We start from the raw sequence: 144179 nt of genomic DNA, 5'->3' as shown, positions 1-144179 counted from the left end.
GTGTTTAGTTTTCTGTTCTTGTGATAGTTTGCTGAGAATGATGGTTTCCAACTTCATCCATGTCCCTGCAAAGGACATGAACTCATCCTTTTTTATGGCTGCATAGTATTCCATGGTGTAATATGTGCCACATTTTCTTTATCCAGTCTATTATTGATGGACATTTGGGTTGGTTCCAAGTCTTTGCTATCGTGAATAGTGCCACAGTAAACATACATGTGCTTGTGTCTTTATAGTAGAATGATTTATAATCCTTTGGCTATATACCCAGTAATGGGATCAGCAATCCCACTTCTATACATGTCCAAAAGAATTAAAATCAAGATTTTAAAGTAACACTTGCATGCCCATGTTTATTGCAGCACTATTCACAATATCTGAAATGTGGAAACAACCTAAATGTCCACCAGTACATGAATGGATTTTAAAATACAGTATAAACATACAATGAATTATTATTCAACTTTTAAAAAGGAAATCCTGCAATATGTGACAATGTAGTTAAACCTTGAGGACATTATACTAAGTGAAATAAGCCAGGCACAGAAGGACAAATACTGCATGCTTTAACTTATATGAGGTATCTAAAGTAGTCAAACCCTTACAAGCAAAGAATAGAAGGGTGGTTGAAAGAAGCTGGAGCAATGGGAAAATGGAAAATAGTTAATCAACAAGTACAAAGTATCACCAATATAAGATTGATAAGTCCTAGAGATCTGCTGTACAACACTGTGTCTATAGATAATACCATATTATACACCTAATATCTTATCACAATAAAATAAAAGTCAGAAGTCAAATTAACATTGTCTTTCTAAACAGATCAGAGTAGAGCAACCCAAGCCAAACTGCGCAGTGCTAGTCAATAGCCAGTGTATTAGTCTGTTCTCACACAGCTAATAAAGACATATTTGAGACTGGGTAATTTACAAAAGAAAGAGGTTTAATGGACTCACACTTCCACATGGCTGGGGAGGCCTCACAATTATGGCAGGAGAGCAAGGGACATCTTATGTGGCATCAGGCAAGAGAGAGTTTCTGCAGGGGAACTCCCGTTTATAAAACCATCAGATCTCATGAGACTTCACTATCGTGAGAACAGCATGGGAAAAACCTGCCCCTATGATTCAATTACCTCACACCAGGTCCCTCCCACAACATGCAGGAATTGTGGGAGCTACAATTCAAGATGAGATTTGGGTGGGGATATAGCCAAACCATATCAGCCAGTAAAATTTCAAAAATAGGTGAAACATGGTCCCCGCCTTCTTAGATCTCAAAATCAAGCAGCTAAGTGAAGAATACAGTGCAGTGTGATGAATGTAATCTTAAAAGGTATGTATAATGTGGTGGTAGCACATACACACATGTTTTGTGTGTTCAGCTCCACATTAGGGTTAAAGGCAGGCACAGAAAGCTCCTAAAAGGACAAGAGAGGTAAGTTTGGTTGAAAAAGTGTAGGGAAATGAACTGCTAGCCAGTTGGGGCCTAGTAATAGCAACTAAAGGGGCTTTAATAGGATGAGAAGGGATATGAGGTCTTTTATTTCATGCAAAAAGTTTAAAAGTTTTAAATTTATTCTGACAGTGATTTAAGTATGAAATTTTAAGCCAAAGATTAACACACCCAATCAAATTTACATTGGCATTGGATATATGCTCTGAAAAGTGTGATCATAAGAAAAAAAAATTATCCTTAGATTTGGTGATGAGAAGAAAGAAATTGATAATAATTGAACTTTATACAAGGGCAGTTGCTTCTACTTGGTGTCTAAGTTTATTTGAATACTAACTACAGTGTTTCTATGTTTAAATATATACACAGATGTCAGTGATAACTAATTAGTCGATTATTGTCCTTTGAAGATCTATTAAGAATGTTATTTTATTGGGTATTTTCTTTCTCAGCTGTCCACACATAGGATGATTATACAAGGCTGGTGCCTAATTGAAGGAAGCACACTAGTGCTATAGAGATGTCTAAGTGACTTCAGATGTCAAATCCTGAAACAAATTTTTAATCTAATATAATAAAACTGATGGCTTTTAGTAGCAAAAATGAAAAGCTGAAAATGTCTAATTTTCCTCTTCCTTATGTCTCCATATAATAGGTGTTCGCTAAATATTTATTAAATAAATAAATGAAACTCAATTCAGGTCTTCTCAAAGACTTATTGAGAATTTTTAGGGCATTGGAAACTGTCACCGGCAGTACAAAGACTTATAAGACAAAGTTCCGGTCCTATTTTTCAAACTGTTATTAAACACAAACATCTATTGTAATGCTAATGTAATTAATGCAATAACAAGGTGCTGTGGAGCATAGAGTTTGGCTGCCTAGCTTGGAGCATGAAGAGATCAGAAAAGTTTCCTGGAGAAATTGAGGCATTGGGTGAGTCTTAAAAAGAGGTTGGGGGCTGCAGCATGAGGGTTTATGAGTGACCCTTATCCATTTCGCTCAATATATCAGGAACAAAGATTTATAATATAATTTTGCCTTGCAAAATGGTACACATTTCACTTGCCAGTGCCTGGGAATCATCTTATTCACTCCTAAGTCATCTCCATTCCGTCTCTACCATACCACAGCAATTACAGGGAGTTTTAATTAACCATAAAGAAACTGCTGAAGTGGATGAGATTTAGTATGAACATTAAACTCACATAAAACAAGCAAGGCCACTGGCCTGGAAAAGGCCTTTCTTCTGTGTGTACTCCTCCTCCACGTCTCCTACAGACAACAGAGTTCTTTGGATCAAAGAATCAAAGAATCCTGGAGCAACCAAGAAAAGAGTTCCTTTTGTTTTTGTTCAAAACAGCGCTGGTAAACCAGCCCCAGGCTGGAAATCTCCAAATCATAAATAATTGCTACCGTGTGCAGTGAAATGCTAGTGCCTAGGGCAGTCACTAATGTCAAAATAAGGCAGGACTGACATCTGCAAAAGTGTAATAATAAACTTATCTAAGGATCCAAAATGTTTGTTGTGGATACTTTACTGAGAGAGGAGGATTAGCCTAGGGAAAAAGATAAGAGCTTTGAGATCAGACACAAATGAATAGAATGCTGCCTCTCCTGGAAATAATTATGTGGCCTTGAGCAAATCACTCAACCTCCTTGAATTTTAGGGTCCACATATGCAAAATTGGAATAATGAAACCTTTCTTCAGAATTATTCTGAAATTCAGTGATTTTAAGCCTCTAACACAGGTAGCACAGAGTAGGCACTTAGTCATTGGTATTGTTACTCTCATTTTCTCACTATCCTAACACCTAAGGAATTCTAATTGTTCAATACATGTTGTTTTGGAGAGGAAGGTAGCAGCCCCAGAATCTTCCCTGATCACTGTTACATACTTAGGCTCACTGTTTGAGGCCAAATCTATGCCTTCTTGCTAATTGTAAATCAATAAAACATCCAGCTAAATCAGATCTGTTTATAGGACTGACAGTAATACAGTTTATTAAAAGAACAAAAATTCTGTTTTTAAAAAAGAGAAAGAAAAAGACAATTGCAATTGCAATCAAAAGTTAGTTTTAGGCAGTTTGTGGTGGCTCACACTTGTAATCCCTACACTTTGGGAGGCCAAGGCTGGTGGATCACTTGAGGCCAGGAGTTCAAGACCAGCCTGGCCAACATAGTGAACCCCAATCTCTACTACAAAATATAAACGTTAGCTGGGCATGGTGGCCTGTGCCTGTAGTCCCAGCTACTTGGAAGGCCAAGGCAGGAGAATTGCTTGAACCTGGGAGGCAGAGGTTGCAGTGAGCTGAGATCGCACCACTGCACTCCAGCCTGGGCAACAGAGTGAGATTTTCTCTTGAAAAAAAAAAAAAAAGTGTTAGTTTTAAAATAATTTGTTTGGTTTTGTGTTTGCTTTTCATTTCACTGAATATAGAATTAATAAAGGTAAAGTATCTTCAAGGAAAAACTTCATTAACAAGAAGACTAGACCCTACATTAGATTACATATTTAAAAAGAATTCAGGCTCTTTTATGGAAAAGTAGCTTGAATATTTACTGTAGTCCATCTTTTGCCCATTAAATAGTTCTATATTTCTAAAGTACTATGTGCTAAGAAATATGTACTTATCTTTGGGTGATGTTTTCTGTAATCTGATATATCACAGAGAATCTCTTTCCAATTCGTTGAGTATTTCCATGAACAGATATCAAAACCATAAAATAAATGTTTGAGGGTTATTTTTCTTTATTTCACATAGAAAAAATACTTTTTTTCCTTCCAACCAATTAGGAACAGTTTTGAAAAGAATAAAATGCACAATTTATATTATATTTATGACTATAAAACAAGCAAAGAGTTTATTTATCTATTTAATATTATAGTAAACCAAGTTACATAACTTAGATGACAAATCTATAATAGGTCTACATGAGTCAGTTGTCTGTAGCAATGAAATTTAGTAGGTAATTGTCAGGATTCACCATCCTTTGTATATTGAATGTAATCTAAATGCTGTACTTTATAATTTAAATTTTCACTGTTAATATAAGATGCATGCCTTGTTCTTAAAGATAAAACATTGCAGCAAAGTTTACTTTGCAAACTGAGAGATTTAAAATGATTACTTTAGCATTCTTCTTGTCTGTAGGAACATTTCACAATACTATGGGTTATGGCAGAGAGGGCTTAGCAGTTAGTTCTTCAGAGCTTCACTTCTCCTTCCTAATTGTGGAGTAATTGCTGTGAACTGGCTGCTGTATGAGAGATTACATTTCCTAATCCCCTCCTCCTTTCATCTACATATGGGCATATAGCTGACTTGTCCCAGTGGAACCAAAGCAGGAATTATATATGTCACTTCCCTTTCAACATGGTTAAAAAGTGAGTATGCCTTTCTTACCCACACCAACTCCTTTTCCCTGTAAGATGTCAACACCCAAGGCAACCTGAGAAGCCAGGTATTGAAGATGATAGATCACCGCACCAGCAATCTGGACCCTACATTGCACAGGGCAAAGCCTCCCTCCTCCCCCCACTAGGAACATCTGCATTAGAGTGTTAATAAACAAGAACAAATAGTTTATCTTGTTATGTGGCTAAAGTTTTGAGATTTGTATTTTACAGCAGCCAGCATTACTATAACTAATATGTGGAAGCTAAAAACAGTGTCACAGCGGCCAGCTGGAGCCTCAGACAGAGCTTCTTATTGTGTGGTGTCTTAGTAGACTCCTCATAATATAGGTTTTAGCCCTCTATGGCCAAAGTTGACTTTGCTCTGGTGACCTAAAACTTACATTAACCAAAATCACAGGAAATGAATTTATAAACCTAAATGGCAATATATTAATTTACCAGACTTCTATACTTATCATGCTGTCTAGAGGACCTGGGACAACTACTTCTAGAAACATATTCACCAATCTTAGCTTCTGACCTTCTCCTTTTTCTCCTAGATTTTATATAGACCACAATTCTTATGTTAATATATTCATTTTAAATAGTCAAGTTACAGCACAAATGAGTGGATAAATAGAACACCATTATCTCCCTGCAAATATATCTCACTCAGTAGAGATTCAGAAATAATTTATTTTTGAACCATTTCTTAAGATGATTTACTCCACAAATGACTATATGAATTCACTTTAGGTAGATATTTACTAGTTTCCCACTAAAGGAGTGACCTTTTCCACCATACAGGGACCACCCTGACTGTGACAAAAATAGATATGTATGACCTAAGGTCATAGATGAAAAGGAGTGGGAATAAAAAAAAAAAGGTAGAACAATTAGGTATTAAGGGATAAAGAGCCCTGAAGAAAGATGCATACATCAAACTAAAAGGTTATTTCCCCTGATGTCAGTATCTAGATTTCTGGCCAAGACAAGTTAGGTTGTTGGATTATTTACAGAATCACTGTGCTTATGTTTGTGATCCATAAACATTTTGCTATGTCATCCTGCATGCCAGAAGTAAATGAACTTCTAGAATGTACTTATGAAACACCTGCCTCTTAGGCCATCCTTCCCTCAGAGTCAAGACTTAAGTCAAAAGTGTCCCATCCAAAAGTAAAATTTCCTCTGCCGGCGATTAGAAGGACAGTTTTAAGCGGTCAGGTTTTTCAGGATAGAAGAAAAAGAGAAACATTGAAGTAAACAAAAATTGTTCTTAATATTAAATCTGTATGATTCCAAGAGAAGAGAGCATATCTACTGAAAAGTTTGAAGTGTACTTAAACTCAATTCGACATAAGAAGTATCTTACTACAAATCAAAGGTAGCAGACTGATATATGTTTTAAATTTTACGTTTTTAGCAAAATTCTGTATAGGGCCTCTCTTCTAGTCCACCATGACATGAAATATCTTGTTTACCATTGTGTCGTCCTTCATTGTGTTTATCTGGTATACTAGGTAAGATGTAAGCTCCCCAAGGCAAGAACTGCATTCTTCTTCCTTTATACGTTCAACAGCCAAGGTTCTCCAGAACAGAGTGTGCAAGGAAGGTTAGCAAGACAGTCTATGAAAATGGAGAAATAATTATTAGAATTGTTATTAACAATCTTATTCTTCTACTAATTAACTACATTTTATAAAGCAATAGGATATCTTATTTGTAAAATATCTATTTAGAGACTGCATGCACAAAACTTAATTGATAGGAGTGAATGACTAAAAATTATATAGACCACTACCTTACGGGAAATAGTGTAAGAAATGTAAAAAAAATCGTGAAAAGAATGTGCTGTCAGGGCAGTTGTCATGCTGATGGTGTGGCTGCAGAGAAAATGAAATAGATGCCCTGGAAATAGAATTCATTCTTTCATCAGCAATTATGCATTGGGTGCCTACCAAATGCCAGAGGCCTGTGCCACTGGAGAAGTGATTGTGTTGTTAGAAATAGAGTAAACATAGCAAATAGTGAAAATAGGTAAATCCATGACCATCCCCTCCCACGCCACAGGATTATCCTCCCTTTCCTGAATAGTGCTCTGATCCTTATCTTCAAGTAAGGATCCCTGAAAGAAGCCAACCATTCCTGTGCAACTGAGAAACTACAATCTACACTATGATTATTTAGTGAATACTTATTAACATACTGAGCATGAAATTGCCAATTTTGAAAAAAAAAAAAAGATGAATTAATTCAAATGATTCCAGTTTTGCTCAGTCATCAAGTATATATACTTTTCAAATACATGGATCAGGATCCCAAGAGACTAAATGCATATCCATATATATTTGTTGTGAGTGCCAAAAAATAATTTCCCACTATGCCCTAACAACCATCCTAAGAGATACCTAAAGAGTCCTGGATGCTAAACTCCTAAATAGATATAGACAAACAGCAAGTTTGTTAACAAGATTAAAATTATAGTGATCCTTAAGTTTAATATACATGAGGGGAAATTCATAATTGGCAAGTTATAAACATAAGGCACCATATGACTGGGAATAACATGATGCAAAAAGGGAATATCTGACACATGTTTGGTTTTTCTTTTCTGTTTCTCCCCCTTTAAGAACATTCACATGCCTTGCTCAGTCATGTGATTTTCTGTCTTGCAGACATCTGGCTGAATACATCATGATGTTGTAATGCCTGTTGTGTCTCTCAAGGCAATGTTTCTGTAAAATGCAATCCCTGTTTAAACAAAATGACCTTCTCTCTCCCTAGTCAAATTAAGATTCAGAAAAATAGTTTGGAGTGTTAGGGCCACCAGCATTTTCCATGTCTCTAAGAAAGAAACTTCAACAAGATTCAATCCTTCTTCAAAAGACCAACAATAGCCAAGGGAAGTCTATTTGTATAAAGTTGACAATGAGAAAACATGTGGTTGAACTGATTCCTTAGAAAGTGGAGGAACAGGAATCAGCCAACCAGTCAAGCTCTTCTCCATGCACTCCAGACAGCCAATGAATGAGGACTCACCGCAGAAGAATATTGCCTTTCTTGGTTCACAAAAGCTGCGAGAAACAGTTACTGCTGTGAAGCACTAGACAAAGAGAAAATTTTGAATGTCACTGGCTTGCCTCCATCATTGTTTACTCAGTATAACAGCAATTTTCAGTACATTTTTCATTGCCCAATAATCTTCTGTTTAATTGCTAGACATAGGATCTCATCTGATAAAGATTTCTATATTAAAATGTAAAGAGATTATAATAATCCTATTAGGTAAAATAATTAAGAATTAAGCTATTGAATGTAAAGGAATGCACTAGTAAAAACATAAACCCATTTTTCAAAAATGTAAAGATAAAATTTCAACATACCTCAGTGTAGGTACATTGTATAAAATATTGAATGTATGTGATGAAAATAATATGATATAGAGTATATCCAAATTAGTCTTAAACTTTCAGTGACAAATAAAAAACTCTAGTAGTCTAGCCACATAGTCTTGAAGAAAGGAAAAGGGAAGCCTGCCAACTTAGGAACTGATTAAGTATTCAGCAGAGAATTTTCTGTGGCTCTGTCTAAAAGCCCTGTCAGTGCATTTAACTCTGGACAAAAGGCTGCTGAAATCATACAAAGGAGTTTCCCAATTCGAAAGCTGTAGATGAAATAATATTCACACAGAAGCATGCCAGATCTTCAAAGTTTAATAACGGCCATGTCTATTCATTTTATCACTTTAGTGTGCAAGCAGAGTAAGAACCTGATATAAACCAAGCATAAAGAAATCTCTTTAAGAATGACATTTTTAGTTTTAATTTACACATTTATTTCAAGGCACACATTCAGGAAGAACACAAGTTCTAAGTCAGACACAAAGAAGAAATGTGATCAGGTTATTTTGCCCCAGTGTAAAAATAGCATCATTTGTATGAGGCCTAAAAAGTCTCATTATGTTGAAAAGTGACCAAACACTCTTGTATCAGAACATTTGTAGAATGAGATTGGAAGTTTAGTAGAAAGGTCTGAAATCTTGCATTCAAAGCTACAGTATATTAAAATTTGGATAAGGCCTAAGAAGTGAGCAAAATGACTCCATGTACTTACTGGCTCTTTGATAAAACTTCTTTGTGTTCATGGGCCAATGGGTACAAGGGCTTCAGTCAATATTAACTCAACAATAGAGAGAAAAAGCAACAGGTCAGTTTGCCTCCTCATGGCAGATATAAAGGCTGTGATCTTCTTGTTATGACTCTGTGCTCAATCTGTGGTAGAATCATAGAAGGTTCTGATTTGAAAGAACTCGGTGACATTTAAGACAGAGTTTTCCAAACTGTGTTCTACACATTCCTCAGCTCCACAGGAGGGAGAGGGTTAAAATGAGAAGGAAGCCAGAAAAGCAGAACTTCAGCCTCGTCTCTGGAAGACCAGACTGTCTCTTCTCCTATGGGTCTAAATATGGGGCTCCATGTAATAAGCCATTAAAATGAGGAAAAAGGGAAAGAAGGAGATGGAGGAGGGAGTGTTCAACTAATTGTTTTAATTGAAAATTATCTCATTGTTAGGGAAAATAAAACTAGAAACGTGGAGAAGCTAATTTCTCAAAATCACAATGCTAGGTCAAGGCAGAACCAAACCATGGACTTGGGTCCTTTGCCCAAGCTCTTCTCAATGAAGACTCTGTGATGAAGAGACCACTTCCATTTAAAAGCAGCAACACTTAGAAAATCACAGGCATTAAGACTTAGAAGAGGTCACCTTATCCAACGTCCCAGCCAGCACAGCCATCCTTTCGCAGCATCCATGACATTCAGCCTCCTCTTGGGTATCTCAGACACGGGAAGATCACCTCTTCATGAAATAGCATACTCTTCAAGGGTAAAGACACTCCATTAGGAGCATTTTTAGATACTGGAAAAAATACTGAGATTTTTCTCCTTTAGCCTGAAACTTGATTTTACAGGTGGGCCAAGCAAAGGGATAAATAATCCAAAACCATCACAAATGTGATTTTCCAGTATTTGTATTTAATAGTACTTTTCCAGTATTTGTATTAACTTAGGCAGAGCCTGCTGTGCTCCATCAAGTTCTATGTATCATTAAGGCTTTCAGGTGCTAGTCACAAAACAATTTGACTAATAGTGATGCAAACCATAAATACATATATTTTGGATTTTTTTTAAATTAAGTAGTTTGGAGATAGGCAGTATCAAGATAAGGTCAGTGGACCAGGTGCAGTGGCTCACATTTGTAATGCCAGCACTTTGGGAGGCCGAGGCTGGTGGATCACTTGAGGTCAGGAGTTTGAGACCAGCCTGGCTAACACCATGAAACCCCGTCTCTATTAAAAATACAAAAATTAGCCAGGGGTGGTGGCGGGTGCCTGTAATCCCAGCTACTTGGGAGGCTGAGGCAGGAGAATTGCTTGAACCCAGGAGGCAGAAGTTGCAGTGAGCAGAGATTGTGCCACTACACTCCAGCCTGGGCAGCAGAGCAAGACTCCATCTCAAAAAAAAAAAAAAAAGTAAAAAATAAAATAAGGTCACTGGCTCCATTATGCTTTTAAGGACCCAGGCTCCTTGGTTCCTTTGATCTGCCATGTTCAGCATGTCAACAATGTCTTTTCTCATCTGGTTAGTAATACTGTGTCCCATCTGAAGGACAACAGGTTTAGAAAAAGGGAGAGAGCCCAAAGAGAAATAAATTATTCTAATATCTCAAATACTGCACAACTGAAAGGGTACTCTGACTTATAAAATTAAACACAGGATTCCTTTGGTTGATGTATCCATAGATAAAATAAAATAATCCAGCTAAACTGCTCAATTACAGCAGTTGTATCATTCAGCTCATCTGCCTTCTCTGATTTTCAAATACTTCCAGTTATAGCACAGTTTTCCATGAAGAATTTCCTATAGAAAAAGAAGGCAATAGACCAGAAGTATATGTATTTCAATGCAGTAAAAATAAACAAATAAAACAGTAGTAGCTTTGAGGCTATACAGATCTCAATTCATATTGGTGTTCTGCTATATACGGCTTTGTAAACATGAATGGGTTATTAAACATTTTTGAATTTTAATTTCTTCATCATTAACATGGGAGCATTCATAAATAGGAGAAACTATATAAAAGTTCAAGCAAAGAAGAGGAATTTACTAAACAACTTAAGGAAAGAGGGAAGGAAGGAAGACAGGAAGAAAGGGAAGGAGGGACGAAGGAAGGGAGGGTGGGAAGGAGAGAGGGAGGGAGGGAGGAAGGGAAGAAGGAAGGAAGGAAGGAAGGAAGGAAGGAAGGAAGGAAGGAAGGAAGGAAGGAAGGAAGGAAGGAAGGAAGGAAGGAAGGAAGGAAGGAAGGAAAGAGAGAGAGATTGAAGAAAGAAAGAAGTAAATATGCATATTTTCATTATTAAGTTTATATTCTGACTTACATGTGAGTGTCATCTGAGATAGGTTAGGGTAAGTCCATCAAAAATTGTCTCTGCACTTTTGGAGGCCGAGACGGGCGGATCACGAGGTCAGGAGATCGAGACCATCCTGGCTAACACGGTGAAACCCCGTCTCTACTAAAAAATACAAAAACTAGCCGGGCGAGGTGGCGGGCGCCTGTAGTCCCAGCTATTCGGGAGGCTGAGGCAGGAGAATAGCGTGAACCCGGGAGGCGGAGCTTGCAGTGAGCTGAGATCCAGCCACTGCACTCCAGCCTGGGCGACAGAGCAAGACTTCGTCTCAAAAAAAAAAAAAAAAAAAAAAAAAATTGTCTCTGAAATCAGGCAAATTTTGGTTTATGGTCCAAGGGCTAGACTTAAGCTTCAGTATTCCAATCAATAAACTATGCCTACATTATCAGCTCAAGCAGCCATAACAATGTCAAATGACAGCTTCAGACTAAAAATTCTGGGCATCACATCCAATAGCTTTAGAAAGTTCTTCATTGTTCTTGGGTCTGTACAAAGAATGACATAAACCAGGTCCCTGCCTTCTAGCAGTCAGCCTCTGAGATAGTCAATACAGACACACTCATAAGAGGCACGGAGACAGCAGGCTGGGCGCGGTGGCTCACACCTGTAATCCCAGCACTTTGGGAGGCCTAGGTGGGCGGATCATGAGGTCAGGAGATCGGGACCATCCTGGCTAACACGGTGAAACCTCATCTCTACTAAAAATACAAAAACAAAATTAGCCGGGCGTGGTGGCGGGCACCTGTAGTCCCAGCCTCCTCAGGAGGCTGAGACGGGAGAATGGCGTGAACATGGGAGCGGAGCTTGCAGTGAGCCGAGATCGCCCCACTGCACTCCAGCCTGGGCGACAGAGCAAGACTCCGTCTCACAAAAAAAAAAAAGAAGAAAAAAAAAAGGCGTAGAAGAGAGAGTAAAATAAAACCAAAATGCAAGGAGCCAGGCTACAACATGTTGTAAATTCAGATAGAATATTCTTCCTCCACCATTAGAGTCCTATTTTTCCTTCCAACAGCAGAATTCAGGTTCAGAGTCTTGTTTTCTTCCTGCATCTTGTTACTGACTACGATCACAGAAAAACAAACTCTTCTGAAAATCCCTGAATGTGATCGACATGACTCAAGCATATGGGAGTTATTATTAAGTGTGACAGGGCACAAAATATTTTTCCTTAAGTTAAAGAACTTTACCAAACATCATCCAGGTTATAACAACATACATTTTGATTGAAGCCGCAAGGAGTACATTATGTTTGCAACCCGGCTGGCAGGAGGCAGATACAGACTGTCCATCACTGGGAAGAATGTGAGGGAAAATACATCATTCAGGCTGGATCACTCCTGCAAACAGCTATCAACTATAGGGATCACAATTACCTATGCAAAGAAGAGCTTAATTTCAATGTGATAAATGACATTTGGGCATGAATCCAATACTGTAATAGTTCAAACATTTATCAAGCTAGCATTTTTCTCCAAATGCTTTCTCTCCATAAGTGGAGCAGTAAGAGATTGCCTTACAAAAAAAGAGTGAAAAGACTCTCATAGGATCTACACTTTCTGAAATAGCACTATGATTCAAGTACTTCTTGATCAACAATTATTTTTGGTATTCAGGTTTGTTTTGTTTTGAATTTGAACAATTCAAGTTCTTCTAATCCCTTCTTTCTGTAGCATCAATAGGTCTGCTTGATTTTAGATCGGCTTGATTTTTTTTCTGACAATTTGTTAACCAAGTTTTCTGAGTGTGAATATGCCATTGTCCCAGGCCATGTGTTTCCACTGAATTCTTTCCCTGGGAAAGATACCGTGATTCATAGCTTAACACCGTATCTCTTGTGCTTCTGGCACCTTCCCCTAGTCCTTCATCAAAGAGTTGTCCATAATAAATAAAGAGCACCTACTTAGAAATGTGTCCCAGGATGATGCGTTGCGATACTGGCAGCACATCACTAACCTCGTGTGGAGAACACTGGCACCAAATTGTTTCTAGATTTCAGACGTTGAGCTCTGTTTTTAAGTCTCACCCTCACCACACACATTTGGGTGCTTAGCCAGCTGGTCAGCTGGTCAATTCCTATGGATCAAGATGAGAGCAAGGAGTTATTTTTCTGAGAGCTTCTGATGCCTAAAACAATAGGAAAATAAAGCCCAAACAAGGAAACCAATGTGTAATAAACCTAAAGAGATTGCCAAATTGCAGGAGCCAGAAGTAGATATTAAATGAAATCTGCAACATAGCACCCAGGACCCTGACTGATCTCCCCTTCACTCCAGGCACATCATACGCTTCTGTCCCTTAAACCTCCAGGGCTGCAAATGTGGAACTCTACCGAGCCAGAAGACCTGAGCATGGGCTGTCATCCTCTCGCTGGAACATCCTCTCCCACTTCCCTTCTTCTCATTACCCACTTTGCCTAAATGATTTCAACAAATCCTTCAGGTGCCAACTCAAGTGTTAGTTTCTCAGAGATTTTCCCAAACTTTGCATGTGCTCATTGCACCCTCTGCTTATCTCAGGGTATGATTTCCACCTGCTTTTTCTCCAAGATTGTAAGTTCCATGTGACCATGAACCACATCTGTTTACTCAATAGTATATGCGCAGCAGCTAACTCAGCATGTGGCACTTAGTAAATGCTAATATTTGTTGAATGAATGAAGTGTGTAAGGACTCAGTGAAGTTACATATGTCAAGTACTTCATATAAAACTTGGCATATGAAAGTCTCTCAGTACCCTTTTGACATATTCAGTATTAACAATTATGAGCACTTGGCAGCAGGCCTGGAAAGCAACCAGTCCAGATTGCTTCAGAACCTTCAGGAAGAATTTATTCAGAAAAGAAGCAAAGCGACTCTTTGATAGTTTTGACTATGTGCAAAATTGAATTGACAGGCATTGCACAGAGTTATTGGAGTAGAGAAGACTTAGGCTTAGATTCAAAAATTAAGAAAACAAATTTAAAAAGCAAACTTAGCCAACAGTAATAGTTGGAAATACATAAAATGAAGGAAATATAATTTATGTATATTATATGGCTTAAAAATGAACATGATCACTTTTTTAAAAAAACTACTAGGTAAAAAGTTAACCTAAGATTGTAATATAACTGTATTTTGAGAATTAAATGAGGATTAGGAAAAAGAAACTGGGAGATTAAAATCCTAATTCATCATAATTGAAGTCAGTTGATCAATTAAGTCTAAAATTAAATAATGGGCTGGGTGTGGTGGCTCATTCCTATATCCCAACACTTTGGGAGGTCAAGACAGGAGGATCACTTGAGGTCAGGAGTTCGAAACTAGCCTGGACAACATAGGGAGACTCTGTCTCTGCAAACAACAACAACACTGAAACAGATTAGCTGAATATTGTGGTACAAACCTATAGTCTTATCTACTTGGGTGGCTTATTTGAGGCCAGGAGGTTGACGTTACAGTGAACTGTGATCGCACCACTGCACTCCTGTCTGGGTGATAGAATGAGACCTTGTCTCTAAAACAATAAAAAGTAAGTAAAAAATAAAACAAAACAGAAGAATCAAATCAGTACATGCACATTATTTTGAAAATGGATACAAATAACAGAATAAATTGCTAAAAGGTGAGCACAGCAGTAGGTGGGGAGCATAAAGCTCTTTTGCACTTTTAGTACTAACACAATTAGTATAAATTTTTTTGACAAATATAAAAATTAATTTAATATAGACTTCAAAAGATTTAAAATTACTTTATTGAAACATTTAAGTAGAAAGTCATAACATCTACTTACCATGTTTTAAAATATTTCAATATGGATAAAGATGTAAAGAAATAGCACATAAGATAGGTTTTGTATTTCATTCACTAATCCCAATCTATTTCAATTATGGCTGAATTTAACCGCAGTTCTGTGTGACTGACAGAAATCCAGCTTTCATCAAACTAACATCAGTGTAGAAGCCATGGTGTTGTTAGTGATCATACATTTCTAATTAACTTCTCTTAAAATAAAATTTTCTGGAATAGACATTTGTGACACTTTGTGGTTATCCAGTGTTTTGAATACCTTCCTATGTTGGGGAACTTCCCAAAATAGGAGGACTCTCTCCCCATGGGAACAGCCAGAGATTCACTTTCCTGGCCTTCCTATAGCTGAGGTCGAGGCATTTAACTTGGGCTTTGCCAACCCTCTCAAGATGGAGACTCAGGAAAGAGCACCATGAGGGTGCAGACACCCCAATGTACAGACGCTTTTTCTGGACAGGCGGGAGCGAGGAAGGTGAGCTCTGAACTCTAATACTAGGACAAGGTACCATTGTCACCTTTACTCAGTGGTGGGAACAGTGAGGTCTTGCAGGGATCACCACAAAGGTATTTTCTTTTTTATACAGGATCCAAATGTAGTTCATCCATTGTGATTGGTTCATATGTATTACGTATCTCATTTAATCCACAGGGTCATTCTTTGTCCGTTTTTATTTCTTTGCAACTTAAGTTGAAAAACAATGTTTACCGCATAGAGTTTCTCAGAGTTTGGAGTTTGCATCCCCATGGTGTAGTTTAAATGTCTCTTTATCTTCTTCAATAAATACAAATAAGTAGATGCTTTTAAGATTAAGTAGTTTCATGCCAACAATTTTTAATGGCAAAACTGCTTCATGGATGTTATTGTATTCTTCCACCAGGAGGTTCATAATTTCTGATTGTCTTATTTTTGTTTTGTTAGCAGTTATTGATGACCAATGCCTAGATCTGTTAGTTCCTTAGTGCTTACAAAATAAGGATCTTCTCATTATCATTCCTTTTTTATGTATTAGTCGGAATTCTTCCGTAAAGAGAAACTTCCTCTTACATACTCCTTGGTTACAAATCATATGAGAAAGGCAGAATAAATGTCTGATTATTTCCCTTTGTTTGCCAGTTTACCAGTAATTAATTGGTTCTCTAGTATCCTTTAATACTAGATGATGACCAATTAGGAATTTAAATTTTAAGTGTAAATGGTGACCAATTACCAAGGAATTTTAAATTTTAGAATTATTGTGAACTCATGAATTTAAACACATTTCATGTGTTTCAGTCAAATATGCTCATTATTCTTACTGATATTTAAACTGTCCCGTTTTGGGCCAATGAGAGTCTATTCAATTGGCTCTTGAGAATGTTGAACATGGATTTTGTTTTTATTTATGATTGGTAATACCTTCTGTAGTAGTTTTTCCTCCATGCCATGTCACCAACAAATATAAGTGGTTTTGTCTCTTCTAATTACTTTTCGTTTTCTAATTTTCTTGGCTGATATTACCAATACAATGTGAAATAATAGTGAAAATAATGGACAATCTTGTTCTATTCCCAACTTTAATGGGAAATCCTCTAATGTTTCCCCATTACTAAGATGCTGGCTTTTGGTCTAAAGTGTATGTTTTATCATTTTAAAGAAATAGAGATCCATTCCTATTTTACTGAGTGTTTTCAACACACACACACACACACACACACACACACACACACACAAATGGATTTTGCCAATTTTGCTGCTTATTTTCAGTCACTGATAGCTCTGATGAGAATCCTGAATTGTCTATTCCAATTTTATTAGAGAAATGTCATTGATTTGCCTTTTCTGCCTGCTGAATTAATTCTGTGTATTTTTTAAAAAGTCTTTTCTCTACACTACCTAACACATTGTATAAAAAGACGAATTCTGTGATGTCATTTCTTTATTCTAAAAACTCCATGATCTTTTTTAACTGATCAACAATTCAGGGCCAGCTAGCTTCTATGATTCTATGATTCTAACCCTGCCATTCATCAAGTATCTAGTCTTTTTTTTTTTTTTTTTTTTTTTTTTAAATACAGAGTCTCGCTCTTGTTGCCCAGGCTGGAGTACAATGGTGCAATCTCGGCTCACTGCAACCTCTGCCTCCCGGGTTCAAGAGATTCTCCTGCCTCAGCCTCCCGAGTAGCTGGGATTACAGGCATGCACCATCACACTTGGCTAATTTTTGTATTTTAGTGGAGACGGGGTTTCACCATGTTGGCCAGGCTGGTCTCAAACTCCTGACCTCAGGTGATCCACTTGCCTCAGCCTCCCAAAGTGCTGGGATTACAAGCATGAGCCACTGTGCCCAGCCAAGCTGATCTTGAGTGATTATTTTGTATCCATAAGAAATTATCACACAGAATCAAATACCTCTCTTCTTTAATAAAAACTGAATTTTGAAGGAATAAATTGGACTTGACCATAAGTTATCTTTTAAAATTCCAAGTAAAATATTCGAAAGGATTTAAAAATGTATTCCTTTATATACATACTGAAAGCTAGAAAATTACAGAAGCTACTTTGGAAGAAGATCTTATAAAGAAGAAATTAAGAAATAATGTCAAGGGAAAAAAATGTGTGAACAAAGAAAAGATACAGTAGTTTCAGTGAGATATATTTGAATAGAGAATAATCATTTCCTGTGCTTCAAATAGTCTCCTTTTACATTGCTGTGTGCAGTAAAAGCTTATTATACCTAAAGAAAATTATTATTTGTAAATTATGATCAGGAGTAAAGTGTCATAATGTCACCACCAAATTCTCTATTTAGGTTAGTGTCATGTTAATGTAACTATACCTGGGACTGTTGGCTATATCCAGATATGGGTAGTCCATTTTTTCTTAGCATTAACATTCAGCAAATATTGATAGATCAATCAAGCTCTCTGGATTTTACTTTCTTAATCTACCTCACAGAAAATGTCAATGCCATTCATTCTCAGAACTCAAACTTATAGTTAACAAGGCTAAAAAGAGATGCTAAACAAATTCTCAAATAAAATCGGGAGGTTTTAGGTAACTATACAAGAGTTTTTCTTGCCTTATACGTCATAAACCATTGTTATACATTTCTAAAAACGTTTTCTGCCTTTTGGCATATTTAATCAAAATATTGAAGTGTCTTTAAATACAGCTAGAGTCAGAGATTTCTCTAATTTAGAAAATTGCCACTCAATTAGGCAAGTTCATTTGTCTACACTCACCTGATTCATTTAAATATTGGATTTATCTCTACTCACATTCCTGAAGCACTACACATTGGCTAGGTGATTTTTAAAATTTTTAGTAAAATAAGATAATGGGCTTGCCACACATCTCCTCTTGTTTTCATTTATGAGATGTGCTTGCTTAATAAAGTAGAAATGCTGGAGAAGATGGCAAGTGCAAACTGTGTGGCAATCTGGCCAAATCTGAACTGCAGGGGGAAGGTGTGAAAAGGTGGATGAATGAATAAACTGGATGGCAATTTGGGATGAGTGCACTAGGGACACCACCTGCTAAACACTGAAGCCTATAGAAACATTGCTCATGTGGAGAATGAAGAAGGGTAACCATGGAGCAGAATTAAGAATTGTAGATGAGTCCACTGGTTGGAGATAGTTAACACAGGGAATACACTGAAGTTACCAAAGTGAGGACAACTGTCTTGTTAGCACTTAATTAGGATGATAGGTATATCCCTGGTACCCTATCAGGCCTCTTTCTTACTTTTAAATTGTAAGAGTTGGGTTATTAGGCATGGTCTCTTTAATTACCTTTATATTCACTTGTCTAATAAAACTGATAACAGTCATAGTGTCCTTCAGACTCAAAACATTAACTCTACCAGCGGTGAAAATGAGTACGAGGGAGAGGACCCTGTTCACCTCTAATAGGGCTTTTCAACCAGCCTCCTCATCAACTCAAGAGCCTGCTTATTGCAGTGAGCCCTGAAGATCGGTAACATTACATGAATACTGGGAAGGAAGACTTTACTTTTTGCCTCTTGTGCCCATTAGAAAGACCAATCTCACCCAAAACACATGTAAACGACACAGGAGACATCTGAGAAAAGAATGCCTGTTCATACCATGAGGTGCTATCCAACATAAAGTCTACTCCTTAGCATACACCTTAAGTCAAAGTAATCAATTCTTTTGGCAATCAGCATTATGAGGCTTCATTAATTGGCACTTAATTCTGGAATCCTAGAACCAGAAGGAATCTTATTGAATAATCTAATTTAAACCTCATCTCAAGGCAAATACTCTCTTCCTCAATCACATGAAATGGAAGATGAATTATGCTCAAAAAAAAAGGATTTCATTCATTTCTGTCAGCATTAGTGCTTATAGGTCAACCTTGACTTGACTATAAGTCAATGATGAATAATATAGGCACCAAGCTACCTGTGAGTGCTATGGGGAATTAAAATGAAGACATAATTCCTGGCCTCCAGAAATTTACTACAGAATGACAGAGACAGAGCAAACATAGGAAATTAAGCATAACTAGTTGTAAAAAGAACTTGCCGCCCTCAGCACTGAACTCTCTGTCTCTTATGAGGTACCCCAGCGCCTATCCAGTGGCCAGGTTGTTGGATGGAGCTTCTTTGCTCAGCCACTATTGATTGATGTCTTAATTGAATAATCTGTCACATTTATCCTTCAAGATAAGTTCTGTCACACCCTGCAGTCAAGCCTGGCCCAAAAGAATTGTTGAGACAAAGGTAAAAAAGACACCTCAGATATGAGAAATTCCAGCGAAGGGATCAGAGAGGAGCTGAAAGAACAGGGGTTTTTAACCTTATGTTATTTCCCCAGTGGGGATGAATAAGCAGTACCCATCACACCATAAAGTACTTATTAATTGACCCTTCAATCTTTTATTTTTATTTAGCACTATCCTACTTTTAAGGACCCCAGAAAGTTCTCCTACTTATTTTAGCCATTTTTATATATTTCTTTAATACTTTTAAAAGTCCTCCTCACAACTCTAAATATGAAACAATACATTTTAATAGCAGGGAAATAAGGTCCCAGTTCTTGCGTGTGCCATAATTATGATTCTCATTGTAATTATGTAATTACGATTACTCATTAAGTTATATAAGCCCAATGTAAGTGCCTACCTGCAAAAGAAGGAAATAGCACATTCATCAATGAGGCTCCTGCCTATAATTATGTGGGGATGGAAGAGCATCATTTTGTCACATCAAAGATGAAAACCCTGTTTCCAATAACTGTTATGGAAAAAAATGTTGGTATGCCTATGCTTAGTTGTAAACCCGAAACTTTAGTTCAGACAAAGTGTTAGCACATCATTAAATTTAAAATATATTAATAATCTTTTCCTGTTCAAGTCGCTAAACAGTATGTCACTGAAAAGATCTTTCAGATCCTTAACTATCCTTTCTGATGTCTGTAGAGTGGCTGTTTTATCTATTAAACCTCATCTTGTTATAATCATGGGTGGTATAATTAACATTTATCTTGGAACACAATGAATATTTAGGGATCCTCTTAGTCTACAAGCAGGAAATATAATAGGAGATCCTAGTATGCTAAGTGACTTAAATTCTCAAATTGTGGGACCCCTAGTGACAGGGGGTGGCCTTGCTTTGAAATCCTGGGCTCCTCTAGGCTGTAAGATCTCACTTGGAGCTAAGGATGTACTGGGACCAGTGTCCCTCTTCAGGACTCATAAGTCAGGGTCCCAAGAAGAAATAGAAGTCACCACACCTCCTCCAAGATTATTCAAATGAAGAGACTTTAACAAAGGGAATAATTATAGAGCTCAGGGAAATGTTAAAGGAACCAACAAGGTATGTTGAGGCACTGATAAGCAACAGAAGGAAGTCATTACTATGTATTTGGTTAAAGAAGAAAAGGGAGAAAATAGCGTTATCAAGATACAATGAAAACTGGAGCCACAAAGAAGGGTCTGACAGGCAAGGGCTGTATTTCAGCAACTGCCAAAGATGTGGTACCAAAAAGGGGAGGAGGTGGAGATGAAACATCCTGATTATCTCTCCTCCTGTCCTTTGATCTCCTGCCAGCGTTTCTCATTGGCTGAACCCAATCAGAATCTAGAAAGGGAGCAGTTTTCAGGGATCAGCCTCCTGGGTACAAAGCAGTAAAAGAATAGATTGGGAGAAAAACAAACACAGAAGAACCAGCATGACCACTGAAGAGCAGCAAAACCAAGAGACGGCAAAAACTGCATGGCTTTCCAGGCTGCTTTCTCCAAACTCCTAGACACTTCTGAGTAAATTCTTGAAGGAACTATATACTCGTACAGTTTTCTGTACGAGAAAACTGATGAAGCCATTCCAAATGACTCTGGCCTACATATGCAGGGAGTGCTTGGAGATCTTAATCGGGACTTACAGAAATCGCCGACAAATATAGTCCATTGGAGGTTGAATGGGGAGCCCAGAGTTTTGGGGAACACTGATCAGCCAAGGACCTGGATGAAGCTGTATCTGACAGCCTATTTCAGTGATCTATTGAAACTCAGAACAACTTTATATCTTTCCCTGGCTTCTGGACACCTCCATGGAATAAACTGCCTGCATTTCAAACTGAAGATGTACCAAAAGCAAACTTACCATTTCTCTTTCTGCCTAGACTCTCCCATATCATCCTCAACCCAAGCCTTCCCCTAAACTGACGCATACACACTCCCCAACAACCAAGAGTCTATTCTTCTTTCTGTCTTCCTTATTTCTAATAATGGACATTATAATACTATCACCGAAGGAATTTATTGCCATGTCATTATTTTTTATTCCTCCCTGTCTACTGACATCTGGAGTCTGATGCCTGTAAGAGCCAACGTCCCCCTACATGGCACCTGCCAAGAGTGACCACCAGTCACTGTGCTTAGCTCACCCCATTGTCTTGAAGCATTTTAGTCCTTCTCATTTTAAAATTTCCTTTGTCACCTCTGGATCCCAAGGCCTGTGCTGTATCTGCTAATTCAAGACCCTGCTTCAAGACACCTTGATTCAACTGAGGGCATCATTTACACCTGCCATCTGGACTACTCTTTGTTTTTGGCATCTCCGTGTTAATAAATACCCTGTCTGGACTGACACAGAAACTTTCCTCATATGTCTGATTTTTCCTCCCAAGTTTGCTCCAGCCTAGATAAACAGAACTGAACAATTACCTCCCAAAATCAGCCAGCTCCCGAATCCCATAGATTCTACGTAAGCAAATTGCTAATTTAAAATAATTTTTTACAAAATGCGGTGAGTTCTTTTTCTCTTCTATTATCATGTGAATGGTGGCATCTACACAAAGTTGCCATTTAAAACAAACTAACAAGTTTGCTCTCAAACTTCCCTGTGTGAGGCCACTATAGCAGGGGTAAGAGACTCTTCCATGGTCAGTAACTCTCAACTTGAGCTGAACTTTGGCACTACCTGAGGAGTACGGGAAAAAAACATCAATGCTTGGGTCCCACCACCCTAGTTTCTAACTCCACTGTGCTGAGTATGGTCTAGGTAAAGGGATTTTAAAAGCTCTTTCCACCTCATGATTCTAATGGACAGTCAAGGTTAAGAACTACTACTACAGGCTCAGCAAGTGTCTCCATCCTTTCTGTAATGGGTATGATTCATTACATAAATGCATGGGGTTATTATGATATCAAATAAATCACATATATAAAACTGACTTGCACAGTGTCTGGCAAATGGTAGGTGCTCAATGAATGTGTTTTCCTATTCTCCTGCATCCTTCCAGAATCCTCCCTAAAAATGCCTCTGCAGTTTTAAGCCTCTCTGGAAGAGGCCACGTTCTTTCTAGGTAACAGCTATGTTACCAAATAATGTTCAGGCAGAAACGAACCATTGGAAAGGAAGATTCTTTAGAGATTAGAGAAGAGTGACAGCAAGAATGATAAAAGTGTTCTTCCCAGGAAAAATGGATGAGTACCAAAAATTAGGTTTACCTGATTCAGACTCCTGATTGTCAATCTCTTCAAAAGAAGCCAAAACTGTTTGTAGTGCATGGAGATTTTTCCTTGGCAGTCAGTTTGTTTCTCAAAAGTTTTACCATCATGGACTCAGAATTGTCAATTAATGGAAGCATCTTTAAAGTGCCACTTAATGATGAGAACACATGGACATATAGAGGGGAACAACACACACTGGGGCCTGTCAGAGGGTGGGAAGAGGGAGAGAAATAGAAAAAAAAATAATTAAAATAAAGTGCCATTTAAGATGCATCAGAAAACCCTTCTTTCTGTCTCATTCCCTCATACCTACTAAAGGCACCTCTCACTCCTCAGTGGGCTGGTCAAACCCGATGTCTTCCAGGAAACTCTCCTAGATCCTCTGGGGTAGAATTATTCTCTCCCTCCACCTTACCGTTGTAACTCTTCATTTATGAACACATTATAACTTATCATTAGAGACATTTATGTGTATGACAAACTCTGACAAACTATGATACTAGAAGGCAGGGACCAGAACTTTTCATCTTTATATCCCCCACCATGTACAGAACAGTGACTGAAACATAACAAGTTATAGATAATTGTTTGTGGAGTTTAAGAGTGTGAGGATCTGTATCACACATGCAGTTTTCTATAATGTGATATATACACTCCTAAAAATCACTGCCGTATGCAATATCTTGCAGTATAAACCACAGGACATCTGGGAAAATATGGGATTAGGTGTAACACATGTCAGTGACACATAAAAACAAGATAAGAACCTAGAAAAAAGAGTATCGCACATTAAGTGGTTAAGAAATACACAAATACTGCAATAAATATTGTACTTTACTTGAACAAAATCCGAAGTTTGCTTGCAGAAGTGGGTGTCTGGAAGGGTTGTAGCTTGTAAGTCATTGTAAAGTATTGAAAGAGGATTTTCCGAAATCAGAAAAACAAAAATGTTGTAACAGTAGATGTGAAGGGGAGTGAGGACAGTGGATCATAATACCCCCAAAGACTGTAGACGACCAGTAGACATTTGAGGTGCATGGGGTGGGCTTTGTGTATTCCTTTGCTGTAAGGGCCAGTTGCAAGGGCTGCATTTTTCTGTGTTTACCTAGTGCTTCTGAGGATGAAATTGCACATTTATGAACATGAACTTCATATCGTGTTCAAACTCTTCCTTTATATATTAATTGTGTTAGAGCCAATTCACATTTTCAAAGTGTAGCAGAATCAACTTACCATATTTTATATACAGTATGAAATGTTATAGATTTTGAATTGAAAGTAGTCAGAAAGCTTTACATCAAAACACATTCTCTAGGTTACAAATAAAAAATGAGGGCTATGGTCTCTTTTCAGGATGTAATTAAAGTGGCTAAATCACTTAGACTCATCCCATTCTTCTTTTTCATTCTCTAAAATGGAGATAATGTGTTGTCTTCTTAGCAGACAGGTGCAATATGAAGACTGGGTAATATTCCACAGACCACTGAAGATGAAAGTCATTCTGATAAACTCTGAGGAATAAGCTTTTATAAACTTCATAACAAAGTCATATTCTTTGCATATCAAAGACTGAGCTTTGTCAACAGATATGTTTGTAACGTCTATAAAAAGTTTAGTAGTTGAATGAAAGTCAACATTTTAATATAAAGCATACAGGTCCAGTGGTGCATTGCTTAAAGAGAAATCACTTCCAATTAATTTGTTCATGTCTAGCAATGGCCAGCTGTTCATGAAAAATCATCCCCAACTTGTTCCTATGGCCCTAATAAAACAAAAGAGTGAGAAAGTGACATCATACTGCAGGTTCTCATTTGCAAGTGAGAGCTAAATGCTGTGTAAACATGGACATAGAGTGTGGAATAATAGACATTGGATACTTGGGAGAGTGGGAGGATGGGAGGGGAGTAAGAAATTAGAAAGTACTTAAGGAGTACAATGTATACTATTTGGGTGATAGTTGCACTAAAAGCCCAGACTTCACTGCTATGCAGTGTATCCATGTAACAAAGCTAAACTTGTACATTTATACAAAGAAGAAGATGGGGAAAAAAAGAAAATGGCATTATATGTTGCTGGCAATATGGTTATGCAACAGCTTCTTCTGCCTTAAGTTTCTACTCTATTTAACACTATTTTTAAAGGATATTAATGATCATGCTTGACAGAAAAAGACATAATAAAGGTGTTTTAAAGTGGAGATATCAAGTAGGTGATTTGAGGGGAAATATAAAATCTAACTCTGAAAACATCTATCTTTGAGAAAACTAATAAGCAAATAAACGGAAATTTACATCAGGTAAGACATCCACTCTCTACCTTCTTCTCTGAACTGAAATCTGGCTTACTGTCTGCAACTTCACTTTTCCTGCAGTCCCTGACCATGACACTGATTTTCTGATTTTTCTCCTGGTGCCCCATTCTGCACTACCTGGATGTCCAAAAGGCATCTCCACTTCCCACGAGGTAGAAGGAATACCTTCTACCTCACGTAACTATCCCTCTTCTTTGACATTAATGAAACTTGGTTCCAGCCACTTTTACTCCACATCCCTTGTCCTCCACTGAACCTTCTGACACTAATTCCACATTAAATTCAAGACTTTGGTGCCCGGGCCCAAAATATATCTCTGTACTCCCGCTTTTGTGTTGTCCCAGGGAACCTGAACAAGCAAGTGGACAATCCGTTTATACCTTTGCCTCAGAGCCCTAACCTCTGATTTCAACGAAATTCAGCTGAACTTCCATACTCAATTCCAAACCCAAATGGCATATCCTAACCCAGAACCACACCACTTCCACAAGATTCAACTCTTCAGCAGTAGTTTCCCATGGTAACGAATTAATACACAAGAACTTGGTGGCTTAAAACAGCAAAACCTTTTTTTTCTTGAAGTTCTGGAGGCTAGAAGTCAAAATCAGTTTCACTTGCTTTTTTCAGCATCCTGTGGCCTATGTAGATGTATATGTGCGTGTACATATCCACACACAGGCTTACCTCAGAGATATGCCGGGTTTTGCTCTAGATCACCGCAATAAGGCAAGTATTGCAATAAAGTGAGCCACATGAATATTTCGGTTTCCTGGTATATATGAAAGTTATGTTTACACTATACTGTAGTCTATTAATTGTGCAATAGCATTATATCTGAAACACAATGTGCATACCTTCATTTAAAAATACTTTATTGCTGAAAATTGCCAATGGTAATCCGGGCCTTCAGTGACTGATAATCTTTCCACTGCTGGAGGGTCTTGTCTCAATGCTGATGGCTGCTGATTGATCAGGGTGGTGGTTGCTGAAGGTTGGGGTGGCTGTGGTGGTAACACAACAATGAATAACACACAATGCCTCTTCCTTTCATGAAAGATTTCTCTGTAGCATGAGATGTTGGTGGATAGCATTTACCCACAGTAGGACTTCCTTCAAAATCGGAGTCAGTTATCTCAAACCCTGCTGCTGCTTTGTCTACTAAGCTTATGCAATCTTCTAATCCTTTGTTGTCATTTCAACAATGTTCACAGCATCTTCACCAGGAGTATATTTCTTCTCAAGAAACTACGTTCTTTCTTCACCCATAAGAAGCAACTCCTCATCCATTAGTTTTATCATGAGATTGCAGGAATTCTGTCACATCTTCAGGCTCCACTTCTAATTCTAGTTCTCTTGCTATTTCTACCATATCTGCAGTTACTTCCTCCACTAAAGTCTCAAACCCCTCAAAATCACCCAGGAGGGTTGAAATAAACCTCTTTCAAATTCCTTTTAATATTGATATTTTGACCTCCTCCAATGAATCATGAATGTTCTTAGTGACATCTAGAATGGTGAATCCTTTCCAGGAGGTTTTCAATTTTCTTTTCCCAGACCCATCAAGGGAATCACTGTCTATGGCATATAAGAAATATATTTCATATATATAGGTATATATACGTGTGTGTGTGTGTGTGTGTGTGTTATACATACATATAAGAAATGTATTTCTTATATTTCATAAGGCTATAGTATTTCTTACCATGTCATAATTCCTTGATCCATGGACTGTAATATGAATGTTGTGTTAGCAGGAATGAAAACAATATTAATATCCTTGTAAATCTCCATCAGAGCTATTGGGTGACCAAGAGCCTAATCAGTGAGCATTGTCAATGAGCAGTAATATTTTAAAAGGAATCTTTTCTTTTGAGCAGTAAATCTCAACAGTGGGTTTACGATATTCAGTAATCCATGCTATAAACAGATGTGTTGTCATCCAGGCTTTGTTGCTCCATTTATAAAAGTACAGGCAGAGTAGATTAAGCATAATTCCTAAGGGCCCTATGATTTTTTAAATGGTAAATGAGTATTAACTGGCTTCAACTTTAAAGTCACCAGGTGCATTAACCCCTGGAAATGGTGTGGCTTGTTTCATCTTCTATCCAGGCCACTGAAACTCCTTCTCATCTGTCAAGTTTCCATATAGTGCTTAATTTCTCCAGAAACCCCACCCCACCCCCAGAATGCCCCTGCACACATACATCCATTTCTAGATCTCAGGCTAAGCTACATGAGGCATGTGTTTATCTTGCTTCTTGTTACATTCATTGCCTTTTTTAGCTTTAAAAAATTTCTTGATACATGTTTCTGTCCAAACAAATACAAAGAGAAAGAGAATAAATTTTTAAAAACTCTCCCAAATTTTCGTAAGTAGAAATTATTGTAGTAATCCAAATTATGGAAGGAGTAAGCAGAGGGTGAATGTTGGTGACATTCATGTACTGGGTTGAAGTATGCACTGACCAGACAACTTCTGAGGTTCTGCCCATAAAATATTCTATAATTCTAAAATAAATACTACATTTTAGTCTACTTGATGGTTTATAATTCAGTGCTTTTTGTAAACTATTTCCTTAAAACCAAAGGTCTTGGCAAGCACCAGAACCATTGTTTCACCTCCTTGTGGAATTTTCTCACAGCAATTGGAAAATCCCAATCCTGTATGTTGTATCTATGAGGATATTTGCTTTCAAACTCTATCAGGCTATTCTGTGACATTGCTCAGGATAAGCTAAGATATGCTGAAGTATACACAAGCAGACCTTGAAATCTTGGTGAGTTAATATACAACCCAATGCAAGTCCAGAGGCTTTCTTGGGCAGCCTTCCTCAAAGCCATGACTCCATGACTCCAGGACTCCAGGACTCCAGGACTCTTACGTTCTTTTTTTTTTTTTTTTGATGGATTCTCATTCTGTCACCCAGGCTGGTACCCAGGCTGGAGTGCAGTGACACAATCTCAGCTCACTGCAACCTCACCTCCCGGGTTCAAGCAATTCTTCTGCCTCAGCCTCCCGTGTAGCTGGGACTACAGGCATGCAGCACCACACCCAGATAATTTTTTGTATTTTTTATGGTAGAGATAGGGTTTCACCACGTTGGCCAGGCTGGTCTCGAACTCCTGACCTCGTAATCCACCACCTCGGCCTCCCAACACATGGTCTCCATAGTCAGCACAAGAAGAGGAAATGAGAACATGGGGGATATGGAGGGAGGTTTATGAAAAGGCCCAGGGCGAAGACATGTCACATGTGATCACCAAGTGACCATAATATAGTCACATGGTCCAGCCTAGCTACCACAGGGGCTGAGAAATGTAGTCTTCCTACCGGCCCAAGAAGAGGGAATGAGATTGGGAATCATCTAACCATCTGTTATATATATTTTTAGTCCATTTAATTTCCCCCATACATTGTAGCATTATCAAAATCAATTCCTGATTTCTCATTTTATAAGGAGCATTGTGTGAAGTTCATGGGGCCACTGAGACTAAAATGACCCAAAGCTCAAGCTTGATAAACATCAATTATTCATTGGTTCACTCTTTATTCCATGTATAATTTGTAGTACTTGGTAACAAGTATCAAAATAACTATAACAGCTTAGTAAAATAAGAAAGTATTCAAATTTTTAATTATAATTGTATTAATAGTCTCCTTCAATTAATTGTATTAATGGCTAGTTTAAAGTTATGTGTAATTAACAAAATGGAAAGCATTTTTTTGAGATAATGACACTTTACACAATGTATCTCTTTAGTGTCTCTGTTATACATTTCCTTTTATTATAACTTTGCAACATCAGTTACTTCATGCCAATAGCCAACCATTTAGAAGTCAGTGTTGCTAGTGTTATTCATACGGGTCAATGAAGTGCTCTAAAGCAGTTTGCTTCCTCAGCAAGAAAAAACTTAAAGATTTGGACTACAATTTAATATTAGGTTTGCCTTTTAAGACAAGTGTCAAGGAGCCAACTTCATTTTCTTTTCCTATACTGAGGAAATGAAATTATGCTCCTCAAAAATGACTTGAGGCAAAAGACATTAATGGTTCTTCTATTCTCAGATTAGAAGAAAGTAGAGGACCACGTGAGTACCACATGAGATCAACTAGTCATTTCCTGAGACTCTGGTTTGGATTCACAAATAATAAAATGGGAAATAACTGTATTTTTTCATTTATTAGTTATGATAAAGATATTTGCATAATAAGATATTTTATATGTATGTACCATCTACTAGGAGGTTATTTCTTAGTGAAAGATGTGAAGGTTATCATTGTCCTGCATTCTACTCATTGAAAATTGACTGTTTCATTGGCCGTGTGTTCATTCATTCCATATTTCTGAGATACACATTCTGTGCTTCCTAAACAAAATTGAAAATTTTATATTAGTTCTTAAAGTGTTATATTGATATTCCTTTCAAAAGTTATTAATTCTGATACTTTACTATATAGAATCAATATGCTTATATTCTATTTTTCATGTGATCCCTTACTGATTTTATAGAGTACTATAATAACAATAATATGTAATATATATATAATTATATAATGCTTGCTAAGTGTTATAGCTACTCTTCTCAACAGCCCTATGGGTTATGTATTTTTTCCTGTTTTACAGATGAGGACATGCAGGCACAAAGCAGTGAAGTAATTTGTCCAAAGCCCTAAAGTTGAATTGTTGAAACTGGCATCTGAAAGTAAGTAGCCTGGCTTCAGAGTATATGCTTTTAATCGCTGTGTTGTACACTATCTCTTAAATGTGATAATATAGTATATTTATTAAGTTATTAAAAGAAACATAAGTTTCTCTGTTGCCAATTCAGAGTCCCAAACATAGTTCCAAATGAGCTTGAATTGCTTTTGTATCAAAATCTACCTATCCTCACCCTGTCTTGCAAATGCTCTAATTTTACAGCTCTTGTTTTCCCCACACTTTAGTTGATTTTGGTGATTAAAGAGAACTGTTCATCTGCAACAAAAGCAAAAGCATTTCTGCCGATAGCAAGAAGTGACAGCTGAAACAGCATTTAAAGTACATCTTGAATAAATGTTCAAAAGCGTAGCCTTAGAGCAATTTCCTGTTTTACTGGAAAATCTACTTTGCTAGTGTCTGATAAAATTGTATGAACAGTAGAAGCTTAATTCTCCAAGGCATGTTCCATGAAGCATTTGACAGCTTATCTGATGAAATCTACTCTACTACCAGTTCAGAGAGACCATGTGCCCCTCACAGAGGAAGCCCCATTGGAATGGCTCTTGTAGCCTTGGGGCTGATGTTATTAGTTCCTAAATGAAGTGATTAGTGTTTCGTTGACTTGTTTTCTGGCAACTGTACATATGCTTGACAAGCCAAAGGTTTTCATCTTGTACAATGAATCCACTGTTGAAAATGACTTGCTTGTGTGTGGAAATATTATTAGGGCCATTTAATACTTTAAGCCATCCAGGTGATTCAATAAATTGAGACAAAATTAAGTCATTACTTACATGAGATTGAATGAAGTGTAACAATTAAATGTCTCACTTTCTGTAAACTATGGCAGGAATAAGCCACCATTCATAAATGGAAAGCCAAGGGGACAGCTCAGTGCCTCAAGTCTGCCATGAGGTGGTAGAAGAGAGTATGATTTTTAAAATATGTGTTCTATCCAAAATACGGTCTATGCCAGGTATACTAGCTTATTCTGAGCTTCACTGTCAAAGCTTATGGTGACATATCTAACCACTATTGGAGTCTTTGCATTCCAGCAGTTGTTCAAGGCTCTCTCTCTCTCTCTCTCTTTCTGTGTGTATGTGTGTGTGTGTGTGTGTGTGTGTAATTTTTACATCAAATATTGATCAGTACTGATCAGCCTGGTTAAAGAAAATATTTTTGACCTGATATAAATGTGATCCTTCAAAAAATGATTTGCAATGTAGCCTTTGGACTAAGGCATTCCAGCACCAAGCTAGACAACCAAACAGCGTCATTTTGGGGTCCTTGTAGAATTGTTCTTGGTGGTTCCCATAACATTATTTTCAGGGTCCCCATAAGTTTGTGTTTTACTCACTCAGGCTTACATGTGCTATAATATTATAAGGAAAAACATGAAAATTTTGATGATATTTACCATATAGATGCTGTAGAGGATATTTGTTCCTCACATTACGCAGTATCTTCCTTCTGAGAAAAGCCAAGAATACTTCTCTGGGGTCCCAACATTATTCTGCTTTTGAATCTCTGATGAGTTCTTGTCTTGTGAATACTGTGAATGGTATAATTATTTTTCCTCTTCTAGACAGTGGAAAGCCAAAATTGCAGCTCACCCCTAGAAAATGCAACAAAGATTCTGATGGGCATTTTGTGTAATCTGATCTTGTGCCTGGCTTCATACAACATTTTTAACCTGATCTACTCTTGGGATGTTTCTACTCTTCCACTGATTCAACCAACGATAGTATCCATGAAATTTCTATAGGACATGTCAGGGTATAAACAAATGAATGGTTAAATGTCCTAGGGTTAAGCCTATCTGTCAGTCACACTCCAAGGTGATTCTCATGAAGGTATGACAAGGATGAGGATGAAAATGAAGAAACAGATTCTGAGCCTTATGAAGACCTGATAAAGCCAATGACACAAAATTCCTTCATTGACTGGCTCTGCAATGACAAGGAAATTACTTAACTTTCCTGAGTCCCTATTTCCACATTTTTAAGTGAGAAAAAAATATTTTTTGTAAATATTAGAGGAGATAATTCATTCATTTATCCTACTAGTAGAGTAGCTACTATACTATGTATAACAAACTATTCTACACGCTGAGCATAGGGCAAAAGATAAAACAGGAAAGGTCTCTACTCTTCTGAATGTACTTTCTTATGGGGGTAGACAAAAAATAAACAAGTAACCAATAAACAAACAAGATAATTTCAAATAGTAGTAAATGCTATGAATGCTGTGATAGATAAATTGGTTGCATGAGTCTTGTTGAGAAGGTAACATTGAGCTAAGACCTAAGTGCTGAGTAGCATCAGTTATATGAAGGAGAGGGAAGAGTGATTTAGGTAAAGGCATTAGCAAATACAATGGTTATGAGATGGAAACACACTTGTTACCATCAAACAACAGAAAGAAGGCCACTGAGGCTGATTATGTTGAGTGGGGACAGAAGGCTTGAGAAAGAGAAGATATATATGGCACTTGCTCTGTGTTCAGCATATAGTCAGTTGTCATAAGTGGTAGATATCAATCACTGTGTTGTACTATTTTTAAGTAAAGACTGGAAAAAAGATTGCATAAAGTTATGCTTACCACTCTTAGCAGGGAAAAAAAAAACCTTAAAATTCCTAAGTTCTTCCATGAGCCAGCATATAAAGCAGAAAGCAAGAAAGTGGGGCAATGTTAACTCCCTAAAGAGGCAGCCGGGATTTGTTCTCTGAGCATGAGCGTAAAGCAGAGGCTGTGATCAAAGTACCTAAAGGTGTCATCAACACCCCTCCAGAGCCCACTCCAAAGCCCTGACATTCCAAAGAGCCAGACTCTTAATCGGGATACAAAACTAGGACTGAAGCGGGTTCATCTTCAGTCCACTCGTTCAGTAGAAGCTGCTTCATTAACATGGAGTCAACTGAATTCAATTTCTCCTTCTGGAAAAAGCAATAGAAAGGAACTATAATACAGCCTCTCCTTTTCAGGTATTTGATAATACTAAGGAGACAAGAACATAGGCACGAGAAAAAATGAAAAATTACTACTGTGCAATGGGAAAACTCACTACCCTCTGCAAAGGCTGAACATATTATTACATGTTGCATCATGCCATGGTGTACTACCCCCTCACTAACTCTGTATATAATCATCCTTTAGAAAGACAATAGTTATTTATTACACTAATTACCATAATCATAATGGAACTTTTAGAGAATACATAGTCTTCTGATCATTTCTAACCATTTCAACTATAGCCATCATCCTAAATAGCCTCAAATTCTCAAGCAGCATTTGCTCAATGAGAAAAGTACAGTGACCAAATCCATGTGGCTGACCTGTGAGCAACAACTAGAATTAGGTCAGATTCTTTCTTTCTGATGTCTAGAGGGGGGGTTTTCCCAAGGATCAGTATACTCTGTGCTGGAAGACTTCTGATCTCAACCCAGAAAAGCAAAGCAACAATTAAACTGTCACTGCTCACGTATGGTTACACTTCAGGCTACAGAAGCTTGTAGCTCTCTGATAGCCCCAGGAACTTCAGAGCAGAGTGCAGTCCCAACACTCTTCCCTCAACAGTGTTTCAAGAGCCCCAAAAGCATGTCTTGCCGATGTTTAGTGGAATCTGATGCTCTGCAGCTGAGTTCTTTTTACCAGCCATCATGCTTCACAAGCTCATCAGAAAAGACAGCAGGATTCCCCTCAATTCCTAGAGTAGATACAAATGTGGAAAAAAGAATTTTATTTATTTTCCACTCTAAGGAAAATTTAGAGAAAAGATAAGTAGCAGAGACAGGACAAAAAACAAAACCAACAGGCCTCTCTGCTTATGTGACTTCCTGATATCTACGTGACTTTTTAGGTGATAAGAACCATCTGGCATTTGTCGGACAGTTGGGCTTGGCATTTGGATCTTGTTTCTCTGTTGTTATTGTTGTTCGTTTTATGTAGAATAAAAGCAGTTAGAATGGCCCTTGATATCTTGCTTTCAATATTCTCCTCTAAAACCTTAGAACTTTCACATGGAGGACATAAAACTGATTTATCATGAGGTTCTGAAAACAAACTTTTGTTGATTAGCATTCTGTAGAGAGCTTGGTGAAATTGCTTTGGTCATTTAAAGCTGAAGAGCAAATGAAATGAAGACCAAAACTAGACTTTAAAAATTTCATGTGATTCATTGATTCACCTAGAACAACAAATACATTTAGTTGACTCTTATAATAAAATGTTGAGAAGCTAACACCAGCAAATTAGTATTTGTAAAAGCCTGCAAATGTTTAGAAATTCCAAATATTTCCTTTAGTTATAATTTGCCATGGGAATAAAAAAAGAGCTTTTTTCTTCCAAATGCGCAATATGTGATTTTCTTCCAAACACACAATATGCTTTGTAAAGATTAATGCTTTGAATAGGACTTGATTGATGTTAAGACTTAGCATTTGCCACTGAATTTGCCCCTGCACCTCAATGTGATCTGAGCTCCAGGATTTAGGAACATGATGAACTTGCATAGTTTGTATGATGGATAACTTCTTTTCAAAGCACAGAAAAGAAATGAAAAGTAGGTAGACAGGCTTTTTAAGAGTTCACAAGTTTTTTCCATCCCTCTCTGCTCCTTAGCCGAGAACGTCAATACTGGCTCTGAACATGTGTTTCTAGAACTTCATATTTTCGTCATGTAAAAACAACTTAGAGCAATTGCATATGAATTTACATCACTTGGTTTTCAAGTAGTCTTCTCATTGTAAGCTCAAAATCTTCCCCACAGACTAAACCAAAACTTTGCTTCACAAACTTGGGCAAGATTCAAAATATAAATCACAGGTACCTGTCAAGTTCATGTAAGCAGTTGAAGGCTCCCCAGGAGCTCATGCAGAGAAAACCTGCCTAATTCCAGGACCAGAAAAAGAGCCCAGCTCCAGTCAGTGTATAGGTCTGGTTCCCTTCTGCACAACTCAGACAATTCTAAGCAAAGCCTGCCTTCTTCCTCTTCACAGAGAGTTAGCTGAATGTAACAAACACAATTTAGGCAAAAATAGGTAGTAACCTTGTTCAAGGGATGCCTTGGAGCACATCTTGTGTCTACAGATTCATGTACCTCCACGAAATAATAAGCAAAACAAGCAGCCCAATCAACAACTATCTCAGGAGAGAAATTGCTTCCACAAGAGCTCATGGAAGTAGCTTCCTAAAAGCTCATTGTTTGTCACTGGGCACAGAAGTCCTCCTGAGTAATGGCCCTGGAGGAACAGTGCTCCACAACAGGGCCGGCTGCTGGAAAGAGTCTCAGAGCTGGTTATGGAGAACAGTGAAGGCTCAATCTCATCCTGGTCAATCAGGCAAAAGGGTTGGAGCTCAGTCACTCCAAAAGTTGGTAAGGACTTGAATTCCCCAGCTAAAAAGATACTGTGCAGAAAGAAAAGAGCAATGGGGAAAACGGAGAAGCTCGAAAGAGATCTCAAAGTTAAGATCCATAGTCTCCACAGAGGTCTTTCACTTTGTTTACACACTGGTAAATGAGAATAGGAATGAGTTCTCCCTTCCCTCAACCAGACGGAAGCTACGGCATCCAGAAGTGAGTCAAGAAGTTACCTAGTAGGAAATTCTCTTTGAGAATTAAAAGTATCCTTCTCCTTTCCCTCTAAAATAAAGAAGTATTATTTGTAAAATCAGAAAATAAAAGGAAATAGAAAGAAGAAAGGAGAAATATACAGAAGGATTAAGAGAAAGATGAATATCATTCTTCACAGAACTAGAAAAAACAGTCCTAAAATTTATATGGAATCAAAAAAGAGCCCACATAGCCAAAGCAAGACTAAGCAAAAAGAACATCTCTGGAGGCACCTCATTATTCGACTTCAAACTGTACTGCAGGGTTATAGTTACCAAAACAGCATAGTACTGGTATAAAAATAGGCATGTAGACCGATGTCATAGAATTAAAAACCCAGAAATAAAGCCAAGTACTTATGGTCAACTGATCATTGACAAAGCAAACAAAAACATAAAGTGAAGAAAGGACACCCTATTCAACAAATGGTGCTGGAATAATTGGCAAGCCACATGTAGGAGAATGCAGCTAGATCCTGATCTTTCACCTTATACAAAAATAGCTCAAGATACATCAAAGACTTAAATCTAAGATCTGAAACCATAAAAACTCTAGAAGATAACATTGAAAAAACTTTTCTAGACATTGGCTTAGGCAAGAAGTTCTTGACCAAGAACCCAAAGGCAAATGCAACAAAAACGAAGATAAATAGATGGCACTTAAACTAAAAATGTTCTGCACAGCAAAAGAAATAATCAGCAGGGGAAACAGACAACCCACTGTGTGGGAGAAAATATTCACAAACTATGCATCTGACATAGGACTAATATCCAGAATCTGCAGGGAACTCAAACAAATCAGCAAGAAAAAATCAAAGAATCCCATCAAAAAGTAGGCAAAGGACATGAATAGACAATTCTCAAAAGAAGACCAACAGACATATGAAAAAAATGGTCAACATCACTAATCATTGGGAAAATGCAAATTAAAACCACAATGAGATACCACCTTTCTCCTGCAAGAATGGCCATTATTTTAAAAAATAAATAAATAAATAAATCTTGGCATGGATGTGGTGAAAAGGGAACTCTTTGATACTGCTAGTGGGAATGTAAACTAGCATAACCACTATGGAAAACAGTATGGAGATTCCTTACAGAACTAAAAGCACAACTACAGTTTGATCCAGCAATCCCACTACTGGCTATCTACCCAAAGGAAAAGAAGTCTTTATATGAAAAAGACACTTGCACACATATGTTTGTAGCAGCACAATTCGTAATTGCAAAAATATGGAACCAGTCTAAATGCCCACCAACCAATGAGTGGATAAAGAAAATGTGGTATATATACACTGTGGAATAATACTCAGCCTGGAAAAGGAATGAAATAATGGCATTTGCAGCAACCTAGATGGAGTTGGATACCATTATTATAAGTGAAGTAACTCAGGCATGGAAAACCAAATATCATGTCTCACTTGTAAGTGGGAGCTAAGCAATGAGGATGGAAAGGCATAAGAATGAGATAATGGACTTTGGGGACCCAAGAGTAGGATGGGAGGGGGATGAGGGATAAAAGACTGCACATTCGGTACTGTGTACAGTCTTCAGTTGATGGGTACACCAAAATCTCGGAAATCACCACTAAGGAACTTATCCATGTAACCAAAACCACCTGTTCCTCAAAGACTATTGAAATAAAATTTAAAAAGAAAAATATGAACAGAGTAAAAGAGAGGGAGAGAGAGAGAGAGAGAGAGAGAGAGAGAGAGAGAGAGAGAGAGAGAGAAAGAGAGAGATTGCATCTCTTTAAAAAGAAAACAATCAAACAGTTCCTTCCAGGAAAAGAGTTCTGAGCACAGTGACTGTTAACCTCACTAAACTTTGATGAAGCAGAAGTCAACATTTTAAAATTGAGCTACTTTTTATTTCTCCAGGATAAAAGAAATCCAAGGAGATAGAAGTCCATCCCTTTGGCATGAGCTTCAGTGTTCAATGACATATGTGTCCACACAACTTTCTGATAACATTTTGGAGAAGGAAGCCAAGTGACAATACTATTTACCAGTCCCTTTGCATATGCAATTTCAGTAAATTCTAGCAGCAATTTCTTCACACAGTCATTAATATTTCTACTTCATATACAAATAAACCAAAATTCAAGAGGTTGATTTGGTGAAGGTAGCACAGCTGGAAAAGCAAGGATTTGGACTCAGACCATATAGACTTGGAAACTGGGTAATCTCTTTATCCCCTTGCTACCTGTGAGTCTCACCATCTTATTCAAGAACCATCTCCAGGATTCATTTATTTTAGGAACTCAAGCTTCATGAAACCTAAATGAGACCTTAAAGTCTGGCAACTCAGCTATTTTAATGTTAACATTAGTATGTTGTTAAGCTTAACAAGAATATTGTTGGGTTTTTGTTTTTGTGATTTTTTGAATCAATGCATTTTTTTAACATTTATTTTAAGTTCAGCAGTACAAGTGCAGGTTTGTTGCATAGGTAAACTTGTGTCATGGGGGTTTGGCATCAACGTATTTGTTAGCCAGCTGCTAAGTTGCTAAATAATATGTTTGCTCAATTCATCTCCACCACTGTACTTCAGTCACCCTTGCACAAGTGGTCAGTGGTTCCATCTTGCCAAATCCAGTTATTAAGGGAGTCCTTATCTCATTTAACATGCTTGATAACATTTGATAAACTGTTGGTTATATTCACCATTTTGAAAATCTTTATTCAGTTTGTTTTCAGAACACTATATGGCATGGTTTTCCTTCTGCCTTAGTAAATGTTCCTCTACAGTCTCCTGTGTGGGCAATTTCTCTTCCTGACCTCTAAACATTGTAGCACTCCAGGGCTCAGCTTCCTGTCTGCTTCTTTATCCACATCAACTCCCTAATTCATTTTATCCGCTGCCTCAGCATCAAATATCATCCATATGCACCAGTTGCTAGCTCTCCCATGAGCTCCAGACTTATATTTTGAACTTTCTAGACATCTTTCAATAGATGTCTAATCATCAGCTCGAAGTCCACATATCCAAGACAAAACCTTTGATCTCCCCTGAATTTCTAGTCCTCCTTCAATCTTTACAATTTTTGTCAGTGGGACCACAATTTATTCAGGTGCATCAGTTAAAATTTTAGGAGTCATCTTTAAGTTCTTTTCTTTTCTGACACACTATATTGAATTCAATTATATTACTTCATCTCAACCTTAAAAAATATTTCTAGCATCCAAATATGTCTCCAGTCTCTACTGCCATTGATCTCACATATTCCATCATCTCTCACATATTCAACTTCAACAATGCCCATGCTCACCTCCAGCTTCCTCTATTACAGTTTTAGAGTCTATTCCAAGCACACTATTAATAAAATCCAACCCCTTGCCATGGCCTACAAGCTCCTACATGATCTTGCCCAGCCCATCTCTGTAATCTCGTGAACCTCCTCCCATTCTTCCCTCCCTCAAATCCTTCCAGTAACAATATCTTCCCGTTTTCTATCAAGCTCACAAACTCATTTCTACCTCAGGGCCTTTGCACTTGCTATTCTCTCTGCCTTGACTTCTCCTCCACCAAATTTCATAATTTATCCTCTCTTTTTTTGTATGTGAGATAGAGTCTCACTCTGTTGCCCAGGCTGGAGTGCAGTGGTACAATCTCGGCTCACCACAACCTCCACCTCCCAGGTTCAAGTGATTCTCCTGCCTCAGCCTCCCAAGTAGCTGGGATTACAGGCGTAAGTCACCTCTTGGCTAATTTTTATATATTTTAAGTAGAGACAGGGTTTCACCATGTTGGCCAGACTGGTCTCAAACTCCTGACCTCAAGTGATCCACCCGCCTCTGCCTCCCAAAGTGCTGGGATTACAGGTGTGAGCCACCATGCCTGGCCAATCCTCTCATTTCATCCATACCTTTCAATATTTCCCTTCGTCTTTCCCCTGCACTGCATGCTATATGAGGGTTCACTGCATCTATCACTAATGTATTACCTATTGTTTAGTTTATTACCTGTGTTCCAGTAGGATGTAAGCTCCACACGGGCAAGGACTTTGCTGCCTTTGCTTCCAGTGGTATTTACAGTGTATGGAACAGTGCCCGATACATTTTAAGTCCCCAAAAAGTATTTGTCAAGGGAATAGATGAATCAATGAGTTAGTGTAGGAGGATATAGATAGCAAGAGGAAACTGGTGAGAGAGAACATCACAGAAGTGTCCCAGACCAAATGACATTGGCCCTTATATGCTATGAAAAGTGGTTTGGATTCTACTCCAAATATAAGACAGCTACACAGAATCTTAAGAAAAGATGACTATCTGCTTTATGGAGAATGATATGTATGATTTCAGGTAATTGCTTGAAAGCCAATGTGCAAATCAGATATTTGGTAAATCAAATAATGTTCTTAAGGCATTATAGTGACCTTTAATTTTATAAAATTCAAAAACCATAGGCAGTGGAACTGCTTTCTATTTTATGAAGACAGATTTTCCTCTTAAGGTGGAATAATAGCTGATAGCTATGAACTAAATAGATTTATTTTATTTTATTTTTAAGAAATATCCTTTAATAGCATATTCCTAACAGTTGTTTAGAGTTCTTTGTTAAACAGTTCCATTCACTGAAAGAAAATAGCACATAATGCATCTCTAAAGAAGTATATTTAGATTTAGCTCTCAAACATGTATATGTAAACCTGTTATAATAAGGTTTTGTGAAAAAAGACGAGAAACATCACTAAGTAGATTTAAAAGAAAAAAAATCTTAATGTGAAAGAATAAATGTTGCCCCTTATTTTCATCTCCTGTAAATTTATCGACCTTGATCCTTTTTATTGCTGGTTTGAACAAGCAGAAAAACTTAACCTTACTGTCAGACTTTTAAAAGTTACTTTCCCCTTAAGCAGATAGAAAATAACATATGAATATAGTAGCAAGGCATAGTGTGGAAAGGCCACAAAAGGGAGTTATAAGCCAAAGGAAGTTACCTTCACAAGTTGAATTCATTTAAGTCTTGTTATCTCATCAGAACAATATAACCTTCCCCTTTCCAGAGTAAAAGTGAAATCATGTAACTGACTAATAAATCCAAAACAGAAAATGAAGTTCGCTAAAGAAATATAAAACATTGCTTGTTTTTGTCAGTATCATGGCAATGGGAAGTCATATTTTATGATATTCCACAATCTTAAAGTCTTTTAAGCAATAATGGTAACATTACATGCCCTTTTTATGTTGCTCTTTTCTTATTTACAACATTCTTTTATTTTATAAATAAACAGAGCCAATGTTCTAGAGGAATTACCAGGATTGGGAAACTGAGGCAAAAACATGCCTGAGTATCATGGGCTATCCAGTCAATTAATAATAAAAAGAGGTCTCAAATGCAAGGTCTTTGCCTACGCTTGCACAATTCACATTTCCTTTAACAACAGTCACATGTAGAAGATGGATTCAATTAAGATAATAGAAGAAACCAACTCTAATTCCATGAATCATGTATATAGAAACATGAAACAGATGAGTTCATTTGCAGTCAGTTGTATTTCAAGAGAAAGGTTGTGTGGGTTTAAGCAGACTTCTAATTAAGGGCTAACAAACCCAAACTAAAGATGACACATCCCTCTGTGAGTAAAACAAAAGGGAATTGAGCAGTGTGGGTGGTATGTGAGTTATAAAAAATGATGAATTTGGATGATGATAATGTTTCTGCTCAAAGACAAAGCACACTAGAGAATAGAGAATGCAATTTTAAATGAAGAGGAAAATGAAAATTGTGTTCTTTTTGAACTATCCCTCCTCTTCTTAACTGAACAACAATCTCGACATTAAAAGTTATTGCATTGACTATAAGAGTCTTGAAGACAAGAACTGTGTCTTATCACCTTTTAAAAAAGTTCTAATACCAGAAATTCAATGAATATTACATAATACAGAGGAGAAGTTTAGAAGGGGGCAGAAACAAAAAGAAAGGGAAGAAAAAGAGCAAGGTTTTTATAAGAGGCCTTATTTCTGATCTTGCAAAAGGAGTAAATGGGCAAAAATGAGGGTCTGCAGAACTTGGGGACTCCCTTTGTTTAAGTATTTGACCTTAATCCTAAGTCAAAACCACTCTCTCTGTCATGAAGACAGCTGTCTAAATCAGAGTCGAGGTTTTAAAGTATACATTTCGAGTGCAGCTTTGCACATTGGCACAGAGTCACAGTTCCTACTCAAGATAACTTGGATCGTGTTCAGAGCTTGCAGACCTAAGTAAAGGTAGGAGGTGGAAGCCCTATTGCCCTGGACCCTGCTTAACTTCCCAAAGTCCCCCACTAATGCCCTGACTCCCATGTTTCCTGGCCTTCTCTGTCCACCGAATTTCTGTAAAGTGAACAGAAGGGCTGTTATCATCAGCTCTGGAAGCCTTTCACTCTTCCAAATATGCTTTACTCACTACTTACAAAATGATCCACAGGAACTTTTAACCTCTGCAAGAAGCAGAAAATCCTCTTTCTCTGGATCCACGAATGAACACAACTGAAATCACCATTGCTGATCTGTTGTTTAAAGATTTGGCATTGTAACCTTCCAGAAAGTAGGCACGGTTTGGGTTCTGTTTTTAAACACAGATAAGTGCACTCTTACCCAGTGTGTTTGGGTGCTTTTGATGGTAATAATTATTCTGAGTGATTTGGTTAAGCTAGAATAATAATTATATTCAATAAAGTATTACCCATGTCAGGAGACACAGGGCTGATCACAAGATTCTAAAAGTAGAAATCTGTTTCAGCAGAAGAGCCTAACAGATCTTGCAAGTCCAGTGGGGCATGGATTGAGATATATTGCCAGTTAATATATGAGGAAGAAAGGAAACATCATAGATCCATGTGTGACATCTGAAATGAGTTCTATGAAAACAAGGGGATAAATAAACTAGGTTGACACACTCAAGCAGGGATTTCAAGCTAAAGGGGCTAGATTAAACAAATGCATTTATCTCTAGCACTCCTCAAGCTCTAAAATTTAGAATGAAGGATAAAAATGATACCAATTAATAAGAACAAAAAGAATTATAGATGAGACTAAAGGAAATAATATATGTCAGTAGCATTTTGGAAGATGGAAATTCCAATCGAAGAGGAGTTACAACTGATTTAATGGAGTCCATAAAACAGAGTCCTACCTGCCTGACATCAGTTCCCACCTCAGCTCAGATGTGGACTGGCGCTGATACAACAGAACTCATTCAATTCTTTAAAAGAAGCAGACTTCCAAAGCCACTCATCTACCCTTACAGCTGGGTGACTATCCCCTCCAACACAGGCACAAAACAGGAGGTCTATTCTCTGGTGAAGGTGGACCAGAAAGTATCTGCTGGGGGCAACAGTGAATTTCTCTGGAAACAGGGGGATTGAATTGTATTTTGCACATTGAATGTTTTAATGTTTTCATTTTATTAAACTTATGGACTCTATGGCTCAGGAATTCAGACAGAGCACATGGGGATGACATGTCTCCCCTCCACAATATCTGGTCTTCAGCTGGGAAGGCTGCAACAGCTGAGGCAACCCAATGACTATGGCTGAAATTGTTGAGTGGCATCTTCACTGATATGTTTGGCGCCTGGGCTTAGAGGACCACAGGCTCAGCTCATCAGGATCATTGAACAGAACATCTACACATGGCTTCTCCATGTACCCTGAGATTTCTCGTAGTATTGAGTCTTCAAAGTAGATAAACTTTTCCGTGGTCTCTCTGGGCTACAAACGTGAATGTCCCCTCTTAATATTGGTAAAGATGTGAACTGAATGAAGCTCATTGCTGATGGAACAACTGCTGTGTAAAACTGTCCAGTAGTTTCTAATAAAATTATACATATATAGAGCAATATGGATAAATTTCAAAAACATTAGATTAAATGAAAGAAGACAAGGAAAAAATAATATATATACACACAATTTCATTTATATGAATAGACAAAAACTAATCTAGAGTAATGGAAATCAAAACAGCAGTACCAACATTATTCCTCAAAGGGGGCACGAGAGAACTTTCAATATTATTAAGTAAACAGAAATTATTGTAGGTGTGATGATAGTATTGTGCTTATGTAGTCAAATCTCTGATGGTAGAAATATGCATACAGCAAGTGTCATGATATCTGTACATTACTTTCAAATTGCTCAGCAAACAATCAAATTGCTCTATATAAAGTCAGAGAGGCAGAGAGGCAGATCCAGCTAAAGAGAAAATGAAAGATTAGAGATGTATAGATATAGAGAAGAAGGTAAAGCAAGCACAGCAAAATGTTAATAATTAGTCTTGCTGAAGTATATATGGATTTTTTTTATAACTTAAACTTTCATTTTAAATTCAGAGGGGAAAGATGCAGGTTTGTTTACTGGGTATTGCATGATGCTGAGATTTGGGGGTATGACTGATCCCATCACCCAGGTATGGGGCATAGTACCCAATAGTTAATTTTTCATAGTACCCAATAGTTAATTTTTCAGTCATTCTGGAACTCAGAATGACTGGAGATATGCCTGGGTATGTAGCAGAGAAGTCTTCCTTGCACCACAGTCTCTGCACAGGGGAGGTGTGATGGCTCAGAGTACCACAGGAGAGTGAGTGCTTCAGATGTCTGGAGATCTGCCAGAGCATGCAACAGAGAGGTCACACCTGCACCAGGATCTCTGTACGGGAAGGACAGGGTGTCTCAGGCTGCTGATCCAGGTGAGGGAGTGCTCTGAATACCCGGAGAGCTGCCTGGACATGGAGCGGAGAGGGCCCTACAGCACCATGATCTACATCCATGAAGGGTGAGGTGGCTCAGGCTGCTGATTCAGGCAAGTGGTTGCTCCAAATACCTGGATTTCTGCTTGGGGATGGTGCAGAGAGGGCCCTACTGCACCATAATCTCAGGTTAGCAGGTTGGGGCACCCAGAAATGATACACATAGACCAGTTCCAGGTCATCAAGCTGGCCCCAGCTATAAGTCCCATCACCCAGGAGAAACTGCAGCTTCGGCAGCTCTCCTCCCACTCCAAGCTTTCAACAGGGGAAAGCACGATTCTAGCACCTACTGCTAAGGAGCTTTCCACAGTTCCGGCTGTGCAGGCCCTACTACACTCCAGAGAAAGTGCTCTAATCCCTGAACTGAGACTAAAATGCACACATGGCTACCCTGCTGGGTTGCCAAAGAATGGCTGACTTTGTATGCACCCGGATTAAAAGTGTCATCCTACTCTTGGTCCCAGGGCTGGGAAAACGCCTGCAGCTTCTTCCTGTGTCTTTCGCCCACAGCAGCTCCAAGCCTCTCCCCAAGCTAGTTCCAGTGATTGGGAGAAACAAAGTGCTCTCCCTCAACCTGAGTTCCTTAAATCCCCAGTGGAAAGGTGAGTAACAGAGGGAGGCTCTCTGCCTCTCTCGTGTACTGAGGCTTCACTCACTGTTATCAGCCAGGCACTGTCACAGAGGCTGTTTTCCTGCATTCTCCTCCCTGAGATCTGGGGTGTCATTCACAATTTCAGTAGATTCTCATTTTCCTTCTTGAATGAAAGCTCACAGAATTGATGTTTATGCACTATCTTGTTGTTTCCAAGTGGCTGAGTCATGTTAAAAGCCTTGAATCCACTGTCTTGGGGGGAGAAATTTCATTTTGAAGCAAACCTCCACACATTGCATCATTTTATCTACAGAATTCAGTGTATATCTCTAAAATAAGTATTTCCAAACTGAGATTTAGAACCCACATGCAGATTTATGTATTTATCAAAGATCATGCTAATAGGTTGAGTTTGAGTTTTCTTTATGCTTTTTGTTTAAATATTTTTTAAAATGAGAGGATAAATATTGCAGCCAGGACCTGATGGGATTGAAAAGCCACTTAAAGATATCATCTAAATGCCTTTAGTTAATCAGTGCAATGTCTTAAAGTCAGGGTATTTAAGAGACTTTCTAAAGGTAGAGTTCTGGTGGGAGGTAGTTTAGACTAGTACACAGGTCTACTGACGCCTAGAATGAATTAGTTTCAAAGAAATTTATATACTTATGGCTGCATAAACTGTAAACTGTAGTAGTATACGCCATCTACTTTGATGACTTAGTATTGTGTAAAGTCAGCTAAACTGGAACTATGCTTCCCAAAATATCCTTCCCTGCATGGTTTAAGTTAGAATTAACTACAAGAGAAACTTGTATGAGATTTATATGGTAGAAGAAAACCAGCAGTCATGCTCACACTGGGAAGATCAGTTGAGAGTCAGGTACTATTGTAGTTCACATCATGCAGATTGTCTCAGATCAGCTGAGTCACCTTGTTGGCATGGGGCAGTATCCAGGCCTCAGTATACAGCTCCTTCTAGATCTTCTTTAGCTTCTCAGTGGCACAGGTACCAGCTCTTTTGCAGTCATTCACATCATCCAAGCAGGAAACTTAGAAGCAGTCAGAGATTACCATGAGTCCCAGTGAGAGATAAACACAGGTTCTAGTTTATTCTCGTGGGTTGCAGTTTGTTCTTGATCTCCTCTGCTTCATGCACTTCTTCCCTTTACAACTTCTCACCCAGCTGACTTAGACCAGCACTAGGAGTAACAAACTTACATAACAACCTACCCAGCTCCCAGAATTGCAGAAAGTAAGTCCCTGTAATAAATCCCCTTTATTACTCAATGTGGTTCTGCTTCTATAATTGAATCCTTGCTGATAAACCTGCATGACAAATTGTACTGAAATCAGTTACAAACGTGTGGCTTAGAAACATTTCAAACTATTGGCTACCATTTTCTATCTAAATAGTTTCTGTTAAGAGCATGCATTTCTGAAAATCTGTAAGTGATGTCACTGAAATGCACATGTAACCTCAATTTGTACATTTTAAGTTTTTCATAGCCTGCTCATCTCCATTATTTAATATGATAAACTTGTAGAAATATATAAGCATTTAGCAGAGAATGTTGTGAGCAAGCTTAATGGTATAAAAGTTAGAGAAACAAATTTTTTTAGCATTCTATAATAGTAGAGATGTTCAATTGAGTTTCCTATTTGTCCAACAAGATATGGCAGGCCCTTTTCAATATCAATTTAGGGGTTTTCTGGAAAGTACATATAAAATATGAGTCCTGATGGACAGTGTGTGCCTAAAGATCTAATAGAGATGAGACACTTTCTGAAAGATGAATAAGTGATGAAAGGAGAAGTAGAGAAAACTAGGCACCACTTCATTAATTCATTCAATCTTTTGTCTAAAAATATTTATTGAGAGCCTACTACTATTCCCTGAAAATAAAGTAGTGAAGAAGACAAATGAAATTCTGCCTTCATTGGAAGTATTCTCATTGGGATGTAGACATAAATAAATGAATAAATGGATGAACAGATAAAATAAATAATATAAATACACATAAATCTATAGAGTCATAAGTACTAATGAAGACAATAAACAGAGTAATGGAGTAGAGAGTGAGTGAGTCTTGGGGTGCCTAGTTTAGCTAGAATGGTCAGGAAGACTTCTCTGAGAAGGTAACATTTGTGTTAAGACGTGGATGATAAGATTAAGCTTGGTTATACAAAGATCTTGGGGAAGAGAATTCCAGGCAGAGGGACAAGCAAATGCTAAATGCACATCAATGTGACAAAAACACAGGGAGAGTGAAGAGTATGGAGAGGCAGGCACAGGCCAGATTGTATGGGGCCTCATGAGCCCTAATAATTGCTATGGTTACAAGACATTTTACTCAGGAAAGAGGCCAGGCACAGTGGCTCCAGCCTGTGATCCAGCACGTTGGGAGGTCAAGACAGGAGATTGCCTGAGGCCAGGAGTTGGAGACCAGCTTGGGTAGCATAGTAAGACCCCATCTGTACACCCCCAGTCCCCAAAAACAGAAAGAAATAAAATTAGCCAGGCATGGTGGTATATGCCTATAGTCCAGCTATTAGGGAGGTTGAGGCACGAGGATTACTTGAGCCCAGGAGTTGGAGGCCGCAGTGAGCTATAGTAGTGTCACTGTACTCCAGCCTGGGTGACAAAGCAAGATCCTGTGTCTTCAAAAAAAAAGGAAAATTTAAAAATTAATTAATCAGGGAAAAAATATAATCTGACTTACATGTTGAAGGATCTGTCTGGCTTAGAGGGTCAAGAGTGGGAAGAGTAAGACCAGCCACAAAATTAGCCTTCTTAAAGGCATCTTCCTTGAAGGATGAATCTTTACAGGCATTATAAATGAGTAGGTCTTGGAGGACGTTGGGGAATGGTTACCTTTCTCTTGGGGTTGTCTAAACAAAAAGTAAGGTATATGCAGACATCTGACTATATGCAGACATCTGACTAAGTACTGGCTGCTGGGTTGACTCTACCCTCATATATTGCTGGGTAATAATGGGGCATCAATGCTGGGTTTTGATAAATGAATTGGGCAGTGTAAGTGGCCATTCCCTCATATGGGGAATCTGGTGAGCACCTGTGAGGTCTGGAATGGTATTGCAAGGCCACAGGCTCCAGTGAGTACAGGAGTCACTGTTGGAGGGAAATATGAGTCCCCCCATTACTCGATGATAGTAGGATTCAGACTTCTTACCAATTTCTCTCCCCTGAAGGGAGTTGAGAAAGCTGTCTGAAACTCACATGAGGAACTGAGCTCACAGGCAAGATGCTTAATCGTTAGATAAATATCTTAGTTTGACTGGTTTATCTCTCAACAGACTTGTTCAGTTACACTGTTTATTTCAAATATTTGAAGCTCATATTTCGTAGCTTAGGAAGACTGTGGACAAAATCCTTATGTTTTTATTTGAAAGGCTTCTGCAGCCTTCAACAATAAGCTGTCAGAGAAAGAGAAGTGAGCATGGAATTTTACGAAATGAGCCAGAGAGGCTAACTCAGCTGCAAGGCAGGGTTTTGCTGGAATGGCCAGCAGCTTGAAGCACAGTGTCTGACAGCAGATCCAGGATGGTTCAACAGCTGATGAGTTTGTCGGAGGGCAAATGTAAATCCAGCTATGATCCAGGCTGCTTTAACTGCTAAGAGGTCTGGCTTGTCTCAAATCCTTACATGTTAGAATCATGGTCCTGGAGAGCTTTGACTAAGGAAGGGAGGAAAAGTATAAAATTGGGGCAGGGTATTAGCGGGTATAAGAGCAGGTAGGGGTTAAAAAGTGGTCGCAGTCCTAGGCATGTAGATCATTCTTGAGGCTTTATCCCCATAGGGAGAGTAGAGAACAATCTGGACTTTGGCCAACCAAATCCTAGCATCACTTCAGGAACCACCTGTTGATGGGAATGATGCCGAGTTGGTCAGGATTGACTAGGGAGCCAAGTAAGACTCAGCTGACAGCTGAAATTCTGAAATCCCTGAAGTTGAATAACATACGCCCAAGAGCAACATCTCCAGCAGGTAGATTGACACTGGTTTTTTATAGAAAGTACCTCTTTATTCATTATCACATATTTCTCTTTAACTTTTCTATGAGAACTCTTCTCTGCTCATCATGACCTGTTTGACAGAATAGGCTGATAAGATGCAGGACTTTAGGTAACAAGATATCAAGCACTGACTAAAAAGTTGACATGATCATTGAGATGAGACTTTGGGTTCTATCCTTTTCTATTAGGCTCCACTTAGCTTCCAGACAGAATAGTGATTAAATATCAATTTATGTTTATAGTCAAAGAATTTGTTTCAAAACTTATGTTGTGTACTTCAGGGGTTGGCAAACTTTTTCTATAAAAAGCCACATGGAAAATATTTTAGGCTTTGTGGTTCATATGGTCTCTGTTGCAACTACTCTTCTCAGCTGTAGACAACAAGTGAATGGATGAGTATGGCTATGTTGCCTTAAAACTTTATTTACAAAGTCAGGTAATGGGCTGGATTTGGTCCATGGGCTGTAATTTGCTGATAATTCCTCACATCATAATTAGCTACCTACAATCCACAAAGAGGTTGATGGATATCTATAATTTCTCTGTGTTCTTTTTTTTTTTTCTACTTACAATGTTATTTTGTATTTTTTCCTAATTATAAGATCCATTTTCTGTTATCTAAATGTTTTAATTAATATATAATAGATATACATATTTGGGGGAACATGTGATAATTCGATACATTCATATAATGTGGAAAGATCAAATCGAGGTAATTAGGATAATGTCCCCTTAAATATTTATCTTTTATTTATGCTAAGAACATTTGAATTATTCTCTTCTAGCTCTTTCGAAATGTACAAAAGATTATTGTTAACTATAGCCACTCTACTGATCTATCCAACACTAGTTTTTACTTTTTCTAACAGTATATTTGTATCCATTAATCAACCTCTCTTCTCTGCATTCTTTAGAATAGTTTTTTTGTTGAGATACCTAGGCCTAGCATGAAACATCTGCTTGACCACCACTCAGCAACCTGAGAAAACTATAAAATGTGTTATATCCGGGGCTTTTTCTTTATGTTTTGGAAACAATCAAACTATTTGCTGTGAATCAAAAGATTATAGTTATTTACTATCTTATTCTAATTTACTAAATAGGAGGTGAATGGCAGAAAGCTCTCTGCAGAGTGAAAAAACAATCAGCACGTGCAGGTGCTCTCCGGCTCTCTACTTTAGTAGCTAACCTGTGGTGTGAATAATCAACCCTTTTGGAACAGAGCTTAGCATGTGTACTTGTTTTCTCTCACCTAGAGACGATGACTAACTTGGACCCATGAGCACAGATACAGAAGAATGAAAGGAAAACTTCCAGTGTTCCCGAATCACCTTGGCACAACTCTCACTACATCTTTCCCACAGAGAACCCTCAAAACACTAGTTTATAGACAGACAGTGTGCAAACCCTCAGAAACGTTATGGCAGGCACTGAGAGAAAACGTGCTCAGGCTCTGGCACAGTCAGGAGTATTGAATGCAAGTTCCTTGAATTAAAGTATCGAATAAAACCCAGCAGATAACACATTGTCATTGTTCTCGACGTTTATCAATCCAGTAACGAGCCTGATGCAATCCAGACTCATCTATCTCAGCAGGATTTCCCAGGTCATCTTTCTTAGAACAAAGCACTTCTGCTTCCACACTGAAAAGGATGAGACCATTGCAATTAGTCAGAGTGTCGCTGGTAACATGATCTGAATGGGATTCCCAGGACCCCAGTGAGGCAACACGAGGGAATTCATGTGAACCTGCTTTGAGCTGTTCATAAGAACAACTCAACGTTTTGTTATTGATATTTTTAGCTATCTTTGTGTTCCTAGGACTTGGCTGGATGCACTAGATTGGTACAAGAAGATCAAAGACAATTTTTCCTTCAAAGAGCTCCCATTTGGGAGAAAATAAAAACCTCCTGGTAGCCAAAGACTTGTATTTGTTTGCATTTCTTCTCCTTCCTGCAGCCTCTCCTTTTCCTCTAATGTTTTCACAGAAGCACGGCTTTGGTTGGCACAATTTAATAAAATAGGTTTTCTGTTTGAAAAGGCTAAGAACGGATGAGCTGAGTCTTTTGACAACCACTCTATGTGAGACATATTTTTAGATACTTACATTTATGTCTCCTTTATTTTATTTTTACGTTTCAAAACCACCAAAAAATGCAAAATATAATAAAACAGACATCTGTGTACTATTACAAAAATTCAATACACTTTAATAATATCTTTCCCTATTGACTTCAGAACTTTTTTTAAAAAAGATATTATAGTTGCAACTACAAGCCCAATCCCTCATCTCCCCACTGCCCACACCCTGAAAAATCATTGTTCTAAATTTGAGGTTTAGTTTTCTTGGATTTTTCAGTTGTATTATAATTGCATACAGTTTATGTGATTTTTTAATTTTGTTTCGATATTAACATTTGCATAAGTGCTATCATTTTGAACATATCCTTTGTCACTTGTTTTCTTCATTTAGAATTATGTTTTCAAGATTTTTCTATGCTGTTCCACATAATTTAGCTCCTTCAGTTTAATTACCACATGGTCTTCCACTAGGTACCATGGTTTCTTTACCTGTATTCCTTCTGATTTTCATTTGATTTATTTTGATAATTTTGAGAATAATTTTGATTCTTATCTGGTTTATTTCCTATTTTTTGCTATTATAAAAAAATACCTCTTTTATCTTTTCATACATCATACATATGTTTTGCATTTTAGGTACTTATTTTGATGCTCTCTTCTTTTGGGGAATATTAATGAAAAACAAATTTTAAAAAATTTTTTCCAACTTTTGTTCTAGGATCAGGAAGTTTACGTGCAGGTTTGTAACATGGGTATATTGACTGAAGGTAAAGTTTGGGGTATGAATGGACCCATCACCCTGGTAACGAGCACAATACGCAAGAAGTAGATTTTTCAGCCCTTGCTCTCCTCCCTCTCCTTCCCCTCTAATACTCCTCAGTGTCCATAGATGCCATCTGTATGTCCACGAGTACTCAATGTTAAGCTCTCACTTTTAAGCAACACCATGCAATATTTTATTTTCTGTTTCTGCATTAGTTCACTTAGAATAATGGCTTCTAGCTGCAACATGTTGTACAAAAGACATGATTTTATAGTTTTTTTATGGCTGCATAGTATTCCATGGTGTATATGTTTTCTTAGTCCACCATTGATGGGCATTTGGGTTGATTCCATGTTTTCACTATTGTGAATAGCACTGTGATGAACATATGGGTGTATGTGTCCTTTTGGTAGAGCAATTTGTTTTCCTTTGGATATATACCCAGTAATGAGATTGCTGGGTCAAATGGTAGTTCAACTCTTAGTTATTTGAGAAATCCCTAGATCACTGTCCACAGCAGCTAAACTAATTTACATTCCCACCAACAGTGCTATAAGCATTCCCTTTTCTCTGCAGCCTCATTGGCCAGCATCTATTATTTTGTGACTTTTAAATAACAGCTATTCTTATTGGTATGAGATGTTTCTTGTGGTTTTGATTTGCATTTCTCTGACGACTAGTGATGATGAGCACTTTTTCATGTTTGTTGACCACTTACACATCTTTTTTTGAGAAGTGTCTGTTCATGTTCTTTGCCCACTTTTTAATGGGATTATTTGGTTTTGCTTCCTGATTTAAGTTCCTTATAGATTCTGGATATTAGACCTTAGCTGGATGCATAGTTTGTGAATATTTTCTCCCAATCTTTAGGTTGTCTATTTACATCTTTGATAGCTTCTCTTTCTCTGTAGAAGCTCTTTAGCTTAATTAGGATCCACTTATCAACTTAAAAAAAATTTTTTTAAAGGAGAAATGTTCAACTAGCCCCTTGTGCTCATGTGTACATATACACCCAAAATGAACAACATTCCTCAAACACTGGTTATGAATTACAAAAAGTTTGTATTTTCATCAACTGCAGTATCCTCTATAGTATCAGGAAAGCAACTCAGCTTTCATCTGTTAGCTGTCTGAGGTTTCTTATTCTCTAAGGGTTTGCTATTCCATAACCAAAGGGAGAAGATCTGCATTCACAGGAGAGAAGCTATGCAAGTTCTAAAATGTGGCTCATTTCTGATATTTAGAAATAAGAGAGGTTTTGAAGTTATCTCCAAACTGTGATTTAAAATGGTTGATTCTGGGATTTGAAAATACAGAAACTTGCCGTTCTATGTTTCTGATCTGTGAAATCCTAAACTTCTTTTCTCTACACATAGGCCTATTTCCTTTTCAAGCACTGAAATGACAGTCTTGCTTCTGGAGTTGCTCAGGCACTCAAGCACAGCAACCCTGTTGGCAGGGGTCACTTCTGGGAAAGAAGTGATAATGAGCTTGGTCCAGCTGGGCTGCTGGAAGCCAGTCCCTGAGCAGTGGGGGAGATGAGTGTTTGGGGTTGCCTCCTAATGTTAAGGGACCTGAGAGCATGTGTGAGAAGGGAAGGATGTGGTGCTGAATAGTTATAATAACTTTCTAAGAGGATTTGGGGTTTTTATAATGAGATTTTTTTTAAAAAAAGGAAGAAGAAAAAAAGGAGCATGCATTTTGGAGTAAAGCCCAAACCAGGAGTAAAGAGCTCTAGCAAATTTGTATTTGGGGCTTTGTCCACCAGGCAGTGTGTTAATCCTCCTCTCCTTCCGAATATGAGGCTCCTTCTCTTCAAATTTCACTCAGAGTTCAAGTCAAGCCCATGCTACAGAGTGCATGTTCTCTCTTATTTTCCAGTGCCATTCTACTGAGTCCACACTTCCTCCCATACTCAAGTAGCCAACAGGGCTATTGTCCCTTCCTGGTAGTCCCAGAAACCAGAAAAAAAATCATGCCAAGCTGAAGACCTGTCACCTGTCCCTCCCAGAACCAAAGCATTGGGCTGTATTTGCAACCCACACCCCTCTAAACCTCTTCAGATTCTACATGTGTCTATCATCACCATCATACTGGCCTCTTTCCAACTATATTGGTCCTATATTAGACCTGTATTGTCGACCGACAGCTTGTCTATTATATCAAGTACCTTGTCGATCAACTCAAGGTCAAAAACAGCATCAAAGGTTACTTATGATTTAATTCATACACAAAGTTTTGTTGCATGTCTACTAGGTGTCAATTACCATGACAGATTCTAGGAAGAAGACATAGCCCTGGTCTTGAAGGGGCACAGTCTGCTGAGCGAGACAGACAAATCTATAGGCATTTACCATGTCGAGGTGCTATAAGACATAGCAGTCACAGCCAAGACATCCCAGAAAAGGTATCAGGCGACTCTGGAAGTAGGGAATGGAGACAAGAAAAGGGTTGTGGGAAGTGCATTTTGAGCAGAGCAAGCAACAAATGCAGAGGACCAAAGGCAAGAGAAGGCAGATCAAGTGTCACCACTCTATAAGTAGAACATGGGTAAAAAGAAAAAATATGAAATTCACATAGGCAGCTCTACTCAACAGACTTCAGGCCCTTTAAAAATGGAGAAACATGGCTGGGCGCAGTGGCTCATGCCTGTAATCCTAGCACTTTGGGAGGCCAAGGCAGGTGGATCGCCTGAGATCAGGAGTTTGAGACCAGCCTGGCCAACATGATGAAACCCCGTCTCTACTGAAAATATAAAAATTGGCCAGGTGTGGTGGCGGGCGCCTATAATCCCAGCTACTCAGGAGGCTGAGGCATGAGAATCACCTGAACCCGGGGGGCAGAGGTTGCAGTGAGCTGAGATCGTGCCACTGTACTCCAGCCTGTGCAAGAGTGAAACTCCGTCTCAAAAAAAAAAAAAAAAGTTAGAAACATGATACAGTCAACCCAATGTCTCCAAAAATATAATTTGAAGCAAATACACACTTAGGGCCAGTATTATAAACTGTGACAATAGGGATGTAAGTAAAACAAAGGGAAGGACATTTGCTCCCTGTCTAACTAGAGTATGTGGACCCTCCTGACTATTTTCTGTTGATGAGTCACAGAGTGGTGTCAATCCAGACCATGACTGTAGGGTGAGACTGTGGTGGGTCCAGAACAGAGGTGGGAAGAACAGATTCAATATACTATATTTCCTTCTAGAGTCACACTTAGATTTAAGCCTAGAAAGTCTTAATAGTCTAAGAACATCAGATTAGACAGCTTGATTTTGTTGTGTTTGTGGATCAGAAAAAGCCTCTCTCAAGCACCTGAGAGTTTGAAGATAAGACAGCATGCTGTCTCATCTGCAGGGTAGCACTTCCCCTTGCACACTGGTTAAGAAAGTCCTGTCGGCCGGGCGCGGTGGCTCAAGCCTGTAATCCCAGCACTTTGGGAGGCCGAGGCGGGTGGATCACGAGGTCAGGAGATCGAGACCCTCCTGGCTAACACGGTGAAACCCCGTCTCTACTAAAAATACAAAAAAAAAAAAAAACTAGCCGGGCGCGGTGGCGGGCGCGGTGGCGGGCGCCTGTAGTCCCAGCTACTCGGAGGCTGAGGCGGGAGAATGGCGGGAACCCGGGAGGCGGAGCTTGCAGTGAGCCGAGATCGCGCCACTGCACTCCAGCCTGGGCGACACAGCGAGACTCCGTCTCAAAAAAAAAAAAAAAAAGAAAATAAAGAAAGTCCTGTCTGTTCACAAAAGAGGCACGGAGGGAGCCACCAGTTGGCATATACAGCAGAAGGTCAGAAAGTCAACATCAGTGTGGAAATTAAGAGCGGGGCTTTACGACAACTCTGAATCAGCAGAAAATATTCCTGATTGCCATGTCCTCAGCCGCCATGGTTATTGGGCCTTACTTGGACCACGTATGCGAGACTATAAACCAGAGAGCGACAGACAGGACAAAGAGGAAAAATGCAAGCAGGAAGAAGCAACGAATAAAAGAATTCAACTAATCCTCTTGGTTCAGACAAAAAAAAAATTAATCATAGCACTTATGGTTTTGACAGGACTGATTCTCAATTGCCAAGCATAAACCAATGTTTGCTTAGATTCATACTACTATAAGTAATTTACTTACCAGAATTGCTAGTCACTGGAAAACTTCTGAGCACATTCGAGTTTTGAATATACCTAGAGCAGATACTGCCCTCCTGAGGACGGTAGTGATATTGCTGATTGTCTTGTAATAATTTTAAATAAACTTCTGAAGGCTACCCAGGTGTGTACCCATTTGCATCTATAAGTTAGTCCATATTGATTTATTCAGAAAAAAAACTTTTTTTGCATAAATACATTTTAGTGTTTTTTTCTGTAAAGAAAAATGTTTCCAGATTACTAATTAAAACATGCGTCCATTAAGACTGTTTTTCCTGTCATGAATCATAAAATCCATTTTGTGAAATCTATTCCGTGAGTCACAATCAGATTTTAAAAAAAAAAAAAAAAGATGTCAAATAAAACAGAAAAGAATAAGTAGAAAACATTAGAAGGGATTCCACAGACCCTTAACATGACCTGTGTGCACCAGGATATGGTCATCATGAAGTGTAAGGAATGTAAGACTTGACTGATGGGATCACGTGAATGCATGCCTTAGCTAGGAAGTGGCATGTGTTCCTTTCCTCACTAGTATCTCATTTGATTTGCTGGCCTGTGATAGGTTAATTCAACCATGAACATAATGGAACAGTGTGGTAGGCAGGATTCTAAGGTGGCTCCCAAGATCACTGCCCCTTAGTGTGCACATTTTGTGTAACTCCCTCCTAAGTACAGGCTGAATGGGTGCATAGGATAGAATTTGACTCCCATGATTGAGTTACTAATCTGCTGACTTTTTGGTCAACCAAAATGGAGAGTATCCTGGTGGGCCAAATCTAAAGTCAGATTTATTTTATTTTATTTTATTTTATTTTATTTTTTTTATTTTTGAGACAGAGTCTCGCTCTGTCGCCAGGCTAGAGCGCAGTGGGACGATCTCTGCTCACTGCAACCTCCACATCCTTGGTTCAAGAGATTCTCCTGCCTCAGCCTCCCAAGTAGATGGGACTACAGCGGCATGCCCTACGCCCAGCTAATTTTTGTATTTTTTAGTAGAGACGGGGTTTCACCAAGTTGGCCAGGATGGTCTCAATCTCTTGACCTCGTTATCCACCGGCCTTAACCTCCCAAAGCGCTGAAATTACAGGTATAAGCCACCACGCCCGGCGACAAGTCAGATTTTAAAAAGGCCTGGGTCTCTCCAGAAAGACAGTTGTGAAGCATAGAGGGCATTAGGAGAGGCCACAGGAAAAGGTACTGTTGGTGATCGTTAGGAACTGAGCTGGACGCCGGGCTGACTCCTCACAGAACAAGGGCCTCAGCTCAAGGAACTGAATTCTGCCAACAATAGGAATGAACTTGGAAGATGATCCCCAGCTTCAAAAAGAAAGGCAGCTCATCTGACATTTTGATTTCAGCCTTGTGGCCCAAAGTAGAAAACCCTGTCCAGCCAAAACTGGACTTTTGGCCCATCGACACTGTGAGATCATAAATTTGTTGTTCTAAGCCCCTAAATTTGTGGTAATTTGTTATGCAGCCATAGGAAACTAATGCAATTAATGTTCCACAATGTAATTTTGTATTTTACAATGAACTGTGAAACAAAATGCAGCATAACTTTATCTTTTGCAAAAACGTTGAGACTTTCCACTAGTTTGAGTGATGAACTTTCAGTATTACTGCAGGATGCCTCTCCCAGTATTTCCTAAGTTCTTGACAATTGTTACTTTTTCTTTATAATAGTTAAATCATCTTTCAAAATGACTTTGTTATTAGAAGGAAAAAGAAAAATGACATACAAAATGCAAAGGCATGATCAAGTTCAAATTTAACTACTGGATCCAAAAGTGCAAATAGTATATTAAGAAAAGTGTTGACTCCACTCATCAAACTTCTGAGCATTCATCTGAGCACTGTCCTTTAAAAAGGGCAAGATTTTATAATGTTATATTATATTTGTTTTATTGATTATGCAATGTAATGTCAGACCTAGGCACATATACTTTTTGAACTAGTCTTCAAATTAAAGCTTACACATTTCAAAATTGAGATACCTGAAAATACAAAACGTTGAATTTATTAATAAGTCCCTTGAATATAATTGAAAAAGAAAAATAGTGAAGCTTAGCATTATTTTGTAGCTTTTCTACAACTATTAGCAAGTCTCATATTAAAATAGGACTGACAGATTATCTGATAAGCTTGACTACATGGAAGAGAAGTGTTTTACAGTCATGCAGAACGTAAAAACCATACCTGCAAGCTCAAAGAAATCTAAGACATTTTGTTAAATGAAGCAGTTATTAACTCCATGGAAATATATGAAATCAATGAATGATGTTTTGACCAAACTCTTGTTTATATTGGGAAAGTAAAGGGAACTTCATACAAAAGAGCTGTAGTGGACATAAGTACTGGTCACCAGTATTTCCAGGTCTCTCCTCCTTCCTGGACACAGGATAATATGTTTCCCTGCTTCCTTTGCGGTCATGTGACTAGTGGTGGTAATAGACAGTTATAGGAGATGACACGTGTCCCTTTTAGTCTGAAGCACGAGGGACCTAGTTGGTGCTCTATTTTACATATTCTCTCTCCCTGCTGTTATAAACCCTGGCACCTTGTGTTGCTCCCAGAATTTACTATAGGGAAGCATTATAAGGTAGAGTGACTACATAAAGCAAGCCTGCTTCTGCCCTCTATCGAACGTAGACCACAACCGAGAAATAGTTGTTTTTAACCTGAGATTTGGGGATTATTTCTTACTGCAAGACCATGTACACCAGGAATTGGCAAACTCTTTCTGAAAACCATAAGTGAATATTTTAGGCTTTGCAGGCCACAGTCTCTGTTACGTATGATTTTTTTCAATAACTCTATAAAAATATGAAAATCACCCTTAGCTTGTAACAGAAGAGTAGGCTGTGGGTGGAATCTGGCCCATGGACCATAGTTTGTGGCCAAGTTCTAGACAACGGTGGAGGGGACTATCGGGGGCTGACAGCTTTCTCAAAAGCTAAGATGGCAGCTTCAACATAGGAGGGCTGGGAATTCACACCCCTCAGGAACACCCTCAGTCTTGACTGATGGGAGGAGGTGTATACATACTTCAGCTCCTGAGCAGGCTAGCCCTGAGGTGTGCATTTATGTCACAGAATTTTCTTGTAGAATTTTCCAGTTGCCCACAGTGCTAACTTACTTAATAAGTCTTCTTTATTGCCAGTTTTCCCAGTTCTTCCTCAAATCCCCACCTACCTATGATATTTCCTGCACCTTCCAATTAAGCTACTTACCTTGTCTCAGGATCTGCTTTGGGGCAAACCAAACTAACATACCTATACTTAGGAATATACCATTAGTGCAGGAAATTGAGTGTTTCTACGACAAAAATGTAAAATGTGTGCTACTCGGCAGTCAAGCAGGGGGGCATTAGGAAAATGGTATCAGAAGCAGAAAGCGGTGATTCATGTTCTGCCATGGTAAGCATCTGGTAAAGCCTGTAACATCTTAGTCTGCGAGACTGTGGGAGAGCGGACCACAGCCCTCACTCACTCTAACCCTTGGATGTGATGTGCACTAAAAAGAATCTGCCAAGCACAAACCACCAAATTGGCTTAGCTCTGTTAGAACCAAGTCTTTCATCTATATTCCCATCTTCGTGCCCCACCTATATTTTCCTTCCAGTCTATCTACTGCTTATGAGGTGAATACAATCATCTCCATGGTGGATATGGTACTTCTCTGAGCATGTCTCTCTGCATAGCACAGGGGCAAAGCTAAAAATCACATCTATCAAACTTCCTTGCTGCAAGGATTCCAGATGTGACTTAGGGCGCACCCATCACTATTGCAGGAAAGGTGACAGTTCCACAGTTTATGGTGTTTCTGTTGGCAAGCACAGCCATGAAGACATTGCCTTTACTGTGTGGCAGCCTTGGCAGAGGTCCCCACACATGGTCTATGACTATCCACTTTCTGTTGGTGCAAATGTGGCAGACATGACGACACAGCCATGATGCTGCTTCCTGATCCCTGGACCACAGTTAGTGCAGTGTGTTAGTGGGGCCAACAGTTCCAGTGGCAGCTTCAGATTCCCCACATCCCTGTCTCTGGTCACGTTAGCAGATCCTCTGGCAGGCCAGGTCTGTGCTGCTATGCTAGGGGCTGTTCTCAGAGGCCCACCCTAATTGGGCCTGCCAGTCCTCCCAGTGATCTTGTAGGCACTAAATTCCTCTACCAAATTCTGCTTATGTAAAGGATGCAAAATTATAGCTAGATAGAAGGAATCAGTTCTGGTGTTCTGTAACACTGTAGGATAACTACAGTTAACAATAATATATTTTTATATAGTTTCAAATAGAAGGAGGATAGTGAATGTTTTGTAACACAAAGAAATGATAAATGTTTGAGATGATGGATATGCTAATTACCCTGATCTGATAGGTACTGAAACACCACCATATACCCCCTGAATATGTACATTTATTTATCACTCATAAAAATAAAAATAGGGCAGGCAGGGTGGCTCATGCCTGTAATCCCAGCACTTTGGGAGGTGAAGGTGGTAGGATCACCTGAGGTCAGGAGTTCAAGACCAACCTGGATAACATAGCCACACATTGTTAAAAAATGTTAAACTTAAATGGATATGGTGGAGTGTGCCTTTAGTTCCAGCCACTCAAAAGGCTGAGGAGGGAGGATCACTTAAGCCCAGGAGGTTGAGGCTGCAGTGTGCCACGATTGTATTACTGCACTTCAGCCTGGAGTGACAGAGCAAGATCCTCTCTCTAAAAAATAATAATATAAATGAAAAAAAATTTAAAAATTCTGCCTTAAAAATCCTAATTAGTGCTAGGGTTAACTAGCAGTGAGCCTGGCTAACATAGAATTAGATATCATTCTTGCCTTCACATCTTCCCTCAGAGAGACCTAGCTCCCCACTCCTACTTTGCATGAGCTACGAGGCCCTCCCCAAATTGGCTCCTGCCCAGCCTTCAGCTTTGTCTCTTACACCACTTCCTTACATCCTGCAGTGCAGGATGCAAATTAAACCAATTACAGTGCAAATTAAACCAATCCCTGATTGACCTAGCAATGTAACTTCAGTTCCTTGCACACACCATTCCTTTGTACATACTGCTCTCTCTGCGAGGAATGCCCACCAGCCTTGTGCCTGCTTCCACTCCTGGTTCTCTTTAATTTATTCTCATATAAAGATAGAGTAAGTTTTTTAATTTGCTCAACTCACTCCTTTTGAACTGGGTTCAAATCCAACTTCTGCCACTTAAGAGCTCTGCGTCCTGGCGTAAGTTAACCTTTCTGCACCTGGGTCTCCCCATCTTTAAAATGGAGATAATAATAGTATTTACTTCCAGCAGGCTGTGTGAGGATCACATAAGTAAAACGTTCTAAAGAGCTACACAGAGTATCTGGCACATAGGAAAAGCATTATGTGCCGGTATTATTAAGAAATCATTTCCACTGAATTTGAAATAAAGTTCAAAGTGCTTCATGTAGCCTTGAGGTTCCACAGGATTTTCCCTCTGCTTCTTCCTCCAACTCAGCTCTTACCTCTTTCCCCTTAGCCAGGGCTGGCTTCACTGGTGTGCCACCTACACGGTATGCAGGGGCCCATGCTTAAGAGAGTCCCAGGCTTGGTTTAATACTCCACTGTCACCATCCTGAAATTCTTAATATGTTTTCAACAAGGGGCCCTGCCTTTTCATTTTGTGCTAGGTCCTACAAATGATGTCACCAATGCTGACACCAGCACACCTGAGGTCCCGCCATCCCAGCCTTCTGTTGATCCCTCAAATACCCCCAAATCTTCCCTATCTGTGCCTTTCTCCTACTCTTCACTTGATTAACTCCTGTACATTTTCAGCTTAAATATCCTTTTCTCAGAAGAAGAGGTCACAAGGATGATTATTTAAATGGGATACCTTCAGAGAACCCCCATTGAAATAATCCTTTTTCTCTTCCTCTCATTCCCTACCATTCTATATCTCAGCCCCTACTTTTTCCTTTGTAGAAAGGAAATAGTATTTTGCTTATTTGATTTGAACTTTTCTCACTAGAATCAGGAATGTAATTTCCATGAGGATAGGAATCATGCCTGACTAATTGGCTATTACACCCTCTGCATCTAGCACAAAACCTAACAAATAGTAGACCCTCAATAAATATTTGTTGAATAGATAAACTCAGGGCCTAGCGTAAAATAATAACACTTAAGTTACCTGGAAAACCTTCTTGTCCCATCAAAGTTGATCATTTCCTCTGTCCCAAAACCACTCTGTGTATCTTTTTCTATCTTTTGTCGACACAATGCTGCATTGTTTATATGACTGTTTTCTCTGAATTTCAGAGAGCCTAAAAGTCTGTATATGATCTCTTCTCCCCAGTCCCAGGCTGACACTTGAATTGCACATACATAGGTAAGGTATAACACTAGGGGTCCTTATACTGCCTAGAAGAATGGTAAAGGTAAAGATTAATGCAGATGCAAATTGTAATTTCTTGGGTAACCACTAAAAGAATAGCAAAACAATTAAGAGTATAATTTTCAAATTAGTAGGAAATTAAAACAGAATGATAAAGCCATCTAAAGTAAGACCAAAATGGAAACCAAAGGAACAGATACAACAAACAGAAAGCTCATAAAAAGGTGACAGATTGAAATCTAAATATATTATTACTTTAAATACTAATGGTTTAAATGCTGAAGTTGAGTCAACAATTTTCATACTAGATTTTTTTAAAAAATCAACAAACTATATGATGCTTAACATAAGAATTCTAATAGTTTGAAAGTAAACGTTTTAAAAATATATATTATATAAGCACAAAAAGAAATCTGATGTGTTTAAAATTTAAAGTCCTTAACATAGTCTTGATATCAGAAAAGTAGATTTCAAAACATTAAAAAATGATAAAGAATAGTTCCATTGATAATAGGTCTACTTTGCCAGGAAGATAAAACATGTTAAATATGTATACACCAAAGTCATACGGTGTATGTCAAAAAACATAAGCAAATTTGACAGAACTGTAAGGGGAAATAGTTACATTCGCCATTATAGAGGGAAGTTTTATCACAACTCTTGGAAAGAGAATAAGTATATACAACATTGGATTGTAAAACATGACATGAGCTGACCTCTAATTCCTGAAGGCTTCACCAGAGATTTATCACATATTTAAGGGAAAAATAATTCCAATATTACACAAATTCTTCCAGATAGAAAAAGACAAACTATCCCCAACTCACTCTGTGAGATTAATGCTATCGTCATTCCAAAGCTTAATAGAGACAGTTTTTTAAAAATTATAGACCAATTTTATTCATAAAATTGGACAAAAATCCTAAGCATTAGAAAATCAAATACATCTCTCTTTAAAAAAAACACAATCATAACTAAATGGGGTATATCTCAATAATTCAAAGTGGATTCAACATTTGAAAAATCTGTGTTAAAGTCAGCATATTACCAGATTAAATGAGATAATCATTTTAATCTACTACTAATAATAGATTATTAATAGAATCATATTTTATAGATGCAGAAAAAATCTGTTAAAATTCACATTCTTTCACAATAAAATAATACTATTAGCAAATTTAAAACTAAGGGCAAAATAGAAAGCTTTTTTTCTGAAAATAGCAAAGAGAGAAAGATACCTTTTATTATATATTTAATATTGCATCAAAGACCATAGGCAAGAAAGAAAAAATATACAAATAGGAAAGGAAGAAATAATCTAACATCCATATGTTTGACTGTATGTACAGATACAGTTTCTATGTATTCTAAAGACAAGTTAATATAAACCAACATAAATTTAAGGTTGTTGAATAAAACATTAAAAAGACACCACTAGAGATAAAATTTTTTAAAATATCATTTACAATAGCATAAAAAAATCAAATACTTAGAAATTAATCCGGCAAGATTTCTCCATAGAAAACCTATACAATTTTACTACTAGATTTAAGAATACTTGAATCAGTAAGAGGTAGACCATATTCACAAATTATAAGACTTGAAATTGTAAAGATTCAATTTCCCCCAAATTGAATGCAAACCCAATCAAAATTCCAATAGGATATTTTTCTTGAACTTGATTGACCTGCTTGCTCAAAAATGTATACGGAAATGCAAAGAGACAAGAATAGTCAAAACACTCTTAAGCAAAAACAAGGGAGCAGGATTGCTCTGCTATTTAGAAAATGTTATATAAGGCTATGGTGATTAAAACAATATGGCTCTGGTGCAAAAATAGACAAGTCCCAAACAGACAAATGACAAAGAGCAGTGGGGGTAAGGATGAAGTTTTCAGTGTTACTAGGACAACTAAACATGCACATGGAAAATATAAAATACAATTGTAACCATACTTTATACAATATACAAAGATCAAATCCAGGCAGATTACAAATTTATAGGAGAAAAGTAAAATAACAAAGCTTCTAGAATAGAGGAGAATGTATTCATGGTCCTAGGGTAAGGAAATACTCCTTAAACAAGACACAAAAGAGTAACCTTAAAAAATGGCAAATTGTACTATACTAAAATAATTCTATTTATCAAAACACTCTATTAAGGGAAATAAAAGTCACGCTACATAGTGGGAAGATATTTTTATAACACATATAACTGAAAAAAGGACTATAGCAGAATATATGAAGAACTACTGCAATTAGCAAGAAAACCCCAATAGAAAAATAAGCAAAAGATCTGAACAGGAATCCATCCAATAAATGAATGAAAAGGAAAAGGTACTGGTCTTACTGGCAACCAGGGAAATGCAAATTAAAACCACAATGAGACATTGCTACATACCTACAGTTTAAAAAGTTAAAGACTAACAATATCAAGGATGTACAGCAAGGATATACTGGAATTCTCATACACTGCTGGCAAAAACGTAATATCATACAGTTATTTTGGAAATTGGCTGGGATTATCTGGTAAAGTTAATGGAAATGTTTTACAGGAAGCTTTTATAATTAAGATGGTCCCAATAATCCTCACCTCCAGCAATCACATTTTTGTGTCATTCTCTCCCTATGAATAAGGGCTGGACATAGTGGCTGGCTTCTAATGAACAGATTATGGCAAAAGTGATGAGACTTCACTTTCAAGATTATGTTTAAAAGGCCTTAATTTCCATCTTGCTGGATCATTCTGATGAAGCCAGGTGCTAGTTTTTGACCTGCCCAAGGAGAGGTCCACATGACAAGAGACTGTGAGAGCAGCTTCTGTTGACAGCACACAAGGAAATGAGTTCTGCCAACAACCACAAAAGTGAACTTGGAAGCAGATTCTTCCACAAGCAGGCTTGAGATGACTGCATCCTTGTAAGAAACCCTAAGCCAGAGAACCCAGCTAAGCCATAGCCAGGTGCCAGACCCAGAGAAACTGAGATAATATTGTTTTAAATGACTTTGTGCTAACTTGTTACACAGCATTAGCTGACTAGTACAAGTGTAAACCATGCTAGATTGTCTGCATTAACCCAACACAACAACTACCCTCCACATAAGAGAACAAAGCATCCTCTCTCCTGCATGAGTTCCAGGTTGCTATCCATTGTATCTCCTGTGAGCAACTCACATGAGATAAAGGGCCTAAGTGCCCTAGATCTCATTCTTGTGTCCTCTCCTATCCACCTGAACTCACTTTAGTGATCTCTGCCAGAACCATGACTTTTTGAACCTTCTCCCAGCCATAGCCTTCCCCATATCTGTTACCCTCCTAGTTGATCAGCCCAAAACCCTGGGAGTTTTTCCTCAATTGTTAACACAGCTCATCCAATCCAATGGTTCATCCAAACCAAAGAAATGTTATGGTTTTATTTCTAGAATATATCTAAAAATCTGACCACTTTACCATCTCAAATGCTACCACACTGGTTACCACACTGGTTCAATTCTTCATCATCTCATTTGAAAGACTGAAATACTTGAAGTTGTTTTGCTGGCATCTACATTTGGCCTCCTACAATCCATCCTCACCAAGTGCCAGGTTAATGCTTTTTAAAATAAGTCAAATCCCATACTCTGCTGCCCAAACCCATGCAACTGCTTCCTGTTTCAGAGTAAAGTCAAAGTCCATTTGTAGCCCACCATGTCCTACCTGGTCTTGCCCCATCCCCTTTCTGAACTCATCTCTATGGCTTTACTCTTTGTCCCCTGTTTGTAGACACATTGACCTCCTTGCTCTCCCTCAAACACACAGGCATGCTTCACCTTACAGCCTTCACACAGGCTATTCCCTCTTTTTTAGCAGCTTTTCTCAAAGGGAATTCTGCAAATCAGCCAGAGGGCTCATTCAATAGATCTGGGATGATGCTTGAGAATATGAGTTTCTAACAAGTTCTCAAAAGATGCTGCTGGTGTGAGAACTACACTTTGAAACCACTGCCCTGGGACATCCACTCTCTATAATGTATTAAATTCTTTCCTATGCATTTAGAATAATAATAGTTAATAACCCTCCTGGGAAGAACTGTGAAAATAGTCACTTCAACTATTTCATGTTCTGTAGAACTCCAGGTGAAAAAGGTTGTGAAACAACTTCAGGATTAACTCTCCATCGTCAAGCCTCTGCTCATACTAGCTCCTTAATGATATTGAAGTGGCATCATTTGTCTGGGGCAACACCCGAGGTTCGTTGTCTCACACTAAGAAAAATGAAGACCACAAGATGTGGGTTTAAGAGTGGAAAGTTTAATAGGTGAAATAAACAAAAGAAAAGCTCCCCCATGCAGAGGGAGGGGGATTCCAAATGGATCTCCCTGTTAGCAGCGGGATGCGGTTGGTTTTATAGAGGGGCTTGAGGAAGCGGTGTCTGATTTACACAAGGCCCAAGGGAATGATTGGACGAGGTGTAACATTTACATGGTCCTCAAAGACACTGGCCATCCCACCTCAATCTTTTGTTATACAGATGGGGTTTCTACCTGGCCAACGCCATGACACCTGCACATGTGGTGAAAAGGAAAAGGGAAGAGAAAACCTTCATGTTGAATGCTTCTGGCACAGCTGCCAGCATTCACGTATGCAAGCTTCCAGCTTGCTTATCTATGCCTGCAGCTTGATTTTTCAGGCTGCTTTTTGTTAGAAAAGAAATGATTTGGGGGCTGCCTTTCATTAAAAGAAAAACCTTACCAAAGACTCCTGTACCCTAACTGCCTAGTTTCTTTTTAACTCCTATATTAATATCTACTAAGGTGACCCTTTTAATAGTGTGATCTCTCCCCACCCCTCTTTTCTCTTAACTCCTCTTGCCTTGATCTCCTTTTTTCTCCCACAGAACTTATGACCTAACCTGCAGTGATTTTCTTACCTGTTTATGGTTTATGTTCTCTCCCCAACAAGAATGCATTTTATTGCAAGGGCTAAGCAGACTTTTTTGAATATAAATCAAACATTTGAATGAAGAATGAATTGAATCCTTTAATTTTCTCTGCAGAATAAAAAGTGGTTTTTTAAAAACATATACCAGCTACATGTGTTCATTGGAAGAGAGCACAGTTGTGGGGAAAAATAAGACTTTTGAGTCAGATAAACCTGGATTCAAAGATTAGCTTCACTATTCACTAGCTAAATGTTTATCCAAGGTGAATGTCACTAATATGGTCTGGATATTTTGTCCCCTCCAAATCTCATGTTGAAATGTAATCCCCAGTGTTGAAAGCGGGTTTGTGGGAGGTTTCTGGTTCATGGGGCAGATTCCCTCTTGAATGGCTTGGTGTCCTCCCCAGGCTAGTATGTTCACAGGAGAGCACTAAAGAGCCTGGGACCTCCTCCCTCTCTCTTGTTCCCTCCCACCATGTGATACACTGACTCCCCCATTTGCCTTCTGCCATTACTGTAAACTTCCTGACTCCTCACAGGAAGCTGAGCAAATGTTGGCACCATGCTTCCTGTACACTCTGCAAAACTGTGGGTCAATTAAACCTCTTTTCTTTATAAATCACCCAGACTCAGGTATTTCTTTATAGCAATGCAAAAAATAAACACAGACAATTAGTACTGAGGAGTAGGGCATTGCTATAAAGATACCTGAAGATGTAGAATTGGCTTTAGAACAGGTAAAGACAGAGGTTAGTTTGGAGGGCTAAAGACAGGAAGATGAGGGAAAGTTTGGAACTTCTTAGAAACTGTTTGAATGGTTGTGACCAAAATGCTGATAGAGATATGGACAGTGAAGGTCAGGCTGCAGAGGCCTCAAATGCAAATGAGGAACTTATTGGGAATTGGAGTAAAGGTTCCGCTTGTTGCTCCTTAGCAAAGAGCTTGCTGCATTGTACCCATGTCCTAGGAATCTGTGGAAGGTTGAACTTAAGATGACTTAGAGTATCTGGCAGAAGTTTCTAAGCAGCAAAGCGTTCAAGAAGTGCTGTGGCTGCTTCTAACAGCCTATAATCAGATACAGAAGCAAAGAGATGACTTAAAAGTCAGAATATATAAAAGGGAAGCAGATCATAAAATTTGGAAAAGTCAGCTGGGAGCAGTGGCTCACACCTTGTAATCCCAGCACTTTGGGAGGCTGAGGTAGGCAGATCGACCTGAGGTCAGAAGTTCGAGAATAGCCTGGCCAACATGGCAAAACCCAGTCTCTACTAAAAATACAAAAATTAGCCGGTGTGGTGGTGCATGTCTGTAGTCCCAGCTACTCTACTCTGGAAGCTAAGGCAGGAGAATAACTTGAACCCAGTAGGTGGAGGTTACAGTGAGCTGAGATCATGGCACTGCACTCTAGCCTGGGCAACAGAGCAAGATCTGTCTAGGGAAAAAAAAAAAAAAAAAAAAAAAAAAAAAAAACTGGAAAAGTCACAACCTGGCCTTGTGGTAGAGAAGGAATCCAAGTGGCCTGTGGAGCAACCACGTGAGAGATCAGCATGACGGAAAAAAAGCCAAATGCGAATATCCAAGAGAATAGGAAAAGGCCTCAAAGGTATTTCAGAAATCTCTGAGGCAGTCCATTGTATCACAGGCTTAGGAGCTCTATGGGGGAAGAATGGTTTAAGAGGCCAGGCCCACTGCACGGTGCAGCCTCAGGATACTGTTCCCTGCATCCCAGCTAATCTGGCCCCTGCCTCGGCTCAAAGGGCCACAAACACTTCTTGGGCTGCCTCTTTAGAGGGCAATTCATAAGCCTTGGTGGCTCCTACATGGTGTTAAGTCTGAAAATACACAGAATGCAAGAGTGAAGGAGGCTTGGCAGCTTTTATCTAGCTTCAGCAGATGTATCAGAAAGCCTGGGTGTCCAGGCAGAAGCCTGCCACAGAGGCAGAGCCCTCACAGCAGCCTCTACCAGGGTAGTGCTAAGGGGAAATGTGGATTTGGAGGCCCCCTGCAGAGCTGCCACTGGGGATGGCCTAGTGGAGCTGCGGGAAGGGGGTTGCTGCCCTTCAGACCCCAGAATGGTAAAGCCACTGGCAGTTTACATCCTGAGCCTGCAAAAACTGCAAGCACTCAACTTCAGCCTGTGAGGGCAGCCACATGAGCTGCACCCAGCAAAATCACAGAGGCAGAGCTGCCCAAAGACTTGGGAGGCCACCCCTTGCACCAGTGTGTCCTGAATGGAGGACATGGGGTCAAAGGAAATTATTTTGGAGCTTTAAGATTTAATGACTACCATGCTGGGTTTCAGACTTATGTGTGGCCTGTTGCCCCTTTCTTTTGGCCAATATCTCCCTTTTGGAATGGAAATGTTTGCCTAATGCCTGTACCACCATTGTATCTTGGAAGTAAATAGCTTGTTTTGATAATACAGGTTCATAGGTGGAAGAAGGTAAGTCTCAGATGAGACTCAGGACTTTGGACTTATTGGAATGAATTAAAATTTGGGGCAACTGTTGGGAAGAGAAGATTACATTTTGTAATCCAAGGAGGGCATGAGACTTGGGGGCCGGGGCACAACGATATGGTTTAGATATCTGTCCCCTCCAAATCTCATGTTGAAATGTGACCCCCAATGTTGGAAGTGGGGCCTGGTGGAAGGTGATTGCATCACGGGGCCAGATCCCTCATAAATGGCTTAGTGCCATCTCCTGGGTGATAAGTGAGCTCTCGCTGAGTTCGCACAAATCTGGTTGTTTTTTAAAAAGTGTGGAAACCCCGCCCCACCCCTTGCTGTCATTCTCGCCATGTGATGCACCAGCTCCCCCTTTGCCTTCCACCATGACTATGAGCTTTCTGAGGCCTCACCAGAAGCCAAGCAGCTGCTGGCACCATGCTTCCTGTACACCCTGCAGAACCATGAGCCAATTAAACCTCTTTTCTTTATAAATTACCCAATCTCAGGTATTCCTTTATAGTGATGCAAAAACTGACAAATAGTCACCTCTGTGGGACTTGTGTCTTCATCTTTAAAATGGTGATAATAGTAGGTGAAAGTTAGACCTAGATAAATGTATATAAAACATCTTGCACAGTTCTTTTGACTGAAGGGGTGCTTAATAAATATTACTTCCCTTTTCATATCTCACCTCCTCTAGGTCACATTCCACTTAAAGTGCAAGTTATTTAAACAAACATTCCTTTTAGTTCTAGACAGAATTACATACCAAGGTACACTTTAAAAAAACTAAAAACCTCTAATGACTATAGGTAGAACTCCATTTTAAAACCTAACATAAAAACTTTGCCTAAACTTCCCACAGTACCTTCAAGTAAAGTTTTCCAACATTTATCACATATAATGTAGAATAAGGCTAGCACTTTGCTATTTTACTGACACTGAGAAAGTATTTCAAATTCAACTCCTATAAAATAAAATAAAATCTCCACTGACAATGTTCATCTGTAAATGTGTTTCTCAGCAACATGCTGCATGAGTTTTAGTGGCCTCTTTAAATGAACCTAAACCTCACCGTAAATCTACCTAACTGATGTAAGAAAATCACACATTTCTTATCAGGAATATTTGGGAAAAGAAAAATAATTTTATGAATGTGAATATTCTAAGTCTACTTGCTTGAGATATAAATGCCCTGCACGAGAACAGGGTAACAATAACCATTTTCACAATTGTAGTGAAACACGTGTGTAGTTATACTGTTTATGCTGCACATTCATGCATGACCTGATATTGCTGAAATAGAGTCTTTATTTCTGAACATTCCAAAACAGCAGTGTACACAGTAACAAATATTAAGTTATATGCCATAAGAAAGCATTCATTAGTGCAAATGGATTTTGTAAAAGGTCTATCAAAAAGATTTATTTGCTTTAAAATGCATTCATTTCCAGAAGCATTGTTAATAAAACATTACAGTTTCATCCTTTGTAATAAAGTATTGAAAATCAATTGTGGTACAGTAGCAAACATTGCAGGTATTAAGTGCAATGAGCTCATGATGCCGTTATAAATATGAAACCCATGTATGACAATAAATTAACAATGAAAAAGACAGGACCATTTAATTCTGCTGTCTGGCTATCTCCTTGCAATGCTTCAAATTATGTTGTGCTCATTCAACACAAAATTATGCCTCTCAAATTGCATGATGTGTTTTTGCTGATATATCCCTAGAGCTAAAAAAATAGTACCTTACCACAAAAATATTTTTATGGCACAAAATTTAAGTTGTTCCATAGTGGTTCACACAGGTGTAAAAAGAAATAGGCACAAAAAATAAAATTCCTGTAAACTATAAAAAAGTAAATTTCAAAGCATACATTATAGAACCTAGTTGTCAATATGCAATGTATTAAAATACAGAACATGTAATGGAAAGATGTTTAGAACACGTTAAGTAAATTGAACAAGTTACTTTAAAAAACTCATATGGCAAAGCATTATTGATACATCTCAATTCTCTCAAAATGTATTCAGGTACAGAGCAGTTCTACAAAAACTTCCTAGATCTAAGTGTCACAATACTGCAACCATGGGTTTGAGAATGTTGCAGTATCTCAGGCAAATATTTAAGTGCAATAATTAGTCTCTGGTGACTGGTCCATTGAGAAACAATGCAGTAAATATATTAAAACACAAAAGGGAAAGAATATCCCAACATCCACTGCTACCCAGCCAGCTAGGTAACACAACCCTCATTTTTACTTCTTTCCCATTTTTCAAGGGTACATAAAACTGCATCAGTAGCAACCATCTCTCCAATTTCCATCCCTCAGAGTGCTGAGTGAAGACAGAGGCTTTGGAGGCTGAAGAAAACTAAAAAGAGACAAGAAAAACACAGAGAGATTGTTAATAATCCTGTGAGTCGCATCACTTACTTTGACCTACTCTCCCATCTATGCTTCTCCACTGCAGTAATGAGAAGCCACTAACAGTATCTCAAGTGTACCTTGTGGTTCACACTTACGGGTCTTCACTGCATGCTTATCTCCCAGAGCCCCAGTTCATGGCACAGTGTCATGCATGTTGTATTTGTACAAGTAAATTTCCAACATAAATAAAGGGGCCAATATCCTTAATGTATAAAACATATTTTAAAATAAGAAAATATAGACTCCTGGCTAGAAAAAATGGCCTAAAAACATAAATGGTTACTCTGTTGAATACAAACAGCAAATGAATATGAAGAAATTTTCAAAACCTTATTAGTAATTGAAGATTTGCCTATCATGTTGGCAAAACATTTAAAAAGAACCTTCGGCTGAGTGCAGTGGCTCACACCTATAATCCCAACACTTTGGGAGGCCGAGGCAATAGGAACACTTGAGGCCAGGCATTCAAGACCAGCTTGGGCAACACAGCAAGACCTTTATCTCTACAATTTTTTTTTTTTTTTCAAATTATCTGGGAGTGGTGGCATGCACTGTAGTCCTTGCAAGGCAGGATCACTTGAACCCAGGAGTTTGAGGTTACAACAAGCTACGACCACACCACTGCACTCCAGCCTGGGCAAAAGAGCAAGACCCTGTCTCTAAAAAAATACATAAAATAAAAAATTTAAATTAAAAAAATTAAAAGAAATAATACCTAGTATTTGCTTAAGTTTGGGGAAATAGACCATCTCATATTGTCTAGCAGTGACCTTTCCAAGAGTTTAGTCTGGAGACACAAATTCAAGGATAAATGTATGGTCTATAATAACCATATATATCAAATAATGTGATTCTAGTCAGCCATCAGCATGATGACGGAGCTCGGCATTTACAAAGCAGAATAAGCCAAAATTTACTGAATAAATAAACATGTACCAAAATTGTTTTTATCTGGTAGTAGGATTATGGGTCAGTCTTTACTTTTCTATTTTTCAACAGTTTCTGTTTTTCGAAATTTGTTGTTGATCTGAGCATCCATTACTTCTAAACAAAAAACAGAACTATTTATATATCCATAAATGCATAAAGACAGAGAAAATTGCTTGTTCCACCTCTTTCCAACTTTTACTATGTTTCCTCCTTCTCCTCCTTCACATCCTAATTTCTTGAAAGAGCTGTCTGTATTTACTGTCTTTATTTCCTCATCTACCAATCTTTCCTCAAACCACTTTTATGGATTTTTAATATAAGACACTCCATGATATTCAGTTCAAGAGGGTACATCATGACCAGGAGCTGGACTAAAATGTCCTTTGAAGTACTCTGAAACTTTGAAGGGGAAAAAAAAAATTTCTACCTGAACCATACCGAACTTACCAACATAAGCTGATAAAGCCCCAGGTGAATGTCATTAAGACCGTTTTCAAACCATAAATGTGTGGGAGGAGGGTGTGCATGTGCACATATGCCTGACACATTTTTCCATATTTTCATTAAAAATGACTGATTCAACAAATATTTGAGATCCTATCCATATTGGACATAGTTCTTGGCATTGGGGACACACAGCAATGAACCAAAGAGTCAACTCCCCCGCCCTACAATTTTTGGATAGAGCTGCCATCTGAGCAAAGACCTGAAGGAGGCACGGAGCAAGCCGTGCAAATAACTTGGGAGAAGAAAGCTACAAAAGCTCTGGAGACAAGCTTATCTGGTAAAAGCAAAAGTGTTAGGAGTGATAGTGATGAGGGAGTAAGGGAAGACAATGACATCAGAGAGAAGGGGACCTGACCGACACAGGGATATCCATCACTTTTCAAAGGGAGGAGAGCACAAGTCAGGCCATAACTTACTAAGGTTAAAGTGAGCCAAAGGAAAGGTCAGCATGTGTCTGGAGCAGTTTCTAGTTCCACACTGCAAATGAAATTATGCAAATAAAGATTCTTACCTTCTAACAGGTTGTGCAATTTTGCTTCGAGGCAGGTTACTCCCATTTATTGCCAACGAAGGTCTTGGGAGCGCACTGCGACCCATTATCCCAGAAGCTGCAGCTTTGTTCGGTGTGGGGATTCCTGTGTTGGAATACAGCTGTAAGCCGTTTGATAAAGGCATGTTACTGCTGCCTTGAACGGTTGGACTCACATAGGCTGTGGCTTTAAGAGGTTGTCGGATAGACACTGGGAAATGCCCCACGCTGTGGACTCTGTGTTGAAGCTGTCCTGGTGATGGAACTAGAAGAGAAAATGATATTCATGTGAGCAAGCTTCTACCACTATCCAACTCAGGAAATGTGTGTTATTTTCAGAAGAGCCAATTATGCCTGAAAGTACAATATACACAGGAGGAGATAAATGGAACATAGGCTCCAGATGGCACTGAGTCATGGAAAATTCTAATCCTTGACGCGGATCTCCTGGTCTGTCCATCAGCCACATTTTGGAGTGCCTGGCTATATGCAGAAGCCAGTTCTAAGCACAGCCTCCTTTCCTTTACAAATGTGATGATCTCTGAGTTCTTACAAGACAAAGTCTTCCCTGCTTGCTTGCTAGAAATTAGGATTTCTTGATGCTTGCTTTGGTGGTGGTTCCATGAAAATAAAATGAGGAGATACTTTAATAGTTGTAATTATAGAAAAGAAGACAGAGGTGGTATCTGTAGGTACAAACAGTTGATTACAGATATATTTCTTAAATAATATTCATATGTCATTTATCTCTCTTTGAGTTGCTGGGCATTATTACCTATATAATAGTAGCAAAACCTATAAAATGAAGGGAACCGGGAACTCTCTGGGTAAGAACCCTTAAAGATTTCATCTATATACTGACCCAACTTTGTGTGCCATTTCACATTAAAAGGTAACAAACTGGTAGGCAGAAGTTTTTAAATGTTTTAATCCCTTTCTCCAAGGAAAACAATCAAATTTAATAGAAACTTATGCACAGATTCTGCCTACTTACTAACTACCCAAGCCTTTGCTGCCTAGTACTTGCAACATGGTTAAACATGGACATACCCTGTTTTCTAAAACAGTTGAATTTACTTAATCATAAAATATATGATATATACTTTTTTGAAATAAATATAAGGGGGAAAAAACCCCAAAAAAGTATCTATGGTTTTATTTATCATCTCTTGAAAATATTTCCTTAAATGTAGTTTTTCCTTAAAAAAATTTGCGCAAGTATACAAGGCAAAATCTATACACAGAAATACTGATACATGTGTTATCAAAAAGATAACACATCATGATCAAGCAGGTTTCATCCCAGGGATACAGAAATGGTTTAACATAGGCAAATCAGTAAATGTGATACATCACATAAACAGAATTAAAAACAAAAACTATATGATCATCTCAATAGATACAAAAAAAGCATCTGATAAAATCCAGCATCCCTTTATCATAAAAACAAAATAGGCATAGAAGGGACTTACTTCAAAGTAATAAAAGCGATATATGACAAACCCATAGTCAACATCATATTGAATGGGGAAAAGCTGAAAGCATTCCCCCTGAGAACTGGAACAAAACATCCTTCACAAGGATGTCCACTTTCGCCATTTCTAGTCAACATAACACAGGAAGTCCTAGCCAGAGTACTTATAGGACAGAAGGAAATAAAGGGCATCGAAAGTGGAAAAGAGGATGTCAAACTGTCACTGTTTGCCAATGATATGGCTGTATATCTAGAAAACCCTGAAGACTCATCCAGAAAGCTCCTAGATCTGATAAATGGATTCGGTAAAGTCTCAGGATACAAAATCAATGTACACACATCAGTAACACTGCTGTATACCAACAACAACCAAGCTGAAAATTAAATCAGGATTTCAATCCCTTTTACAGTATCTGTAAAATACAAAATAAAATACTTAGAAATATACTTAACCAAGGAGGTGAAAAATCTCTACAAGGAAAACTACAAAACACTGTTGAAAGAAATCACAAATGACACAAACAGAAACACATCCCATGCTCATGAATTGGAAGAATCAATATTGTAAAATGACCACACTGCCCAAAGCAATCTACAAATTCAATGCAATTCTATCAAAATACCACCATCATTCTTCGCAGAACTAGAAAAAACAATCCTAAAATTAATATGGAACCAAAAAACAGCCCACACAGCCAAAGCAAGACTAAGCAAAAAGAACACATCTGGAGGCACCACATTAACCAACTTCAAATTATACTACAAGGCTACAGTTACCAAAACAGCATGGTACTGCTATAAAAATAGGCACATAGACCAAACAATAGAGAATCCAGAAATATACCCTAATACTTACAGCCAACTGATCTTCAACAAAACATAAAAAAACATAAATTGGGGAAAGGACACCCTATTCAGTAAACAGTGCTGGGAAAACTGGCAAGTCACATGTAGAAGAATGAAACTGAATCCTCATCTCTCACCTTATACAAAAATCCACTCAAAATGGATCAAAGACTTAAATCTAAGACCTGAAACCATAAAAATTCTAGAAGATAATATTGGAAAAATTCTTTTGGACATTGGCTTAGACAAAGAAATCATGACTAAAATCCCAAAAGCAAAGGCAACTCAAACATAAATAAACGGTACCTAATTAAACTAAAAAGCTTCTGCACACCAAAATAAACAATCAGTGAGTAAACAGACAACTCACAGAGTAGAAAAAAATATCTGCAAACTATGCATCTGACAAAGGACTAATAGCCAGAATCTACAAGGAACTCAAATAAATCAGCAAGAAAAAAAAAAAGTAATCCCATCAAAAAGTGGGCAAAGGGCATGAATCGATATTTCTCAAAAAAAGATACACAGCCAACAGACAAATGAAAAAAATGCTCAACATCACTAATCATTAGGGAAATGCAAATTAAAACCACAATGAGATACCACCTTACCCTGCAAGAATGGCCATAATTAAAAAGTCAAAAACAATAGATGTTGGTGTGGACATGGCAAAAGGGAACACTTTTACACTGCTGATGGGAGTGTAAATTAGTAGAACCACTATGGAAAACAGTATGAAGATTCCTTAAAGAACTAAAAGTAGAATTACCATTTGATCCAGCAATCCCACTCCTGGGTATCTACCCAAAGGAAAAGATGTCATTATTTGAAAAAAAAGACATATTTATAGCAGCACCATTTGCAATGGCTTAGATATGGAACCAACCTAAGTGCCCATCAACCAATGGGTGGATAAAGAAAATGTGATATATATACATCAAGGAATACTACTCACCCATAAAAAGAAACAAAGTAATATTCTGCAGCAACTTGGATGGAGTTAGAGGCCATTATTCTAAGTCAAATAACTCAGGAATGGAAAAGTAAATATTGTATGTTCTCACGTGTCAGTGAGAGCTTAGCTATGAGGATGCAAAGGCATAAGAAGGAGATAATGGACTCTGGGGACTTGTGGGGAAGTTTGGGAGGGTGCTGAGGGATTAAAAACTACACACTGGGTACAGTGTACACTGCTTCAGTAACAGGTGCATCAAAATCTCAGAAATCACCACTAAAGAACTCATCCATGTAACCAAAAACCAGCTATACCTACCCCAAAAACTATTGATATAAGAAAAAAAAAAAAAAATGCCGATATATGTGTATAGTAGTAAAAAAACTTTATAAAAAATAAGGCTATATAAGATCCTCCCTTAGGTGTATTCCCATTTAGCTTCGTGACACAGCAAAGTTCTCTTGGTTGACAAATCATCTCTAAGATTCTTTCTAACCAATTCTGTAATGCCTTAATTTGCTAGTTTTTAACCATGCAATTTTTTAATATACTCATTCAGCAACTGTAACAAGTCTACTGCACTAACACAAGATGTTAATAATAGGGGAAACTAAGAGGATACAGAGGGTGAGGGATTATATGGGAATTCTCTGTACTTCCTGTTCAATTTTTCTATAAGCTGAAAACTTTTTTAAAAAAGTGTTAATTTTTTAAAAACCTTCAATACATGAATTTGGCTCAATTTCTTCTGAAGCATAATATATATAAAATACATACATCTTAAGTCTAAGCTCAGTGAATGTTCAAAGTAAACATGTTCATGTAACCACTCCTCCTATCAAGATAAAAAGCATCACCAGCACCTTATAAGGCTCTCTCATGCCTCTTCCTAGTCAAACCTCCTCCAAAGGTAAGTGTTATTCCCACTTTTATCACAACAGACTGTTTTTTCCTATTTTGAGGACATTCCTAGGAACAGACTTACTACGTTAACCTTTTAATCTGGCTTCTTTCACTAGATACTTCTGTGAGATTCACCTGTGCTGCTGTGTTACTAAGCAGTATTCCATTGTATAAATGTGATTATTCCCTTGATGACAGAAAGCTAGGTTATTTCTAATTTGGGGTTTCATGAACCTTCTTGAACATGTTTTGGTGATCATATGCACTCATTATATTGGGTAACTATTAGGAGATATTAATTTAGCAAAGTTGCTGGATTCAATATCAAAACACAAAAATCAATTCTATTCAAAATACTAGCAAACTAGTAGAAACTGAAAGAAACCTGAGGAAATACTATTTACAAAAACACTACTTAATAAAAATCACAATACCTAGAAATTAATTTAACTATAGAAACACAAAACCTCTATATAGAAAGCTACAAAACTTCACTGATATTAAAGACCTAAGTCAACGAAGGACTATTCCACATTAATGGATGCAAAGACTTAATATTGTTAAGATCTTCCAAAAATTGATCTACAGAGTCAATGAAATTCCAGAACAGTTTATTCAGGAATACAATCCTACTATCTCTCCTACATATAACATATATAACTACCCTTGATTTTAAAAAAACACACATAAGAGAAACTAGTTAAAATTAATAGGCATAATCCTAATTTTACAAATGAGAAAACGAGACTAATAAAGAATACTTAACTTTCCAGAAAGTTTATTATTAAGAAAAGACCCAAAACCAGGTCTTTGACTACAACTGTGTTCCTCCTTCTATACTTGCAGCCTTTCCAACTCTCTATCCTACCTCTGTTCTTTCCTGAAGGCAAAATGGCCCAGAACTAGAAATTGTCATGATAAGAATTTAGAATGCATAAGTAACAGTGGCTTAGAATGCTCAGAAATGAAAGTAAATGAGAGCATAATCTTAAGATTTGAAACAAAAGTTACGAGAGTCCTCTTTCTCCTACACATTATTATTCTTCTTGGGGGCTTTCTCTCAGTATTATGCTTGACTTAGAAATGATGATTTTTATAATTTCTTCATTTCTTTTACATGCATGAATTGGAATCTACTACAAAGAAGATGTTCCCCTCTTTCTATTTATTCAATTAAGTATGAATCCATGCATATTTATTTTATTCCATCAGTTATAATCCATTACTATAATTATTTACTCTGTGGCTCAAACTGTCCCATATTTGGCCATTAGGAGATTCCTTCAACTTGGTTCCTGTATCCTTTTGACATTTCCCATCATTTTGGGGAAACTTCAATCAAAACTGAACATTCTTTGCAGTGTACATTCTATTTTGGGTTACATACACTTCTCTGGCACTCAAATCTGCTATTAATACACACTGAGTTGGAGTCAACAAAAATTCCTAATTGTTACCATATTTGCTATTCTCAAAACTGTATTTCTCTCATCCTACACTTACACTATTGATTCTTTTTTTTTCTTTTTCCAAGACAGGGTCTCATTCTATCTGTTGCCCAGGCTGGAGTGCAGTGGTGAAATCTCAGCTCACTGCAGCCTCAACCTCCTGGGTTCAGGTGATCCTCCTACCTTGGCCTTCCAAGTAGCTAGCACTACAGACACTGGCCACCACGCCTGGCTAATTTTTGTATTTTTTGTAGAGACGGGATTTCATCATGTGGTCTAGGCTGGTACGTTACTGATTTTTGTAATTCAGATATAGAATTGTATATTTCTATCAGCTAAGTTTCTTCATGATACATTTGGCCCATTGTTGTAACCTCCTGACATAAAATCAGTTATTAGTTCTCTCAGTTTCCACCATTAGCAAATTTCATAGGTTGTTTCCGTGTCCTTATACAAGTCATTGGTTCAAATATTTAACAGGTCAAGCGTTAACATAGAATCCTGTGGCTTTCACTCAAGCATTCACTGAGTTCCTTATGTTCAGGTAACATGTCAGGCACTGGGAACAGAAAATCAAATAAATGATGGTCCAAGCCCAGAGGGAGCTTACAATCTAGTAAGGAAGACAAATACATTAATGGTAAAACATGGTACATTGAATAACAGAGGTAAGTACCAAAAATCTAATCCACTCTAGCATTGTTTGGGGGGTATTTGAGAAAGTGTGTTAGGGTGATCAAGTAAGCAATGAAAACTTCCAAGGGCATGGTATTTGGACTGTATTATAAAAGTAAATAGGAGTAAACTGAACGAAGAAGAAAAAGGAAGAATGCTAAGCAGAGAAGAACAACACGTGGAGCTAGAATATCCTAATAGTTAAAAGCATAAGCTCTGGGAGTAACCAGACCTAGGTCTGCCTCTCTGCTCTTCCACCTGCATGGCCTTGGACAAACTGTTCCTTAACCTGTCAGAACTGTTCCCTCTTCCACAAAATAAGAATGGCAGTAGAAACTAATTCATAGAGTTGTTGGTAGAACTAAATAAGATAATGAATATAAACTAGTTAGCACTGTTTCTTGTATAGAGTAAATGATGTCACTTGGTTATTAGGAACTAAAACAAAGAAATGAAAGACCACTGCATGTTAGGGAGATACAATTTGACACCCAAAACTAAGTTTGAGGAAGAAGAGCTACAAATCATTTTAGATGCAGACTTAAGACATCTGTTTGATGACTCTTGGCCAGTACACTCAGAACACAGTCAGCCTCCCAAGTTTGGGCATTTTTATGAATGCTGGTAATATGACCTTGTGCCTTCCTCCTAGAGGTCAGTGTAAGACTTAACTGCAATAACCCATATAGACAGCATGAGTAGGAATCGGGGGGGATGCCAAAACAACACATCCCCACATAAAGTGAAGACACACAGCACTAGGCCTAATGCTCACTGTGTCGCTCACTGCTGGGTGAAACATAGACAGTAAGTAACAGAATGTGGGGTAAGCTAAAACAGAGTGGATAAAAACTACTTTAGACACACTAAAATATAACTTCATTTAGGGGGAAAAAGGACAAAAGTATGCACAGGTGAAAACCAAGACAAAAGGAATGGCTAGACAGAATTAAGTGTGCTTATTCAGGTAGACAGCTAGAAAGGGGAGGATCTGCAAGGAAAAAACTTTTTGTATGATGAGTGGATAAATCAATCACCATGTAGTACTTCTACTATATATCTTACAAAAAGGACTACAAATAATTTACTATTATCATACAATTAACAATTTACTACTATTAATTGATACCACAGGCACTGGTAAATAAGAAAATAAGTTACAGGGCAAGGAGAAAAGTTTAGTGTTCTTGCAAGTAAATATAAAGAAATGGAACTGTAAGTTATTTTCCTTACAGTTAAAAATTATAAAAAATAATTATACAATTATATAACATATAATTATATCAAACAATTATACTCACTACAAGACTGTATTCTTGAAATTCCATTTCCAGCTCCATGCAAGCTTGAGTCAAAACTCTGACTATTTCGCACGGTGACTGGAGAACTAACATTGCTACTAATGGCAGTTGTACTTGGCATCCGGGCTAGGTTAGGCATACTTCTTCGGAGTTTATCTGGAAAAGAATTTTACTAAGTTAAAAATGACAGATGTTATGCAGCCAAAATACTAGCTTTCAAAAGCAAATAACAAAAGTCACATTGTGGTCAATAATAAATAAAAATTATTATATGCTGATGATCAAGCTTTCTAACCTACTGTACAGGAAAACACACTCCCCAACCAGAAGGGTTCCACCAAATAAACATGTGTGATGGTTAATATCGAGCGCCAACTTGATTGGATTGAAGGATGTAAAGCATTGTTCCTGGGTGTTTCTGTAAGGAGTGTTGCCAAAGGAGATTAACATTTGAGTCAGTAGACTGGGAGGGGCAGACCCACCCTCCATCTGGGTAGGCACCATCTAATCAGCTGCTAGCATGGCTAGGATAAAAGCGCAGAAGAACGTGGAAGGAGCAGACATCACTTTTCTCCAGTGCTGGAGGCTTCCTGTCCTCGAGCATCACACTCCAAGTTCTTCAGCTTGTGGACTCTCAGGCTTACATCAGTGGTTTGCCAGGGGCTCACAGGCCTTTGGCCACAGACTGAAAACTGCACTGTCGGCTTCCCTACTTTTGAGGATTTGGGACTCCGACTGTCTTCCTTGCTCCTCAGATTGCAGACAGCCTATCACGGGACCTCACCTTGTGATCGTGTGAGTCAATGCTCCTTAATAAATGCCCCTTCATATATAAATTTATTCTATTAGTTCTGTCCCTCTAGAGAACCCTGACTAATACAATGTGTTAAAGAAGAACAAGACTTCTATAAAAAGACACAGGGACTAGCTAAGCAGTTAGCTATCTGTTCCTATTCAATAAATGGCTAAAATTATATTTAAAAGTTAGAAAATAATCTTACAGCCATTTAATTTACCAAAACAACCCTAGAAATTGTTACATGCTTCTTTCAAAAAAAAAAGAAAGAAACCTAGAAGAATCAAAACCAACATTTACTGAATCTTTTGCTACCATATCGAAATGGAACAAATTAATAAAATTCAAACTTCAGATGTCTTGAAACATCCACTCATGACATTAACATGACCACATTAATCTCTGGGAAGTTTTAACTTTCATGAGTACGCCACCAAACGTTTGGAAAACAAAAAGACCAAGAGAATAGCTTCAATTTTTTTTGCCTTGCTAAGTTCGTCTTCTGCCACCAAGAGGCAGCAGAGAGTCACATACAGATCTCAACGTTGAGATGTGTGAAATAACGCATGTGAAATAAGCCAGCCACAAGACCACAACTCTATGAGACACTTTTTCCTTGATCAATACACATTCCCCAAAAAACTAAAGTACCTATGTCAGGTCATTTAAGCTGGGGAAAAAAAAGCATATATATGAGTACTAAGCCATAACTAATTCAAGGACAAGTATTGAATTAATTTCTTTCTCCCCTTCACACTACTCCTTCTGCATTACTTAGATCCACAAACTGTAGCCCTGTCCAGCACATCACCTAATCCAAAAGTCTGGGAGTCTCTCAAGATTCACCTTCTCTTTGCACCATACTTTCCAAGTTCTATAAATTCTGCCTCATGAACATTTAGTGAATCTTCCACTACCACCTAGTTCTTACCTCACTGTTTATCACCTGCATTTTCACAAAATTCTCTTAATTGGTCTCCAAGTACCCTTGTGTCTTGTTTCTCCCATCCATCTCCCATACAGCCAATTCCACTCTTCCTATAGCACAGCACACAGCTAGTCATCCACTTGCTGAAACCCCTCCAATTCCAATTCCTCCCTGCTCCTTCTACTGAAAGGTCAAGCTCCTGAGCACACCCTAGATGAGGCCTTCAAGGCACAGGCTCTTTATACTTCTCCGGCCTGACCTCTCAGCCTGCTCCCCAACCACAGGGGAGAACTCTCATACCTGTGAGCAGGCTGGTCCCTCCAGGTGGACACCCATCCTCACTTTGGAGAAGGAACAAATGAACAAGGTAACAAACATTTACTGTGTTTACACTAAATACCAGGCACTCTGTGAGCTGTTGGGGATATCACAGTGTATTAGGCAGATACAGTCCCGAGTCTCATTGAGTTTATAGTCAAGATTGATGGTCTAGGTTTATAGTCTATACCAGTGCTTCTCAATCTTTCCCTACCCATTGTTGATCCTAAAGAGAAAATGTAAAATAAATTTAATTAAACTTAAAATTAAATTTTCTTCCAAACAAAGTAAATACTAAAGATTAACATTTTGATAGGGGTAAACGATGGAAGATCATAAATCATTGTAATATCTAAAATTTTTTTCACCCCTCCAACTTACAAGATATTTTTACCTTTATTGATATATACGCCCAAACACTGAAGTGCACATATCAGAGCATTCAATCTTGTGGTCATTTTCTTTCAAGCAAAACCAGAAAATAATGATATACTTGAATACTAATCCAAAAGGCATTCAAGTCAAAATCAAACTCAGCTCTTCGTATTCCCCCTTCATACACTGCTCCTTTGACATTACTAATACCTATTAAATGTTACCATGGCCAGCAATTTTTGCCCCCTTGGAGTGGAAAAGACAGAAGATTAAACAAGCACAATAAGTATACTTAGATAATATGTATAATAAGAAAGCATAAGAAATTGCAGAGAGTGCTACAGTAGAAAGCACTTACTAATACTTGTGGCTCTTACTAAGTAATGTGGCTCTTACTAATACTTTAAGAATTGGCACAATTCTCCCCAGCATAGAGAAGCTTTTCTATGGACTTCCCAGCTGAGCTATCTACCTCTTACACATTTCTTTACTTTCTGTGTGTAGTTCTAGAGTAAGGATGCTCAAATATTGCCACTGACTGTTAGATTCCTGGGCACTTTTCCTCATTATCTTCTTGAGGCCTATTTTTAACAATCGTATGTCTCATATTCCCAAATTCCTATTAAAGTTCCCAGCCACAAACAGCAGGTACATCATATATCAGCAAATATTATGTGTATGATTTTGCAGACAGTGTGTAGTAAGAAGGGAGGAATTAGAAGGATTCATCTCTACATACTCTTAGTGGCCACATCTAGATCTTTTGAATATCACAAAATCTAGTGTAAAAAAGTCAGCCTCTATCAGTACTAGACTATTTTCACTATATATATTTCCTCTCTCTCTCTCTCTCTCTCTCTCTATATATATATATATATATATATATATATATATATATATATATATATATATATTATATATATTAAGCAGCAGGGAGACACAGGAACATAATTATATGCTATTGAGAAAATGAGCTTCTATATTTCTTTTTAAAATCTCTCTCCAACTATTTGCTATAATAGTTTTCATACATATAGAAATGTTTAAAAATAGTATCATAAACACCTGCTTTTCCATCTGGCTATACTAGTTGTTTCCATTTTGCCATATTTAATTCATCTCCACATACACATTTGTTTGCTTTGCTAAACAAGATAAAACTTCAGACATCTTGACACTTTAAATGTACATTGTAATTCTACAGAATCACAATATTGTAATCACATGTAAACAAATTAACAATATCATATGATAATCTGCATACAAAATTTTTCAGACATCCCAAGAATATCTTTCATAAGTTTTTTCCTCTAAACCACGATCCAATCAAGGTCCATACGTTACACTTGGTTATGTCTCCAATCTGTGTTAGTCTTTAAAACCAATCTTTACTCATATTTAAGCAACAAGTCAGTTTCACAAAGCTTTAATCTTGAAATATGCTCTTAAAAATAAGGTCTTCCAAGTGTAAATATTTAGGACAGTATTCCCCTTGGAATGAAGCTGTGATCTCCACCTTGTGTCAGACCATCTGGAAATGAGGTACGTTTCCTGTCAAACAATGTGAAATTTTTTTTTTTTTTTTTTTTTTTTTTTTTTTTTGAGGTGGAGTCTGGCTCTGTCACCCAGGCTGGAGTGCAGTGGTGCGATCTTGGCTCACCGCAACCTCCACCTCCCGGGTTCACGCCATTCTCCTGCCTCAGCCTCCCAAGTAGCTGGGACCGCAGGCGCCCACCACCACGCCCGGCTAATTTTTTGTATTTTTAGTAGAGACGGGGTTTCACCTTGTTAGCCAGGATGGTCTCCATCTCCTGATCTCGTGATCCACCCGCCTCGGCCTCCCAAAGTGCTGGGATTACAGGCGTGAGCCACCGTGCCCGGCCACAATGTGGAATGTTTTAATAACCACATATACTTTAAAGTTCAGGGAACCAAAAATAATGTTCTATTTCTATCTTAATAAGAAATCAGCAGTTTAATCTTCAAGGACTGAGATGTAGCAGGAAACTGGAAGAACAGAACAAGTAAAGAATTCAAATGAGTTTGCTCACATTAAAGAGGCAGCAAGACTCGCCACTCTATGAACAAAGACTCAGGAATCTTTACAACTAAAGGAGACGCTCATTTTCTACCAAACAGCTAGATGTAGGCATCTAGGCAACACAGGCTCCAGGGGAGGTCCTCTTGATAATAAGGTCTACATCATGCCACCAGTAACTCCTGCCATACCGTAGAAATTATAAGAAAGTTGGTAAAGATTCTACAAATTTAGTCATTTTGAAATTTAGCAAGTTATTCCAGATATACTTCTTTTAATTCTATGAATCCCAGAAATATCCCAGAAAGTTTTATGAGCCATCTCTTTAAATCTAAGCAGTGTAGGAACTATGAAAGCAGTAAATATTAATATACATTTCTAGTTTATTCTCAATTATTTTAAAATGAATCAACAGTTTAACAATTATTTTCTCCTATCTATATTATTTTGATAATTTAGAAAAAAATTTAATAGATTAGTTTCAAAGTTACCATTCTTATTTCAGTTTTGCTCAATACTCTATAGTAACAAATGCAGGCTAGGACATCTGAATCATATGCTAATAAAAGTTTAAAAACAAAAGGGGAGAAGACAACCTTTATTTAGCACATCCACTCCAGGCTCCAGGCAATGTAACATTCATTATTTTCATTTACTCCTTATAATATACTTGGGTGGAGAAAATGTGTACCAGATTGTTTGGTGTGAAATTATAGCTAAGTTTCCTAAGAAATAGATATTATCTCGCCCACATTTTAGTTAAGGAAACCAAACCTCAGAGAGTTGAGAAAGTCAGGATCTACTGGACTTCAGAGCCTCTGCTCTCAACCATTAAGCTAACTAGTCAGAAGTCATATCCAGAAAATTGCCTTTGTATTCCATTTTCCTTGTATTGTGAAAACTAGACATTTTAGGCGAAATAAAACTACCACAAAGGGACCTAAACTATGGTATGTCTCCACTTTACTGTGAAGAATATCCCAGCATAGGATTCATAGAAACCTAATGCTTTTCAAATGGTGTTTGATGGAAGTGAATACCACTTTTCTGAGGTGCAACAAACAGCTAAGTGGAGGAGAATGATCCTATTGACAATATCAATCAAGATGCAGAGCTAGCATCTGCTTGGCAACTTGACTATGATGTTCTAAAACACTTAAGGAAAAAAAAAAAGCTTTAGAGAAATGACTCTAGGTGCCCTCTCAATTTTAATAAGATGCTATGACTTCTACTAAGCACATGGAATACATCGTCTTTCTGATGCTATGAGCTTTAATGTTAGTCATGATGACATTTTTTTAGCCACCACTCCTCTAAACTTGAAATCTCAAGGTAGTAAGAAAAATTATGAACATAAAATTTTAAATATTTTCAAATGATCTCTTAATTAGCATCAGCATGAATGATACAGGTACAAAGGAAGAAAGCGTAAAAACTAAATACAGGGTAATGGCTGATCACTAATACAAAATTTATATTTGGCCTATAAATATTTTTAAAGACCATTTGATCACTTCTGGGCCCAGTTTTGAGTAATAGTGCTATATAATTAAGAATTATAATTGTATAATTATAAATTATTTTTAATTGATTTTTTTCTCCATAATACATAGAATTTGTGTGTGAGGGTCCAGGTGATCACTAGTACGAAAACACACCAGGCTCAGAATATTACATGATTGCTTCCCCCATAGCTCTTAGAAGTCAGAGTCTAACTCCTAGGAGTGTGGAAGAAAGATAAATGAAGAGATAGAAAAAGTATGAAAGAATGACACATACAGCAACCCACCATGTTGACAAGACAGATCAATTTCCCATTACCATGCCACATGCTAATGGACAGCAGCCTCCATGTTCCTGCTGCTACACAGATCTTAATGCTAGATGTCAGGAGATTAGAGGGAAAGACACATCCCAAACTTCCCTAGATCTGGCTATGTAAGAGCAGCATCCTCTGCAAGCATCATCATTCATGCTTATAACCTCACTCTGTGCTAGGAACAGACAGTAACAGACTGAAGGTTGTGCACAAGGTAAGGAATGACAACTCACAGCCTTTACCTCCATGGGCTTGACCACAAACTTCTCGGCTTGTACCACCCTGCCTGTGCCACAGGCACCAGCAACAATGCAGAGATACTGCACATTTATAACTCATTCTGAGCCAGCTATGTCATGGAGGTTTTCTTGAAGCTGTGAGTTTATAAATCTGGGACACATAATCAGAAGCCAGTCAATGAGAGATGCAAATTTAGACCAAACTGAGAAGGTCTGGAGGATGATTTTAAATCTGAGAAACATTGACCAATTATCTATATTTCTCTTAAAACTGTTTTTTGGCTGGGCATGGTAGCTGTCATCCCAGCACTTTGGGAGACCAAGGCGGGCAGATTACCAGAGGTTAGCGGTTCAAGACCAGCCTGGTCAACATGGTGAAACCCTGTCTCTACTAAAAATAAAAATTAAAAAAAAAAAATTAGCCAGGCATAATGGCATGTGCCCGTACCCCGGCTACTTGGGAGGCTGAGGTAGGAGAATCGCTTGAACCTGGGAGGTGGAGGTTGCAGTGAGCCGAGATCGTGCCACTGCACTCCAACCCAGGGGACAGAGCCAGACTCTGTCTCAAAAACAAAAACAAAAACACAAAAAACATTTCTTGACCATATATAAAAAAATCAAAGCATATCAAATACCAAAAAAGCATACAACCTACCTCCATTGGTCCTATTTGGTTGCTGATCTGGAGTTTGGGCTTGAGGTGAATAATACTGTTGCTGCTGGTAATTATTTGAAGGAAAATACTGGGAACTGGGACTCCTCCTACAATCCCGAATGCTGGAGAAAGTCTGTGAATGGGGAATTCCTCTTTGGAAAGGGGAACATCTTGGAAGACGAGGCTGAGGTGGTGGCAAATGATCAAATTCCTCTTCATCCTCCAGACTGTATCGGTCATATTCTTGATCACTACATGTCCCTTTTTTTCCTGAACTCAATGACACACTGGAACTATGTCTTGATACAGATGCTGAAGTAGAAGCATAATCTTGCCTGAGACCTATAAAATAACAAATAGTATTCTAATGTCTTTTGATCTAGCTAACATTTAGTTATAATTAACCAAGTATTAGATGAAAAATTGTGCCAAACAAATTACTCACAGAGACTTATTATCTTGTTCTCAAGTTTACTAAATTGACAAGTTAGGTTTACCAAGATGATAATCACATTTACCTATGAAACAGATATCTAATATTGGACAATTCTATTTTGCAAAAAGATTGCCCCAATTCCAGTGAAGATTATATATACCTGCCACAGCTCATTCATTAATATCTATCAATTTCCCCAAATGATCCCTTTTCAAATCAAGAGATATTTTAGAAGGGGAACTTAGGAAGAAATATTCATCTCATTATGAATAGTTTGCTATGAGTTAAAACAACTAAAATCTTCAAATCTCTGCCCAAGTAGGAAGTCATTCTGCTCCCCATCCCCGACTTTTAAAGTCAAAGGGAAAGTTTAAAAGCCGAGGGACAAATATTTTCCCACAAGATCATTTCTCTATTGTTCTTTTATGTTACTAATGTTACCTCTTTCAAAGCACACTGACACCTCAAAACTTCTAATCGTTTTAGGTCATCCTATATGGTAATCATCTAAAAATAGTCAAACTACAAGGTTCTCATATTTAACCCATTGCCAGTACTACAATTTTTTTTTTAAAAAAGTGGTCTAACCCTGACTACTTAACTTCTGAAACTGACATACAATATTTTAGCCATATATATTTTTAGAAAGAGTATTTAAATTTGCTTTTACTAAATGATATAAAATAACTACTTTTCCCCTTAAAAATGTATCTTATTAAATCCTGCATAAGCATTACCATGTTTCTCATAGAAGCCTTGACTAATTTCTGAAAGCAGGAAATTATTACGCTTAAATACTTGATTATTTCTACCTATGTTGGCTGAAAAGACTCCAAAACAAACACTCCAGTTCTGTGCCTTTTGATATTAATACCCTTCAACTCATTCACTCTCAGATTATTTTTTGTAACTTTATCGCAGAACCAGTGACAAACTGTTCTATTTCTACTTACCTACTCTTCCACAATTATTTAACCGGAGAAGTATGCCAATGCATTTTAATTGAAATTTTAAGATAACTGTAGACTCACATGAAGTGCTTAAAAAAAAAACAAAACTATGCCCTTTGCCCAGTTTCCCTCAGTGGTAACATTTTGCAAAATTTTAGAATAATATGACAGCCAGGGTATTGGCAGTGATCTAATCCACTCATTTTATTCAGATTTTTGCAGAGGTAGGGGTGTGTGTGTGTGTGTGTGTGTGTGTGCGTGTGTGCGTGTCAGAGAGAGATAGAGAGTATTAAGCTGTATGCAATTTTATTACCTGCAGGTTCAAAGATCCACCAATGAATAGTACCAACACTGCAAAACTCCTGTGTTGCCCTTTTATAACTACATCCAGCTTCGAGACACTCTTGAGACCCTAAGCCCTATCCCTAAAACTCCACCAACCACCAGTCTGTCCTCCGTTCCTAACATTTTTGTCATCTCGAAATGTCGTTTGAGTGGAATTATACAGTATGCACTCTCTTATGATCAATTTTTTTATTCACCGTGATTCCCTGGAGCTTCAAGCAAGATGTTGTGCATATTAGTAGTTTGTTCCTCTTTATTGCTGAGTTGTACTCCATGGTATAGATGTAGCATGATTGGTTTAATCATTTACCTACTGAAGGTCATCTAAGCTAATTCTAGTTTTGGGCTATAAAGGTGCTCAGAACATTCATGTTCAAGTTTTTGTGTGAACACAAATTTCCACTATTCTGGGATAAATATCCAAGAGGGCAGTTTGCTGGGCCACTTGTAAGTTGCACCTTTAGTTTTTTAGGAAACTGTCCGTCTGTTTCCACAGTGGCAATACCAGCAACGTCTATGTATCAATGTGTTGTGATCAGACTAAGTTCCTACCACCTCATGATAGTGTGAGACGCATATAACTGGCTCCACCTAAAAAGTAGGACAGTATGGGCCAGGCGCGGTGGCTCAACCCTGTAATCCCAGCACTTTGGGAGGCCGAGACGGGCGGATCACGAGGTCAGGAGATCGAGACCATCCTGGCTAACACTGTGAAACCCCGTCTCTACTAAAAAATACAAAAAAAAAAAAAACTAGCCTGGCGAGGTGGCGGGCGCCTGTAGTCCCAGCTACTCGGGAGGCTGAGGCAGGAGAATGGCGTAAACCCGGGAGGCGGAGCTTGCAGTGAGCTGAGATCCGGCCACTGCACTCCAGCCTGGGCGACAGAGCGAGACTCCATCTCAAAAAAAAAAAAAAAAAAAAAAGTAGGACAGTATGAGAGAAAGAATCTAATTGTTTGCCCATTACCTGGAGAGAAATGCCTGAACCTTCCCCTCTGCCCGTATATTCCAAGTGGAAGCCTCATTTTTCTAGTTTAGAAAGAACACATACTTTCTTCTTGCAGACGAGCCATGATCTGAACATCAGTGAGGTCCTGTAATTTATATCCCATGGAGATAGAATCATCCTCCAATTCTGAAGTACTCAGCTCACTGTCGATAGATGACTGGGGACTGAGCGGGGAGCCCCTGGAAGTGTAACCTGAAACACAAAGGAAATGTGTGTTCTTTCACCTGCAGGACTGATATCTATATATGCTTTACAATTCATATATGAACAGTCAGCAATTTGTCTCATGTTTTCATGTTACAAAAATCACCAACATGTCACCATTTAATGGTCAATGTGCACATGATGTGTGCACAATTCATATATACAAAACCACTTGTTCATTGTTTTCAAATTCAATTTTCACAATTTAAAAAGTCACTATGTACTATATACTTAAATTGTTAAGAGGGTAGATTTCACATTATATTTTTTATCACAATGCAAAATTCACTACTGCTAAAATCTACATCCTATGAGATATGTACATATCTAAAGGCATGGTATAAGAATATATATTCATGTATACTTTAGTAATAAGACACTGACAGTAACTGATTATATACTTTTAAATTAAATTTTAATTTGGTCCATTTGTTAATGAGTACAAACAGCAGTGTTACAAATGGGTAAGAATATCACATCTAAAAGGCACATGTACACATGCAGAAACATATACAACACCCACAGAGAGTAGTCACAGGAGACTTATAGCCACCCATGAGAGTAAAAAAATTGATGGTTTCAGATAAAAGAACCAAAGAACAAATAGAAGAAGGCTATAGGAATGGAATCACACCAGTGCTGAGAAAAATAAGAAAATGGTGAGATCCTCATTCATAAAAAGTCACTATGACTATTTTCTTCTACATAACCTTAGCTAAATTTAAAAGCTACCAGAAAAAAAATTAAAAAAACAAATACTTACAATCTTGAATAATAAAAACTACCTAAATTGTGTTTGACATTTAATTTTAAAAACACATAAGCATTTGGAAATACAGAACTGCAGGCATATACTTTTGCTAAAGAGGTAAGACTGTCTGCTACATACAACTGAGAGCAGTAGATCAATGGTGTTAGAGTACAAATTAGTGCTAGGCCTTTTGTACCCAAAGTAAGTGTGCAGCACAAACTCTCCATTCTAAGATTATTCTGAAGCTTTCCAATGAAAGATGAATATTTAAGCTGTGTTTAGTAACTGAATTACAAAGCAAGCAGCTAGTCAAGAAGTTAAAATATTACCTGTTTTTTCAGGTGTTAGTATTGCTTTATTTGAGGTTTTAGAGAAGCTGGGAGTATTAATGCCATTGCTATAAGGGCTGAGTCTTGCAACAGGACTATAAGGAAAAGCCAGTGAGGCAGCTGAAGAGAAGAGACTCCGCCATCGGCTAGCTGTCATAGAAGCAGAAAATAGCAGCAGTTAGCTATATGCAAGCAGATGTTGACTTGTCAGAAGGAGAAAGGGAAGAGATTTAAAAAAAAGAGAGAGACAAAGCAACTTTTCATAAGACTATCTTAACCGACCTCCACTTGTCTAAATACAAAATATATACAAAATAAACAATTTGTGAATTAGGGTCCTATTTATACATCCATTTTAAAAAAGTAAGTCAATCTTACTTTGATTAAAGCCAACATGCCCGTATAATAGTGAAAATTTATTTTGAGTTTCTACATTAGAAATGTTTTCAATTTTCTATTTCCATATAAGGATTTCGTGTTTTGCAATATAAAAAAGAATTAGTGTCAAAAGAAAAGCCCAAATGTATAATCTTCCTAATCTTTAGGAATTAAGGGAAATGTTAATATTAACTATATGTAATTCTGTATTTTTCTACTCAGTATCAGAATACGTTGATAAAAAAATATTTTATGTAAATTCATTATCGGATTATGGGAGGACTTACAATGACTATTGTGTTTCCGAATGGCCTCGAGACCAAAACAAGGTTTAAAGGAAAAACGGTGTACAGAGTAACAGAGGGGTATCTATACCAGAACTTAACAACGACTAACTTAGGTGGCCAGTACAGAGACTATTTGCGATCACTTGGACTTTTTCTTTTAAAAAAATCTTGCAAATTATCTGCATTAAACATACATATTATTTATATAACTAGCTTTTCAAGGTAGAATACACATGTTATTACTTTAATACTATGTTTTAAATTAAAATAATGAACAAAAAGGAATCACACCAGCCATGGGCAGATGATCTCATTCTTACATTGCCTCACTTGTCTAATTAATGTACTTCTCCCCTCCAAAATTACCACCCCTTGGATCTCCATGTTCTTGGGGTCACACACACACTCACACAAATCCCAAATCATAAAAGCTTAAGTCACACCAAACATGGTTTACTCTCCTGTCATGAGATACAAATCAATGTGCTAGGCAAAATTCACTTTTCTGAAAAGTAATCATTTAGACATGTACTAAGCAGAAGAAATGATATAAAAAATATAAACAAGGCTAAACGTCAAGAAATAACTTGGTTTGTATTCACTGGAAATTTGACAAAACTTGAAAAACCAAGTATTAAAAGGACTGCTTTGAAATGTATGCCCCCAGACCACTTTTAATGAGCAATGCTAATGAGCAATCAGACAGCTGAAAAGTGCTTTAAAATGGGCAGTGGGATGGAGAGGGAAAAAAAAAAAAAAAAATGTGGGATGTGGACAGTCAAGAAAATAATCAGCTCAGCTCCATACTGGGACTTTTCAGATCCTTGCAAAACACCATCAAGTTTACTTAAAAAAAAAAAATATATATATATATATATATATATATATATACACATATTTCCTTTTACTTCAGAATCATTATGTACCAACATATTCTAACAATTACATTAAAAATCTTTTCCTTAAGTATATGGAAGAACCAGGCAAGGAAACTACATTCGCAATGACAACACTTTCAGAATCCACACATTTCGTGAAACTGTGAAGCCTGGTTCCCAATTGACACCATATATGTCACTTATCCAACCTGTAACTTACAGTGGTTAAGCAGCTCTTCCCAGTCGGAGCCAGAACACAGACATGCACTCCCAGTTCCTTCTCTTCTATACAGGTCAACTTGATTCCGGAATACACTACAAACTAGGGGTTAATAACGCAACACACACTAGGTAGCTGTTCTCACATGTTCAATCTCTATTATTCAAAGTTTCTCATTAAAAATTCTATATTTTAAAAGGTCAATAGTTCTTTGTGACTGCTATCTTGCTTAACAGATGATGTTATTTTACACCAGTCTGATCACTTGCCAGGCAAATTACAGTAACTGCGTGTTCTCACCCACAGATGCGGGCGGCAGCACATCACAAGTAAGCAGCATTCATCACTCTGCACAATAACCACTGTGACCCAGCCTCCCCGCACAATTGACACAGTTATTGTGGCTATGACAGCAAGATCCCAACGAAGAACACAATTAGCGTCTATGGCAAGAAAGAATGGTCTACATTGTTGTTTAGCATTGAAGCTTTTCAGAAAGCTTAGGAAAATTATTGTAGAGGCAAGCTAACAAAACAATAATGCTCCACTAAGGCCCAAGGTTACAGTGGAGGAGGAGGAGGACAGGAGTGGAAGCTATCACATCCTACTTGTTCTTCAGTACATAGCTAAAGAATTGTAACAGGAAGCATTTTTATAAAGAATAAAACAAACAAAAAGAGCTTGTAAAAAAGAGCAATTTTATCTTTTTCAATCAATTATCTCAATGGATTTTTGGTATATAAAATGATGTTAAATGATTTGAGAGGCTCAGTGATGAGCAACATAGCTCTAAAGAAAGGAGTGAGGCAATTTTGCCAAAAGAGAAAAAATGGGTGATACATTTTTGAACAACAGTTAAATTTCCCTATACTCCTACTCCAAAGTTATATTTATAAAAAAAAAAAAAAAAAAAAAAAAAAAGGGAGAGTCGCAAACTTGGAGGTGTCATGGACTATGCATGTTTTCATTTAATTCCAGTCCCTAGAATAGCATCGAATTGGCCCCAAACAGGACTACACATTGAATCAATGTACGATACTTGGCACAGTTTTCTTTCCCAAATGCCTTAAGCTAAACTGCCTCCCAGGACACTTCTTTCTGTATGCTCTCTGTAGTTCTACTGCCACTTCCTTAACCACTCACCACCTCTCATCAGATTACTGCAACCCGCTCTTCAACAACCTTCCAGCCACCAACACTGCCCTGAGCAAACTTGTTCTGAACATCTTGTACTTTAACTGTGTTACTTTCATCAATTAAAGTACTGCAGTGGCTTTCCATCAAATGCAAGACCTTAAAGGTACTTCAGCTCATTTCACTATCATCCTTACAGACTGCCATTTATCTCATGCCCATCTCTACAGTGTCTCTGAAGCTGCTTAAAGGATGCACCCTTATTGGTTAAACTTTCTACTTCACCTCCCTTGTCTGATAATCATCTTCTACTGAATGAATGTGAAAAAGTACTACATTGTAGACTGATACCTCATTGTTTTGCAAAAAAGTAAGTTGAATGTGACTAATGGTCTATTATGTTTTGTACATTTTCAAAGTTGCCTGACTGAAAAGATAAATTATAACACATCTGTGTAGTTATTTTTGTACACCATTAAGCAAAGTATGACCAAAAAAAACTAGATTTGATAAATCCTCCAGTGATAAAATCAAGAAAATCATAAAAAGGCAGATGACAAAACGGGTTTAAGAAACAACCTAAGTTTCTTCCATTTTTCACACTGAAAATTATTCTGTGACCAACAAAAAGTTCCCAGAAACAATGACATTCCTACCATTGCTTGATCATATTTAAGTTGTTGTTAAATAGGTATGTCTCTACACACAATCAAAATCAAATTTAAGAAAGCAATTACTTAATTCACATACAATAAAAAACTGATTTAATATCTTAGAAGACTCAAAAGGCCAGTGCTGCATTAAACTAAAGAGTTCAAAAATAAAGCAACACAGTAATATATTCTGGCAACAATCCTTTTCACTATTCTCACTACAGTCATTTCAGTACCTAATACAAGACTTGGAACACAGTATGCACTCAATAAATGCTAAATGTGGTCAAAATTTTGGCAAGTTGGCTAATATTTCTTTATCTGAAACCATTCTACCACTCCTATCCTGACATATAAATTACTTTGCCCAATTTTTTAAACTTAATTATAATTGTTAACTCTGAAGACAAATAATAGTCTAATTAGATGTTTCAAATCAGCTAAAATCTCAGTGAAAAATATACCTGGAGGAGCACTTCATTAATACGTCCTAGTAACTACTAAGTTGCTGAATTTTATATCAATCTTCTGGTTTCCAACTAAAGGATGTTATATTACTAAGGCCTAGGATCTGTGGCCTGGGGTGACAAACACTGAAAAGTGGTTAAACAGGTGACACTAAGATGAGTTAGTTCCTATAGCACTGCATCATACAGTTAAAAGGAAGGATTATGCCAAGCACGCTAACTGGTGGAAAACCATGCAAGAAGGCAACAAAGCTGCCTTTGAAATCTGGAAATGCTACCACTTCTTACAATCAAAGAAAGAGTTACAAAACGGCTGCAATTCTATTTGGGCTGTATGGTAGAATTTCAGTACATTCTACTGTCAATAGCACGGCATCTGGGTTGGTTTCAGTTAGGTGAGGAAGCCGTGGAGGTCAGGACCCTCACTCTTTCTAGTGAGTTCTAACAGGAGGGCCACATTTCTCATTGGGCAGAAGTTACTCTAGAAAACAAGCCCTCCCCTGTGTCCATGTCTTCTCACTGTTCAGCTCCCACTTATAAGTGAGAACATGCAGTGTTTGGTTTTCTGTTCTGTTAGTTTGCTGAGGATAATGGCTTCCAGCTCCATCCATGGTAGGGGGAGGGACAGCATTAGGAAAAATAGTTAATGCATCCTGGGCTTAATACCTAGGCCTAATACCTAGCAAACCTAATAAAAACTCATTAGCAGCAAACTTCAGGTCTGTTTTACTAAAATTCACAGCCTATTTTCTAAATAAGTCATGGTTTTATATCCATGCTCATGGCTCTCTTCCCAGCTAGCCAAATTTATATTCTCCCTCATTCCCTAATCCAGGTTCTGCTTTGTGGAACTGGCCAACTTTTTATTTAAATCTTCATAAGTAATGTCGTGTACCTGAGAAAAAAAATGTATATGTATATGTATATGCATATGTATATATGTGTGTGTGTGTGCACGTGTGGGTGTGTGTAGTGCTCCAGAATGATTCAGACGCTCAACGTTCACAACATCTAGAGTCATTCCTTTATTCAACATTTGGCAACAGATACTAAAAAACTTCAAAGGTCAGTCTCCAGTTACCTAAATATCTTCCACAGATACATACAGTATGTGGCATTTCCCTGCTCCACAGTTATTCTGAGAAGTCTGCCTGGCCCCTAGACTCCCACCCGCTTTTTAAAATTCATTTCTCTATTCATTTGAGTAGGCACTAACTATTGTGGCTATAGCATACCAGATGCCCCAGGTGCTGACATGAATAAGATATGGTGACTCTTCTCCTCTCCTTCCCACTCCAATTTCTAAAGACCGGCTACTACAGATGGCAGGCAAGTAAGGTGGTCATCTGTAGAAAGTAAGTAAGGCCATATTGTGCATCAAATAAAGTAAAGTGCATAAAGTGCAGTAAAAGCACCATGAGGAGTACACTCAGAGCAAAGTAAATGCAATGATTAACTTTCTGGAGGAATCCAAATACTTCAGGAGTTACTATGTTTAATGTGGCCCTTGAAGGCTGAGGAGCTTATCACACAGGATATGATACCATTCTAAATAGAAGTAATGCATATGAAACCATGAACACATGAAAGAGCACTGTACATGGCAAACACTTGGAATAAGCATAGGGTATAAGAGAAGAGTTAGGGCTGGAGAGGTTGGCATGTTTGGGTTTTGTACTGTCTTATATCTATACACTTTAATGAACAGTTTACACTTTAATGAACAGTTAGTGTTTTGACTGTGAGAAGGTGAAAGACATAATCAGATCATGTTTTATGATGATGACCTAAGTAGCCATAGAAATGATGAACTAAATGGGCATGGAGACTGATGTCTGGGAGACCAGTTAAGAGGCTCGTAAAATAGACCTGGTGAGACATGACAAGGTCCTGAACAAAAGCACAAGCAGAACATTTGGTGAGAACAGGTTCGATGAGCCACATCTGAGCTAAAGTGCAGCTATTTGGTGACCCAACGAATATAGGGAGTGGGAAAAAAGGAGACTGAAGCTAATGCTATAGCTCTTGAGACACTGATGCCATCACTAAGATGGAGAGCATGAGATAATCATGCTTAGATTGAAAAAAAAAAGTGAGTTGAACCCAAGATGGTTACTGGAAATGCCTATGTGCTTGTGTCCAGTATGGAGTTGGAGTTCAGGGAAGAGGGCTGAAGAGAAAAAGAGATTCAGGGTACATCAACAAATAGGTGTTAGATGAAGCATGAATGAAATCACCCAAGCAGAACATACAAAAGGGACTGGAAGAAACAATTTAGAGTAGACAGATGGAGAATGAGTAAAGGAAACTGAAAAAGGTCATTTGGGGAGAAGAATTCAGGAGGCTCAAAGATGCATTGAGTTCCAACCTAAAAAAAAAAAAAAAAAAAAAAAAAAAGACTAATGCAGAAGAGTTTCAACATGGGAGCTAATAGTTAATAGTGGCAACTACTCAGGGAAGGCCTGTAGGATGAGGACTAAAAAGAGCCTACTGGCTAGAACAACCAGACCACTGATGAGAGTAGATTCAGCAGAAGACATAAGGAAAAATCAGTGTTAGCATGTCAGGCAGATATAAAGTGAGGAAGAAGTCTTTGAAGACAGATTTGGCTATAAATGTTTTGTTTTGTTTTGTTTTTTAAGAGGGGGGTTGTAGCTTGAGGAGTATAAGGTTCAAGGGAGGATGGCTTTTAGGATCAAGGAAACCTGGAGAATAGAAACAATAGAGAAGAGTCTAAGGAAAAAAAAAAAAAACACAGAAAAAAGTTCCTGGAGATCAGAGGAATGGGACAGAGATGAGCTAGGGGAACAGCTTTGGAAAGGGAGGGTTCTCACTTCCTCTGAAACAGGGAGGTACAGCCAGAATACAGAGAATGAGGGAGAGGAAGGTGAGTTTAAGGCTTTTTAATCTGTAAGTTACAGGCAATAAATATGCCGAGAAAATTTATTCCAGAGGCTAGAATAAAGAACCTTATGTAGTAAAATGCTGGGATGGCCACCACTGGAAACAAGGAAAATGGTTAACCACGAAAGTGACTGCCTGAGTGAGTCTGAAAAGCATATCTCTGGAACAATTCTAATCTCAACACAAGAGCTGAGATTGAAAACGTTAGCATATGCCTGCTCTATCATTCTGTAAAGGGTATTTATGTCTTACAGGTTCAGGTTTAGAGTGGCTGTGTGAGAGCCATATTGTTCATGGTGATGTCAAAATAAACGAATTTACCATAATTAAGAGGAAAAAAACCACTCCAGTGACTGAAGATTATCTTCCACTGGGAATTTTAGAAACCACCAGGAAGGTCCTGAGAAGAAGAGTTAGATGGGGTCTGGAAGGCTGTATCCAAAATCAGAGCATGGCCACAGACTAACAGTGGTCAAATATTTTCTGTAAAGGGATGGCTGATAGTATTATAGATTTTGCTGGCCATAGGGTTTCTGTCACACCCGCTCAATGGTGACATTATGGTATGAAAGCAGCCATTGAAAACACTGAAATGAAAAGGTTTTACAGAAGCATAGCTACACTTAATTTATATACACTGAGAGTTGAATTTAATATTCATGCGTTATGAAATAGTCTTGATTTCTTTTCAACCACTAGAAAGCATAAAAGTCATTTAACATTTTACATTTTAGCTCATAGGCCACACAGGAACAGGCAGAAAACCAGATATGGCTATAGTGTGCCAACCCCTGGGCTAACATACATTACCAGTTTTATAATGGTCACTCAGAAAAACGTGCAGGGCTGTAACCATAGCATCCGGTGCTGAGACACAGCAGGGATGGCTGACAGGATACCTCTTCACTACAGTTTTCCATAACATATTGTAATAAAGACCAAGAAAAGCCTGAAAGGACACTTGAGTAAGAATCCAAATGCCTGAGTTCCAATCTTTATCCTGCCACATGCTAGTTTTGAAATTTGGAGCAAATCACAACATCTTAAATGTTGCAGTGTTCTCGTTTGAAAACAAGTTATGTTTGTAGGAAGAAATAAACAGGCTTTTCATGGGTACAGGATGAAAGCCTGCAGCAAGCATTCACAAACAATAATACCTTTTTTAATGAAAAGTTATAGCAAGTTGTAGCAAAAACATACTACATTCTTATTTATTTATTAGTTATTTTTATTTTATTTTGAGATGGAGTCTCATTCTGTTACCCAGGCTGGAGTGCAATGGCATGATCTCAGCTCACTGAAACCTCCGCCTCCCAGGTTCTCCTGTCTCAGCCTCCTAAGTAGCTGGGACTAAAGACATGTGCCACCACACCTGGCTGTTTTATGTATTTTTAGCAGAGAGGGGGTTTCACCATATTGGTCAGGTTGGTCTCAAACTTCTGACCTCAGGGGATCCATCTGCCTCAGCCTCCAGAAGTGCTGGGATTATAAGTGTGAGCCACTGCCTGGCCAACATTCTACATTCTGAAAGAAAATGTTCTAGAAGCTAGGTAGGAGAAAAGAGTCTGTAGGAATTTTCTACTTTTCACTTTTCCTAATTCTAAAGAAGTTTAACCTAGTCCTCTCAAAACAATGCACCGGCTTCTTACGCTGTATCTACCTAGATAACTATGGAGACTTAGTCTTTCCTCAGTTGTTACCACCTCAGAAGCAAAACTGAACTGTCTGACCTTCAAAAGCTTGGTCAGGATAGGTCAACAGTTCTTACTTATTTATCTTGACTCTTAAATAATGATGTTCATTACCAGAGTTCTGGAAAATAAGGAAAAAGTAAGCGAGGCAAGGTTAACAGACTTTCAAGCCTTTTGCTTTTTTCTTTCTTTATACAATAGGCATGCAAGCCTCAGTTCCAAGCCAAACAGAGGAATTTAACTTCTAGTCCTTTATAAATACCAGTTACTGAATGGCCTAAGATCAGTGAAGGCACAGGAAACATCAGCTCCCCTAAGTAATTTTTATTCTCCCTTAAGCTGGCAGGAAGTTTTACCCAGAACACAGCATTCTGACCCAAACCCAGAAAGCACCAGGGCAGGAAAATCTCCATTTCCATAAACCATTCTCCCAGGTATAAACTTCTTAGGTGATATTATATCTTTACATACCTTGAGCCTATAGAAATTCTTGGCACACAGATGCACTCAAATGTTTGCACTAAACTTTAACAAAAGAATTCAAAAACCAAGGTGAAGACAGCAATTTACTGGTTCAGTCTTACAAACTCTGTCTGCACAGACTGCGATACAAGCTTTCTGGAAAGGCTGTAAGTTCACAGTAGGTAAGTGCTGCTGACTTGGCTCCAACCTGAGCAACCCTTCTGGAGCAGTAACATATGGCTTGCAGCTTATCCGATCCAGTATTTTTTATTGGGTAAACTTGAGTAGCATTAGTTTCTCCACAGTGCTTGACGACCTGATAAACAAGCATATGGGGTCTAGGAAGTCCTACTACTTTGAAGCAGATGTTCACAGTACTCTTTCCCAGACATGCATGAAATACAGAGAATTCAACTATAATGTATTTGTCAGTGTATTTACATAAGAAGGGTTGAAGAACTACTAAATGCACCTAATTGGTAGTCTTAGGGACTATTCAATCAAAGTAAGTCAGTCATCATACCCAAGTCTCACAGTCTTCAAATTTAGCAAAGCAAAACTTATCAGAAAGTTACTTTGTATCTTTTCCTGTAGTTCCCATTCATTCAAACTATGACAATGAATGTAATGATTTAAAAATCATTAACCATCATATATATGTATGAGTACCTATGATCCCAGGACACTACAGATACTCAATCTTTAAATTTCCAATTGTACTCAAAATGTAGCATTTTTAAAACATGATTTATATGCCATCTTTAAGAAATACCCAATGCAAGAGTTCATTACTTCATATGTAACTAATATCTAGAGTTAATGAAGAAAATCACTTTTGATATTAGGATTAAGCTTTAAAATATATTTAGTTTGAAAGTAGCAAAGCAGTTGTACACCCCTGACGATTGGGACATAAATGTTTCATAAATATTTGTTGAATGAGCATTACAAATTCCACCATGTTGCAAAAGGAGTACTATTGAATAACATTTATTCCACAGAAATCAGAGTTTTATAATTATTCTTGACACTAAGTTTAATAGGTCAAATGTTTCTTAAGTTTTAACAGGAAACATAATCTCAATGGATAAGGCATCTAATCATAATTAAAGGATTAGACCTTATCTACTTCTCAGATCTTAACCCACTGCACAATCGCACATTTAATGCTCTTCCCTCACGACTACTATTGGATCCTTCTGCGGGACTTCTCTCAACAGGACAACAGTCTCAAAGTAGAGCTGAAAAATAAAGGTCAGAAAGTTCAGGAAGTTATCTCAACTATCAACTTGTTTCCACTTAATCACTGGTCAAAACTGAAGATAAGACAACAGCTTTAAGCACACCAGACCAAATCCAGTATTATCCAGGACCAGAGTGACCGCTGCAACTTCACAAGTCATCCTCTAACTTCCCATCTGCAATTAATAGGGGAGATTTAAAAAAAAAAAAGTGGTAGTAATTATACTTCAAAGACATGTTTAAAAATTCCCTTTTATAGAAGCCATTTTCTCTTTAGGTCTGTGTGTCTGCTATAGTTTAAGTCAAACTTAAGGACAATAAAAATGGACACAGACTGTGAGAAGAGGGCTTGTGGAAAAGTAATAATTTAATCTGAAAAGAACAAGGAAGAAGAGTGATCTAATAATTTGTCAACGATGAGATGTTGTCAAGCAGATTACAGACAGCTGCTTCTAATTTAGACTACAGCCACAATGCAAGCTGACAACCAGCTAGAATAACTTCCAGATTCTACACTGCAATTATGAGGTAAGGTAAGCAATATGTTACAGAATCTAATTATATGAAGTAATAGGCTAAATAATCTCATGTCTGAAAATAGAGGGCCCTCCCTCTGAAAGGACAGACTAGATTTTTACTAAGAGTCTTCACGCCTATGACTGGGTAAAGTGTGGTGGCAAATCCAAGCCACCACACTTTACCCATTCAAATCTAAAAGCAGGCTTTTAGAAAGCACTGTCGGTTATTGAATGGAAGAGTGATGAGAAGAGAATTTGAATAATCCTTCCTCCCCAGTGTCTCTGAGACTAAAAGACTCTTCACTGAGATATGGCTTATCCCAGTAACAGCAAAGGCCTCTGACCCACTAATCTTAAGAGACGACGGAAAGTAAATAAATGAATTCAGAGTTCTGACCAAGGGAAAACTATCTTTGGCCCTAAAACTAACCCATTCCTGATTTTATTAAAATACCTGCACATAAAACAACACTAAAATATACATTAAAGGCCTAAAACAGGAGTCTCTTTTCCTTCCCCACCCAGGCCCACTTTCCACTGTTTTTCATACTTTAAATACAATTACATAATTAGTATATAACTTTAAATAGACAATAGACAAACCAATCATCACCTTCTTGGTGTCTGATTTCCTACCATGAAATGTTATTTAGTATATATGCACCTTCTCTGTATCCATCTCCAGATCTGATAGCTCTATTTTTACATTGTCAAGGTTTATTGGATTTTCATTCTGTTTTATAGCTGTGATTGGGATAGCTATAAGGTGATCACTAGATATGACAGGACCAAGGTAAAGAAAGTAATTATTTTGCTCCAGAACACAACCAACAGGTGAAGAACATTACAAGCCTGAGAGTCAATCACTCTTATTTCATCTTCATCTTTCTCAGCTTCTCCTAGGTCATCTCCGAGGTCACTGTTTTCTAGATCTCATGCGATCTTTTATACTTGTACTTTTCCCACTGTTAAAACAGTGTGCACAAAGGGTAACACTTTCAACCATTTTAAGGTAAAATCCAGACTTTGCATAACCAAAAGTTTCTTTTGCTCCTACACTTACTTGCTTTGGTACAGGATTATAGTTTGAAAATAACTTTCTTCCTTAAAACTTTAAAGATAATATTAATTTTTATCTAGCATCCAATATTACTTATAAAATATCTGAAGTTTGTTATACTATAGATAAATTCCTAATAATGTTCAAACGAAGGAGTAGTTTATCTTTAATTCTGGAAAATCTGAAATTCAATAACCAAGAGATCTAGGTGCATGGCTTTTTTTCATCTATCTTAGTTCATCCTGAGGATCTGTCAAAGAAATTTTCTTCTATTAATTACTAATTATTTCCTTTGTTCAGTATGTTCCTGCTTCTAGAGCTCCTGTTAAGATATGAGAGATTCTGGGTCCGTCTTCTTCTGTCCCCTCACTTCTCTCATATTTTCCATCTCATTTTGGTAGATTCCTTTGGCCAACTTTCAGAGAAGCAGCTTGGTTCTTAGCCCTGTCCATTCTTCCTTTAGCATTTCTAAGAAATTAAAAATGGCGAAAACAATTATGATTTAATTGTTTGTTTGCCCAGCAGCTATCCTTTTACTGATCTAACTTCATTTATCTGAAAATACAATAAAAATGGAGGACAAGACTGAGCATGCATATCCATGCACATTTATACAAGTACAGGACACACCCAATGACAGCAAATCCGCATTTCAAAAGACTAGTACATTTAAATATACTGTTCCTTGAAATACAACCTTACAACTATGACAGCAGAAAAAAATTAAACTCAAAAATTGAAAAGAGCTCCAAAACTCAAATATATGAAAGTTATTACTATACAGAAATTTAAAGCTCCCAAATATTATAAATAACTGAGAATATCAACAAATCAAACCCTTACGTTTCCAAAGTAAATTAAGTGTCACAAGAACTTGGCCACATTTTCAACTACCATTTCTCACATGTAGTCACACAAGAAATTCAGGATATTAATGAAAAAGAAGAAAACATTCTCAAGTTTATCTAAGACTCTCCTTTAAAAAAAATGCCAAAGCCTAAACCTACCCATGTTCCAAATAATTTCTAAAACCACTATTTCACTCTCCACAATTCACCAGATTTCAAGAAAAGGCTCTCCCTTCTGAGATAATTCAGGTAATATCCCGTAGCTTACCTGTTTGGTTATGTCACTCCTTTAATAAAAATTATTCAAATGGTTTTCAACCATTTTAAGATAAAATACAGAATCCTTAACTGCCCTGAAGATGCTGCACACATGTCTAGTTTCTAGTTTCATTTAGAGTCATCTCCCTCCATTACACCCCCACCACAACAGCCTGCCATTTCCTCACGTCATGTCCCACTGCAGCGCCTTTCCACTTACTATTGCTATCCTTCCTCCCCAGTGTCTCCGAGAGTAAAAGACTCTTCTCTGAGTTATGGCTTATCCCAGTGACAGAAAAGGTCTGGGACACACTTCCTCACCCCCTCCTCCTGTTGGATGGACGAACAGAGGGACACAAGGAGACAGCCAGCCAGACACACACACACACACAGACACATACACAAGAGTTACTGGCTTAACTCCCACTGACTCTCAGGTCCCAGTTGATGCCTCATGTCTTTGGGAAATCATTTTCTGACCATACTCCTGGGTTAGGCTGCCATTTGCTTCATCATTATGCTTCTTTTATGGGACAGGAAGAACAAAGAGCTGCTATCTGTGTCATCTGTTTTTCACACCAGAATGCATGTTCCCAAGGCCAGGCACTAAGCTCATCTTGCTTGAAACTGCACCCTGTATTTAGCACTACGACTGTACCTAGTAAGTACTCAACACATTTCATGTATTGTAATCATCTGATCAAGCCCCAGTGTTTCAGAAAAAAAGAGTCTAGAAAGTCTTGCTTTAAACCTGACTATTCTGTAGAGGTCCCAAGAAACAGGTACCAACACCTACCAAAAAAAAAAAACAAAAACGAATTTCACTACCATAGAGTCAAAGTCAAATTTAATCAACCATCACAGTAGTATGAAAGCAGCAGACAACTACCTTGGGAGAATCTCCATTGTTTTATTTTTTCCTTGGTGAAGATAGGTAACAAAATAGCATGTCAATAATAAATTCACCAGAACAACCACTATTGTTTATTCTGATAAACACTTTTCAAATCATGGTAGAAATACAAAGTGAATCCAAAGAAAAAACCACATGGAAACACAAGTACAAATTAGCAAAAGAAAAAGGGATTATTTAAGGAAATCTGGCAAACACATATCAGGTTATAGGGTATAATGGACTGACCCTGCAAATTTCATAGAAGCACAATCCCTGATTATCTGTCACTGTACTAAATCATTGCCAATACCGAAGTAAATGCATTGGGGCTATTCTGAACATAAGAGCAAAGCAACATAAAGATGTAATGAAATCCCAAAGCTATGACAATGCATTTTCCATTTTCAGCACACAGGAATGATAGCATATATCAGGAGACCCTGTCTCTGCACAAAAATTCCAACATGATTCCAGATTGTTCTTCCAGTGAGAAAAGAAATTCTTTACAAAGCTTACCCAAAATGAACCCCACAGACTAAGTTTTAATTTTGTGTTCCAAGTTTGACAGAGCATCTCGAGACTAGAAATATGAGCTGGTGGAGATAACATCTTGGACCAAGCAAGGAGAGACTGGACAGATTCCAGAAGACAGACATTTGATAAGCTTAATGTCTCACTTCAATCTGTGTGAATTTTAACAAAAGAAAGGGTCACTTGCAGAACTGTGGATTAGTCTACAACTTCCTTCTTCATCAGCTGATTTTGGACATTAACACTCCTTTATAACAACTAAAATAAGATTGGGAACTGATACCATATGAAGATAAAAGAAAAAATGAATGGGGTAATTTCTTTTCACATTTCCTTAGTATATAATCCCAGAGGAAATGACAGATGGTCATAGCGAAACATGAGCCAAGGATAGTAATTATGTAGGCCTCCACTATCTGTGAAAAGTACACCTACTCTGCTCAAATGTGACCTGCCCTGATTCAATAGTTACAGACATTCAAGTACGTTAAGCCAAGATAAGCTTTTATTAACTGGCCCCAAATTAACTAAGCCACATATTGGGCGTTTCAAATTACTTAGACAAGCTTTTGATCATTATTTGGTTATTTAACATCCCAGCCTCATGAATGAACTTACCAAAGACCCTAGACTAGCCTTATTTCAATTTAGGATATCAAGTGAGCTAATCCTACCCATGAAAGTTCTATGCAGTTTTGTTATTTTTATTCTAAATGGGTGGAGAGGGGTAGAAAGATGGGCCAGTTCAAAATGGAATACATACAGGTCTAACAAAAAATAAAATAAAAACAACCAACTAAAGAGATTGTCTTGGATTTTCTATGATTGTTGAATAAACTACACTCACAAAACTTCTCAGTGTAAGATCCCCAACAAATAACCTTTATTTGTACGTATAGAAAACAGATACTCACCCTCTGCCAAAAAAAATACTTCGTTTTCTATAAGTATGAGTAGCCAGGCAAAGAGGATTCCCTGTATTTTAGGTTCAATTTCTAAATGAAAATCTTTACATTAGGAATGTTTCTGTATATCTATGTAGTACTCCACATTTCTGAAGTAATTTCTCATTCAATATTTCCAGAAATCGTTCTAAAATAGCCCTGTGAAATCTGCCTAAATGTCCCCACTTACTAGGCAAGGCCCTAGAAATAAGGGCCACCCTCTCAATCACAGTGGAGCAAGGATGAGGCATAACTATTAAGGTGAAAACTTCCACCATATTCACTCCTTCAACAATTACCATGCAACACCTACCGTGCAACGGGAGTTATTCCAGGCACAGAAAGGGTCACAGCAATGAACAAAACAGACTGAAACCCCCACGCTCAGAACTAACACTTTAATGAATACCACTCTGTTTTGGTTTGTTTAGGTTTTTTTTGGCTTGGCTAGTAGGATGCCATTTACAACACCAAATGTTCAATGAAAATTTTTGTTTTGTTTTGTTTTGGCCAACTTAAAAAATTTAAACATACTCAAATTAGTCAATTACAAAAAAAAAAAAAAATTCAGTACTTAAAACATGCTGAAAAATGTATTAAGCACTGGTGATTCAAAAATCAATTTTAGGTACAGACCTCCATCTTCAGGTGCTTAATCTATTTCGAAAAAGGCACATACATTAACAACTAAATAAAAAGTTCACAAAACAAGGTGCCTCGAAATGGAAAGCAAACATCGTTAGGACCATCTTCAAAAGAGGAAAACCAGCCAAGATACTGAGCTTTGTTGAAGACTGCATACTCAAATAAGTGGCCAGTGTTTTGGGGGGAAAAAAAGAGAGATTATTCCATTTTAGACTTTATTAGTTAACTTTATACTAGCAGACTGCAGATTTAGAGATGCCAGGAGATTTAACTTCTAGCAATGTTATTTCACTTTTAACATTACTTTCTGTAGATTATCCAAAAAAGCCATTTACACTATTCAAATACAAGGGGGAGAGACCTAATATTTGAGCCATTATCTAATCTAATTTACAAATATCTATTTCCTTATAACAACACTACAAAATAAATACAAATGTAAAAGAGGCTGACAAAACTTAAGTAACTTGACTGTGCTGACTACACGATACATAAGACTTTATAAATTGTAAAATTTGAGTATTAAAAGATCAGCTTGGAAAAGAGGATGATAAGTTTTGCAATTTATAATAAAAAGTTTCTTAGGGCCAAGCACTGTGGCTCATGCCTATAATCCCAGCACAGAGAGGCCAAAGTGGGCAGATTGTTTGAGCCTAGGAATTCAATATCAGCCTGGGCAACATGGCAAAATCCCACCCCTACAAAACATTTGCCAGGTATGGTGGCACACATCTGCAGTCCCAGGTACTTGGGAAGTTAAGATGGGAGGGTCACCTGAGCCCAGGGAGGTCAAGGCTACAGCGAGCCGTGATTGCACCACTGCACTCCAGCCTAGGCAACAGAATAAAACCCTGTTTCAAAAAAAAAAAAAAAAAGTTTCTTAGATCCAAGTCAATTAATATTCCCTATAAGAATTAGGGGCATTAGATACACATTAGTCATATGTAGGAATATACTATACACACTAAAAATAACTATCTTGTATCTTTTAAAAAATATTTAACCATTTGCAAAATTGTGGATGTGAAGACAACATATTTTTTAGCAGTATTTTAAAAACAGTGATAATGTAGGTGCTGTCTCCCTACAAAATTAAATCTTATAAAAATCCCTTTCCTTCATTTTCTTCAGAAAAAAACTTTCTGCCGAAGGGCAGAATTCTAATAAGCTTGTTCTCACAATCTCAAAACAAGGTTTAACTATGTCCCATACATTCTCTCATAACTTAGCAAGTTTTGTTATCTAGATCCAGGGTCAAAAGTTGTCAGATACATCATGAAAGCATTTTGAGGACTCTATGAAATCACAAAGGTAAGCAGCAAGAAGAGAAATAGGCCTGGGACCTGCAAGAAGTTACAATCCAGATGAGCTCATTAGCAATTGTGCAGTTAGAGACAATCTTGGGAGAAACGCAGCCAGATGGACCTACAGAAACCAACCTTGACAAACCCTTACTCAGATGGCTTCCTGGGTATGCTTACTCCATAAACAAGGAGGGACGGCTAACTTGCCACCATGGCTAACTTGCAGCCAAGAAAACAGCCTGGGCTAATGGCCTAGGGTAAAGAGGAAATAAGGTAGAAGAGGGTTTAAGACCAGCTCCATCCACCAGAAACATTCTGGCTCCTCACAACTATGCCCCTCTCCACATTTCCTAGAAGGGAATTAATCTTACTTTCTGAAGAATTTTCTTTTCAAAACATGAAGGTCAAAAAAGAGGAACCAAGTTTCAAAAATATTTGCTCAAATATTACATAAGCAGCATCTCATCTGAAGCTCCAGGCTCATATTAAGGAACTTCTACCTATCTGTCAATGAAAGAGTTAAGAGTATGAGACAAAAGCACAAGGCAGAGAAGAAGAGGGTAAAAAGGAGAGGGTAGCTTTATCCTTTGTTTACCTCTCATCACTCCTACTCATGACTGTGAATTTCTTAGTGAAGTGTCTTTAATTTCTGTGTATATAGAGGGAGATGTATAACTCCTAAGGACTTCAATTAATCACCTTGGAACAAAATGTGTAAGATAAACAGAAACTGATTGTTTTAAAGTAAACATGCTTGTGAATAGGAAAGCAATACTGCAAGCTGATACTTCAACTGATGCTAGTCTATGCCCTGAATGTCAGAGGTGGATAATAAGGAAATGTTGCAAGGACCCCAACCCATTTTAATTATTCAAAACCAAAACTGAAACAGAAGTAATAGTGACATTGGATTAAAAAAAAAAATTAAAACATTCATTTATTTTAGCAACAGCAACTATTTTGTGTCAGGTACCCTTCTAGGAGTTAGAGAACTGGTGCTCAACAACACAAAGTCCATTCCCTTGGGCAATTTATATTCAAATGAAAAGAAACAACCTAGTCTCAAAGAAAACACTCAGTAATATCTGTTACTCAAAAGTGCTGACTGCCCAAGGGAGAAATTAAGTCTAAACAAAAAGAAAAATGCTTTATTAGAGAATTATTGAAATTTCAAAAATACGGAAAGCTCGTATTATTCCAATTAAATCTTTATACTATGTTATGAATATAGTGTGGGTCAAAACCATAATTTTTGGTATCTGTCAATTAACCATCATTGACAAAGGACCCCCTTAGTTGGAAGCCAATAAGTCTTCTTCAATATGGGGGATTAACTATGAATTCCTCCCTATTCTCTTATAAAACCACACTACAATAAGAGTTAAACTCAAACTCGTGTCAGCCCATAGGAAGACTGAACGGGACAGGAGACAATTATCACACCGGGGATGGTCACAACATCTTAGAAATGAACAGCGGAAACAGACTTGGGTTTTGACATCCTCTGCTCTATGGCCTTAGAGCAAAAAGAAACTAATAAGAACCTGGCAAGTTTCTGGAATCACAGGTGCGAAGTACCACAGCGGGTAGGGAGTTCTGTGGTGAAGTGAAAAAAACCTGATAACTGAAAATCTACAGGAAAGCACTGAAACCCTCCAGCTCCCCACCCTGCCTGCTCAGGCAACTGCTCCTCTCCTACTTTTATCAAAGACAGGCTTCATTACCTGAATAAACTGAAACAGAAAGCCACTAGATTTAAGGATACAAACACAAATAAAAGTACCTTACAGATCTGGAGGACTAAGTGAAAATCTGAATACTAGAAGGTAAGCTTAACGAGGGCAGAGACTTAATGTCTGTGCTGTTCACTGATGCATCTCGGTCACCTACAATGGTACCTGGTACATAGAAGTCACTCAACATGCAGCAGAAGAGTTTAGAAGATGTGTGTTTTTTAAATCTCTAAGAAAGTAGAGCAACAACAACAACAACAACAAAATCAAGAATAGAAAGCGAGAGAGAAAAATATAAAATTTGAACATCAATCCAGGCAACTCTGATCCACAGGAGTATGTGGAAAGAATAGAGAAAACAAGGGCAGAGGGGCATGAATACGAAGAAATAATGCAAGAAATTTTGCAGAACTAAAGTTTCTAGCACACACAAAATAAACGAAATTTCAGAATACCAAGAATAAAAGACAATATTCTAAAATATTCATGTTATTTTAGGCAGAAAGGTCACAAATAAGAATCAGAAATGAGAATGGTACTGGACTTCAAAAGCAACCCCGAAGCTAAAATATAATGGAATAATGCCTTCTAAACTCTGTGGGAAATGGTTTTTAACCTAGAATTCTATACCTAGCCCAAAGAACAATCCTGCATAAGGGTGAAAGTAGGAATAAAAATGTTTTCAAACACAGGAGGTTCTCAAACTTTACCTCCCACATATCCTTTTTCCCTCTACTCTCCCAAAAAAGCAAATGCAGAAATAGTCCTTTCTTTTAATGGAATAGAAAGGAAAGTATTTGTATCTCAGAAGCAGGTAATATAGTACTGAAGAGGGGCCAGAGGAATTCCCAGGATAAGGAAAGTAAAGTCCCATCATGATGGCTCTTCAGAGGCTAAAGATGACTAGTTCCAATTAGAGTAAGAGAGCAGGGCACTGCCCGAAGGAACAGTAACAAAACAAAATTCTTGGATTCATGTGTCTCATACTGTGGATGGTTCATGAGCAGAGTTTGGGGATAAATTAATGACAAGGACCTTGTCTTATAAATTATAACAGCAACAACAACAACAACAAAACTAAGCGTCTTTTTCCAATTAATTCTTTAAAAAAAATGCTAGATGGGCTGGGCACAGTGGCTCACGCCTGTAATCTCAGCACTTTGGGAGGCCGAGGTGGGTAGATTACCTGAGATCAGGCATTCAAGACCAGCCTGGCCAACATGGGGAAACCACATCTCTATTAAAAATACAAAAATAAGCCAGGAATGGTTGCGTGTACCTGTAATCCCAGCTACTCAGGAGGTTGAGGCCAGAGAACCCCTTGAACCCAGGAGGCAGATGTTGCAGTGTGCTGAAATTGGGCCACTGCACTCCAGCCTGGGCACAGAGCAAGAATCTGTCTCAAAAACAAAAAAGTTAGATGGAAAAAGGAATGATAAAATATTGCATAGCTTGAATATAACTTTCTATCATAACAAATACTGATGTCCCCCAAAGCTGGTAAAAGGTTACACAGAAAGGACATGCAGAGAAATAATATAGGAGTGAGGTGTAAAGGAATTAAATCTTCACCATCTAAAGTCAAAAGCCAATGGATAATGTTTAAAATGAAAAATTCAAAGCAATAGCCATATAAACATGGAATTTAAAAAGAGAAGTAAACAGTAAAACCAAAACAAAGAGCTTTTCTTAAGTACATCTGGGAAATAAAAGGGGCATAACAGATTAGGGCAGCGATTTGATATTTGTCTTATAACAGTTGTAAGACTATTTTTTAAACTATAGACATATTTTATAAAATATACGTTGAATTTTTTAAAAAAGAGAATTTTCTCCAGTACACAACCTAATTGGTTACTTCTCATCTCAACAGGATTATGGATTATGGATCTCTGGAATAAAAACATTTAGTCTCACAGCAAAAGAAGTTTTGAGTTTATATACAAATTAAGTAAAAGACTAATTTTGGTTTTGAAAAACTCGTTCTCTAAGCTTTTACAGGACGTTTAAATAAATTACATCATGAACAAAACTGCAGTATGCAGTTCACATCCTCATGACCTCATGATTCTGCCTGAGCTCCACATCAGTGAAAGGAAAATCGGATAACGAAGCACTTAGTCTAATATCTCAACAGCAACCACCAATTAGGATTATTTATACTTAAGTTTCTCTTCTATTTTTAGAAAAAAAAATCTAACCTTATATGTAAATCTATCTAGTGTGCAAATGACGTAAGGCTGGGGTGGGTAAGGCCAAAGGTACCCCGAATCCAGCCCACTCCTGCTTTTGTAATCATTCACCAGCTAAGAAAGGTTGTTTTTTTTTTTTAATATTTGGGAAAAACATATACATTTTGTGACATGTGAAAAACCACACAAAATTCAAATGTCAGTGCCTGTAAATAAACTTATATTGGAACACATCTTCATTCATTAATTTCTGCATGGATAATTGTTTTCTGGGCATGGCTAAGTTGAACAGTCATGACAGAGATTATGTAGCCCACAAAATCTAAAATATTAACTGTCTTCTTTCAAAAAGAGTTTGTTGACCCCTGACATAAAGGGCTGTAATTCTGAATTCAATTTGAATTTCACTTCAAATTATTGAGCCAAATTCTTATATTAAAATATAGATGTAAGTCACTGAGTCAAGGATTAAGTAAGGAGACTTAGGAATGGTCGATATAACCCTTCAAAGAGTTAAGTACAAAGGGATTTAATGGGTTGTGTATTAGTCTGTTCTCACACTGCTATAAAGATACTACCTGAGACTGGGTAATTTATAAAGAAAGGAGGCTTAATTGATTCCCAGTTCCACATGGCTGGGGAGGCCTCAGGAAAGTTGCAATTACGGCAGAAGGTAAAGGGGAAGCAAGGCACGTCCTTACATGGTGGCAGGAGAGGGAGAAAGTGAAAGAGTGAGGAAGTGCCACACTTAATACCATCAGCTCTCACGAGAACTCCCTATCTTGAGAACAGCATGGGGGAAAGTGCCCCCATGATCCAGTCACCTTCCACCAGGTGCTTCCCTCTATATATAAGGATTACAAATGGAGATGAGATTTGGCTGGGAACACAGAGCCAAACCGTATCAGTTTTCTTAGATCACTGAGGTAAATGGGAACAGAATGAATACTAGAGCCCCCAACTCTGAGATGGTTGCTCTGTTAGATAAGCATCTATCACCAAAGTTTTAACCCTAACATGCCTTTGTCCCTACACTGCTCTTCAACTTTGCATTATTAAGCCACCCGTTTCATTTTACTTAAAATGTTAATAAAATACACTATTTCATCCCACCTTCCAACTATTTAAAACAGATTTCTGTTGATATTTACTTATGACCATGCCAATACGGCAGTACAGAATACTGGTTAAGTATGGAGTCTCTGGTGTCAGAGAGACCCTGGCTTTGACTCCATCCCCGAGTATCATTCTGCCTTGTAACACTGCTAACTTCTCTAAACTGAGTGTTTCTCACCTCTAAAGCTGAGTTCAGTTAGACTGAATAAGATGAAGGATGTCAAGAATGTAAAGGTAATGAATGTTACAGAATTAAGAGATCTAGAATCATTATCTATTATACTTTTTCTTATGTCCAAATATGTTATTCGTTATCCTCGAAGGGCTTCATGGGCAGTGTTCTCAAGTATCAGTGTACATGAGAATCACACTGGTGAACCTGTCAATGCAGACTCCCCAACCCTACCCTCAGACAATATGATTCTTCAATCTGGAGGCTCTGGAATCTGTACTTTCAAGCTCATGTATGATCTGGATGCAGGTGGTCTATGGAATAGAAACAGTGTTCCCAGAGGATGAAACAGATGCCCAGAGGTTAACAGACAAGTCAAAAGCCTACATAATTACAGCTTCAAGTAGTTCCCTGCATCAAACAGCAAGGTACCACTCACTTATTTTTGTTGCTTTTCCAACTGCCCTTTTTTAAAATTTAAACTTCTGTTAGGCTCCATAAGTTAATTAATGTTACAGGTAATATGAAGATTTCTTAGTTTTTAAAGGTTAGCACTTTCAGTTATACATCCAACTAAATGTTAAAGGCATTCAATAAGGTCAGTACTCAGATCCCCAGGAAACCCTGTTTTCTGCCTTAGAAGTCAGCCATACAACCTTGTTACTGACCCCAGAGCACTGAAAACTGACCATTTTATTGACTGGTGTATTTGCAAACAGAAAAATAAAATAAAATAAAATGTGTGTTCCTACACTGCAATATAAACCAAAGCAAACTAAAAATATGGCTAAAAATAAGCACAAAACTAAACACATCCTACATTGAGAAAGCTTGATGTGTAATACATGTGAAGCTAATTGCATGCAACAGCTGCACCTCAGGGTAAGAATTTTCAATTGAAATGTTTATTACAAAACCAGCAACAAAAGTAGCACAGAGAGTGACAAGAGTTGGAGAATGTAAATACACACATTCACAATTACCTTGCTCCAGTCTAAAGCACAGGGAACGTCTTGCTGCTTCCATCTCAGGAGTTGGGTTATCTAGGACATGTCTACACCATTGCAAAGGAGTCAGGGATTTCTCTGATGAGGTGAACGTCTTTGAAGAGCCAACGTATAACCTTAAAAAAAGAAATCTACATTATAGGTATGATATAGGTACACAGAGAGTACCTCTCTCTGGGGAAAGCAACATGTATTTAACAATTTCCATAGAAACACAACTCATATTTGATCACTTCAAAGTATCAGAAATAGTTTTTAACAGGCAAATATCCCCAAATAGAAGATGACACTTCCTGTAGCCTGGTGAGAAGAACTTCCAAAAAAAGGTCTAATAATTTTTCCCCCTAACTGTGTGTTTCAGCATCAGAGATCAAGGGCTTTTCCTTTTTTTTTGACTAAACTAGCCCTAAAAAGGCACTATCATGATCTTACTATCTCTACTGACATGTCAAGAAATAAACATTTTCATCTTTCTCTTTGGCAACAGAATCTTTTGTAAACTTGGGCTAATGAAGGGAAACATGATATGATAAGGCAAATCTTGTGTATTTTTTAAAAATAAGTCTAAATACCCGTAAAAGCCAGTCAGTTGATTCTTTGAACCCTTACATAATCACATATTTCTCCTGTCTCAAATCTATACTAACCTTGGTATACGCTTCTTTTTCATTAAAGCCAAACAAAGAGCTTTAAAAGATATGTTTTAGGAAGAGTTCACTTTTAGCACCTACACCATTACACAGTAATGGGTAGTATGCAAAATAACTACCCAGAAGCACTGCAGGTTATAAAAAAGCTTCTCTCAATAATATGTCATATTAATGTAGATTTTAGAATATTTTCAGTGATAGGGCTACACGAAAAGGTTTATCTTGAGGAATAAGCAAGAGTTAACTAAAAAAGAGGGAAGAGTGAATTACCTCCCTGAAACTGCTGGCTCTAATACATGACACCTCACTATTATAAGCTTACATTAATTATAAATCTAAAGTAATCTTCCTTCCAACAAAGCTACCACAATTCTAATATGCACATATTCTTGAAATAACATACTTCATTATTCATACTTTTACTGTTCTAGACAAAACGTTCACCTATTAATCTATCAGTTATCCAAGCTGGTTGGGGAATGCACTATTCTTTGGTAAATTATTCTTATAGACCAGGGATTGCCAAACGTTTTCTGTAAAGGGCCAGCAAGTAAATATTTCAGGCTTTGTAAGCCACATGATTTTTGTCACAACTACTCAGCACTGCCATTCCAGTCCAAAGGCATCCTAGACAATATGTAAGCGAATAAACATGGCTATGTTCCTTTAAAATTGATTTATAGACACTGAAAGTTGAATTTCCCATAGTTTTCCATTCTTTTTATTTTTTTTCATCATTTAAAAATATGAAAACATATCTTACCCACCATACAAAACATGCAACAGCTCTGATTTGCCCTTGTGACAGTTTGCTCACTCCAGTTACAGATGAGGACTCTAAAATATAGATCTCAATGGATTTAATTGTAAGTCCAATATATGATTTTTTTCCTTAGAGTGTGTTGCACAGTCGTGACTCCATCAAGAGTACATCAGTTAAAAATTCATATTATTGGGCCCCACCTCAGTCCTACTATGGCAAGATTATCACTTACCTATGTAGGTAATAATCCCTTCCACTTCCTAGGAACATACCCTAAACTGTCGGGTACAGGCTACTTCTCCCTGCTCACAAGTATAGGCTAGTCTAGGCCAGTTATTCTCAATGTCTCATGTCTCAAAATTACTTAAACATCTTGTTAAGACAAATTGCTAAACCACATCCCTTAAATTTGATGCATAGGGTCAAAGAATCTGGATTTCTAAGAAGTTTCCAGGTAAAGCTAATATTACTGGTCTGGAGACTACATCTTGAAAGGCACTGGGCTAAGCCAATCACGGTATTTTCATTGTTCCCCTTTGCCTATGACTGGTTTAGGCCCAAGCCCCACATACAATCCTAGCCAAAAGAAACTGAGGGAAAATCATCTGATGGACTTGCGGGCAAGTTTTTCCTTATATTTAAAGGGAGGGGGGAGTGTCACAAAAGACTCAATTATATGCTTCCTACGGGAAATGCACCTTAAACATGGGCATACAAATGAGTTAAAGTAAATAGCTAGAAAAGTAATTAAAAATAAAAATAAAAAACTACTCACAAAGAAAAGTCTGGGACCAGAAGACTTTCCTGCTAAACTCTACCAAATATTTAAAGAAAACATCAGTTCTTCACAAACTCTTCCAAAAAAACAGAAGAAGAGGGAATACATCCTAACACATCCTATTAGGGCAGTTTTACCCTGATACCAAAATCAGACACTACAAATTAAGAAACTAACAGCCAGTATCACACATGAACACAGATGTAAAAAGTCTAAATATTTCAGTAAATTGAGTCTAACTTCACCATTAGCATACTTCACCATTAATAAGTGGGGTTTATATCAGAAATAAAAAGTCAGTACAAATTCAAGCATCAATATAACTTACCAGATTAACTAAAATAGAAAAAGTATATAATATCAATAGAAAAAAAAAAGCATTTGACATCCACTCCTGATAAAAATTCTCATCAAATCAGAAACAGAAAGAAACATCCTCAACCTGATTGAAGGCATCTACAAAAACAGCATAGTGAAGTAAAAGGCTGAATGCTTTGCCTGTGATACCAGAAAACAGACACAGACATTGGCTCTCATCACTTCTATTGAACACTCTGCTGAAGATCCTAGCCAGTGCAATCAGGCAATACATTAAAAACATTTACATTGGAAAGAAAGAAGTAAATCTGTCTTTATTCACAGATGACACGATCATCTATGTAAAAAAAATCTGAAGAATCTACAAAAATGATAATAGCATAAGTGAGTTTAGTAGCAAGATTATAAGATACTAGATTGATGCAGGAAAGTCAATCGTACATTTATATATATTAACAACAAACAAATTCATATTTTTAAAATTTCACTTTTCATTTACGATAGCATTTTTAAAAAAAAAACCATAAGATGCTTAAGGATAAATCTGACAAAAGATGTGTAGGACCTGAACGCTGAAGACTACAAAACATTCTGAGAATTAAAGAGGACATAACTGGAGAGACATGCCATTTTCCTAAGAAAACTAAATATTAAGATGTCAATTCTCCTTAAATTGGTCCACATAATTTGCAAAATCTCAATTGAAATTCCATCAGGCGTTTTTTGTAGAAATGTAGATGATCTAAAATTCATATGGAAATGCAAAGATCTTAGAATAGCCAAACAAATGTTAAAAAAGAAATGGAGAGCTATACCACTGACTGAAGCTCATGACAATAATGAAAACAGTTTAGTGTAGCATAAAAATAAACGGATCAGTGCAAAAAAATAGCCTGGAAATGAAACCACACATATATGGAGGATTTTTAGTAAAATACAATTTAAAGGATAGTCTTTTAAATAAATGGTGCTGGAACAAAATGGGTATCTATATGTGGGAAAAAAAAAAAAAAAAAAACACCTTTGATCCACAGTACAAACAATATCCAACACTAACTCAAAATACAGCACAGACAAACGTAAAACTTGAAACTATAACACTTTTATAAGAAACCAAAAGTAAAAGTATTTGTGTCCTTGAGTTGGCAAATACTTCTTAGATACAATTTATAAGGCTGAAAATATGATCCATAAAAGAAAAAAATATCAATTGGACTTTATCAAAATTAAAAACTTTTCTTTTTGAAAGACATTGCTAAAACAATGAGTGATAAACCACAAATTGGGAAAGACATATTTGCAAATCATCTCTCTACCAAAGAACTTTTATGCAGAAAACATGAAACTACAAATAGTAAACAATTCAATTTTAAAAATAGACAAAAGGTTCGATTACACATTTCACCAAAGAAGACCTATTAACGGCAAACAGCTATATGAAAAGATGTTCATCATTAGTCATTAGGAAAATAGCTAAAACCACAATGAGATACTACCACATACCTATTAGAATGGCTAAAATGAAAAATACTAGCCATAGCAAGTGTTAAAGAAGATTTGGTGCCACTGAAAACTTCATACACTGGTGATGGAAATGAAAAATGGTGAAACCACTTTGGAAAAGAGTTTGGCAGCTTCTTAAAAAGTTAACCTGCACCTACTCTCTGAAATGAAAGCATGTTCATATGAAGACTTAAACATAAATGCCCACAGCAGTTTTATTTGTCATAACTAAAAGCAACCCAAGTGCTCATCAAAAGATGACTGGATAAACAAGCCATGGTTACAATGATGAAATCTAACAGCTCCCACAATAAAAATGAACTACTGATTCATGTAATAACACAAATTTCAAAATAACTATCTAGCTTGAAAGAAGCCAAAAACAAACAAATAGAAGAGTACATATTCTGTGACTTTATTGATATAAAATTATAAAAAATGTACCATGCCTGTAATCCCAGCAATTTTAGAGACCAAGGCGGGCAGATCATGAGGTCAGGAGATCGAGACCATCCTGGCCAACAGGGTGAAATCCCATCTCTACTAAAAATATGAAAATTAGCTGCACGTGGTGGCATGCACCTGTAATCCCAGCTACTTAGGAGGCTGAGGCAAGAGAACCATTTGAACCCAAGAGGCAGAGGTTGCAGTGAGCCGAGATTGAGCCACTGAACTCCAGTCAGGGTGACTAATCTAAACTGACAGAAAACAGATCAGGGGTTGCCTGGGTTGGAAGTAGCAAGGATCAGTAGGGAAAGAATAAGGAAAACAAGGGGCCACAGGAAACCTCAAGTGTCAAAATCTGTTCACTACACATTAACTGTGGTCATGATTTCCTGGGTATATATACATGTTAAAGTCTATCAAATTGTACATTTTAAGTGCAGTTTACATATCAATTATATTCCAATAAAGCAGTTTTTTAAAAGTCACAAGATAAAGAATCATTGTTTTGTGGTTTTGTTTTGTTTTGAGACATGGTCTTGCTCTGTCACCCAGGCTGGAGTGCAGTGGGACAAACACACTTCACTGCAACTTTGACCTTCTGAGCTCAAGTAATCCTCCCACCTCAGTCTCCTGGGTTGCTAGGACCACAGGCATGCACCACCACACCCAGCTATTTTATTTTTTAAGTTTTTTTGTAGAGATGGGGTCTTCCTATGTTGTCCAGGCTAGTCTCAAAATCCTGGGCTCAAGCGATCTTCCTGCTTCAGCCTCTCAAGGTGTTGGGATTACAGGCATGAGCTACCATGAGCAGCCCTCAATGTTCTTAAGATGAGAAACTCATAGCTGCCATCTACTATGTATGTAAAAAGCCATTAACACCACAGCCTCGACAGAAATAAGCCACTAGTTAGTCAACTGTGGAGTTTCCCTACCTCAATACTTTTTTCACCAATTTTCCTTATTTTTTTTTTTTATTACTATACTTTAAGTTCTGGGATATATGTGCAGAACGTGCAGGATTTGTTACATAGGTATACACGTGCCATAGTGGTTTGCTGCACCCATCACCTGTTGTCTACATTAGGTATTTCTCCTAATGCTATCCCTCCCCTAACCCCCAACCCCTTGACAGGCCCCGGTGTGTGATGTTCCCCTCCCTGTCCATGTCTTCTCATTGTTCAACTCCCACTTATGAGTGAGAACAAGCAGTGTTTGGTTTTCTGTTCCTGTGTTAGTTTGCTGAGAATGATGGTTTTCAGCTTCATCCTTGTCCCTGCAAAGGACATGAACTCATCCTTTTTTTACGGCTGCATAGTATTCCATGGCGTATATGTGCCACTTTTTCTTTATCCAGTCTATCATTGATGGGCATTTGGGTTGGTTCCAAGTCTTCACTGTTGTGAACAGTGCCACAATAAACGTACATGTGCATGTATATCTATAGTAGAATAATTCATAATCCTTTGGGTACATCCCCAGTAATGGGATTACTGGGTCAAATGGTATTTCTGATTCTAGATCCCTGAGGAATCACCACACTGTCTTCTACAATGGTTGAGCTAATTTACACTTCCACCAACAGTGTAAAAGCCTTCCTATTTCTCCACATCCTCTCCAGCATCTGTTGTTTCCTGACTTTTTAATGATCACCATTCTAACTGGTGTGAGATGGTATCTCCTTGTGGTTTTGGTTTGCATTTCTCTAATGACCAGTGATGATGAGCTTTTTTTCATGTTTCTTGGCCACATAAATATCTTCTTTTGAGAAGTGTCTGTTCATATCCTTCGCCCACTTTTTGATGGGGTTTTTTTTTTTCTTGTAAATTGGTTAAAGTTCCTCGTAGATTCTGAATATTAGCCCTTTGTCAGGTGGATAGATTGCAAAAATTTTCTCCCATTCAGTAGGCTGCCTAAGCTCTTTAATTAGATCCCATTTGTCAGTTTTGGGTTTTGCTGCCATTGCTTTTGGTGTTTTACTTATGAAGTCTTTGCCCATGCCTATGTCCTGAATGGTATTGTCCAGGTTTTCTTTTAGGCTATTTATGGTTTCAGGTCTTACATTTAAATCTTTAATCTATCTGTAATCCATCTTGAGTTAATTTTTGTATAAGGTGTAAGGAAGGGGTCGTTTCAGTTTTCTGTATATGGTTAGCCAGTTTTCCCAGCACTATTTATTAAATAGGGAATCCTTTCCCCATTACTTGTATTTGTCAGATTTGTCAAAGACCAGATGGTTGTAAATGTGTGGATTATTTCTGAGGCCTCTGTTCTGTTCCATTGGTCTATATATCTGTTTTGGTACCAGTACCATGCTGTTTTAGTTACTGTAGCCTTGTGGTATAGTTTGAAGTCAGGTGGCATGATGCCTCCAGCTTTGCTATTTTTGCTTAGGATTGTCTGGGCTATATGGGCTCTTTTTCGGTTCCATATGAAATTTAAAGTAGTTTCTTCTAATTCTGTGAAGAAAGTCAGTGGTAGCTTGATGGGGATAGCATTTAATCTATACATTACTTTGGACAGTATGGCCATTTTGATATTGATTCTTCCTATCCATGAACATGGAATGTTCTTCCATTTGTTTGTGTCCTCTCTGATTTCCTTGAGCAGTGGTTTGCAGTTCTCCTTGAAAAGGTCTTTCACATCTCTTGTATTTCTAGGTATTTTATTCTCTTTGTAGCAATTGTGAATGGGAGTTCACTCATGATTTGGCTGTCTATTACTAGCATATAGAAATACTTGCGATTATTGCACATTGATTTTATATCCTGAGACTTTGCTAAAGTTGCTCATCAGCTTAAGATTTGGGGCTGAGATGATGGGGTTTTCTCAATATACAATCATGTCATCTGCAAACAGAGACAATTTGACTTCCTCTCTTCCTATCTGAATACCGTTTCTTTCTTTCTGTTGCCTGATTGCCCTGGCCAGAACTTCCGATACTATGTTGAATAGGAGTGGTGAGAGAGGGCATCTTGGTCTTGTGCTAGTTTTCAAAGGGAATGCTTACAGCTTTTGCCAATTCAGTATGATATTGGCTGTGGGTTTGTCATAAATAGCTCTTATTATTTTGAGATACATTCCATCAGTACCTAATTTATTGAGAGTTTTTAGCATGAAGGGGTGATGAATTTTATCAAAGGCTTTTTCTGTATCTATTAAGGTAATTATGTGGTTTTGTCATTGGTTCTGTTTATGTGATGGATTACATTTATTGATCTGCATATGTTGAACCAGCCTTGCATCCCAGGGATGAAGCCGATTTGATCACGGTGGATAAGCTTTTTGATGTGCTGCTGGATTCAATTTGCCAGTATTTTACTGAGGATTTTCACATCGATGTTCATCAGGTATAATGGCCTAAAAATTTCTTTTTTTTGTTGTGTCTCTGCCAGGTTTTGGTATCAGGATGATGCTGGCCTCATAAAATGAGTTAGGGAGGAGCCCCAGTCTTTCTATTGTTTGGAATAGTTTCAGAAGAAATGGTACCAGCTCCTCTTTGTACCTCTGGTAGAATTTGGCTCTGAATCCATCTGTTCCTGGGCTTTTTTTGGTTAGTAGGCTATTAATTACTGCCTCAATTTCAGAACTTGTTATTGATCTATTCAGGGACTCGACTTCTTCCTGGTTTAGTCTTGGGAGGGTGTATGTGTCCAGGAATTTATTCATTTCTTCTAGATTTTCTAGTTTACTTCCGTAGAGGTATTTATAGTATTCCCTGATGGTAGTTTGTATTTCTGTGGGATCAGTGGTGATATCCCCTTTATCATTTTTTATTGTGTCTGTTTGATTCTTCTCTTCTTTAACAGTCTGGCTAGTGGTCTATTTTGTTAATCTTTTCAAAAACCCAGATCCTGGATTCATTGATTTTTTGAAGGGTTTTTCGTGTCTCTATTTCCTTCAGTTCTGTTCTAACTTAGTTATTTCTTGTCTTCTGCTGGCTTTTGAATTTGTTTGCTCTTGCTTCTCTAGTTCTTTTAATTGTGATATTAGGGTGTTGATGTTAGATCTTTCCTGCTTTCTCTGGTGGGCATTTCGTGCTATAAATTTCCCTCTGAACACTGCTTTAGCTGTGTCCAATAGATTCTGGTACATTGTGTCTTTGTTCTCATTGGTTTAAAGAACTTATTTATTTCTGCCTTAATTTCATTGTTTACCCAGCAGTCATTCAGGAGCAGGTTGTTTAGTTTCCATGTAATTGCGCGGTTTTCAGTGAGTTTCTTAACCCTGAGTTCTAATTTGATGCACTGTGGTCTGAGAGATTGTTTGTTATGATTTCCACTCTTTTGCCTTTGCTGAATTTTACTTCCAATTATGTGGTCAATTTTAGAATGAGTGTGACATGGCACTGAAAATAAAGTATATTCTGTTGATTTGGGGTGGAAAGCTGTGTAGATATCTATCAGGCCCACTTGATCCAGAGCTAAGTTCAAGTCCTGAATATCCTTATAATTTTCTGTCTCGTTGATCTAATATTGACAGTGGGGTGTTAAAGTCTCCCACTATTATTGTGTGGAAGTCTAAGTCTCCTTGTAGGTCTCTGAGAACTTGCTTTATGAATCTGGGTGCTTCTGTATTGGGTGGATATATATTTAGGAGAGTTAGTTCTTCTTGTTGCATTGATCCCTTTACCATTATGTGATGCCCTTCTTTGTCTCTTGATCTTTGTTGGTTTAAAGTCTGTTTTATCAGAGACTAGGATGTAACCCCTGCTCTTTTTTTTTTTTTTTTTTTTTTTTTTTTTTTTTTGCTTTCCATTTGCTTGGTAAATATTCCTCCATCCCTTTATTTTGAGCCTATGTGTGTCTTTGCATGTGAGATGGGTCTCCTGAATACAGCACACCAATGGGTCTTGACTCTTTATCCAATTTGCCAGTCTGTGTCTTTTAATTGGGGCATTTATCCCATTTACATTTAAGGTATTATTCTGTGTGAATTTGATCCTGTCATTATGATGCCAGCTGGTTATTTTGCCTATTAGTTGACGCAGTTTCTTCATAGTGTTGATGGTCTTTACAATTTGGTATGTTTTTGCAGTGGCTGGTACCGGTTTTTCCTTTCCATATTTACTGCTTCCAAGGCCAGGTGTGGTGGCTCACACCTGTAATCCCAGCACTTTGGGAGGCCGATGCTGGTGGATCACCTGAGGTCAGGAGTTCAAGAGCAGCCTGACCAACATGGCAAAACCCCACCTCTACTAAAAATACAAAAATTACCCAGGCGTGGTAGTGGGCGCCTGTAATCCCAACTACTCAGGAGGCAAAGACAGGAGAATCACTTGAACCTGGGAAGCAGAGACTGCAGTGAACTGAGATGGTACCATTGCACTCCAGCCTGGGTGACAGAGCGAGACTCTGTCTCAAAAACAACAGCAACAACAACAACAACAACAACATTTTAGCGCTTTCTTCAGGAGCTCTTGTAAGGCAGGCCTGCTGGTGACAAAATCTCTCAGCATTAGCTTGTCTGTAAAGGATTTTATTTCTCCTTCACTTTTGAAGCTTAGTTTGACTGGATATGAAATTCTGGGTTGAAAATTCTTTTCTTTAAGAATGCTGAATATTGGCCTTCACTTTTTTCTGGCTTCTAGGGTTTCTGCAGAGAGATCCGGTGCTAGTCTGACAGGCTTCCCTTTGCGGGTAACCCCTCTTCAGCTGCCCTTAACATTCTTTCCTTCATTTCCACCTTGGTGAATCTGATGATTATATGTCTTGGGGTTGCTCTTCTCGAGGAGTATCTTTGTGGTGTTCCCTGTATTTCCTACATTTGAATGTTGGCCTGTCTTGCTAGGTTGGGAAAGGTCTTCTGGATAATATCCTGAAGAGTATTTTCCAACTTGGTTCCATTCTCCCAGTCACTTTCAGGTACACCAATCAAATGTAAGTTTGGTCTTTTCACATAGTCCCATATTTCTTGGAGGCTTTATTAATTCCTTTTCATTCATTTTTCTCTAATATTATCTTCATGCTTTATTTCATTAAGGTGATCTTCAATCTCTGATATACTTTCTTCCGCTTGACTGAGTTGGCTACTGATACTTATGTATGCTTCACGAAGTTCCTGTGTTGTGTTTATCAGCTCCATCAGGTCATTTATGTTCTTCCCTGAACTGGTTGTTCTAGTTAGCAATTCCTCCAATCTTTTATCAAGGTATTTAGCTTCCTTGCATTGTGTTAGGAAATGCTCCTTTAGCTCAGAGGAGTTTGTTACTACCCACCTTCTGAAGTCTATTTCTAACAATTCATCAAATTCATTCACTGTCCAGTTTTGTTCCCTTGCTGACGAGAAGTTGTGATCCTTTGGAGGAGAAGAGGTGTTCTGATTTCTGGAATTTTCAGCCCTTTTGCACTATTTATTCCTCATCTTCATGGATTTATCTACGTTTGGTCTTTGATATTGGTGACCTTTGGATGGGGTTTCTGTGTGGACGTCCTTTTTGTTGATGTTGACGCCATTTCTTTCTGTTTGTTAGTTTTCCTTCTAACAGTCAGGCCCCTCTGCTACAGGTCTGCTGGGGCTTTCCTGAGGTCCACTCCAGACTCTGTATGCCTGGGTATCAACAGCAGCAGCTGCAGAACAGCAAAGATTGCTGCCTGTTCTTTCCTCTGGAAGCTTTGTTCCAGAGGGGTATCTGCCAGATGCCAAGCCAGAGCTCTCCTGTATGAGGTGTCTGTCAACTTCTGCTGGGAAAATTCATGTTTCCGTCTGAGCTTGTGCCTGTTGTTTTTAAATCCCTCTCAGCTACCAACTGAAGCTGCTACCTAAAGCACTGCTCTGCCTGTTACCTCCAGTATCCTATGGGAGAACTGCTGATCTCTTCTGCTGCTAGGAAGCTTCCTCCAACCAGCTTGACCCTGGACTCCAGATACTCCCATTCACTTTTTTTTGATAGAATCCTTTTTGTGTTTGTAGGAGAACACCACAGTAAGGTGTCTTCAATTACTTAGGGTCTATGTGATACAAATATTTCCTTTGTCCACATAGCCTCACACCATATTCAAAAGCTGCTCATTTCTACAGGCACATTCAGTTTCTAAGTGACCCACTATGCCATGTTCACTTACGGAGATTTCTCTTTCATACTCCATAGTCCAATTCCTATCGTCTGGTACTATATCTCATTCCCACTCTGCATTTCATAGAAGGTAGGGATGATCATCACACTAAAAGCAGTGAATCCAGTTGAACGTCTACCTAGGGGCAACTGGAATCCCAAATCCCCTTCCATACAGCCAGTCCTACCCCCGGCTCTTCATCTTAACCTGAGACCAGAGACTGCTATGTGAATAAGCTGATCCAGAGAAGCCCTGACTTCAGACACACCAAACTTAGCTGAAGGAGAAATGAGGTACCTTACTTAACCAAACATTAAATGGAAGTCCACATGCTGACTCATTAGAATTCTGGTCCCATTTCTCTCTTTATATTCCTAGAAATGACTGCCTTGCTTACATCTCCTAGAAGTATAGAAGGTTTATGCCTAGAGAAAAGGATGAATCCAAGAGAAGACCTACAGATACTTGAATGTGGGCTGGCCACCCATCCAGTCACTAGTAAACTGCACCAAGGAGCTCCATCCATGGAGAGCTTTAGATCGGCTTCAATATCTCCTTTGGGTATGAACAGACAACCAATGACACCAACTATGTGAAATATTCCTTTTACATGAAACACTGAGACTAAAAGTAGAGGGGGTAAAGAGAACCAAAGAGAAAAACAACGCAGGGAACAGATGAAAATTTCAAGACAAGTATAATTTATATCATCTAAGAGAAAATGCTATATTCACACACACAAACACACACACAAGCACACACATACACATGGATATTTAAAAAAAAAAAAACAGTTTATTCATCCTTGGGAAATGAGACTATCATAGCAAAAACAAAAGAGTCAATAAATGAGTTTGGAATATCAAGTTGAAGAAGTCTCCTGAAAAGAAAATAAAGACAGATTAGCAATGGGATAAGACAGGTAAGAAAATCAAGTGATTAAGCCAGATAGAATGACCTACATCTGTCTGTTACAAGTTCTACAAAAAAAAAAAAAAAAAGAAAGAAAAGAAAGAAACTGGAAAGTTATTCTGAAGAGAGAGAGAGAAAAAAAAAGCAAGAAAATATCCAGAGTGGAAGTCAGGCCATGCAATTCTAGAGTGAAAGTGTGCACAAATGTCCAGTATACCAAATAAAATAACCCATACCAAGGTACAACATGACATTTTAGAATACTAGAGATAAAGGAAGCAAAAGAAAAAGTCAAAAAGGATTAGATACCCAAACACAGTACACTCAATAACTAGAACATAACAGAAGCTAGAACAAAATGGAAAAATGCCTTCAAACATGAGGGAAAGGTTAACTTAGACTTTTATAGCCAGTCCAACTATGAATCTTATGTAAGGGCAGAACAATGACATTTTCAAATATGCGGGATCTCAAAGTGTGCCTCTCATGCAGGTCTCCTTTCTCAGAAAGCTACTGAAGGCTGCGCCACCTAAAAGAATAACTGAAATACAAAGGAAAAGGACTTAGAAGAAGGGAATCCACCTTAGCCAAGAAACGGAAAGAGTTCCCATGGCAATAGCAGTATGCATCCAGCCTAGGGGGCAAACAGTAAAAACTAGAGCAATGAGATTAAGAGTTTCAGAGGGGATAGCACTACAATATAAATTTTTTAAAAAGTAGATTTAACAAATTGCCAAATGTGTATGACCTTAATGAGGGATTTTATGGCTCCTTTAGTGTGTTTAGGGAAATAATTTCTGACACTTAATTAAAGAAAGTGAAGAGGGGAGAAGAAGGGCCATTACTAACTGTTGGAGGAACAAAGGGGTCAGAGAAAATACATGTTTAATATGCAATTAACAGGACTCAGCTAGTAAATTATAATCATAATGCAGACATTAAATATAAGAGAAAAACTATAAAAACCATCATGAGAAGGAAAAATAATATGGATATGGTAGTCGAGGGTAAGAGGAAGAGAGCTAAGTTTTCATCTTTCATAATAAGTCCACAGATGTCTAAGATCATAAAAGTATAAAGACTGTTTAGGAAAAAGAAACCGCTAGAAGAGTATAAAGTGATGCCTATGTGAAGGACTCAGCAGGAGAAGGGAGTAGAGGACTGCTTCCTGTAACAAGCCTAACGAAAGGAGTTTTGAAAACCACTTACATGTTATTTATTATATTATTTTGATAAAACTGTTGAGGTGCTATACAAATGTATGGCATTAAGACAGAAGTGATCATTTTCACTTCTGTCTTAATGCCAGTGGGCAGGATAGCTTTGAGCCTAGTGTTTCTATGACTTGGCCTAGAGTGGGATTCAAAGACAGAAAAAGTCCACAATAACCCTGAATGTTTCCAATGAAGTATGACAATTGTCTAGAAAAAAAAAAGTCTCGGTTATTCTCAGTATATTTGGTTCTAAAGTCATCTTTTTGCGGATAATACAAAAAACTAGTTATAGAGATCATGTGGCTAAAAACTCCTTGAGTACAACACAGCTCCAAAATTAGATAGGCAAGGTTTAAAAAAAAAAAATCTGTATTTCTCCTATATAGTTCTAACCTCTAAAGAGTCATTTAAAAAATCACTTTATTCATTGTCATTAGAATGCAAGTAACATTTACAATATCCTATCTTGCCATCATTAGTGCATCATACATTCTAGTGACTTATAAAGATTTTTTCAACTTCAGTAGTTTCATTAAGGGTATATTGAATTCTGGCAAGACTATCTGAAAAGTCCTGATCTAAATTTTCAGAATTCTTCAAATTATGTTTGAAATATACATTTCAAACTACTATTTGGAATGTCATTCTAATTTTCTTTAACTTTTCTTCAATTGCTTCCAAACCACACGCACCAGAAACTACTATCCTTCTCACAGAACCCCTCCTTTTCCATACACATCACATTCTACGCTGGGAGACCAAAATTAACACAAAGCCCATGATAACCCTGAATGTTTCCAATGAAGTATGACAATTGTCTAGAAAACAAAGTCTCAGTTATTCTCAACATATTTGGTTCCAAAGTCATCCTTCTGCAGATAGTACAAACAACAAATGGTACAGCCATACATATATACAAGTATATATTTTATTTATGTGTGTTTGTCTGTATATATATATATATACACACACATATATATATATTTAGACCTGCCACTGAAAAGTAATATGTGGTAATTTTCAGACAAATAATTTTAAGAGCCTTCAATCACTGCAAGTTTTATTTTAAGGAAAGCTGAAACATCAACACTAATAAGCACAATCAACAAACCTTTAGTTCTCTCTAACAGTGTTTGAGTCACTGGCACCTGCTAGGATCAATCTAGATAGCCGCTACAACACTTAGTTCCAACAGTCTCTTAAAAAGATACATGAAGTTCAAGCTTTACTTACTAAGCTGTCCTATAACAAACTTTCCCTCCACCCCCAACCCTGACTTACCCAGTTAGAGCTAAACTACTTCAGCACCTCACTTCAACATTTAAAAGTGACGTATTTCAAACACACGTCATACACTTCAGTCAATTCCATTTGCTCCTAGAAAACACTGTACATTTTCAATTAGCACTGTCAGAAAGGGAAGCACCCTCTGGTCTTTTCACTGAAAATCAATTATGCAAAAAACAGTTTAGATGGTCTAATTTAGCTGTGCCATATGTATACTACAAGGTGTTCAACAGCTTTGATGAAAAATTGGCAATGATGTTAGCCAGCTGTCTGGGGTCTTGGTATTACATGTGGAAGATGAATATCTCATTCATTAAATTTCCCTTAATTTGTACAAGTCACCATTTTTCCTTTTATAATTAACAACTTTTCTACTGTCTTTCCCAGTTGGGAAAGTTTAAAATCCTTGCCACATCCTGTTTATATAGTCTCAATGTTCTGCTAATTGTCATTCTACTAAAATAAAGCCTTCTTACATGGCTGTATTTTATATTGGCTGGCTTATTTTCATCGTGGCACTTTCTCATATAGAACCATCTTCCTGGTTGAGGTGTGCAAGACCTAACTTCCCTTCAGAGTACTATACTATCTTCAGTGCTTTTCCACCTGCTTTCTCCATTTTGCTTTCAAACAGTAGAGAGTTTTGCTAACTTTGACCATAATGCAAAAATACATTTAATATTTCCACATCCGTAAAACTGAAAGACATTTAATCAAAGCAAGCATTGTATTATAAGATATGATAAACTCTGATTTTCTATTCTACTGCACTTCACTTTTCGAAAATGCTGGTCAATCCACTAAATTGACTTTATAAATTTACTAGTGAGTTACACAGCTTGCTCTGGGGGAAAAAATATGTCAATTGATGTAAACACTTCTGAATCTGGACAAATAATCTGAATTTTAGTCTGAACTCCATCAGTAACTAGAAGAGCTTACATAAGCCATTTCGCCTCAGAGCTCCTGTCCCTCAACACTGAAATAAGAGAGCTGAAACAGGTTATAGGAAGATCTAGTATGCAGTTAGCTAATGGCTCCCATTGCCACTTCAGACCACTCTAACTTACTCTGTTTGTCCTCTGGTGCTTCACAGTCTGGTGACATTGGGACAAATATGAATCTTAAAAACATTTCTTCCATAGATAGAAAAAGCATCCAATTACACTGTGTCCCATGTATGCATGGATATTTTAGTCCCTTTGAGCTTTTTATTTGCTTCTGATATTGAGACTTTTCCCTTTTCCTTTCTAGCCAATGGCCTTCCAGAGAGCTAAGCCTATCAAATTAGTAAGATAACTGAGGAATCAGCTATAGCAGGATGAGAGTTTTACTATAGGGCCATAAGAGGACTTAAGAAATCAGGTTCTGGAATTGCCATCATCTTTAACTTTCTGAGACACTTAATTCCAGCAGTACTGTGCTAGGATAATCAGGTATTATTAAGGCAACATTCAAGACTTAAAATTCAATTAAGATAAATATTCAAAGAAATCAGAATATTGCCTCATCAAAGTTTTTTGTCAAAAGGAAAGCATAACATGCCATTGTCTTTAAAGCTTTTTTTTTTTTTTTTTAAAGATACTCCTTATAGGTTAAATAATTATTCAGAAAAAAGATCTCAAAGACCTGGTTAATCATTAACTAATGAACTATCATAAAAAGATTGGTTCTGTTAGTCACGATTTTCCTTATACACATAACTCTTAACCCAAATTTTGTCCAAGTTGTTAATAAAAGGAAAGTAATGTATTCTAAGGTTTTATTAGAAAAGATATACTTAAAGAATAGCTAAAATATTTAGTGATTAATCTACATTTGTAAACTTTCCTGAACACATGACATTTTAGCAGGAAGTACTACTCTGAATAAATAAGCAAATAAATTTTGTTTAACCCATTAGGATGAAATCATAATGAAAATGCATGAAAAACTGTAGGTGATACAGTTAACAGTAACTTGTTCCTTAATATTGTTACTCTAATAATGATGCCATTGTTATTGGGAGATGTGAAGTCACATGAACACACAAATGTCCAAGGTATGTTCAATGAAAGGCAAGCGTTAAAAAAAAATGATGTGTATATGTTTGTATATTGATTTGTGTAATTATATTTTTTATCTTGAAGGATCTACAGAGTATTAACAGGGTGAATTCTGAGTATTAACAGGGTGAATTTCTTGTCCCCAATAAATTGGGGACAAGAAAGAGAATTTTTGTGACCTTATACCTACATCTATGTTTTAGTTTTTTTACAATGAACATGTAAAACTTGTAGTTTTAAATATTTTTAAAATAAGGTACTACATACCCACTCCAGTTGTTGCTTAATAAACACAGGAAATAAAAGTAAGTTGCCATCCTGCAAACATATCAGGGAATCCAAATGAACAGCACTCTATTTGTGGGACCACACGACAGGGACACTATAGTCTACAGTGATAAAGGAACTTCAGAGTGCTTTGCAAGCATTAACAAGTGGGTTAAACTTTTAAAATTAAACCCTGTTGATATTGTCTTCATCAAAAAGATTTGCAATGCAAAAAAAAAAAATCTTGATGCATAAAATGTACTAATAAAATAAAATTATGTAAATCAGGTAACTTTAACATTTTTAAGTCCATCCCACTAAGATTAATGAACCCTCCTTGTTTTTCCACCTGGAATTCTAATCCCAGGCTTGTTTTCAGGAAGATTTTCTGCCATTTGTCTCTAGAAACATTTGTAAAGCATCAAGGCTTTGATTTATTCACCTGTATACTTGTTGAATGAAATAGAGCCTGCTTCAACTTTGATTTGCTTCAAACCATCTGAAGAGTTAATATACTAATACCACTAAGTAGGTGATTTCTGTTAAAGTTGGTTATTTCGATGCTATTCGGACAAAATTAAACTATAAAAAAAAAAGCCTAGGTACCAAAATACTAGCAATAGAAGGATGCTAACTACATATGACAGAAATCCATTCAAAAGAAGAAAAGTTATTAATAGATTACTAATCTAATATACAAGCAATATAATAAATTTTAAAATGCAAATATTTTAAGCATAAAACTGATCCCATATATCTCCCCATCAAAAATACAAACAAGTTTCCTTCCACTGTTTACATACATACCATAAGAAAAGGCTAAATAAGGACTAAATCAACCTAAAATAATTTGAAAGTGGCATAAGGGCTGAGAGTTATTAGTGAAATCTAAGGACCATCATGAGAGCATTTTCTAGTACCACATTCAGGCTGAAACTGAGATTATAATACACCCCGGGCTTTATGGAAATAAGGGTGCAGCTTTGAAAGAATGGCTTAAAGTTCCAGAGAGTGATGAGTTGTTTGTTTTTTTTTTTTTACACCTTGAGCTACCTGCACAGCTGCCAAAAAGTGTTAAGGTGGATGATGAATACACATCTGAAAGTCTTACTATAGCTCCATATATTTTGATTCTTGAATCAAACCAATTAACTAATGCACTTTACAGTTAGAGCTCTCACATGATAGAATGTAAGGCAAGCTTCCCAATAGGAAGCCAGTAAGGATCTCCATTTCCCAAGCCCTTCCATGCAATCACGCAACAGAGACACAAAGCAAGTAATGAAAACCCAGCTTGCAAAAACAGAAAGGGTCCTACATAAAAAGGACCTAAGGTAAAGAAGGACTAAAACTTTCTTCATGCCTCTGCAATGTAGAGGTGAATGCTGCTCATTTTCCTTGCAGGAACCCAAGTTCCATCTTATCTGAAACATATCCTATATATCTGGTGACCAAAGAAAATGGGAACCAACCAAAAGAAGTCAGTCTTGAAATGACTATTACCCCATGAGCAAGCAGCAAGAAAAAATTCATCATAAAGGAATTGGATGCCTCCCCCTAAAGTTACCCATTCGTGGAAAGTAGACAGTGCTAACCAGATGTCAACTGAATAATTGCTGTCAGCCTCAAGTTTTCTGATAACCAAGCTAAAAAGTTTCCAAGAAATAAGAAAATAAGGCTTCTCTAATCTCACTTTTCTTCTACAGTTTAATTTTAAAACTTAAAGACAGTTCCTTGGTGCCTAGGTTTAAAAAAAAAAAAAAAAAAAAAAAAAAAAAAAGTCCCTCCCACCTGTTCATTCCACTCCAAGAAAAGTCCTCTTTATTGGCACTATTTATGGGAAAGCCAGTGAGGTCACCCCATTTTAAAAAACAAGTCAGTCTCTGAAAGTAAGATTTCAATGAAAATGCAGCGCAAAAGGGCACACGACTGCAAAATTCAAACAGTAAGAACGAACCTCTCTGTAAAGAGAGATCCATCACTGCGCGGCTTCCGATGCCACCTGAGGAGGAAGAGCACGCAAATCCTGTCCATCGTTCGTTTAAAACGAAAGAACAGTCACAGTCGCAGACAGAGGCCAACCCCTACCATCCCCCGTCATCCCTCCGAAAACACTGGGGAAAAGACCAGCACTAAGCAAAAGGACAAGATGACATGGATTTTGCACTTAATGCTAACAAGGAGCTTGGGACCCAACAATCAGCAAACAGATTGCGGGCGGGGGGCGGGGAGCGGGGGGCGGGGTGGGGGGGGGGGCGGTTCATCCGCAGTCGGAGCGATTAGAAAACAGGTTTCTGCCTTCGTGAGAAGCCTCATCGTGGGAAATGTCACCGCCTGGCTCGACACCTGCTGGATCGGCCCCTCCAGGAGCGGCGAGGAGTCACGCCGGCTGCCACAGGGGACCCCCCGTCCGTCCCCGCCCCCGCTCCCCGGTGCCCGCAGCCCCCGAGGCCAGGGTCTCGGGGAGGGAGCGGAGCCAGGCAGTACCAGGTGTAGTCGTCCTCGTCCCGCCAGGCGGCTATGCTCTCCAGATCCAGCAGTTCCACCTCGTCCAGCAGCGTGGGGGCCGGCGAGGGCGGCGCTGCAGCTCCCCCCGGCGGCGTCCCCGCGCCCCCCGGCTCCGGCCCGCCACCGCCCGCGCCGAAGAAGCCCGCTGCCGGCTTGAAGTAGACGAAGGGCGCCTCGGGTGGCTGCGCCAGGCTGCAAAGCAGGGAGGGCGCGGGGCTAGGCAGGCAGAAGGTGCCCGGGAACGCGGGACTGGAGCCACCGCCGCTGCCACTGCCGCTGCCGCCACCGCCACCGCCCCCGCGCCCAGCGCCAACCCGAGCCCCAGGCCCCCTGAGGCCGCGGCGGTGACCGTGGCGGCCGGGGGGCTCCGAGGACCCAATGGGCTGCAGGCCCCGGCGGGGGGCGGCGCGGCGGGTGGCGGCGGCGGCAGCAGCAGCAGGTGCGGGGCGGCGGCCGCGCTTGCCGCTCGACTCCGCAGCTGCTCGTTCTGCTTCTCCAGCTTGCGCACCAGCTCCTGCAGCTTCTTCACCTCCAGCTCCGCGTTCACCACCGGCCCGGAGCCCGCTCCAGAGCTGACCCCCGCCGAGGCACATTTCACCTGCTCCGCCATCATCGTGGGCCCCGAGGGCGCCGCGGCCGCCGGGGAGTGCGCGCCGCCGCGCCGGCTCCTCGGGCCACAGGGAGGCTACGGCTCCTTCCCTGCCGCCCCAGCCTGGGGGGCCGACCACGCGCGGGCTGAGGCCGAGCCGGCGGTTCGCATCAGCACCGGGCCCTCGCCTCCGGCCGCAGCAGCCACCACCGAGCTGATCTGCACATGCTCAGTGCGTCCCTCCAGTCCCCTGGGCGTCGCGGCGGCTCCGGGTTTTAGCCGCGGCCCCGGGGCGGGGCGGGGCGAGAGCGCCGAGGGGGCGGGGCGAAGGGGGGCGGAGAACCGTGGGGAAGCCCACCCAGGGGGCGGGGCCGGCAGCCCTGGTGGGGGCCGGGGAGCCGCACCCACCCTTGCTACCTAATCCCAGGTGCCATGATTGGACCTGGCCTGAACTTTCCCGCCACAGGCACCTCCTGCCGCTGCGGGGAAAGCGAACTGCGCGGGTCTCTGAGCCAGGTGCGGGGGGCCAGGGGGTTCCCAAAAAAGCAGCTGCAGGTGCTGGCCCTCGAGGAATGCACCTAGGGCCCGCTGGTTTGCTTCCTTCCCAGCTCTCTGTTAGGCTCCATGACAGCGTTTAATAGTCACTGACTAACGAATCCTATAGAAAACTTAAAGGCTGGGGATTCTTATTCTGAAAATCGACAAGTGGATAGGGGGAACAGAAAGGCTTTGGGACGATGCCACTCATGTACTCATGGGTAATAGAGAAACAAAATGGTGGGAGACAGGAGGCCGAGAAGAAAGAGAAGAAAGCCCTCTCTCTAAGAGGTAGAGTGGCCAGCTGCTAAGGAGACAAGTGTTTACTTAAGTATTTATTCTAAAATAGTCAAATTTGAACTGTTACCACCATTGTTTGCCACAATAAAAGAAGAACTACATTTTTTTTTCATGTTATATATATTCACGCATTCTGCAAACAAAAGATCTTTGAGCACCTACTCTGTGCCAGGAACCATTCTAAGAGCTCGTGATGCGGGCAGTGAGTACAATAGGCAAAAATGGTTATGGAGAGAAATATGAGTAAAATTGTTTAGTGCGCCTTCTGCTAAATAATGTATGAGTTATTAAAGTCAGTCTTGCAAAGCAGAAAACCTCAGATTTCTACCCAACACCCTTTAATCTCACCTGCAAACCTGCTATTTCTTACCACTTGGAAACCATGAGCAAATCTGCTTTTTTAAAAGAGGTTTTAAGCAGAAGAATTTATCGAGTTGTGTTCAAAGAATACTGACTTAGCATTTTGAGTGTTTAACACAATCAGAGGAAAACCTGAGATTATATTATGAGAAAAATCTACACCACTGTTTCTCATCCTCAGATGATGTACTATCTAGTGAAAGTCCTTGCTAGGGACTTTACATACCAATCTTTGTGACAATGTACCTCGTTTCTCTGGAACTGCTAATACATTGTATCTATTGGTTTTAGATATGGTTTTGTGTCTTCCTGCCTCAGAAACACTTGTATCTTCTCAATTGTTAATCTACATCTCCAGCTTCTGTGTGCAGGGTGGATGTTTTGCATTTAACATGCTTGGTGAGACCTTCCCTAAATTAGATAAATGCGTGTGATGACTCCCTTAGCCTTCCCGGTATTCCAGCTTGCTAGCCCACCACCTAACCACCTGTATCACCCATCACCTTTCCAAGTTTCGGTCTATCTTTACGATTTTTTTGGTTATTACCAAAACCTGGAAAAGTGGAGTTATACTACTGAAAGTCCTAAGTAAAGAATCTATTGAAGGATTTTTCCCGCATGCTCAGTGGCAGATGCGGGTAGCAGTATCCCTGCAACACAAAGAAAGGGAGACGACAGACACAATGAGAACAAAGAGCTGCTGGGTCCCATACTAGCGAAAGAAATTGGGAATAGGCACATAATAGTGAAGACAACAAGAATTAACATGTAAAGAAATGCAGTCATTTTACTGCACAATTTATATACACTCTAAAGAAGGAGAGAAACAGACAGCCCTCTCCTCGTTCATTTACCCAATATGGTCTATATACATCCAACAAGCAGTAGTCAAGCTTTTGAATCCTGTTTTCTAAGTAATAATTATCATAAAAATCTTTGTTCTTTAAAAAGAAAGCATGCATTGAAATTTAGACGTAGAAAAGAGATGAAACATTGTTTAACAATTCTAGTCTGCATTATTCTTCTGAAAAGACAAATTTGCCCTTTTCCTACCTGTTTTAAAAGTGTGAAATTATTTATGTCCAAAGAAAATTTAAATAATGTTTTTGCTCTCTCTTAATGCCCCTCTTTTTTTCCCTTTTGTGAATTGCACATGTACACACACCAGAGACACTCAAAATGCACACTGATTTCAACTTGGTGTCCCCAGGCTGCCAGTCTCTTTAACGTATAATTAAAGAGGTTGATGGTGTCAAGGTTTTAATTAAGCAGTCTTGATTTTTTATTTTGATGCAAATTAGTAAGCTTTGTGTTTTGAAAGAGATTGCATGCTGTAGTTGCTCAATTGTAGTGTTTTCATTTTAAATAAAATATGTAGGTGATTTCAGAGGTTTACAAAGAAGATATGAGAAATGAAAGTGCATGTCTCATTTAAAAGTTTGTGCTTTAAGCATACATTTGATACACCATAAGGTAATGTGAAACATCCACATATCACACATTCAAAACTGGATAAAGATATGCACATTTCTCTCTATTAATTACACTTCAGAACTACCATCACTCTAGTGAATTTTAAGAGAGAATATGAACTTATTTTAATTTATATTTTTCACATATATTTCTAATAGTGTCTATGAACATTAAATAGATCGAGCAACAGAATCACAAAAGCACCATAGGTTCTTCTTGAGTATATAAAAATAATTCTGCAAGGAAACTGAGAAACAGCCTGTTATTATCCCAGTTTTACAGATGAGCTTACAAGGTTATGTTACTGCCCAAGTTCAGTCATGAAAATGATGGTTCTTTGCAGTTGCTAGTGGGCCAGAGTAAAATTTCTCCTAGAGTAAGATTCATATGTTTAAATTTTGCGATCAGTACAGCTGACATACCCTAATATGAGTACTACATTAATTCAAGTTTATAGATCCAATTACTGCAAGAAAAGAAAATAACCTAATGTGTTAAACTAAGATCAAAGATCCCCAACTGCATTTTCAAGTCGATTTGAACCACGGTGTTTGAGTGATTCTTATGCATCTTCATGGAGATTCCTGTTTATACATACAGAATAGAGTTGAACACTGCAGGTCCCATTGCCCATGTGCAGTGCCTAGCATAGTGTCTAGCACATGGCAAAGAAATACTCAAAAAATGTTAAAGGATAAATGAATCAACAAATAAATCCCCAAGTTCTAGCTGGAATTTAGACAAACACATAATTAGCTATTTCCATAAACCTCATTTATCATAAGGTAACAACATGGGAAGACTAGAGGCTTTTGGCAGATCCCATAATAATCAATTATTTTATATCTGACCCCGTTAATAGCCAGGAAAATACTTGCTGCACCTAATGTGTTATATTTTAATGTAGGGAGATTATGGAAAGAGAAAACAGAAATACAAGAAGTCAGAATTTATTTTTAAAAAATCCCTATGGGAGTTGCTCCATTCTAACCCCACCCAACTCTACTACTCATATTCATGCCCAAACGCACATAATTATACCCTATAAAGTCACATGTGGTGGTAGTTACAATAATAATAATAGTAACAGTAATCATTCTGTTGATTTGTCAAGCTATACCTGTAAGAGCTCCTTTAAATAAACACTCATTACATGTCTATTATTTTCAGATGCTAGATGAGTTTTAAGAAGTGAGTAAGAAACCAGTGTCTCCACCATCAAGAACTTATCTAGTTGGAGAAAGAAGCATATAAACAACTAACTATAACACAAAAACTAGTGTTATGTATCATAATGAAAATATAAATAAACAGCATAAGGAGGGATCAAGAAGGAGCAATTTGGCTAAAAATTTTGGGAAGGCTTCGAGTAGAAAGTAAACATTATTTCAACCAGGCATGGAGGCATGTGTCTGTAGTCCCAGCTACTCAGGAGGCTGAGAAAGGAGGATTGCTAGAGCCCAGGAATTCAAGGCCAGCTTGGGGAACATAGTGATACTTTATCTCTAAAAGAAGGAGAGAGAGGAACAAAGGCAGGAAGGGAGGAAGAGAGGGAAAAAAGAAAAGAAAGAAGGAAGGAAGGAAGGAAGGAAGGAAGGAAGGAAGGAAGGAAGGAAGGAAGGAAGGAAGGAAGGAAGGAAGGAATCCATTCTCTCATTTGGATCTCCTCATTTAAGAGAATTCATTATTTCATTTGGTTCTCCTCATTTAAGAGAATTCATTATCTCATTTGGTTCTCCTCATCAAGCTGTTAGGTAAGGCATCAGGGCAAGTGTGAATTCATTTATCAGTCCGCATGGGATGAAAACTAGGATATAGTACCCAGCTCTAATTCTTAATCAATATCCTTTCCTCTGTGGTCAATTTGTTTTGTTTTTATGAATAGCTCATATATGTACTACTGCCATTAGAAAGAAACTTTCTATAATTTATCTTAGAAGCTATCTAGTGCTTACTAAATGCCAAGAATTGCTCTAAACCCTTTACATGTATTAAGTTATTTAATGATCAAACAACTCCTTGAGATACTTATTTTATAAATGAGAAAACTGAGGCACAGAGAGGTCAATTTGCCCACAGTTACCCAGCCATAAGTGGCAGAGCCAGGTTTTGAAGCTAAGTAGTCTGATTTCAGAGTCCAAGCTCCTAAACTGTAGTATCTCTTTTTAGGTCTTAAGCAGCACCAAGCAGAGTACTCTGCTCTGGTCCTTGTGGCTTTTAAATAAAAACTATTGACTAATGCAAAATCAGTCAATGGAATGCCTTGAACAAAGTCTGATTCATTAACAGGCAAATATTACTGGAACTTTAAAGGTCACCAAGCACAGATTAGAAAACAGTAAGCTTCCAAGATCAACAAAGTTCCCAGTGCTGCTACAACATTTTTGACAGTACAATGGCTATTCATTCAGTGTGCATTTCTGAGCAGATGACTAAAACAGCATAAATTATCACTGTCCTATTTTGCATTTCTAGCCATTTGGATTCTTCAAATGTCAATACCACTTTTAAGAATACGTAAAAGAAACAATGCCACGAACTATATCAAACCCAAACAGATCCAATACTGGTTGTGGAAATGTTTTGAAGTTCAAAAATTAAAAAAAAAAAAAACCATCAGGGACTTTTATTAAAAATCTGAAACTTTTTTACCTAAAGCAAATAGACATTTTTGAACAAGATTTGCTTTTCTTAAAAATAAGTGCCCAAGATTACTTAAACTTTGAAAAATAACATCTTACATAAAAGCACCTTTATTTTTCAAAATTTAACTTTACAGAGAAGAATGAATTCGGTATAATTTGAATCTAGCTGGAAAAATATAGTAATTTATCCTACCATCACGTTGGCTATCTATTCTAAAGCTTTTGAAACTATTGGGATTTATTTTCTCATTTTCCTCAAATGTTTCTCTCATCATAAAAGTCAATGTGGTCGATTTTTTTCTTTAATTGAAAATGGTTAGTTTTCTTTGATAATTTACAGAGCTTTTATAAAACTCCTCTGAAAAAAAAATTGCCATCACATCTAAGTGCTACAAACAAAAGCTAGAAATCATTTGGAAGTCTGTGTGACATGGCAGGGCAACAAGCCCTCCTGATAGTGGATCTTTTTGTTCTCATAACAGAATCTGACACAGGTGCAAGGACATGACTCTTGGAATCTAAGTAAATTGCAATGGAAGGCAGCCCACAGAAAATAGTACACCATTCTCTTCGCCAAATCCTCACATTCTGAAAGTTATAAGTCAGTTTCAGAGAAATTGCTGCAAGTTTATTCAAAACAAACCTTCAATTAGTGCATATTCATGGTCTGTGCACATAATGAATTTTCAGAAAAGAGTAACAATGATATTATAGAGGGGTGATCTGTGTTTCAACTACAATATCTCATCCTGGATCCTTCACAGAAACAATGATTATAATCCTGTCAGAGAAGGATTGGGTCATTGTGATTACAGATATTTTTTTTTTTAATCTTCAGGAATGTTTTTTGTTTATTTTCAGAAAAAAAGATATGTGTCAATTGTCATAGAATACTTTATGAAAGCTGTCGTTGTCTTCAAAGCAAAATGCAAAACGTTCAAAGATGAAAGGTTCTGGTAACTAAGGGATGGTCAAATTGGTAGGATAAGGGAGAATTAAGACAGAGTACAGTTTTCCAGATTTATAACCAGCTGAAAGCCTCTGTTTTCAGACTCTGGGCTTTACTTGATGGTATTTATAAGTAATTTGTATTAGTACATGGAAACTGTGTCTGAAAGCTCTGATACTACTAGAAGACTGGAGACAGAAAAAATAACAAACAAACAAACAAAAATCAGTAAATAGTTAAATTACTAGCTTAAAAATCAATTTATACCTGCATTTTTTCTTATATCTCTCTTACCTCTGGGTTTGTTTCCTTATAAAAATTATTTTTACATGTTTGTTTGGTGATTAGGCCAACAAATGGCAGATGCCTATTGGAAGAAAAAAATCTAAACTAATTCAGCTTTTAGAAGATAGAAATCCAGAGAATTACTGTGGAAGCCTAACTTGAAAATGAGGTGGTGACATCAGTCCCTTTGATGCTGCTACACTGCACATGTGGACAGGCAGAAGGGTGATACAGTCTCAGGGTTCATCTTTGCTCCTGTGCATAGGCTAAGAGAGGCTCTATCTCCATGCTTCTGACAGTGCTAAGGGAAAAAAAAGTGATCTGGCCAACTGTATTGTAGCTCATAAAGCTCCTGCCTAAAAGTGGCAAAAGTTTCCTCCACTCACATTTCATTTACCAAAACAAATGACATGGTTACAACTAACCTCAAGGGAACAGGGATATGCTATGGTACCATATGGCCAGAAGAACTGGAAATATTTTGTGTATAGCACTGCCTACTACAATAGGTCTTTTACATAAGTATTTCTTGTTACGGAATAAACTGAAGGCTAAGATTCACCTAAAATATTTTGGATGATTCTCATAAATTTTGTACTTTTTTTATGTGGTTGTTTGGCTATGAGTTCTTTGTTATTGTGTGTTTGGCTCAGCATAATATGTGTACATATTTCAAAAATCAATCTTTTACTATTGTTTCCTAATTTAATTGCATTGTAATTAGAGATTGCAGTCTGTATAAATTTGATTCCTTCAAATTGATGGGACTTCCTTTGTGGC

General features: G+C 38.0%; 1 protein-coding gene across 1 annotated transcript; it reads right to left on the bottom strand.

Moving 5' to 3' along the window:
* Nucleotides 1–71075: 71075 nt before the first annotated feature.
* SLAIN1 (SLAIN motif family member 1) lies at nucleotides 71076–137114 on the bottom strand. Its single transcript, XM_030922340.1, is given in 8 exon segments — nucleotides 71076–72163; nucleotides 74168–74450; nucleotides 81788–81943; nucleotides 88956–89297; nucleotides 91737–91886; nucleotides 116494–116633; nucleotides 136241–136557; nucleotides 136560–137114. Coding segments are annotated over 8 exon segments (1779 nt in total). The 5' UTR covers nucleotides 136875–137114; the 3' UTR covers nucleotides 71076–72087.
* Nucleotides 137115–144179: the final 7065 nt, after the last annotated feature.

This window comes from Rhinopithecus roxellana, chromosome 18 (genome assembly GCF_007565055.1).
Source record: "Rhinopithecus roxellana isolate Shanxi Qingling chromosome 18, ASM756505v1, whole genome shotgun sequence".
Classification (NCBI taxonomy): domain Eukaryota; kingdom Metazoa; phylum Chordata; class Mammalia; order Primates; family Cercopithecidae; genus Rhinopithecus; species Rhinopithecus roxellana.
The sequence above is the reverse complement of the archived record's forward strand: the minus strand, read 5'-3'. Positions and strand labels throughout refer to the sequence as shown.